The sequence below is a fragment of the Siphateles boraxobius genome, unplaced genomic scaffold (assembly GCF_051911475.1).
Source record: "Siphateles boraxobius isolate OS27281-9 unplaced genomic scaffold, OSU_SipBor_1 63, whole genome shotgun sequence".
Lineage (NCBI taxonomy): Eukaryota > Metazoa > Chordata > Actinopteri > Cypriniformes > Leuciscidae > Siphateles > Siphateles boraxobius.
In genome coordinates, this window is record NW_027509190.1 from 413,146 (window position 1) to 542,500 (window position 129,355).

At 40.5% G+C, this 129,355-nt stretch overlaps 2 long non-coding RNA genes and 69 other non-coding genes across 71 annotated transcripts; 3 read left to right on the top strand and 68 right to left on the bottom strand.

Annotated features, from left to right (window-relative positions):
* Nucleotides 1–23,096: 23,096 nt before the first annotated feature.
* Nucleotides 23,097–23,170, bottom strand: trnat-agu (transfer RNA threonine (anticodon AGU)). The gene has a single exon. It is a non-coding gene; the product is annotated as a tRNA-Thr (tRNA).
* Nucleotides 23,171–23,906: 736 nt separating this feature from the next.
* Nucleotides 23,907–23,980, bottom strand: trnat-cgu (transfer RNA threonine (anticodon CGU)). The gene has a single exon. It is a non-coding gene; the product is annotated as a tRNA-Thr (tRNA).
* A 136-nt stretch (nucleotides 23,981–24,116) lies between these two features.
* Nucleotides 24,117–24,205, bottom strand: trnar-ucu (transfer RNA arginine (anticodon UCU)). Its single transcript is given in 2 exon segments — nucleotides 24,117–24,152; nucleotides 24,169–24,205. It is a non-coding gene; the product is annotated as a tRNA-Arg (tRNA).
* A 139-nt stretch (nucleotides 24,206–24,344) lies between these two features.
* trnat-ugu (transfer RNA threonine (anticodon UGU)) lies at nucleotides 24,345–24,418 on the bottom strand. Its single transcript has one exon. It is a non-coding gene; the product is annotated as a tRNA-Thr (tRNA).
* A 1,632-nt stretch (nucleotides 24,419–26,050) lies between these two features.
* trnat-agu (transfer RNA threonine (anticodon AGU)) lies at nucleotides 26,051–26,124 on the bottom strand. The gene has a single exon. It is a non-coding gene; the product is annotated as a tRNA-Thr (tRNA).
* A 747-nt stretch (nucleotides 26,125–26,871) lies between these two features.
* Nucleotides 26,872–26,945, bottom strand: trnat-cgu (transfer RNA threonine (anticodon CGU)). The gene has a single exon. It is a non-coding gene; the product is annotated as a tRNA-Thr (tRNA).
* A 136-nt stretch (nucleotides 26,946–27,081) lies between these two features.
* Nucleotides 27,082–27,170, bottom strand: trnar-ucu (transfer RNA arginine (anticodon UCU)). The gene is given in 2 exon segments: nucleotides 27,082–27,117; nucleotides 27,134–27,170. It is a non-coding gene; the product is annotated as a tRNA-Arg (tRNA).
* A 139-nt stretch (nucleotides 27,171–27,309) lies between these two features.
* Nucleotides 27,310–27,383, bottom strand: trnat-ugu (transfer RNA threonine (anticodon UGU)). Its single transcript has one exon. It is a non-coding gene; the product is annotated as a tRNA-Thr (tRNA).
* A 619-nt stretch (nucleotides 27,384–28,002) lies between these two features.
* trnat-cgu (transfer RNA threonine (anticodon CGU)) lies at nucleotides 28,003–28,076 on the bottom strand. Its single transcript has one exon. It is a non-coding gene; the product is annotated as a tRNA-Thr (tRNA).
* A 714-nt stretch (nucleotides 28,077–28,790) lies between these two features.
* trnat-agu (transfer RNA threonine (anticodon AGU)) lies at nucleotides 28,791–28,864 on the bottom strand. Its single transcript has one exon. It is a non-coding gene; the product is annotated as a tRNA-Thr (tRNA).
* A 747-nt stretch (nucleotides 28,865–29,611) lies between these two features.
* trnat-cgu (transfer RNA threonine (anticodon CGU)) lies at nucleotides 29,612–29,685 on the bottom strand. Its single transcript has one exon. It is a non-coding gene; the product is annotated as a tRNA-Thr (tRNA).
* Nucleotides 29,686–29,821: 136 nt separating this feature from the next.
* Nucleotides 29,822–29,910, bottom strand: trnar-ucu (transfer RNA arginine (anticodon UCU)). Its single transcript is given in 2 exon segments — nucleotides 29,822–29,857; nucleotides 29,874–29,910. It is a non-coding gene; the product is annotated as a tRNA-Arg (tRNA).
* A 139-nt stretch (nucleotides 29,911–30,049) lies between these two features.
* trnat-ugu (transfer RNA threonine (anticodon UGU)) lies at nucleotides 30,050–30,123 on the bottom strand. Its single transcript has one exon. It is a non-coding gene; the product is annotated as a tRNA-Thr (tRNA).
* A 1,624-nt stretch (nucleotides 30,124–31,747) lies between these two features.
* Nucleotides 31,748–31,821, bottom strand: trnat-agu (transfer RNA threonine (anticodon AGU)). The gene has a single exon. It is a non-coding gene; the product is annotated as a tRNA-Thr (tRNA).
* A 747-nt stretch (nucleotides 31,822–32,568) lies between these two features.
* On the bottom strand, nucleotides 32,569–32,642 carry trnat-cgu (transfer RNA threonine (anticodon CGU)). Its single transcript has one exon. It is a non-coding gene; the product is annotated as a tRNA-Thr (tRNA).
* A 136-nt stretch (nucleotides 32,643–32,778) lies between these two features.
* trnar-ucu (transfer RNA arginine (anticodon UCU)) lies at nucleotides 32,779–32,867 on the bottom strand. The gene is given in 2 exon segments: nucleotides 32,779–32,814; nucleotides 32,831–32,867. It is a non-coding gene; the product is annotated as a tRNA-Arg (tRNA).
* Nucleotides 32,868–33,006: 139 nt separating this feature from the next.
* trnat-ugu (transfer RNA threonine (anticodon UGU)) lies at nucleotides 33,007–33,080 on the bottom strand. The gene has a single exon. It is a non-coding gene; the product is annotated as a tRNA-Thr (tRNA).
* Nucleotides 33,081–34,704: 1,624 nt separating this feature from the next.
* trnat-agu (transfer RNA threonine (anticodon AGU)) lies at nucleotides 34,705–34,778 on the bottom strand. The gene has a single exon. It is a non-coding gene; the product is annotated as a tRNA-Thr (tRNA).
* Nucleotides 34,779–35,525: 747 nt separating this feature from the next.
* Nucleotides 35,526–35,599, bottom strand: trnat-cgu (transfer RNA threonine (anticodon CGU)). Its single transcript has one exon. It is a non-coding gene; the product is annotated as a tRNA-Thr (tRNA).
* Nucleotides 35,600–35,735: 136 nt separating this feature from the next.
* On the bottom strand, nucleotides 35,736–35,824 carry trnar-ucu (transfer RNA arginine (anticodon UCU)). The gene is given in 2 exon segments: nucleotides 35,736–35,771; nucleotides 35,788–35,824. It is a non-coding gene; the product is annotated as a tRNA-Arg (tRNA).
* A 139-nt stretch (nucleotides 35,825–35,963) lies between these two features.
* On the bottom strand, nucleotides 35,964–36,037 carry trnat-ugu (transfer RNA threonine (anticodon UGU)). The gene has a single exon. It is a non-coding gene; the product is annotated as a tRNA-Thr (tRNA).
* Nucleotides 36,038–39,453: 3,416 nt separating this feature from the next.
* Nucleotides 39,454–39,527, bottom strand: trnat-agu (transfer RNA threonine (anticodon AGU)). Its single transcript has one exon. It is a non-coding gene; the product is annotated as a tRNA-Thr (tRNA).
* Nucleotides 39,528–40,274: 747 nt separating this feature from the next.
* On the bottom strand, nucleotides 40,275–40,348 carry trnat-cgu (transfer RNA threonine (anticodon CGU)). The gene has a single exon. It is a non-coding gene; the product is annotated as a tRNA-Thr (tRNA).
* A 136-nt stretch (nucleotides 40,349–40,484) lies between these two features.
* On the bottom strand, nucleotides 40,485–40,573 carry trnar-ucu (transfer RNA arginine (anticodon UCU)). Its single transcript is given in 2 exon segments — nucleotides 40,485–40,520; nucleotides 40,537–40,573. It is a non-coding gene; the product is annotated as a tRNA-Arg (tRNA).
* Nucleotides 40,574–40,712: 139 nt separating this feature from the next.
* Nucleotides 40,713–40,786, bottom strand: trnat-ugu (transfer RNA threonine (anticodon UGU)). Its single transcript has one exon. It is a non-coding gene; the product is annotated as a tRNA-Thr (tRNA).
* Nucleotides 40,787–42,410: 1,624 nt separating this feature from the next.
* On the bottom strand, nucleotides 42,411–42,484 carry trnat-agu (transfer RNA threonine (anticodon AGU)). Its single transcript has one exon. It is a non-coding gene; the product is annotated as a tRNA-Thr (tRNA).
* Nucleotides 42,485–43,247: 763 nt separating this feature from the next.
* On the bottom strand, nucleotides 43,248–43,321 carry trnat-cgu (transfer RNA threonine (anticodon CGU)). The gene has a single exon. It is a non-coding gene; the product is annotated as a tRNA-Thr (tRNA).
* A 364-nt stretch (nucleotides 43,322–43,685) lies between these two features.
* trnat-ugu (transfer RNA threonine (anticodon UGU)) lies at nucleotides 43,686–43,759 on the bottom strand. Its single transcript has one exon. It is a non-coding gene; the product is annotated as a tRNA-Thr (tRNA).
* Nucleotides 43,760–47,175: 3,416 nt separating this feature from the next.
* trnat-agu (transfer RNA threonine (anticodon AGU)) lies at nucleotides 47,176–47,249 on the bottom strand. The gene has a single exon. It is a non-coding gene; the product is annotated as a tRNA-Thr (tRNA).
* Nucleotides 47,250–47,996: 747 nt separating this feature from the next.
* trnat-cgu (transfer RNA threonine (anticodon CGU)) lies at nucleotides 47,997–48,070 on the bottom strand. The gene has a single exon. It is a non-coding gene; the product is annotated as a tRNA-Thr (tRNA).
* A 136-nt stretch (nucleotides 48,071–48,206) lies between these two features.
* Nucleotides 48,207–48,295, bottom strand: trnar-ucu (transfer RNA arginine (anticodon UCU)). Its single transcript is given in 2 exon segments — nucleotides 48,207–48,242; nucleotides 48,259–48,295. It is a non-coding gene; the product is annotated as a tRNA-Arg (tRNA).
* A 139-nt stretch (nucleotides 48,296–48,434) lies between these two features.
* trnat-ugu (transfer RNA threonine (anticodon UGU)) lies at nucleotides 48,435–48,508 on the bottom strand. The gene has a single exon. It is a non-coding gene; the product is annotated as a tRNA-Thr (tRNA).
* A 1,624-nt stretch (nucleotides 48,509–50,132) lies between these two features.
* On the bottom strand, nucleotides 50,133–50,206 carry trnat-agu (transfer RNA threonine (anticodon AGU)). Its single transcript has one exon. It is a non-coding gene; the product is annotated as a tRNA-Thr (tRNA).
* Nucleotides 50,207–50,969: 763 nt separating this feature from the next.
* trnat-cgu (transfer RNA threonine (anticodon CGU)) lies at nucleotides 50,970–51,043 on the bottom strand. Its single transcript has one exon. It is a non-coding gene; the product is annotated as a tRNA-Thr (tRNA).
* Nucleotides 51,044–51,407: 364 nt separating this feature from the next.
* On the bottom strand, nucleotides 51,408–51,481 carry trnat-ugu (transfer RNA threonine (anticodon UGU)). Its single transcript has one exon. It is a non-coding gene; the product is annotated as a tRNA-Thr (tRNA).
* Nucleotides 51,482–53,111: 1,630 nt separating this feature from the next.
* On the bottom strand, nucleotides 53,112–53,185 carry trnat-agu (transfer RNA threonine (anticodon AGU)). The gene has a single exon. It is a non-coding gene; the product is annotated as a tRNA-Thr (tRNA).
* Nucleotides 53,186–53,932: 747 nt separating this feature from the next.
* Nucleotides 53,933–54,006, bottom strand: trnat-cgu (transfer RNA threonine (anticodon CGU)). Its single transcript has one exon. It is a non-coding gene; the product is annotated as a tRNA-Thr (tRNA).
* A 136-nt stretch (nucleotides 54,007–54,142) lies between these two features.
* Nucleotides 54,143–54,231, bottom strand: trnar-ucu (transfer RNA arginine (anticodon UCU)). The gene is given in 2 exon segments: nucleotides 54,143–54,178; nucleotides 54,195–54,231. It is a non-coding gene; the product is annotated as a tRNA-Arg (tRNA).
* Nucleotides 54,232–54,370: 139 nt separating this feature from the next.
* Nucleotides 54,371–54,444, bottom strand: trnat-ugu (transfer RNA threonine (anticodon UGU)). The gene has a single exon. It is a non-coding gene; the product is annotated as a tRNA-Thr (tRNA).
* A 1,624-nt stretch (nucleotides 54,445–56,068) lies between these two features.
* Nucleotides 56,069–56,142, bottom strand: trnat-agu (transfer RNA threonine (anticodon AGU)). Its single transcript has one exon. It is a non-coding gene; the product is annotated as a tRNA-Thr (tRNA).
* A 763-nt stretch (nucleotides 56,143–56,905) lies between these two features.
* trnat-cgu (transfer RNA threonine (anticodon CGU)) lies at nucleotides 56,906–56,979 on the bottom strand. Its single transcript has one exon. It is a non-coding gene; the product is annotated as a tRNA-Thr (tRNA).
* A 136-nt stretch (nucleotides 56,980–57,115) lies between these two features.
* Nucleotides 57,116–57,204, bottom strand: trnar-ucu (transfer RNA arginine (anticodon UCU)). Its single transcript is given in 2 exon segments — nucleotides 57,116–57,151; nucleotides 57,168–57,204. It is a non-coding gene; the product is annotated as a tRNA-Arg (tRNA).
* Nucleotides 57,205–57,343: 139 nt separating this feature from the next.
* trnat-ugu (transfer RNA threonine (anticodon UGU)) lies at nucleotides 57,344–57,417 on the bottom strand. Its single transcript has one exon. It is a non-coding gene; the product is annotated as a tRNA-Thr (tRNA).
* A 1,624-nt stretch (nucleotides 57,418–59,041) lies between these two features.
* trnat-agu (transfer RNA threonine (anticodon AGU)) lies at nucleotides 59,042–59,115 on the bottom strand. The gene has a single exon. It is a non-coding gene; the product is annotated as a tRNA-Thr (tRNA).
* Nucleotides 59,116–59,862: 747 nt separating this feature from the next.
* On the bottom strand, nucleotides 59,863–59,936 carry trnat-cgu (transfer RNA threonine (anticodon CGU)). The gene has a single exon. It is a non-coding gene; the product is annotated as a tRNA-Thr (tRNA).
* A 136-nt stretch (nucleotides 59,937–60,072) lies between these two features.
* Nucleotides 60,073–60,161, bottom strand: trnar-ucu (transfer RNA arginine (anticodon UCU)). The gene is given in 2 exon segments: nucleotides 60,073–60,108; nucleotides 60,125–60,161. It is a non-coding gene; the product is annotated as a tRNA-Arg (tRNA).
* A 139-nt stretch (nucleotides 60,162–60,300) lies between these two features.
* Nucleotides 60,301–60,374, bottom strand: trnat-ugu (transfer RNA threonine (anticodon UGU)). Its single transcript has one exon. It is a non-coding gene; the product is annotated as a tRNA-Thr (tRNA).
* Nucleotides 60,375–61,998: 1,624 nt separating this feature from the next.
* trnat-agu (transfer RNA threonine (anticodon AGU)) lies at nucleotides 61,999–62,072 on the bottom strand. The gene has a single exon. It is a non-coding gene; the product is annotated as a tRNA-Thr (tRNA).
* Nucleotides 62,073–62,819: 747 nt separating this feature from the next.
* On the bottom strand, nucleotides 62,820–62,893 carry trnat-cgu (transfer RNA threonine (anticodon CGU)). Its single transcript has one exon. It is a non-coding gene; the product is annotated as a tRNA-Thr (tRNA).
* Nucleotides 62,894–63,029: 136 nt separating this feature from the next.
* On the bottom strand, nucleotides 63,030–63,118 carry trnar-ucu (transfer RNA arginine (anticodon UCU)). Its single transcript is given in 2 exon segments — nucleotides 63,030–63,065; nucleotides 63,082–63,118. It is a non-coding gene; the product is annotated as a tRNA-Arg (tRNA).
* A 139-nt stretch (nucleotides 63,119–63,257) lies between these two features.
* On the bottom strand, nucleotides 63,258–63,331 carry trnat-ugu (transfer RNA threonine (anticodon UGU)). Its single transcript has one exon. It is a non-coding gene; the product is annotated as a tRNA-Thr (tRNA).
* A 1,624-nt stretch (nucleotides 63,332–64,955) lies between these two features.
* Nucleotides 64,956–65,029, bottom strand: trnat-agu (transfer RNA threonine (anticodon AGU)). Its single transcript has one exon. It is a non-coding gene; the product is annotated as a tRNA-Thr (tRNA).
* A 763-nt stretch (nucleotides 65,030–65,792) lies between these two features.
* On the bottom strand, nucleotides 65,793–65,866 carry trnat-cgu (transfer RNA threonine (anticodon CGU)). Its single transcript has one exon. It is a non-coding gene; the product is annotated as a tRNA-Thr (tRNA).
* A 364-nt stretch (nucleotides 65,867–66,230) lies between these two features.
* On the bottom strand, nucleotides 66,231–66,304 carry trnat-ugu (transfer RNA threonine (anticodon UGU)). The gene has a single exon. It is a non-coding gene; the product is annotated as a tRNA-Thr (tRNA).
* Nucleotides 66,305–67,934: 1,630 nt separating this feature from the next.
* On the bottom strand, nucleotides 67,935–68,008 carry trnat-agu (transfer RNA threonine (anticodon AGU)). Its single transcript has one exon. It is a non-coding gene; the product is annotated as a tRNA-Thr (tRNA).
* Nucleotides 68,009–68,755: 747 nt separating this feature from the next.
* Nucleotides 68,756–68,829, bottom strand: trnat-cgu (transfer RNA threonine (anticodon CGU)). The gene has a single exon. It is a non-coding gene; the product is annotated as a tRNA-Thr (tRNA).
* Nucleotides 68,830–68,965: 136 nt separating this feature from the next.
* On the bottom strand, nucleotides 68,966–69,054 carry trnar-ucu (transfer RNA arginine (anticodon UCU)). Its single transcript is given in 2 exon segments — nucleotides 68,966–69,001; nucleotides 69,018–69,054. It is a non-coding gene; the product is annotated as a tRNA-Arg (tRNA).
* Nucleotides 69,055–69,193: 139 nt separating this feature from the next.
* On the bottom strand, nucleotides 69,194–69,267 carry trnat-ugu (transfer RNA threonine (anticodon UGU)). The gene has a single exon. It is a non-coding gene; the product is annotated as a tRNA-Thr (tRNA).
* A 1,626-nt stretch (nucleotides 69,268–70,893) lies between these two features.
* trnat-agu (transfer RNA threonine (anticodon AGU)) lies at nucleotides 70,894–70,967 on the bottom strand. The gene has a single exon. It is a non-coding gene; the product is annotated as a tRNA-Thr (tRNA).
* A 4,054-nt stretch (nucleotides 70,968–75,021) lies between these two features.
* On the bottom strand, nucleotides 75,022–75,095 carry trnat-cgu (transfer RNA threonine (anticodon CGU)). Its single transcript has one exon. It is a non-coding gene; the product is annotated as a tRNA-Thr (tRNA).
* Nucleotides 75,096–75,231: 136 nt separating this feature from the next.
* On the bottom strand, nucleotides 75,232–75,320 carry trnar-ucu (transfer RNA arginine (anticodon UCU)). Its single transcript is given in 2 exon segments — nucleotides 75,232–75,267; nucleotides 75,284–75,320. It is a non-coding gene; the product is annotated as a tRNA-Arg (tRNA).
* Nucleotides 75,321–75,459: 139 nt separating this feature from the next.
* trnat-ugu (transfer RNA threonine (anticodon UGU)) lies at nucleotides 75,460–75,533 on the bottom strand. The gene has a single exon. It is a non-coding gene; the product is annotated as a tRNA-Thr (tRNA).
* A 1,624-nt stretch (nucleotides 75,534–77,157) lies between these two features.
* Nucleotides 77,158–77,231, bottom strand: trnat-agu (transfer RNA threonine (anticodon AGU)). The gene has a single exon. It is a non-coding gene; the product is annotated as a tRNA-Thr (tRNA).
* Nucleotides 77,232–77,994: 763 nt separating this feature from the next.
* On the bottom strand, nucleotides 77,995–78,068 carry trnat-cgu (transfer RNA threonine (anticodon CGU)). The gene has a single exon. It is a non-coding gene; the product is annotated as a tRNA-Thr (tRNA).
* Nucleotides 78,069–78,432: 364 nt separating this feature from the next.
* On the bottom strand, nucleotides 78,433–78,506 carry trnat-ugu (transfer RNA threonine (anticodon UGU)). The gene has a single exon. It is a non-coding gene; the product is annotated as a tRNA-Thr (tRNA).
* Nucleotides 78,507–79,336: 830 nt separating this feature from the next.
* trnat-cgu (transfer RNA threonine (anticodon CGU)) lies at nucleotides 79,337–79,410 on the bottom strand. Its single transcript has one exon. It is a non-coding gene; the product is annotated as a tRNA-Thr (tRNA).
* Nucleotides 79,411–80,743: 1,333 nt separating this feature from the next.
* On the bottom strand, nucleotides 80,744–80,832 carry trnar-ucu (transfer RNA arginine (anticodon UCU)). The gene is given in 2 exon segments: nucleotides 80,744–80,779; nucleotides 80,796–80,832. It is a non-coding gene; the product is annotated as a tRNA-Arg (tRNA).
* Nucleotides 80,833–80,971: 139 nt separating this feature from the next.
* trnat-ugu (transfer RNA threonine (anticodon UGU)) lies at nucleotides 80,972–81,045 on the bottom strand. The gene has a single exon. It is a non-coding gene; the product is annotated as a tRNA-Thr (tRNA).
* A 942-nt stretch (nucleotides 81,046–81,987) lies between these two features.
* On the top strand, nucleotides 81,988–82,613 carry LOC143719408 (uncharacterized). Its single transcript, XR_013196499.1, has 3 exons — nucleotides 81,988–82,091; nucleotides 82,239–82,354; nucleotides 82,448–82,613. It is a non-coding gene; the product is annotated as an uncharacterized LOC143719408 (long non-coding RNA).
* A 7,257-nt stretch (nucleotides 82,614–89,870) lies between these two features.
* trnam-cau (transfer RNA methionine (anticodon CAU)) lies at nucleotides 89,871–89,944 on the top strand. Its single transcript has one exon. It is a non-coding gene; the product is annotated as a tRNA-Met (tRNA).
* Nucleotides 89,945–117,538: 27,594 nt separating this feature from the next.
* Nucleotides 117,539–119,910, top strand: LOC143719425 (uncharacterized). Its single transcript, XR_013196516.1, has 3 exons — nucleotides 117,539–117,622; nucleotides 117,910–118,012; nucleotides 119,880–119,910. It is a non-coding gene; the product is annotated as an uncharacterized LOC143719425 (long non-coding RNA).
* The last annotated feature ends 9,445 nt before the right edge of the window (nucleotides 119,911–129,355 follow it).

Sequence of the window (129,355 nt, forward strand, 5' to 3'; positions counted from 1 at the left end):
TGTCTTTTCATTGAAATTGTTTTGCCCTTTTTTAGTTTACCAAGCCAAGATTTGGTGGGTCCCACATTGCTGCTGCAAAGCCAAATCTGAGTGTGGCTAGGAGACCATCTCAGGCTGTTGACCAACCCAGCGCAGCAGTGTCCAGTGCCCCTACACCAAGCACCACTGTCTCTGTAAGTACTGGCATAATCCACATTGCATTCTAAGACAAATTCCACATCTGTGCACTTTTTAGAAACTTGCATTCTAAGACACATTCCACATCTGTGCACTTTTTAGAAATATATTTTGTATGCAGGAAATCTTATCATAATGAATTAAGAGCAATACTATACAGTTTTCACACAATATGCAGTCAGTGAACACATTTCCACAATGCTTACATTTTCGTAACAGACAAGCTATACCTCCCAACAAAATTATGGATTGTTTTTGTAGTATTTACAAATGTTAACACACACCACCCCACAATAGCAAAAACAATATTCCAAACCTTAGATACAGTATAAAAACCTCGGCTTCTTCAATGATATCAGTTCAAAAACAATATATCTCAGCTGATAATAAACAAACAATTGAATAATTGACAAACACCTGATTTATGTTGTGTAAATTGGGCCAACCATAGCTGATTCCAGTCTGGCTTAGACTCAGTGGCAGGGGTTATTTTTTTCTGTTACATTGACACTTATACAGTAAAAGGAGGACTTTGAGGAGGGATGTTTTTGGAAACAGAAAAAGACAAACACTGTAATGTCTGGACGAGGAAGAGTAAGAGCAAGGGGCCCAGGGAGAAGAGCAGGCCCAGTGAGAGATGCAGTGAGAGGTGCAGTCAGAGATGCAGTGAGATGTGCAGTGAGATGTGCAGTGAGATGTGCAGTGAGATGTGCAGTGAGATGTGCAGTGAGAGGTGCAGTGAGATGTGCAGTGAGATGTGCAGTGAGAGGTGCAGTGAGATGTGCAGTGAGAGGTGCAGTGAGAGGTGCAGTGAGAGATGCAGTGAGAGGTGCAGTGAGAGATGCAGTGAGAGGTGCAGTGAGATGCGAAGTGAGAGGTGCAGTGAGAGGTGCAGTGAGAGGTGCAGTCAGAGATGCAGTGAGATGTGCAGTGAGATGTGCAGTGAGATGTGCAGTGAGATGTGCAGTGAGAGGAGCAGGGCCAGGGAGAAGAGCAGGCCTAAGGAGAGGGCAAGGTAGAGGTGTAAGAATGTGTGGTGGTGGCACTCCAAGGGCTGCAAGAACAGTAGTCAGTGATGAAATTCGTGCCACTATCATTGACCATGTAATCAACCACGGTCTTTCACTAAGAGAGGCTGGTAAACAGTAAAGGGAAAAAAAACTGATTTGCTTTTTACTGGAATACTGTACATGTGGACATACAGTTCCCAACCAATAAATTTAGTGTAAAAATGGTGGATTGCATGTTTTGTATGCAAATACCTGTAAAACTGAAACACAAAAGTCTATGAAGTTTTTGTAATACAATAGCCAGTATTTTGAAACTTGTTGTACTTTGATTGACTGCATGTACCTTGTGAAGTGAAAACAAGTGTTATTCTTTGACAGAATAATTTCATTCTGAGTCAGATTTCCAGTGTTTTGGTAAAGTTAGTGTGTGCAGAGAAAGATGTGTTCTATTTTGAAATGAAGAGTGTAGGGTATGGACCAATCAGACACATACTAATTATTCATTATATACAAAGGTTTATGAAACTCCTCACACAGCCCAAATGAACAAACACAAGGGCAGAAACAGTGTCATGTTACAGGGCATGACAAGGAGATTTTACGACCTCCGAGGAATGTGGCCACATACTCAAGAGAGAGACTATGAAACAGAAACCCTCTTTAAAACAGACTTTGCTGCATTAATCATAGACTAACTGATCTATAAATGAACATGCATAAAACTGTGAAAGAAACAGTGTAAACTGTTTTCTGTCTCGTGTACTATTAGGTATATATTATGGTATGTATCCTGGTATACAACAAACTAACGATCAATGTAACCTCACCTGTATAGTGCCTCCTACCTAACTAATCCTCATTTAATGACTCACACTTTGATGTACATCGCCTTCTTCTAGAATGCAGTGTGGATGTGTTATAGCTATTTTAGCATTAATGAAGGTATAATCTTCCTAGGGACAAAGATCCATAAATCAACTAAGAGCCACTTTCCCTCTCAGACATGTCCCCTTTCTGATTGGTCGAGTTCAACCCTTAGGGGAGGATCTTCTCCAGGCCTTATTAGAGACAGTCCATATGTGACCTGCCTCTCTTAGTTTTTCATCCAGCCGCAACACTGTTCTGGTGAGACTGGGGAGCCCCCTCCCCCTCCACGGGGGCCCCAGGGCCCAGCAGGCCTCGATTCCAACCAGATCCGGCCTCATGGAAAAGAGAGAAGACTCTCTCACAAAGAACCAAGGACAATCTCAGGAGTTTTGGAACAAAGACTCCAACCAACAAAGACTCCAACCAACAACGACTCCAATCACCCATCCTTCCGACTTCCTCACTTCTCCTGGGTGCTCGGCGTGGCCTCAACAGAGTCCCAGGCCTTGCCCAAACCAGCCATGCGGTCCTGGAGAAAGAGAACTCTCAACCAACTTCCACTTGACACTGCCGGAACCATCAACGACTTCAATTTTCAACAACTTCAAGAATTGTTCCCATTACAAATGCAAGTATTCAATTCAATGAAATGTGTAAAATGAAATTCTGATGGTTCTTCTCATAGACCCTCTTCCGGTTTCCAACTTCATCCTATCACTAACCTATTTATGTATTCATGTGTGTATGTTGTTTAGTTTATTTATATTCATATAAATATCTATATTTAGTTAATAAAACTTGTACATAATATGTATTTGGTTCTGTTTTGCTTGCAATACAAGTCACTTTACGATCACGGTTTTTGCTACTGGCTCAAAGTACAAGTACAGGCGAAGAAATAATTATTCTTCGGTGGCCATGGAAGATACCCTTTTCTTAGAATAAATTAATAATCAAAAGAGTTCGTTGGAAGAACTGATTAATTGATTGTAATATTAATTCAGCCACATCAAGTTAATCCAATTAACTGACCCAAATATTTATAATTAATAATAACAAGATATTATTGATTATTAATATTTCCAAAAAGCTGAGTTCCTTACATATATGGTGGAGAATTTTAAGGCATCGTATTAAACATTGTATGCAAGCAGACAGTAATCAATCATATGTTGTCCCATAAGTTTTATTAACATCTCATACATGCACGTACAAGTTTCTGGGTAAATCAGCAAAACTATAGCTTGAATATGCCTTCCTACGAATGGCAGAAAGTTCACAAATGCTATAATGCATATTTAAATCGTACGATAAGAAACTCCTGATATTAGCGAAGAAAGCCTAATTTCAGATATAAATCGAGCATAAGCCTTCTCTGACGAAGAAATCTCAGATTAGCCGCACGCATAAATGGTACCAGAACAAATTAACCTGATATGGACGAAGAAATCTCCATTTTCAGCATTTTTGAATGTGATCTGAGCGATGTTCCTCAATCACCGATTAAGGCCTTATTATGCGTTACGTCATTGTATTCATATTAAACCGCTGAAGCGCTAATATGAAACAATCGCGTCGAATTAGTGGTATAAATTCTAGCTTAGCTAACTAGTAATTTGCCATTGTCTGTGAAAGAACGGTGCTGTTTTGATTTGTTAAAAAAAGTCACTCACACGCAACGTCGTGTCTAAGCGAGAGACTCAGTGCAAACTGTCAGCACAGCTCGATCGCTGCTCCGAACGATCTGTGTTGTTGGTTGGCATTGCGTCCGGAACGCGAGCAGGCGTTCCTATCTAGTTTCTCTGACAACAGCACCAATCTCACAGACCCTCGTGTAAACAAGCGACGGTTGTAGCCAATAGCTCCCTCAATCCTAACTTACACGCATGACTTACAAGTAAAACCCTCTACCTCGAGTGATAGTTTTAGCACCGCCTAAAAACTTAGACACGTTAGAGCGTAAAGTGTAACCTTAAACCAAAGACTATAGATTTTGCGTGATTTGAACTGAGTGATTTGAACACGAGTAATGAGAGTCAAAGCTCTTCGAGGCTTTGAATCAAAGGAGTCAACTGAGTCACAAATGACTCTTTGTTTGAAGCGCCCTCGCTGGCGACCCCTGCTGGTCAAAACAGTGGAAGTGTAGCGGAAACTCAAATCAACGGAACACCTTTTACAAACCAATCGCAAAGGTTTTATCAAAAGGTGTAATCAGGTAATGGCAATCCGCGAGCTACCTAATATCGTTTAATATGAGGTGTCTTTCAAGGCATAATATCTTAGTAAACCGTAGGGCTCGTTTTATGAAAGCTTGACTTGAAAGTCAATCAGACCCTTTATCAAATGCGTCATTAAATGTGTACGAATCTATAAAGTGATACGAGATAACATAGAGACCAGATACACAATGGTTCACGAACCGTTGAAATTTAAAACAATTTCGAAACAGCTATGACGCGTAACGAAGCCCAGTTTAATAAAATCACGTGACCTTAGCAGTGATACACTCCGAATGATTTGAGACGAATGATTCACCCTGGTGTCAGAGCTTCACGAAGCACGTCTCATAAGAGGGTTAAACCACCCTCTTCTCTCTCTCTTTCTCTCTCTCGACCCCTTCCTCTTGGTTTCACTTTCAGATTGAAACCCAGATACTTTGGGTTTTTATTTGTGTTTCTTTTATTTTTACTTAAATCTACCCCTATTTTATTTTGTGTATTTACACCTGTTGAGCCTGAATAGTCCTATTCAGTTAAATTGAATTTAATTAAATTGGGAATTTAATTAAATCAATTTGCTTAGTCAAGTTCCCCTCTAGTTACCAGAGCTATGAGAACACACAATGTTTACATACATTTTTTTTATTTTTTTTTATTTTATTTCAATTTAGTTATTTACGTTTGTTTCAGCCTGAATTCTTATATTCAGCTAAAGAAAAAAAGAAGGGCTTAACTAAATTTGAAATTTAATTAAATTACTTGATACGCTTCCCTTTCCTTTTAGTTTTCTTAGAGCTATAAGGACGTTCTAACTTTACCTTTACCTTATTTTAGATCACTAGTCACTATCCTCATCTTCTCTCTCTCTATAGGATTACAATATCTAGCGACTGTTGTTTCCATAGCGAGTTACACAGGTCATTAATATCCTATTTCCTGTCTGTGTTTTACCCATCCTCACTCCTTAGCACCAAGCTAAGTACATGAAGTACGGCTAAACACAAACGCACAGTAGGCCCCAGACAGAACTGGAAACACTTCCCATTGTTTCTTCTTCTTCTTTTGGACCTTGAGATGTCTGATGTGTCCCTGGTAGCTTAGTCTAACACCAGCATAACCCATAAGCTACTCCTGTTTACCTATGTCTCCTTGCTAAACCTAAATAGGTAAAACACTCCTTTCTTCCTCTTCTTTTCTGGTTTCATCCCATTGTTTTATTTTGGTTTTGCTCTATCTGTTACTCTCGTAGCACAACATGTGAGAAGAACCATCAGCATTTTTGAGTAATAGGTTATGACATGTAAGAGCCCAGTCATCAGTCGATGCTGCTTAAAGCACGTCAACTAAGATACTCAAAACTTTTTTTTTTTTGTTGTGTGTGCTCACCAACACTAAATTTTAGCTGCTCCACATAGCCATTCTCCCACACAGATAGCTCACCACCTCTGTAGAAACTTGCATTTGCCTTTGCCATTTCTCTCTCGTGTTCCCACAAGTGTTCCAGTAGGCCTCAGACACCCAGCCCTGCCACCAGGACCACCTGAAGACCCGGCAGAGCAGTGTCATGGACATCCTTCAGCCTGAAGCAGGCAACGACCTGCCACGGCAGAGGAAGGAACAGTTAGGCAACAATGAAAGCAGACGTCTGACACCCAGCCTGAGCCACCAAGAGCTGACCAGCATTATCTTCTCCTTGGCCATGCTCCCGCAGGCCTCAAACAGGAGGTAAATGAACTAACGCTGCCAGCCACAGGACTCCACAGAGAACGAACCCTGCTCAACGGGAGAAGGCACAGGACAGATGCAAGGACCCTGACAGAGCAGAGCAACTGAAAGAGATCATCAGTTTTCAGGCGGACGACAGCTCTGAGCACCTGCAAACCGACGGGTAAAGAACTGTTTCACTCAAAGAACTTAAAGAAATGGTTGAACTCAAAGAGAGCTAAAGCCATCAATGTGCAGCGGAAGTCCGAACACTGACTTAGCGATGCTGTAACATTATTGACGCACTCCATGTGGTCCAAAGAGAGCTGCAACAGTCCAACCCACTGCAAATGGACCACACAAGAAAGATGGACCCTGCTGACCTTCACATTAGCAGCGTAAGCTTCCCCAGCCCTGCACAAAGGGGGGGAGGAGCCAAAGCCCTCGGCTTAACACTTCACCAGACAGTGTCCTGAGAGCCCCTGCAGCTGCAGGAGGAAAAGGTAACTCAGACAATCCCTGAAATGGCACATGAAGTGACACTCAACAATCTCAAGTGAAAGGTCAGAGACATCCCTGCCAATCCACGAGACATTGATTTTCACCTGCAGTCTGCACCTGCAGCCGGTGTGGCACACCGAGACAGACTCCATCTGATCTAGACACATCTAGCCCAGCTGGGCCCTGCCCAAACACCAAGCAGGACAGACCTAGAAGGGCCTGTGCTACCACCACCGACTCCGAACGAGTTTTCTGTGGAACTTACAACGAACCTGTGACGGAGGAGGACACCAGCTTCAAGAAACTTTTCCTCCAAAACCAGTTAGTCACCATATTTTCACCTGCCCCCACGCAATGCCCACTCAACGATGCGTGACCTGATGCAGAAGGCCTCTAACACAGAAGGCCTCCCCAGAAAAGGTTCCTAAGACCCCATTGATTCTGAACTGCAAAGCCAGAAGGCACACAGCATGAAAACAATGCAAGACTCTGCTAAAAAGTCCCTGGTCAACATAGGACATAAAACTTTTAAAATAGATGAAAATGTGTGCTCAAAGAGCAGCAAGACTCTGCATTAGTAAAAGTAGAATTTTACTGATATAAAGGAAATCTTGAATGGACGTGTAAGCCTCACCTGCCAACAGACTATGCACGACTCTTTTGAAACAAACATTTGCTACATGCTGGTTGAATTGGCACTGCTACACATTAGTTTCCATGACAATGAAGGGTTACAGGAAAACTAGCATGACCTAGAGCCCCTTCGTAACTACTGTTATCCTAAAAAAGTGCTTATTTGATCATTCCGATCCAAACGGGACATGATATGCGATACACATTTTGATCACTAGCTGCTGGCTTGTCTAAATGCAGATAAAACGATAGCTGGAATTGACATCTCTACTTAAAATAATAATAATAAAAAATAAAAAAAAAGGGGTCTTAACTGGTATCGGTAATTTCAGCATTAAAGCGTAAGTCTGTTTGACAAAGGAATCTCATCTCAGCGGCATGCAAACTGTACCGGTATTTATTAGTCTGCTTTGGTTGAAGGAATCCAAATTGCAGTATTGCTTAATCTGTTTCTGACGAAGGAATCTCAGTACAGTGTTATATACACGTAGACTTGGGTGATGCTCCCCTTTCTACAAAGTAAAGACCTTACAAATTATTGTTAGGTTGATGTAAATTCACCTAAATTTTGGCTGCATCTACAAGCAGAGAGCTACCTAGCGATCAAAACTGTTTACTCGCTGAAAAGTCAGTATTTATGCACGAGATGGACGTAAATATATAGGCTTAGACAAGCTTTGACTTACAGCAAATCTATTTCCTTACTCTGTAAACAAATAGAATAAGTTGCGTACAGTAAAGAGAAGAGTTCCATGAGTAAAATTTGCAAATGCCAAACCACATTTGCATTTTACTGAATGTAACATCAAGTTCTTGAAAGATTTAAAGTATAGGCGCACCCTTTTAACCCGTTTAAACATGCATAACTCATTTAAAATGTGCGGACATTCTTCATGGACTGTTGAATTGTTCTGACATGCACTTGTTCCCATGACAACGACTTGTCACAGGAAGTGCTAACTCGTGACGTCATCTTGTAAACAAACCAGCCTAGGTGGCTAAGCTAACTTAACCTAGCGTCCATCCAGTTTAGGCTAAGCTAAGCTAACCTAGCATCCATCCAGCTTAGGCTAAGCTACATAATAACTTCTACAGTTAGCGGTTAGCATCATTTACTTGAAGCCTTAATTACAGCTTTTATGTATACAGCGCAAAGTATTCTAAAATACTTTCTTTAACCCCATTTAGGGTTTCTAATTTTTCTCTTTCCTTACTTTCAATTCTTCTCAGCTGAATTTCACCTTCACTAGTTTAGGCATAGTCCTTGCTGAGCGCTGTAGGCTAAATTTGCAGATGCCCTGTCAATTAAACCCAAGTTTAATTACATGTAAGCTGTGTAGCTAGAGAAGAATTCTTATAGTTATGAGAATTTTCATCAGCATGTTGACTAAACCTTTGGAGGGACACACACGGTGTGGTCTTAAACACGCAACAGCTGTGACTCACTATGGAGTTTTGGTCCAGGCAAATCTAAAGGTTAGTCACTAGTGCTATTGATTACTCTCAATTTCAGATCATTCCGGCTGTTTTGATCACTTACTTAAGGCGAGACACGGCAGGCAAAAACATCGATTTTTTATGCAGTGGTCAGTTTTGAGATTTTGGGCTAGTTTACTTCTTCAGTGTGTGTTCTTTCAAACTGCTATAAAGAAAACATTGAAAATATACATTAAGATGTTTATTTTATTACATTTTGTTTACTTGCGCCAGTAAGTTTCTCCCGAATTCACCAAGAAGTTAGCATTCTAACGCGACATGCAGCGCTCCGTCTGTTTACTGAAGTCTGTCAAGACCGGTATCGTTGGAAAGCTCTGGGTCTCATGCACAACGCTGTGTAACCCATATATGGGCATTTCCTTTCTATCAGTAACCAATCATGAATGTCCAAAGGGGGATTTAAAGCTAATGACGAAATCTCATTGGCTACTGCTGGTTTCTGCTAACGTGATTCGCTCAGACGCATCACGTGGTGTACTCTGACACTTCCGTGTTTAGCTTGCCGCGAGACTTTCGAAAATGCCGCTAACACCGCAAATCTCAAGGAAAAAAAAACGGCAATTGCGCTTTGCAAGATGTGGAAAGGGAAAGCAATCAGATGGGTTAGGTGAAAAAACACCAGGAAGCAGCACATCTGCCCGTAAGCTGACGTTGGGAAACCGGGGTGGGTTTAATGACAGTGCCGCTGACTGTGGGACACAGCAGTGGCTGATTATGCATGTCGCACGTCTGAACGAATTAATAAATGATCTCTTGTGCCCTAATTGTGCTGCATCAAGTCTATTTATTAACATTGATCCAGTGAACCATGGATTTTGTAGCAGTTTGCTTCTAGAGTGCAGTAATTGCAAAGGGGAGAATGTGTATAGGCGAAGCATCTACACATCCACACGGCTGCAAAGCGAAACGAGAGGTGATGTCGCTTTTGACGTGAACGTCCGCATGGTGCTTTTAGCCCATGAATTAGGGATGGGATATGCAGCACTGAGGAAGGTCAGCAAGGTGTTGGGGATCCCTTCCCTTCACCTGAAAACATACCAGAGGCATGACAAGAGAGTCACAGGTAGGCTTTCGAAATAGGGATAGGACAGGGATGTTGATTTTGGAGGTCTAATGACCTGTTACATTTATCATAGTGTTGTTGTAACAGTGAACATATTTTATTGGATGGAACACACACACACACACACACACGCACGCACGCATACATACACATACACATTAACAGTAGGCTGCATCACATACACGCACAATTATGAATCTGTTATAATAGTATAACATAGGATGGCCTTATTCTTTAGTCATTTACTGTTTGCTTGTCCAATTGGCTGCTATGACTGCATGGTCTACTCCCTGGTCCTTTCAAAAAAAAATTTGCCACTCAAATGTACTGTTTCAATAAACTCAACAAAAAAGGAACAGTTCTTGACACAACATGCATTTTAATCTTAGTGGCGGAAATTGAGAGAGGACTGGAGTCACTGCACAAGACTAGGGAGCAGATCAGACAGGCCTATGCAGACGTTGATCCAGAGTTGGCAGAGTTGCTGAGGGAGGATGCTGATGCTGTAATTAACATTGGTGTCTCTTTTGATGGCACCTGGCAAAAAAGAGGCTTCACTTCCCATTATGGCATTGGTGTTTGTATCGACATTCTTACAGGACTAGTCATTGACTTTGAGGTCTTATCCTCTTACTGTCATGCTTGTGTCCTAAAGCAAAGTGCCAAGAATGAAGGGAAGATCACTGTGGAGGAATTTGACAGCTGGAGGGAGACGCACACTGACTGTGCAAAGAATTTCACAGGGTCTAGTAAGGCAATGGAGCAAGAGGCAGCAAAGAGGATGTGGGCTAGATCAGTCAGTCGCCACCAGCTGCGGTACACTGAGATGCTCTCAGATGGGGATAGCTCTGCTTTTAAGGAAGTACTGTCACTAAACCCATACCCTGGGCATGAGATTGTAAAGCTGGAATGTATAAACCATGCTCACAAGCGAATGGGCACAGCGCTCAGAAAATTTAGTGGCGAACGCAAATTGGGAGGCAAGGGTTTGGGGAAACTGACTGCAAAGAAATGCAAAACACTGCAAAATTATTACAGGGGGGCAATTTTGAATAACCAGGGGTCACTGGAAACAATGAAAGCAGAGATATGGGCAGGCCTTCTCCACTGCATGTCAACAAATGAAACACCATTACATACTAGGTGCAATCCATCTTGGTGTTGGTATCGGAGGGCAGAAGACAAAAATGAGACCCCCGAAAGCCACACACGACATACTGCAAACTACCTATCCCACGAGGTGGGCCAGAAACTTCTCCCCATTTATCACCGCATGTCAAGTGATAGCTTGCTGCAAAGAATGCAGCATGGTGGCACACAAAATGCAAATGAGTGCCTCAATTCTGTGATATGGGCCCGCTGCCCAAAAACAGTTTTTGTAGGCAAGAACAGGGTCGAGGCAGCGGCAAGCATGGCCATCTCCACTTTTAATGAGGGTGCCTCAGCTATGCTTAATGTGATGGCAAACTTATGGCTGGAGAGCACACTTATTACAGTGAACACCATCAAGCAGGCAGACCTGCTCAGGGTGTCCAAAGCAACCGCCATTCAGTCCGCAAGTGCAAAACGCAAACGAAAACTTGTGAGCACAGACAAGAAAGTGAAAAGGCACCAGCAAGAGATGTCAGAGGGACCTACATATGGTGCTGGAATGGATCATTAGACTTTAGAAAGCTGTGACAGCTACTGTTGGTATTGTTCTGTGTCCATAACTGTCCAGCGTGGGTTTTGTCGGCAACTTTGTGCATGATACACCAATGTTAATTAATTGAGTTACTGCCGTTGTAGGCCTTATATGCATGCCATGTTATTAAATAATCAGTTTTCATGAGCTTGAAATATTATATATTATTATTACTAAGGGCCTGAGCATTTATTCTGTTTTTGAAAAATGTTTTCCAATAGAAATGTATTAAATTCCCCTATTTAAATCTTTAAATGCCGTTTTCTCAAAATGAGTTTTTTGTCATTCTCCAGTAGAAACTTCTCAGCCTGTGTAACACCTATGTACACCAAACTTTCCAGTTATACACTTAGCAGTATTCTGGAGATATTTTCAGAGGGATTTGTTAATAAATCATTCCTGGCCTGATTTATGTGACATTTTAATAAAAAAAATAAGGCGAAAATCGATTTTTTAAGGCTATGAACAGTATATTTTGATTTCCTATGTAATGAAAGTATATATCCTGAAATCCCTCTGAAATTTTGTTTTCATCTTGTGTGTAAACAAAATGAAAAAAGAATTTTGCACCTGGCTTTATCATATGTTCAGATCTATCTACCGAAAATATATGCAAAATCGCGCATATTTAATGAGATAATGCCTAATTTGCATAATCAAACATAAAAAATTTAAAAACTTGTAATACATTTTTTTTATATACTTATGCAAGTAATCAACTGAGGAGGTTTCATGGTGATATCTATTATTTAAAAATTTTACCCTATTCACCTGTAGTGTCTCGCCTTAAGTCCTTTTTATTTTTATTTTACTTCGATAATAATAGCAGTCAGCTATTCACTTGTCTATACTGTCATGTATATGATTTAATTCCATTTCTTCTCTTGTTCAAATGTGGTTCCATTTCCCATAGGGCCCAGAAAGGAACCAGAGACACCTTTATTTGTGATTTTGTTTATTTTCAACAAGTGCACTAATTTTTATGACCCTGCAACACAAGTAACTTCAACGATTACTAGGGCATAACTATAGTCCTGAGGATTGATAATAAGCATAATTTGAATAGGAAAGCTGTCCTTTTTCCTCCTATTCTTCACTTCGTCAAGCCGTAGTGAACCACCAGTTAAGTCCAGAGAAATATTTTAGTCATAAGAACCATCTTAAGTCATTTATTTCCAGGAAATACTCTCGGAACCACACAAGTCTTAGCCTCCTAACATTCACAGCTAAGATGATAAGGATACAATACACACTTCACTAGCTAGCTACACATGAAATACCTAGCTTTATGCTACATATCTAGCGAACCCATTAAACCGTGGCTCTGAACTTTCTAGGGTCATGCATTAGTCTCTCACCACAGGTGTGCCAAAATGTTGCAGATCCTCTGCTTAACCTGACCTTAACCGGTTAGGAGAACGAAAAGACTGACAAGCCATCGCGAGGAACACTGTTCCACCCATGGCTGCTGACATCCGACGGCACCGGAGCCAACGGAACTGCACCATGAGAGAAGAGGACAAACGACCCATGACCCAAGCCAGAGTTACAGCCACACCGGGGTGATCAAGATTCTCATCTCCTTACCCCACCTTATGGGTATAAAACAGAAGGTAAACAACCTCACATAATAGATCACAGCGTCCCACAAGGAGCGGACCTGTGCCCAAAGCCTTACAGACCAGCTAGACACTGAGGTTCGAACCAGATTCAATGCAGCTGGACTGAGCATGCCCAGGACCAGCACAGAACTGTCACCATGGCAACAACCCAGGTACCAGCCAAGCCCCTTGGAGAAGCCATGGAGGACAGCACCCTCAACCTGCAAACACCACAGGAAGACCACGGCTGTCAACGACAGCATCCTCTTCCATACCCTTCACACAGGTGTCAATCTGAGGCTCCGCAAGGACAGCTGGACACACCTGCCTCAGAGTTACTGGAGCCGCTGACACACGCAAAATAGCTCCCTGCACAGGACTCACCCGAGGAGTCCTGTAAGGTACAAGCTTCCGACTCCTTGCCCACCCCAGCTTAGGCAAGCTTGCGTCGGCACCACCATAAGGACAGAACAACACTTCAATCCTTCAGACCTCTCGTGACTGAGAGGCTAACAACCACCTTCTGACCTCCGGCCACCAGCACCATGTCAGCTTGAAAACCTCTCTATGCTACATAGAGGCCTAACCACTTCCTGCAACCACAAGGAAACACCTGCCCCAAAACTAATGAACTTCAGAATGTCCCAACACCTGCTGCCTCAACACCTGCTGCAGAGACCTGGACTTGGCTACTGTCCACATCACCAGCCGTGGAACGACCACCGCTCCAGAAGACACGAGCAACCAGAGGCCACCATGGCCTTCCAGCCTTCTATGACAAGTGTGTGTCCGATCTCTCTGCACTTCCAACTTCGCTCGTGGTTGTCCTTGAGGGGGGACAACAACGATCGAGAGGGGGGATCTGTAGGGTATGGACCAATTAGACACATACTAATTATTCATTATATACAAAGGTTTATGAAACTCCTCACACAGCCCAAATGAACAAACACAAGGGCAGAAACAGTGTCATGTTACAGGGCATGACAAGGAGATTTTACGACCTCCGAGGAATGTGGCCACATACTCAAGAGAGAGACTATGAAACAGAAACCCTCTTTAAAACAGACTTTGCTGCATTAATCATAGACTAACTGATCTATAAATGAACATGCATAAAACTGTGAAAGAAACAGTGTAAATGGTTTACTGTCTCGTGTACTATTAGGTATATATTATGGTATGTATCCTGGTATACAACAAACTAACGATCAATGTAACCTCACCTGTATAGTGCCTCCTACCTAACTAATCCTCATTTAATGACTCACACTTTGATGTACATCACCTTCTTCTAGAATGCAGTGTGGATGTGTTATAGCTATTTTAGCATTAATGAAGGTATAATCTTCCTAGGGACAAAGATCCATAAATCAATTAAGAGCCACTTTCCCTCTCAGACATGTCCCCTTTCTGATTGGTCGAGTTCAACCCTTAGGGGAGGATCTTCTCCAGGCCTTATTAGAGACAGTCCACATGTGACCTGCCTCTCTTAGTTTTTCATCCAGCCGCAACACTGTTCTGGTGAGACTGGGGAGCCCCCTCCCCCTCCACGGGGGCCCCAGGGCCCAGCAGGCCTCGATTCCAACCAGATCCGGCCTCATGGAAAAGAGAGAAGACTCTCTCACAAAGAACCAAGGACAATCTCAGGAGTTTTGGAACAAAGACTCCAACCAACAAAGACTCCAACCAACAACGACTCCAATCACCCATCCTTCCGACTTCCTCACTTCTCCTGGGTGCTCGGCGTGGCCTCAACAGAGTCCCAGGCCTTGCCCAAACCAGCCATGCGGTCCTGGAGAAAGAGAACTCTCAACCAACTTCCACTTGACACTGCCGGAACCATCAACGACTTCAATTTTCAACAACTTCAAGAATTGTTCCCATTACAAATGCAAGTATTCAATTCAATGAAATGTGTAAAATGAAATTCTGATGGTTCTTCTCATAGACCCTCTTCCGGTTTCCAACTTCATCCTATCACTAACCTATTTATGTATTCATGTGTGTATGTTGTTTAGTTTATTTATATTCATATAAATATCTATATTTAGTTAATAAAACTTGTACATAATATGTATTTGGTTCTGTTTTGCTTGCAATACAAGTCACTTTACGATCACGGTTTTTGCTACTGGCTCAAAGTACAAGTACAGGCGAAGAAATAATTATTCTTCGGTGGCCATGGAAGATACCCTTTTCTTAGAATAAATTAATAATCAAAAGAGTTCGTTGGAAGAACTGATTAATTGATTGTAATATTAATTCAGCCACATCAAGTTAATCCAATTAACTGACCCAAATATTTATAATTAATAATAACAAGATATTATTGATTATTAATATTTCCAAAAAGCTGAGTTCCTTACAAGAGTTAGTATATATTTACAGTTTTTTTCAATTGTTTACACGCAATTTTGAAAACCGGGTTCTTTTTTTCAAAATGTAATCACAATTATCCAAACACCACACTCAATTGGCATAATTCCTAGATTGTTTGGAAAATGACACACTTCTGTCAAAACATACACACTTCAGTCAAAAGATATACACATATTTGTGAAAATGCTATTAGTTTTCATTTAACCAACACAGTCCTCAATGATCAGACACTATTGTAACCAGTTTCACACTGTTGTGATAAATAAAAAACACATTTGTAAAAATACTATTTTTAGGAAATAGCATGTGCTAGATTTTTGGCCAGACATTATGTAAGGGATAATTTAGATGAAAAAAAAAATTGTGACAAACAAACAACATTCTTCATGATTAGTTTGAGATATAGGGAGAATGTACACAAATAGGCCTACTATAAACTTACCAAGCACTGCACAACACTGATTTCTGCAGACTCATATTTCAAGTATTTATTTACAGTATTTCTTACCATAATCAGTTACAGTAATCAACCAACAATGAAATCAATGAAAAAAATAAAATCTGTAGACAAATTAAAATTACTGCATGAAGTACATACAGTTTGACTCTGAAGAAAAACTGCTGTAAAAGCAACAAGAATACTGTAACTATTCAGTTACAGTATCAACCAGAGATTTGGTTGAACTCTTTGTCCAGCTTCCATCGGTGTCAGTCCATGGTCCCTCTACCTCCTTCACCTCTTCCTCTACCTCCTTCTCCTCTTCCTCTACCTCCTTCTCCTCTTCATCTACCTCCTTCACCTCTTCCTCTACCTCCTTCTCCTCTTCCTCTACCTCCTTCATCTCCTCTTTGAGCCCCCCCTCTTATTCTCACTCTTCTTCTTCTTCTTCTTCTTCTTCTAGCTCCTTCCATTTTTGTTGAAGACAGGTGAACTCACCTGCTGCCTTTTATAGCACTCCTGAGTGATGCGTTTTCAAATTAGCACATGTGTGCTTCCACGCCTGATGGATGTGCATATCCAATTCATTCATTAGTGTGGTCAATGGCAATCCGGGGCTTTGTAATGACAAGGAAGTAACCTCACAATCCTTATCTGTGTCTAAGGTGTGAAAATGTGTGTAGAGTTTTACAAATCACTGTGTGTAATGTTTTGCTATAAGGGTAAGGCAGACATTGTGTGTAATGTTGTGCAAATCTGCGGAGGGGTTTTGCTCATTGGAGTAGAATTTTGCAAATTGTGTGGAAATTTTTATTTTAGTGTGTAAACAATCATAAAAATCTGTAACAAAATGTGTTCTTGAGAAGAAAATTATCAATTTGGCCAATTGTGTTTTGTTGGTGTGAGTCTGTGTTAAGAGTTTAGGAAAAAGTATCTGAAGTATGGGTAAGCGCTTGTTAGCGATTGAAAAAAACTGTAAATACTTTTGAAAACAGATTCAAATAAGCGGCGATCCTAAATTGCAATATTATTTCCCACTATTACTGTTTTTGACTGTATTTTAATCATATTTCAAAAACAAAAAGAATCTTACTGAACATAGACCTTTAAACAGTATTGTATAATTCCATCTAGGATTAGTTAAAATTATTGGACAGTTATGACTGTTTCTTTCTCTTGTTATATATGCAACATATATTATATTTCATTGCATGTTGTCTCGGTAAGTAATTTCAAATTTTATTGGTCCAAAATAATTGAATTTGCATATTAACTGTCACAACTCAGTAGTCACACAAATTAGTGCTAGCAGCTGACACAATTCTGAAAACTATTGGAACAAATGTATACATTTTATTCTATAACCTTAAGTACGTTTTTGACATCCAATATTTTCTATTTTATATGAGGGTAGTCTTGGATAGATAAAGCGGTAATTAAATAAACGACCTGCTAGACTAAATGTTTTGTCTTTTTCATTCACAGACTACTCCTTCGGGGGCATTACTGCAAGATGCATCTCTAGTTCGACTGCATCGTTTGTGGTCGGACACTTTGCCACCAGAGGATCACAGATGGATTGCCAGCAGGCTTTTTAAAATGGGGCCCAAGGGAAAACCAGAGCTTCGAGACAACCTACAGCTCTGGTATTACCCACCACAGCCAGCACTTATTTACAACCAGGCTCCAGCTCCAGACAGATTTTTTTGTCTTGCTCTGTTGCTGTGGATGCCGTACAAGCTTTGGAAAATCAAGGCTCTCTGTCCCAATTCTGCCTGCGGGCAGCATCAGCTGACTGGAGGCGGTCTGCACAAAAGGGCACGGCAGGTTCTGGACATCGATAGGATGTACAACATGGTCACAGAAACCCTCATCTGTACCAAGTGTAAAGCCTCGCATGTGTCCTGGAGTCAGACTGTCCTGCAACAGCTGGATCTGGGCAATCGCTCTGAATTTCGGGTCATCCTCACGCGGAAGTAAGTACACTTTAATTACACATCCAGTTGATAGCCCATCATCACATATGTTTGCAAATACTTTACAAATCAATTGTGTAAAATATATGAATGTGTGGATTTAGCTTTTCCTAAGGTATGCCTGTGATATGAGAGTCATTCGGCTCCTGCGTGAGCGTGGCCTAGGCAACAGTCCCGTGTCATCAAACAGCTGCGTGAGAACCACAGTGAGGAGTGGCTGCAGCGTATGGCCCGGTACACCACCCAATGTGTGGACTTCCTCAAACGACCCGGGGTGTTGCAAATACAATTCCAGGAACCCCCAGAGCCTACAGTGGTCCCAAGCTGCAAGTGGCTGCTCACCGTGTACAGCCAAGACATCCTGACAAGGCTGGATGAATCCATGCAAGGATAACATCTACGTATGGTTCAGTCTTGAAGATAGATTCCACTAAAAAGGTTAGCAGGGGATTTTTGTTAATTTATGGTGTTTACTGTTATATCATTATAAGAGCATGAGTATCATATTCTACATGGTGTGATGTTTCATTGCATTGCATGCTTCCTGTCATCTACTGCAGATCACTAAGAAGCTGGCTGGGACGGCAAGGGGAACGGGACTCTGGTTTACCTCTGTTGGCAATGAGTTTGGTCAGGTGCTCATGAGTGTGCTGACAGCACAGGAAGGAGCAGGACTGGACATGATGGTCGATGGTCTGGTGAAAAGGTACCAGCAGGCTAGTGTGGATCCACCTGCTGTTTTGTACGTGGACTGTGGCTGCTGCACTGATGTGGGTGAGACCAAGCTGAAAACCAGATTCAGAGGGTGGCCTGATCTCATGATTCGCTTGGACATCTGGCATTTTTTGCGCAGGATTGCCATGGGGTGTACAACTGATGCCCATCAGCTGTATCCCATCTTCATGTCAGTGTTCCTCTCCTGGACCGAGAAAGGATGGAGCACATCTGGAATGTCCAGAAGAAGCATGTGAAATGCATTCAAGACCCCCCTGGTGTTGTGCTCTATACAGAGACAGGGAGCCTAAACAAGGGAGGTGTGCTTCTGAAGACCTACAGATGTGCCAGAGGCTCCACTTCTCTCGAGTCCTTTCATTTACACCTGAACCGTTTCATCCCAGGTATTGTCTTTGTCACACACACTGTGCAGGTGTAAAGAAAGAGCATTAAGTGTTTTTGTGTGTTCCTTTAACACCTCCTAAACACTGTTGTGTCTATTTACAGGGACCAGTGCAAACAGTCTGAACTTTCAGATTTATCTGCTGGAGGGTCTACACCGGTGGAACCAGGACCGGGAGGCTGCTTCCCTGTCATCGGAGCCATCAGCTTTCCACAGCTACACAGGAGAACTTGTTCACTGTGTAAACGGCAATTATGAAAAGCTGTTTGGCAGGAAAGTGGTCCCCACGTTTTGTCCCCCTGCATGTTACACCGGTGAGAATTGTTTTATATATTTTTTATTTTATCAACTTGCAATTTCTGTGTAACCTCCGTCTATATGTCAGATTTAACCCTATAGAGTCGATTGTATCATAATTGATATGCAAGTTTCTAAAGGACTCTAAATGATCAACATGATCAAAAATTTTTAGGAAACATGCCCTCTGTCGTCTGATTGATTATAGTCTTTTAGTATAATTGTAAAAGTGTCCACCTTCAGCTCGTGCTTCACGTTTCTTTTCATTGTAAAACCTTTACTGATTTTATAAAGTAATTGTAAGAATAACTTTTATATTGTTAGTAATATTTAATGACTAGTTACTAGACTGAAGCAGCTTGGGTTCACTTGATTAGAAAATCATGTTACATGTAAATATCAAAATGATCATCAGACTTTTCTCTCAATCATCATTGTATTGCATTTCATTTCATGTTTTGCCCCCATAATTAAACGTGTTTGGCCTCTTAATAAAACTATTTTGTTTTTTTTCTCCTTGACGATGAGCTCTATATTCTCACACTATATGAGCTACTACAAAAGCCTAATGTATCAAATATGATACACAACATTCTATTTAATTTCCGTTTGTTTATTGTTTTTATTTCAGGTGAGCTCATTGGAGTGCAGTATCTGTTCCAGCAGACTGGTCAGGCACTGCAGGACATGAATCCTGACTCTGAGCAGACAGCAGAGCTCATTGAGGACCTCAGTGTGGAGGAGCGAGATGAAGATGAGGGCTTCTGTGACATCAGCGAGGATCACACAATAGCAGATCCGGAGGCTGTTCTGTCACCACCCACTTCCACACTGACACTGGGTTCTTCCACCCTGGTCACCAGCAGTGCCACACCTGTACTGGGCTCCACATCCCCTTCACTGGTCCCTGACCCCAAACTTGTCCTCACACAGTCTCCTTCATCACCTGGACCCTCAGGGACTGCTGTCACACCTGTTCCCTCTGAAACATCTGTTTCAACTCTCCCCTCAGAGCCAGAGGATGCTGGTCAGGATGATGATGAAGAAGAGACGGTAAATACTACTCCTTTGTATGTCTTTCAAATTAACTAGAATAATTATGATGAATTAACATCCAATGCTTTAAATCCAGACTTTCCACATATTTTACATTTAAAAGTACAGCCTAAATTCATTTGTAAGCTGCAAATACACATCAAGTCAAGTCATCTTTATTTATTTGGTGCTTTGTAAAATGTCAAGAATGGCGCTCTCTCTGCTTTGTACTATACAGTGCTTTACGGTGATAAACAGGAAAATAACACAATCAGTTATGGAATTATGCATTAGACAGATGTGATGTAATAATTGTATTGCATGTTTGTGTTTTTTAATAGGCTGTTGACTACCAAAATATCCCGGGTTATCAACATGTGGACCAGCTGGCAGAATATCTGGTGGATCTCCGGGACCACACAGCCCTCAGCCTGACCAACCAGGAAGCCAACACCATAATTGCTCTTTGGCAGAACCTGGATGACCGGGACAAGGAACGGGTGGTGTAAGACAGTCGATGCCGAAAGAGACTGCTGAGTGGACGCTTCAAGGTCCCGAAGAAGCCCACTCACCCTGGTCAGGGAACTACACTGCGACCAAAATGGTCGCATATGCGACCTTTTGAAATGCCATTGCGACCCTAATTTTCAATGGGTCGCAAATGTATCACCGTTTGATTATTTTTCTACCTATATGTTTTAGGCAATATGCTATGATTTACTATGAGCATTTATTAAAACAGAAATGTGTATTTTAAGAATACGTTTTATAACGTGCTCGGAGCATTCAACAGATCAAGTTGGCTTCGCGCTTGTTTAACTGAGAGAATGAGCAGAGAGAGTGAAACCCCCGCGCGCGCACTCCCTCACCGTCTTAACACTGTCTTGCTCTCTCTCCCGCTCTCGCTCATATTAATGAATTGAGTTGACTGAACATCTTTGAGAATACACGATGGTAAAAGGTCGGACGACCAATTTTTTTTTTCTCCCTGAACTACCACTGGTTATGAATTGTGCTAAAATAACGTTGCCTCATCTTCTCTGAAAAGCTTTCCACACATTCAGATTACATAAACAACACTTTCAATAAACAAAACCAAAAAATCTATCTAGTGATGAAATGTTTTCTGTGTTGAGACAAATCTTGTGCGATGTCCTAAACTGCCTGGATAATCACACAACGTGTGCCGTGGTCCGTTAATGACACGTCCAATTCGCGAATTAATATGACTCCTTTGAACCGATTCACTTTAACGAATGGTTAAAACAACTGATCTGTCCAACACTAAACTCAAGAGACATAAATCAGAAAAACTTTACAATAAGGTTCCATTTATTAAAGTCTGGTTAACTACATTAGCTACATCATACACTGTTCGTTCGTTGGCCAGAGGAGAACTGGCCCCCGACTGAGCCTGGGTTCTCCCAAGGTTTTTTTCTCCGTTCTATCACCTGATGGAGTTTTGGTTCCTTGCCACTGTTGCCTTGGCTTTTGGCTTGCATAGTTGGGGACATTTAATTATTCAACAATATTTTTGATCTGCGTTACTTCATGTGGACGATTACGCAACTTTATTCTAGAAACAAACTTCTTGTAATTATTTTCATGTTATCACTGTGAAGCTGCTTTGATACAATCTGTATTGTGAAAAGCGCTATATAAATAAAGATGACTTGACTTGACATTAAAACATTCTATTAATATTAGTTTCTATGTGGATTTACTCCATGACAAAACCACCCCAGTCATTCTAGAATGATTTATTCTTTCCAAATAGAGCTATTCAAGTCATCTGGTGAAATTGTTTTTATATCGCAATATATATCGCAGAAAAATAAACTATCGCAATGTCATTTTTTACCAATATTGTGCAGCCCTAATGTAAATTCTGTGGGCCTTCAATTGCAGGACTGTCCAAATTTCTAACTGCGTCAAAACAATTCAAACACAAATCATTGAAGCTTCACAATGACAGTATGAAGCACGCGAAGTGGATTATATTTATTTTATTTTTCCTTAAGAGTTCAGAAGTCTGCCCATCTGTGCCAACCATAGCATGTTGAAATCCAAAAGAAATTCATTCTTTATTGTGTAGGCCTACTGTATTTTCTATTGCAGTAAATCTATCCCAACCAATTTTAAAGAAAACAAGAAGGCATTTGGTTTAAAAGATGGCAAGTAAAATAAAAAGCACATCTGTATGCAATAGTTTCATTATTGGTCATTATTATCCAGAGCGGCTTACTATAAATAATTTGTGCGACCAAATCATGTTTTGCGCTAGTAACTGAAAAAGTTAGTAGCGCAAGTGCCACCAGTGGCAAATGTTAGTGTAGTTCCCTGCTGGTGTAGAGAGCACCACCAGATGTGTGCTGGGTGCAAGCAGCGCACCTGCTCAGTGGCCTGACTGTTGCCGTCTGCTGGAGACCATCTTCATCAGACTTTGCACTGTCCACCCAAGCCCCAAAAGAAAAGGCAAGGGAGCCCTGTCAAGATTGTCTCTGATCCTGCAAGACTATCGCAGGATAAGGCAGCTTGTACTGGGCAACAGCTTGGTGATGGGAGGAACATCCATGCAGCTGGTGGAGGTTAACCAGAACACCCTGATTCTCCACACACAGGACAGCACAGCCTGACCTTCCAAAGGTGGTATGGCATCCACAAGACATCCACAAGACAAGCCGGTGTGTGAAAAAATGCTCTGGAGTGGGGGCCTTGTATCGATACGTTTTTATTTATTAATTACCCATATGACAAACCCACAACCTTTGAATATCTCCATTCACAATCTAGAAGTCCAATGCGCTATCCATTGCGCCACAGAGCCACAAAAGACAAGCTTTAAGCTTTCACATCAGAGAAGGTTAAATGACTACTCTTAGAAGCCACAGATTAGGCACTGCTGGGATTCGAACCCAGGATCTCCTGTTTACTAGACAGGCGCTTTGACCAACTAAGCCACAGCGCCAGTTACTGTCACTGGTTCGATGCTTTTGTATACAAAGTCTAAAAGAAGAGAATAGCTGATTACATCATGAATAGGTCCCTTTGAAGTTACAGGATTATTTCCAAAACCTGAAAGGTGTGCAGGCTTCTGTTGAGGGACAAGGGAATATCTCAAGCCATTTATTTCTGGATCGAAACTCTCAGTACTCGTGTCTCAAATGTTTAGGGAACCTCCAGTTACGATACATCTAAATGCTGTTTCAGCTTGGTGAAATGGAAAGCGTGTTTTTTTTTTCTTCTTTTTCTTCTAGGTAGGTGGCCAACAATAGGTTGTTGCAGATTTTGGCCTAGGCCAGTGGATTTCAACCTATTCTTATTTAAATAGGTGACTTAAGTTAATTAGTAGAGTACTCTGTGATCTGAGTTGGGTGTGTCCAATAAGGGAAATAAGCAGAACGTGAAGGGTATGCTTCTGAAGTAGTTTGTGGATTCAAGTTTTAAGCATATGTCTGACTCACAGAGACATCAGAGCAAAAGAGGCCACTGACTATTCTGGTGGGACTCACAACCAGGGAATTTCTCCATTCGCATCCTAGAAGTCCAAAGTTGTATCCATTGTACCATAAAATGACACACTTCAGGGAAGTGTTGCATGCGCAGCACTTCTTAGTTTTTCCAGTTTTGTGCAGGTAAACACAGTTCGTCATGCAAAGACTTTCATATGTGAAAAGGTTAAGCACTCCCATATCCTGTGCCAAAGGCACTGCTGGGATTTGAACCCAGGATCTCCTGTTTACGAGACAGGCGCTTTGACCAGCTAAGCCACAGCGCCAGATACTGTGAAATTTGTTGGTAAAACAAGTCTAAAAGAGGTACCACATCAGGAAAACAGCTGATCACGTCATGAACGAGGTCCCTTAGAGGTAAGAGGATTGTTTACAAAACATCTGAGCAATAGAGGGTATGCACGAGTCTGGTGGGACTCGAACCCACAACCTTTGAATATCTCCATTCACAATCTAGAAGTCCAATGCGCTATCCATTGCGCCACAGAGCCACAAAAGACAAACTTTAAGACGCTATTGCATGCACATCACTTCTTAGATTTCCACATTTTGTGCAGATGCACACTGTTCAGCATGCAAAGATTTACATATGTAAAAGATTAAGTGAGTGGTGCCCACATCCTGTGGCATAGGCACTGCTGAGATTCGAACCCAGGATCTCCTGTTTACAAGACAGGCGCTTTGACCAACTAAGCCACAGCGCCACTTGCTGAACCTTCTACAATGTGTTGCTATAAAAAGTCTAAAAGAGGTAGCAGGTCAGGAAAATAGCTGATTACATCATGAAAGAGGTTAGGGGATTATTTCCAAAACCCGAGGGGCATTCAGGGCTCTGTTGAAGAAAGAGGGAATATCTGAAACTCTCAATACGTGTTTCTGAAAGGTTTTTGGAACCTCCAGTTACAATACATCTAAACTCTGTCTCAGCTAGGAGAAATGGAAAGCAATCTCTGCTATGCTTTCAGCTGATCTGAAAGACAAAATCCAGAAAGCTTTTCATGAATTATATATTCATATTTGTAAAGACTGTTTTGAATACATCCAGAGGCTGGATCTCAACAATAGGAAGTAGCAGATTCTGGCCTAAGCCAGTGGTTTTCAAAACATTCTCGAAACCTCCCAGACGCTATACATTTTTGTTATTTACCTTATTTCAAAAGGGTTAATTGAGCTACTTAGTAGAGTACTCTATGATCTGACGTGGGTGTGTCCAATAAGGGAGATGAGCAGAATGTGAAGGGTAGGCTTCTGAAGTAGTTTGTGGACCCCAGTTTTAAACATATGTCTGACTCACAGAGACATCAGAGCAAAAGAGGCCACTGACTATTCTGGTGGGACTCAAAACCACAACCAGGGAATTTCTCCATTCGCATCCCAGAAGTCCAAAGTTCTATCCATTGTACCATAAAATGACACACTTCAGGGAAGTATTGCATGCGCAGCACTTCTTAGTTTTTCCAGTTTTGTGCAGGTAAACACAGTTCGTCATGCAAAGACTTTCATATGTGAAAAGGTTAAGCACTCCCATATCCTGTGCCAAAGGCACTGCTGGGATTTGAACCCAGGATCTCCTGTTTACGAGACAGGCCCTTTGACCAGCTAAGCCACAGATCAGTGAAATTTGTTGGTAAAACAAGTCTAAAAGAGGTAGCACATCAGGAAAACAGCTGATCACGTCATGAAAGAGGTCCCTTAGAGGTAAGAGGATTGTTTCCAAAACACGAGGGCCTTTCACGCCTCAAGGGAATGTCTGAACTCATTTAATTTTGGCTCTACACTCTCGATAGTCATGCCTAAAATGTTTCCTGAGCCTTCTTCTGATATGAAATGGCAAAATCCAGAAAGTTATCCATGTATTATTCTTCATATATGTAAAGACTTTGTTTGTACAAATATCCATAGGCTTGACCATATCAATGGGTAGTAGCAGATTTCAGGCCTAAGCCAGGAGCTTGCAAACCATTCTTGAAGCGCATCTGCACCACATATATATATATATTTTTTATTATCTCTCTCATTTAATACAGGTGAATCAAATAATTGATTGATAATTAACGTACTCGACGATCTGACTTGGGTGTGCTCAATAAGGAAAAGAAGAAAAATGTGTTGCGTAGGCTTCTGAAAAAGTTGGAAAACCCCAGCTTTAAGCAAATGTCAGTCTGGTAAAGACGTCTGTGCAAAGGGACACCATTCGTGACTCTGGTGGGACCCAAAAAACGACAACCTTTTTAAAACCTTCATTTGCAACCGAGAAGTCCAGATTGTCGTTCCTGCCAAGACTTTCACGTCAGAGAAGGAGAAGGTTAAATGACTACTCTTAGAAGCCACAGATTAGGCACTGCTGGGATTCAAACCCAGGATCTCCTGTTTACTAGACAGGCGCTTTGACCAACTAAGCCACAGCGCCAGTTACTGTCACTGGTTCGATGCTTTTGTATACAAAGTCTAAAAGAGGTAGCATGTCAGGAGAATAGCTGATTACATCATGAATAGGTCCCTTTGAAGTTACAGGATTATTTCCAAAACCTGAAAGGTGTGCAGGCTTCTGTTGAGGGACAAGGGAATATCTCAAGCCATTTATTTCTGGATCGAAACTCTCAGTACTCGTGTCTCAAATGTTTCGGGAACCTCCAGTTACGATACATCTAAATGCTGTTTCAGCTTGGTGAAATGGAAAGCGTGTTTTTTTTTCTTCTTTTTCTTCTAGGTAGGTGGCCAACAATAGGTTGTTGCAGATTTTGGCCTAGGCCAGTGGATTTCAACCTATTCTTATTTAAATAGGTGACTTAAGTTAATTAGTAGAGTACTCTGTGATCTGAGTTGGGTGTGTCCAAAGAGGGAAATAAGCAGAACGTGAAGGGTATGCTTCTGAAGTAGTTTGTGGATTCAAGTTTTAAGCATATGTCTGACTCACAGAGACATCAGAGCAAAAGAGGCCACTGACTATTCTGGTGGGACTCACAACCAGGGAATTTCTCCATTCGCATCCTAGTAGTCCAAAGTTGTATCCATTGTACCATAAAATGACACACTTCAGGGAAGTGTTGCATGCTCTGCACTTCTTAGTTTTTCCAGTTTTGTGCAGGTAAACACAGTTCGTCATGCAAAGACTTTCATATGTGAAAAGGTTAAGCACTCCCATATCCTGTGCCAAAGACACTGCTGGGATTTGAACCCAGGATCTCCTGTTTACGAGACAGGCGCTTTGACCAGCTAAGCCACAGCGCCAGATACTGTGAAATTTGTTGGTAAAACAAGTCTAAAAGTGGTACCACATCAGGAAAACAGCTGATCACGTCATGACCGAGGTCCCTTAGAGGTAAGAGGATTGTTTCCAAAACATCTGAGCAATAGAGGGTATGCACGACTCTGGTGGGACTCGAACCCACAACCTTTGAATATCTCCATTCACAATCTAGAAGTCCAATGCGCTATCCATTGCGCCACAGAGCCACAAAAGACAAACTTTAAGACGCTATTGCATGCACATCACTTCTTAGATTTCCACATTTTGTGCAGATGCACACTGTTCAGCATGCAAAGATTTACATATGTAAAAGATTAAGTGAGTGGTGCCCACATCCTGTGGCATAGGCACTGCTGAGATTCGAACCCAGGATCTCCTGTTTACAAGACAGGCGCTTTGACCAACTAAGCCACAGCGCCACTTGCCGAACCTTCTACAATGTGTTGCTATAAAAAGTCTAAAAGAGGTAGCAGGTCAGGAAAATAGCTGATTACATCATGAAAGAGGTTAGGGGATTATTTCCAAAACCCGAGGGGCATTCAGGGCTCTGTTGAAGAAAGAGGGAATATCTGAAACTCTCAATACGTGTTTCTGAAAGGTTTTTGGAACCTCCAGTTACAATACATCTAAACTCTGTCTCAGCTAGGAGAAATGGAAAACAATCTCTGCTATGCTTTCAGCTGATCTGAAAGACAAAATCCAGAAAGCTTTTCATGAATTATATATTCATATTTGTAAAGACTGTTTTGAATACATCCAGAGGCTGGATCTCAACAATAGGAAGTAGCAGATTCTGGCCTAAGCCAGTGGTTTTCAAACCATTCTCGAAACCTCCCAGACGCTATACATTTTCGTTATTTACCTTATTTCAAAAGGGTTAATTGAGCTACTTAGTAGAGTACTCTATGATCTGACGTGGGTGTGTCCAATAAGGGAGATGAGCAGAATGTGAAGGGTAGGCTTCTGAAGTAGTTTGTGGACCCCAGTTTTAAACATATGTCTGACTCACAGAGACATCAGAGCAAAAGAGGCCACTGACTATTCTGCTGGGATTTGAACCCAGGATCTCCTGTTTACGAGACAGGCGCTTTGACCAGCTAAGCCACAGACCAGTGAAATTTGTTGGTAAAACAAGTCTAAAAGAGGTAGCACATCAGGAAAACAGCTGATCACGTCATGAAAGAGGTCCCTTAGAGTTAAGAGGATTGTTTCCAAAACACGAGGGCCTTTCACGCCTCAAGGGAATGTCTGAACTCATTTAATTTTGGCTCTACACTCTCGATAGTCATGCCTAAAATGTTTCCTGAGCCTTCTTCTGATATGAAATGGCAAAATCCAGAAAGTTATCCATGTATTATTCTTCATATATGTAAAGACTTTGTTTATACAAATATCCATAGGCTTGACCATATCAATAGGTAGTAGCAGATTTCAGGCCTAAGCCAGGAGCTTGCAAACCATTCTTGAAGCGCATCTGCACCACATATATATATATTTTTTATTATCTCTCTCATTTAATACAGGTGAATCAAATAATTGATTGATAAGTAACGTACTCGACGATCTGACTTGGGTGTGCTCAATAAGGAAAAGAAGAAAAATGTGTTGCGTAGGCTTCTGAAAAAGTTGGAAAACCCCAGCTTTAAGCAAATGTCAGTCTGGTAAAGACGTCTGTGCAAAGGGACACCATTCGTGACTCTGGTGGGACCCAAAAAACGACAACCTTTTTAAAACCTTCATTTGCAACCGAGAAGTCCAGATTGTCGTTCCTGCCAAGACTTTCACGACAGAGAAGGTTAAATGACTACTCTTAGAAGCCACAGATTAGGCACTGCTGGGATTCGAACCCAGGATCTCCTGTTTACTAGACAGGCGCTTTGACCAACTAAGCCACAGCGCCAGTTACTGTCACTGGTTCGATGCTTTTGTATACAAAGTCTAAAAGAGGTAGCATGTCAGGAGAATAGCTGATTACATCATGAATAGGTCCCTTTGAAGTTACAGGATTATTTACAAAACCTGAAATGTGTGCAGGCTTCTGTTGAGGGACAAGGGAATATCTCAAGCCATTTATTTCTGGATCGAAACTCTCAGTACTCGTGTCTCAAATGTTTCGGGAACCTCCAGTTACGATACATCTAAATGCTGTTTCAGCTTGGAGAAATGGAAAGCGTGTTTTTTTTTCTTCTTTTTCTTCTAGGTAGGTGGCCAACAATAGGTTGTTGCAGATTTTGGCCTAGGCCAGTGGATTTCAACCTATTCTTATTTAAATAGGTGACTTAAGTTAATTAGTAGAGTACTCTGTGATCTGAGTTGGGTGTGTCCAATAAGGGAAATAAGCAGAACGTGAAGGGTATGCTTCTGAAGTAGTTTGTGGATTCAAGTTTTAAGCATATGTCTGACTCACAGAGACATCAGAGCAAAAGAGGCCACTGACTATTCTGGTGGGACTCACAACCAGGGAATTTCTCCATTCGCATCCTAGAAGTCCAAAGTTGTATCCATTGTACCATAAAATGACACACTTCAGGGAAGTGTTGCATGCTCTGCACTTCTTAGTTTTTCCAGTTTTGTGCAGGTAAACACAGTTCGTCATGCAAAGACTTTCATATGTGAAAAGGTTAAGCACTCCCATATCCTGTGCCAAAGACACTGCTGGGATTTGAACCCAGGATCTCCTGTTTACGAGACAGGCGCTTTGACCAGCTAAGCCACAGCGCCAGATACTGTGAAATTTGTTGGTAAAACAAGTCTAAAAGTGGTACCACATCAGGAAAACAGCTGATCACGTCATGACCGAGGTCCCTTAGAGGTAAGAGGATTGTTTCCAAAACATCTGAGCAATAGAGGGTATGCACGACTCTGGTGGGACTCGAACCCACAACCTTTGAATATCTCCATTCACAATCTAGAAGTCCAATGCGCTATCCATTGCGCCACAGAGCCACAAAAGACAAACTTTAAGACGCTATTGCATGCACATCACTTCTTAGATTTCCACATTTTGTGCAGATGCACACTGTTCAGCATGCAAAGATTTACATATGTAAAAGATTAAGTGAGTGGTGCCCACATCCTGTGGCATAGGCACTGCTGAGATTCGAACCCAGGATCTCCTGTTTACAAGACAGGCGCTTTGACCAACTAAGCCACAGCGCCACTTGCCGAACCTTCTACAATGTGTTGCTATAAAAAGTCTAAAAGAGGTAGCAGGTCAGGAAAATAGCTGATTACATCATGAAAGAGGTTAGGGGATTATTTCCAAAACCCGAGGGGCATTCAGGGCTCTGTTGAAGAAAGAGGGAATATCTGAAACTCTCAATACGTGTTTCTGAAAGGTTTTTGGAACCTCCAGTTACAATACATCTAAACTCTGTCTCAGCTAGGAGAAATGGAAAACAATCTCTGCTATGCTTTCAGCTGATCTGAAAGACAAAATCCAGAAAGCTTTTCATGAATTATATATTCATATTTGTAAAGACTGTTTTGAATACATCCAGAGGCTGGATCTCAACAATAGGAAGTAGCAGATTCTGGCCTAAGCCAGTGGTTTTCAAACCATTCTCGAAACCTCCCAGACGCTATACATTTTCGTTATTTACCTTATTTCAAAAGGGTTAATTGAGCTACTTAGTAGAGTACTCTATGATCTGACGTGGGTGTGTCCAATAAGGGAGATGAGCAGAATGTGAAGGGTAGGCTTCTGAAGTAGTTTGTGGAACCCAGTTTTAAACATATGTCTGACTCACAGAGACATCAGAGCAAAAGAGGCCACTGACTATTCTGGTGGGACTCAAAACCACAACCAGGGAATTTCTCCATTCGCATCCCAGAAGTCCAAAGTTCTATCCATTGTACCATAAAATGACACACTTCAGGGAAGTATTGCATGCGCAGCACTTCTTAGTTTTTCCAGTTTTGTGCAGGTAAACACAGTTCGTCATGCAAAGACTTTCATATGTGAAATGGTTAAGCACTCCCATATCCTGTGCCAAAGGCACTGCTGGGATTTGAACCCAGGATCTCCTGTTTACGAGACAGGCGCTTTGACCAGCTAAGCCACAGATCAGTGAAATTTGTTGGTAAAACAAGTCTAAAAGAGGTAGCACATCAGGAAAACAGCTGATCACGTCATGAAAGAGGTCCCTTAGAGTTAAGAGGATTGTTTCCAAAACACGAGGGCCTTTCACGCCTCAAGGGAATGTCTGAACTCATTTAATTTTGGCTCTACACTCTCGATAGTCATGCCTAAAATGTTTCCTGAGCCTTCTTCTGATATGAAATGGCAAAATCCAGAAAGTTATCCATGTATTATTCTTCATATATGTAAAGACTTTGTTTATACAAATATCCATAGGCTTGACCATATCAATAGGTAGTAGCAGATTTCAGGCCTAAGCCAGGAGCTTGCAAACCATTCTTGAAGCGCATCTGCACCACATATATATATATTTTTTATTATCTCTCTCATTTAATACAGGTGAATCAAATAATTGATTGATAAGTAACGTACTCGACGATCTGACTTGGGTGTGCTCAATAAGGAAAAGAAGAAAAATGTGTTGCGTAGGCTTCTGAAAAAGTTGGAAAACCCCAGCTTTAAGCAAATGTCAGTCTGGTAAAGACGTCTGTGCAAAGGGACACCATTCGTGACTCTGGTGGGACCCAAAAAACGACAACCTTTTTAAAACCTTCATTTGCAACCGAGAAGTCCAGATTGTCGTTCCTGCCAAGACTTTCACGACAGAGAAGGTTAAATGACTACTCTTAGAAGCCACAGATTAGGCACTGCTGGGATTCGAACGCAGGATCTCCTGTTTACTAGACAGGCGCTTTGACCAACTAAGCCACAGCGCCAGTTACTGTCACTGGTTCGATGCTTTTGTATACAAAGTCTAAAAGAGGTAGCATGTCAGGAGAATAGCTGATTACATCATGAATAGGTCCCTTTGAAGTTACAGGATTATTTACAAAACCTGAAATGTGTGCAGGCTTCTGTTGAGGGACAAGGGAATATCTCAAGCCATTTATTTCTGGATCGAAACTCTCAGTACTCGTGTCTCAAATGTTTCGGGAACCTCCAGTTACGATACATCTAAATGCTGTTTCAGCTTGGAGAAATGGAAAGCGTGTTTTTTTTTCTTCTTTTTCTTCTAGGTAGGTGGCCAACAATAGGTTGTTGCAGATTTTGGCCTAGGCCAGTGGATTTCAACCTATTCTTATTTAAATAGGTGACTTAAGTTAATTAGTAGAGTACTCTGTGATCTGAGTTGGGTGTGTCCAATAAGGGAAATAAGCAGAACGTGAAGGGTATGCTTCTGAAGTAGTTTGTGGATTCAAGTTTTAAGCATATGTCTGACTCACAGAGACATCAGAGCAAAAGAGGCCACTGACTATTCTGGTGGGACTCACAACCAGGGAATTTCTCCATTCGCATCCTAGAAGTCCAAAGTTGTATCCATTGTACCATAAAATGACACACTTCAGGGAAGTGTTGCATGCTCTGCACTTCTTAGTTTTTCCAGTTTTGTGCAGGTAAACACAGTTCGTCATGCAAAGACTTTCATATGTGAAAAGGTTAAGCACTCCCATATCCTGTGCCAAAGACACTGCTGGGATTTGAACCCAGGATCTCCTGTTTACGAGACAGGCGCTTTGACCAGCTAAGCCACAGCGCCAGATACTGTGAAATTTGTTGGTAAAACAAGTCTAAAAGTGGTACCACATCAGGAAAACAGCTGATCACGTCATGACCGAGGTCCCTTAGAGGTAAGAGGATTGTTTCCAAAACATCTGAGCAATAGAGGGTATGCACGACTCTGGTGGGACTCGAACCCACAACCTTTGAATATCTCCATTCACAATCTAGAAGTCCAATGCGCTATCCATTGCGCCACAGAGCCACAAAAGACAAACTTTAAGACGCTATTGCATGCACATCACTTCTTAGATTTCCACATTTTGTGCAGATGCACACTGTTCAGCATGCAAAGATTTACATATGTAAAAGATTAAGTGAGTGGTGCCCACATCCTGTGGCATAGGCACTGCTGAGATTCGAACCCAGGATCTCCTGTTTACAAGACAGGCGCTTTGACCAACTAAGCCACAGCGCCACTTGCCGAACCTTCTACAATGTGTTGCTATAAAAAGTCTAAAAGAGGTAGCAGGTCAGGAAAATAGCTGATTACATCATGAAAGAGGTTAGGGGATTATTTCCAAAACCCGAGGGGCATTCAGGGCTCTGTTGAAGAAAGAGGGAATATCTGAAACTCTCAATACGTGTTTCTGAAAGGTTTTTGGAACCTCCAGTTACAATACATCTAAACTCTGTCTCAGCTAGGAGAAATGGAAAACAATCTCTGCTATGCTTTCAGCTGATCTGAAAGACAAAATCCAGAAAGCTTTTCATGAATTATATATTCATATTTGTAAAGACTGTTTTGAATACATCCAGAGGCTGGATCTCAACAATAGGAAGTAGCAGATTCTGGCCTAAGCCAGTGGTTTTCAAACCATTCTCGAAACCTCCCAGACGCTATACATTTTCGTTATTTACCTTATTTCAAAAGGGTTAATTGAGCTACTTAGTAGAGTACTCTATGATCTGACGTGGGTGTGTCCAATAAGGGAGATGAGCAGAATGTGAAGGGTAGGCTTCTGAAGTAGTTTGTGGACCCCAGTTTTAAACATATGTCTGACTCACAGAGACATCAGAGCAAAAGAGGCCACTGACTATTCTGGTGGGACTCAAAACCACAACCAGGGAATTTCTCCATTCGCATCCCAGAAGTCCAAAGTTCTATCCATTGTACCATAAAATGACACACTTCAGGGAAGTATTGCATGCGCAGCACTTCTTAGTTTTTCCAGTTTTGTGCAGGTAAACACAGTTCGTCATGCAAAGACTTTCATATGTGAAAAGGTTAAGCACTCCCATATCCTGTGCCAAAGGCACTGCTGGGATTTGAACCCAGGATCTCCTGTTTACGAGACAGGCGCTTTGACCAGCTAAGCCACAGATCAGTGAAATTTGTTGGTAAAACAAGTCTAAAAGAGGTAGCACATCAGGAAAACAGCTGATCACGTCATGAAAGAGGTCCCTTAGAGTTAAGAGGATTGTTTCCAAAACACGAGGGCCTTTCACGCCTCAAGGGAATGTCTGAACTCATTTAATTTTGGCTCTACACTCTCGATAGTCATGCCTAAAATGTTTCCTGAGCCTTCTTCTGATATGAAATGGCAAAATCCAGAAAGTTATCCATGTATTATTCTTCATATATGTAAAGACTTTGTTTATACAAATATCCATAGGCTTGACCATATCAATAGGTAGTAGCAGATTTCAGGCCTAAGCCAGGAGCTTGCAAACCATTCTTGAAGCGCATCTGCACCACATATATATATATTTTTTATTATCTCTCTCATTTAATACAGGTGAATCAAATAATTGATTGATAAGTAACGTACTCGACGATCTGACTTGGGTGTGCTCAATAAGGAAAAGAAGAAAAATGTGTTGCGTAGGCTTCTGAAAAAGTTGGAAAACCCCAGCTTTAAGCAAATGTCAGTCTGGTAAAGACGTCTGTGCAAAGGGACACCATTCGTGACTCTGGTGGGACCCAAAAAACGACAACCTTTTTAAAACCTTCATTTGCAACCGAGAAGTCCAGATTGTCGTTCCTGCCAAGACTTTCACGACAGAGAAGGTTAAATGACTACTCTTAGAAGCCACAGATTAGGCACTGCTGGGATTCGAACCCAGGATCTCCTGTTTACTAGACAGGCGCTTTGACCAACTAAGCCACAGCGCCAGTTACTGTCACTGGTTCGATGCTTTTGTATACAAAGTCTAAAAGAGGTAGCATGTCAGGAGAATAGCTGATTACATCATGAATAGGTCCCTTTGAAGTTACAGGATTATTTACAAAACCTGAAATGTGTGCAGGCTTCTGTTGAGGGACAAGGGAATATCTCAAGCCATTTATTTCTGGATCGAAACTCTCAGTACTCGTGTCTCAAATGTTTCGGGAACCTCCAGTTACGATACATCTAAATGCTGTTTCAGCTTGGAGAAATGGAAAGCGTGTTTTTTTTTCTTCTTTTTCTTCTAGGTAGGTGGCCAACAATAGGTTGTTGCAGATTTTGGCCTAGGCCAGTGGATTTCAACCTATTCTTATTTAAATAGGTGACTTAAGTTAATTAGTAGAGTACTCTGTGATCTGAGTTGGGTGTGTCCAATAAGGGAAATAAGCAGAACGTGAAGGGTATGCTTCTGAAGTAGTTTGTGGATTCAAGTTTTAAGCATATGTCTGACTCACAGAGACATCAGAGCAAAAGAGGCCACTGACTATTCTGGTGGGACTCACAACCAGGGAATTTCTCCATTCGCATCCTAGAAGTCCAAAGTTGTATCCATTGTACCATAAAATGACACACTTCAGGGAAGTGTTGCATGCTCTGCACTTCTTAGTTTTTCCAGTTTTGTGCAGGTAAACACAGTTCGTCATGCAAAGACTTTCATATGTGAAAAGGTTAAGCACTCCCATATCCTGTGCCAAAGACACTGCTGGGATTTGAACCCAGGATCTCCTGTTTACGAGACAGGCGCTTTGACCAGCTAAGCCACAGCGCCAGATACTGTGAAATTTGTTGGTAAAACAAGTCTAAAAGTGGTACCACATCAGGAAAACAGCTGATCACGTCATGACCGAGGTCCCTTAGAGGTAAGAGGATTGTTTCCAAAACATCTGAGCAATAGAGGGTATGCACGACTCTGGTGGGACTCGAACCCACAACCTTTGAATATCTCCATTCACAATCTAGAAGTCCAATGCGCTATCCATTGCGCCACAGAGCCACAAAAGACAAACTTTAAGACGCTATTGCATGCACATCACTTCTTAGATTTCCACATTTTGTGCAGATGCACACTGTTCAGCATGCAAAGATTTACATATGTAAAAGATTAAGTGAGTGGTGCCCACATCCTGTGGCATAGGCACTGCTGAGATTCGAACCCAGGATCTCCTGTTTACAAGACAGGCGCTTTGACCAACTAAGCCACAGCGCCACTTGCCGAACCTTCTACAATGTGTTGCTATAAAAAGTCTAAAAGAGGTAGCAGGTCAGGAAAATAGCTGATTACATCATGAAAGAGGTTAGGGGATTATTTCCAAAACCCGAGGGGCATTCAGGGCTCTGTTGAAGAAAGAGGGAATATCTGAAACTCTCAATACGTGTTTCTGAAAGGTTTTTGGAACCTCCAGTTACAATACATCTAAACTCTGTCTCAGCTAGGAGAAATGGAAAACAATCTCTGCTATGCTTTCAGCTGATCTGAAAGACAAAATCCAGAAAGCTTTTCATGAATTATATATTCATATTTGTAAAGACTGTTTTGAATACATCCAGAGGCTGGATCTCAACAATAGGAAGTAGCAGATTCTGGCCTAAGCCAGTGGTTTTCAAACCATTCTCGAAACCTCCCAGACGCTATACATTTTCGTTATTTACCTTATTTCAAAAGGGTTAATTGAGCTACTTAGTAGAGTACTCTATGATCTGACGTGGGTGTGTCCAATAAGGGAGATGAGCAGAATGTGAAGGGTAGGCTTCTGAAGTAGTTTGTGGACCCCAGTTTTAAACATATTCAATTCAATTCAATTCAAATTTATTTGTATAGCGCTTTTCACAATACACATTGTCTCAAAGCAGCTTTACAGAAATTGCATTTCGGAAATGTACATAGAAAAATACAGTTAGTTAATCAAGTATTAATTTATGGCATAACATATCGCCGGCTTTGAGTCGTCTCTTCACAGGCGTCGAGTCGTCTCTTCACAGGCGTTGGGGCATCTGAAGTCTCCGTGAGAGGCTGGATACAAACTGGAGCTGACGAACGCTATTTACCTCGGGACTAGCGTCCCGAGATAACAGCAGAAAGGCAGATGGGAAATAATTAGCATAGCTGATGTTCATAATGTTAATGCATTCGAACCGATTCAGCAGTATCAAAGGTTAAGCATTAAGTGAATGCTTGGTTAAAGAGATGCGTCTTTAATCTAGTTTTAAACTGGGACAGCGAGTCTGAGGCTCGTACAATATCAGGAAGGCTATTCCAGAGTTTAGGAGCTAAATGCGAGAACGCCCTCCCTCCTTTAGTGGACTTAGATATCCTAGGAATGACCAGAAGCCTCGAATTTAGTGATCTTAAAGAGCGCGATGGATTGTATGGCGATAGAAGGTCTGTTAAATACACAGGAGCTAAACCATTTAGGGCTTTATAGGTCAGTAGGAATACTTTGTAATTGATACGTAACTTAATAGGTAACCAGTGTAGAGATGATAAAATAGGTGTTATATGATCATATTTTCTTGATCTAGTAAGAACTCTAGCAGCTGCATTTTGCACTAACTGTAGCTTGTTAATTGAGGATGTAGGACAGCCAGCTAATAAAGCATTACAGTAATCTAGTCTCGAGGTCATGAAAGCATGAACTAACTTTTCTGCATCAGAAACAGATAGCATGTTGCGTAGCTTAGCAATGTTTCTAAGGTGGAAAAAGGCTGTTCTTGTAATATATGAAATATGATTTTCGAAAGTCAAGTTGCGGTCTAGTATAACACCCAGGTCTTTTACTGTAGTGGATAAAGTAACAGGACATCCTTCTAAATTAAAGTTGTATTGTAAGGGATTTTGTGGGTAGTTTTTTGGACCAATAAGTAGTACCTCCGTTTTATCTGAATTTAATAGCAGGAAATTACACGTCATCCAGCATTTTATATCATTTAGACACTCTGTCAATTTAGATAAGTTAGTGTTTTCATCTGGTCGTGATGAGATATATAATTGAGTGTCATCAGCATAACAGTGGAAATTAATTCCATGTTTTCTTATAATATTACCAAGTGGCAGCATATATATTGAGAATAGCAGAGGGCCTAACACCGATCCTTGCGGCACTCCATAGTCTACTGACGTTATCTTTGATTTTTCCCCATTTAGACAGACAAAATGGTAACGGTCTGATAAGTAAGATCTAAACCAGCTTAATGCCTGTCCCTGAACACCAGTGTAGTTTTGTAGTCAATCCAGGAGTATTTTATGATCGATAGTGTCGAACGCAGCGCTTAGATCGAGTAGAACTAGTATTGAGATACAGCCTTGGTCAGAAGCTAAAAGTAAATCATTTGTAATTTTAACTAGCGCAGTTTCTGTGCTATGATGCGGTCTGAATCCCGACTGGAATTTTTCATAGATATCATTTTCTTGTAAGAAAGAGCACAATTGAGCGGACACAATTTTTTCTAGTATTTTAGACATAAATGGAAGATTTGAGATGGGTCTGTAATTTGCTAAGTTATTTGGATCTAATTGCGGTTTCTTAATGAGAGGTTTTATTACTGCCAGCTTGAATATTTTTGAATATATACAGACATATGTCTGACTCACAGAGACATCAGAGCAAAAGAGGCCACTGACTATTCTGGTGGGACTCAAAACCACAACCAGGGAATTTCTCCATTCGCATCCCAGAAGTCCAAAGTTCTATCCATTGTACCATAAAATGACACACTTCAGGGAAGTATTGCATGCGCAGCACTTCTTAGTTTTTCCAGTTTTGTGCAGGTAAACACAGTTCGTCATGCAAAGACTTTCATATGTGAAAAGGTTAAGCACTCCCATATCCTGTGCCAAAGGCACTGCTGGGATTTGAACCCAGGATCTCCTGTTTACGAGACAGGCGCTTTGACCAGCTAAGCCACAGATCAGTGAAATTTGTTGGTAAAACAAGTCTAAAAGAGGTAGCACATCAGGAAAACAGCTGATCACGTCATGAAAGAGGTCCCTTAGAGTTAAGAGGATTGTTTCCAAAACACGAGGGCCTTTCACGCCTCAAGGGAATGTCTGAACTCATTTAATTTTGGCTCTACACTCTCGATAGTCATGCCTAAAATGTTTCCTGAGCCTTCTTCTGATATGAAATGGCAAAATCCAGAAAGTTATCCATGTATTATTCTTCATATATGTAAAGACTTTGTTTATACAAATATCCATAGGCTTGACCATATCAATAGGTAGTAGCAGATTTCAGGCCTAAGCCAGGAGCTTGCAAACCATTCTTGAAGCGCATCTGCACCACATATATATATATTTTTTATTATCTCTCTCATTTAATACAGGTGAATCAAATAATTGATTGATAATTAACGTACTCGACGATCTGACTTGGGTGTGCTCAATAAGGAAAAGAAGAAAAATGTGTTGCGTAGGCTTCTGAAAAAGTTGGAAAACCCCAGCTTTAAGCAAATGTCAGTCTGGTAAAGACGTCTGTGCAAAGGGACACCATTCGTGACTCTGGTGGGACCCAAAAAACGACAACCTTTTTAAAACCTTCATTTGCAACCGAGAAGTCCAGATTGTCGTTCCTGCCAAGACTTTCACGACAGAGAAGGTTAAATGACTACTCTTAGAAGCCACAGATTAGGCACTGCTGGGATTCGAACCCAGGATCTCCTGTTTACTAGACAGGCGCTTTGACCAACTAAGCCACAGCGCCAGTTACTGTCACTGGTTCGATGCTTTTGTATACAAAGTCTAAAAGAGGTAGCATGTCAGGAGAATAGCTGATTACATCATGAATAGGTCCCTTTGAAGTTACAGGATTATTTACAAAACCTGAAATGTGTGCAGGCTTCTGTTGAGGGACAAGGGAATATCTCAAGCCATTTATTTCTGGATCGAAACTCTCAGTACTCGTGTCTCAAATGTTTCGGGAACCTCCAGTTACGATACATCTAAATGCTGTTTCAGCTTGGAGAAATGGAAAGCGTGTTTTTTTTTCTTCTTTTTCTTCTAGGTAGGTGGCCAACAATAGGTTGTTGCAGATTTTGGCCTAGGCCAGTGGATTTCAACCTATTCTTATTTAAATAGGTGACTTAAGTTAATTAGTAGAGTACTCTGTGATCTGAGTTGGGTGTGTCCAATAAGGGAAATAAGCAGAACGTGAAGGGTATGCTTCTGAAGTAGTTTGTGGATTCAAGTTTTAAGCATATGTCTGACTCACAGAGACATCAGAGCAAAAGAGGCCACTGACTATTCTGGTGGGACTCACAACCAGGGAATTTCTCCATTCGCATCCTAGAAGTCCAAAGTTGTATCCATTGTACCATAAAATGACACACTTCAGGGAAGTGTTGCATGCTCTGCACTTCTTAGTTTTTCCAGTTTTGTGCAGGTAAACACAGTTCGTCATGCAAAGACTTTCATATGTGAAAAGGTTAAGCACTCCCATATCCTGTGCCAAAGACACTGCTGGGATTTGAACCCAGGATCTCCTGTTTACGAGACAGGCGCTTTGACCAGCTAAGCCACAGCGCCAGATACTGTGAAATTTGTTGGTAAAACAAGTCTAAAAGTGGTACCACATCAGGAAAACAGCTGATCACGTCATGACCGAGGTCCCTTAGAGGTAAGAGGATTGTTTCCAAAACATCTGAGCAATAGAGGGTATGCACGACTCTGGTGGGACTCGAACCCACAACCTTTGAATATCTCCATTCACAATCTAGAAGTCCAATGCGCTATCCATTGCGCCACAGAGCCACAAAAGACAAACTTTAAGACGCTATTGCATGCACATCACTTCTTAGATTTCCACATTTTGTGCAGATGCACACTGTTCAGCATGCAAAGATTTACATATGTAAAAGATTAAGTGAGTGGTGCCCACATCCTGTGGCATAGGCACTGCTGAGATTCGAACCCAGGATCTCCTGTTTACAAGACAGGCGCTTTGACCAACTAAGCCACAGCGCCACTTGCCGAACCTTCTACAATGTGTTGCTATAAAAAGTCTAAAAGAGGTAGCAGGTCAGGAAAATAGCTGATTACATCATGAAAGAGGTTAGGGGATTATTTCCAAAACCCGAGGGGCATTCAGGGCTCTGTTGAAGAAAGAGGGAATATCTGAAACTCTCAATACGTGTTTCTGAAAGGTTTTTGGAACCTCCAGTTACAATACATCTAAACTCTGTCTCAGCTAGGAGAAATGGAAAACAATCTCTGCTATGCTTTCAGCTGATCTGAAAGACAAAATCCAGAAAGCTTTTCATGAATTATATATTCATATTTGTAAAGACTGTTTTGAATACATCCAGAGGCTGGATCTCAACAATAGGAAGTAGCAGATTCTGGCCTAAGCCAGTGGTTTTCAAACCATTCTCGAAACCTCCCAGACGCTATACATTTTCGTTATTTACCTTATTTCAAAAGGGTTAATTGAGCTACTTAGTAGAGTACTCTATGATCTGACGTGGGTGTGTCCAATAAGGGAGATGAGCAGAATGTGAAGGGTAGGCTTCTGAAGTAGTTTGTGGACCCCAGTTTTAAACATATGTCTGACTCACAGAGACATCAGAGCAAAAGAGGCCACTGACTATTCTGGTGGGACTCAAAACCACAACCAGGGAATTTCTCCATTCGCATCCCAGAAGTCCAAAGTTCTATCCATTGTACCATAAAATGACACACTTCAGGGAAGTATTGCATGCGCAGCACTTCTTAGTTTTTCCAGTTTTGTGCAGGTAAACACAGTTCGTCATGCAAAGACTTTCATATGTGAAAAGGTTAAGCACTCCCATATCCTGTGCCAAAGGCACTGCTGGGATTTGAACCCAGGATCTCCTGTTTACGAGACAGGCGCTTTGACCAGCTAAGCCACAGATCAGTGAAATTTGTTGGTAAAACAAGTCTAAAAGAGGTAGCACATCAGGAAAACAGCTGATCACGTCATGAAAGAGGTCCCTTAGAGTTAAGAGGATTGTTTCCAAAACACGAGGGCCTTTCACGCCTCAAGGGAATGTCTGAACTCATTTAATTTTGGCTCTACACTCTCGATAGTCATGCCTAAAATGTTTCCTGAGCCTTCTTCTGATATGAAATGGCAAAATCCAGAAAGTTATCCATGTATTATTCTTCATATATGTAAAGACTTTGTTTATACAAATATCCATAGGCTTGACCATATCAATAGGTAGTAGCAGATTTCAGGCCTAAGCCAGGAGCTTGCAAACCATTCTTGAAGCGCATCTGCACCACATATATATATATTTTTTATTATCTCTCTCATTTAATACAGGTGAATCAAATAATTGATTGATAAGTAACGTACTCGACGATCTGACTTGGGTGTGCTCAATAAGGAAAAGAAGAAAAATGTGTTGCGTAGGCTTCTGAAAAAGTTGGAAAACCCCAGCTTTAAGCAAATGTCAGTCTGGTAAAGACGTCTGTGCAAAGGGACACCATTCGTGACTCTGGTGGGACCCAAAAAACGACAACCTTTTTAAAACCTTCATTTGCAACCGAGAAGTCCAGATTGTCGTTCCTGCCAAGACTTTCACGACAGAGAAGGTTAAATGACTACTCTTAGAAGCCACAGATTAGGCACTGCTGGGATTCGAACCCAGGATCTCCTGTTTACTAGACAGGCGCTTTGACCAACTAAGCCACAGCGCCAGTTACTGTCACTGGTTCGATGCTTTTGTATACAAAGTCTAAAAGAGGTAGCATGTCAGGAGAATAGCTGATTACATCATGAATAGGTCCCTTTGAAGTTACAGGATTATTTACAAAACCTGAAATGTGTGCAGGCTTCTGTTGAGGGACAAGGGAATATCTCAAGCCATTTATTTCTGGATCGAAACTCTCAGTACTCGTGTCTCAAATGTTTCGGGAACCTCCAGTTACGATACATCTAAATGCTGTTTCAGCTTGGAGAAATGGAAAGCGTGTTTTTTTTTCTTCTTTTTCTTCTAGGTAGGTGGCCAACAATAGGTTGTTGCAGATTTTGGCCTAGGCCAGTGGATTTCAACCTATTCTTATTTAAATAGGTGACTTAAGTTAATTAGTAGAGTACTCTGTGATCTGAGTTGGGTGTGTCCAATAAGGGAAATAAGCAGAACGTGAAGGGTATGCTTCTGAAGTAGTTTGTGGATTCAAGTTTTAAGCATATGTCTGACTCACAGAGACATCAGAGCAAAAGAGGCCACTGACTATTCTGGTGGGACTCACAACCAGGGAATTTCTCCATTCGCATCCTAGAAGTCCAAAGTTGTATCCATTGTACCATGAAATGACACACTTCAGGGAAGTGTTGCATGCGCAGCACTTCTTAGTTTTTCCAGTTTTGTGCAGGTAAACACAGTTCGTCATGCAAAGACTTTCATATGCAAAGACTTTCATATGTGAAAAGGTTAAGCACTCCCATATCCTGTGCCAAAGACACTGCTGGGATTTGAACCCAGGATCTCCTGTTTACGAGACAGGCGCTTTGACCAGCTAAGCCACAGCGCCAGATACCGTGAAATTTGTTGGTAAAACAAGTCTAAAAGAGGTACCACATCAGGAAAACTGCTGATCAAGTCATGAACGAGGTCCCTTAGAGGTAAGAGGATTGTTTCCAAAACATCTGAGCAATAGAGGGTATGCACTAGTCTGGTGGGACTCGAACCCACAACCTTTGAATATCTCCATTCACAATCTAGAAGTCCAATGCGCTATGCATTGCGCCACAGAGCCACAAAAGACAAACTTTAAGACGCTATTGCATGGACATCACTTCTAAGATTTCCACATTTTGTGCAGATGCACACTGTTCAGCATGCAAAGATTTACATATGTAAAAGATTAAGTGAGTGGTGCCCACATCCTGTGGCATAGGCACTGCTGAGATTCGAACCCAGGATCTCCTGTTTACAAGACAGGCGCTTTGACCAACTAAGCCACAGCGCCACTTGCCGAACCTTCTACAATGTGTTGCTATAAAAAGTCTAAAAGAGGTAGCAGGTCAGGAAAATAGCTGATTACATCATGAAAGAGGTTAGGGGATTATTTCCAAAACCCGAGGGGCATTCAGGGCTCTGTTGAAGAAAGAGGGAATATCTGAAACTCTCAATACGTGTTTCTGAAAGGTTTTTGGAACCTCCAGTTACAATACATCTAAACTCTGTCTCAGCTAGGAGAAATGGAAAACAATCTCTGCTATGCTTTCAGCTGATCTGAAAGACAAAATCCAGAAAGCTTTTCATGAATTATATATTCATATTTGTAAAGACTGTTTTGAATACATCCAGAGGCTGGATCTCAACAATAGGAAGTAGCAGATTCTGGCCTAAGCCAGTGGTTTTCAAACCATTCTCGAAACCTCCCAGACGCTATACATTTTCGTTATTTACCTTATTTCAAAAGGGTTAATTGAGCTACTTAGTAGAGTACTCTATGATCTGACGTGGGTGTGTCCAATAAGGGAGATGAGCAGAATGTGAAGGGTAGGCTTCTGAAGTAGTTTGTGGACCCCAGTTTTAAACATATTCAATTCAATTCAATTCAAATTTATTTGTATAGCGCTTTTCACAATACACATTGTCTCAAAGCAGCTTTACAGAAATTGCATTTCGGAAATGTACATAGAAAAATACAGTTAGTTAATCAAGTATTAATTTATGGCATAACATATCGCCGGCTTTGAGTCGTCTCTTCACAGGCGTCGAGTCGTCTCTTCACAGGCGTTGGGGCATCTGAAGTCTCCGTGAGAGGCTGGATACAAACTGGAGCTGACGAACGCTATTTACCTCGGGACTAGCGTCCCGAGATAACAGCAGAAAGGCAGATGGGAAATAATTAGCATAGCTGATGTTCATAATGTTAATGCATTCGAACCGATTCAGCAGTATCAAAGGTTAAGCATTAAGTGAATGCTTGGTTAAAGAGATGCGTCTTTAATCTAGTTTTAAACTGGGACAGCGAGTCTGAGGCTCGTACAATATCAGGAAGGCTATTCCAGAGTTTAGGAGCTAAATGCGAGAACGCCCTCCCTCCTTTAGTGGACTTAGATATCCTAGGAATGACCAGAAGCCTCGAATTTAGTGATCTTAAAGAGCGCGATGGATTGTATGGCGATAGAAGGTCTGTTAAATACACAGGAGCTAAACCATTTAGGGCTTTATAGGTCAGTAGGAATACTTTGTAATTGATACGTAACTTAATAGGTAACCAGTGTAGAGATGATAAAATAGGTGTTATATGATCATATTTTCTTGATCTAGTAAGAACTCTAGCAGCTGCATTTTGCACTAACTGTAGCTTGTTAATTGAGGATGTAGGACAGCCAGCTAATAAAGCATTACAGTAATCTAGTCTCGAGGTCATGAAAGCATGAACTAACTTTTCTGCATCAGAAACAGATAGCATGTTGCGTAGCTTAGCAATGTTTCTAAGGTGGAAAAAGGCTGTTCTTGTAATATATGAAATATGATTTTCGAAAGTCAAGTTGCGGTCTAGTATAACACCCAGGTCTTTTACTGTAGTGGATAAAGTAACAGGACATCCTTCTAAATTAAAGTTGTATTGTAAGGGATTTTGTGGGTAGTTTTTTGGACCAATAAGTAGTACCTCCGTTTTATCTGAATTTAATAGCAGGAAATTACACGTCATCCAGCATTTTATATCATTTAGACACTCTGTCAATTTAGATAAGTTAGTGTTTTCATCTGGTCGTGATGAGATATATAATTGAGTGTCATCAGCATAACAGTGGAAATTAATTCCATGTTTTCTTATAATATTACCAAGTGGCAGCATATATATTGAGAATAGCAGAGGGCCTAACACCGATCCTTGCGGCACTCCATAGTCTACTGACGTTATCTTTGATTTTTCCCCATTTAGACAGACAAAATGGTAACGGTCTGATAAGTAAGATCTAAACCAGCTTAATGCCTGTCCCTGAACACCAGTGTAGTTTTGTAGTCGATCCAGGAGTATTTTATGATCGATAGTGTCGAACGCAGCGCTTAGATCGAGTAGAACTAGTATTGAGATACAGCCTTGGTCAGAAGCTAAAAGTAAATCATTTGTAATTTTAACTAGCGCAGTTTCTGTGCTATGATGCGGTCTGAATCCCGACTGGAATTTTTCATAGATATCATTTTCTTGTAAGAAAGAGCACAATTGAGCGGACACAATTTTTTCTAGTATTTTAGACATAAATGGAAGATTTGAGATGGGTCTGTAATTTGCTAAGTTATTTGGATCTAATTGCGGTTTCTTAATGAGAGGTTTTATTACTGCCAGCTTGAATATTTTTGAATATATACAGACATATGTCTGACTCACAGAGACATCAGAGCAAAAGAGGCCACTGACTATTCTGGTGGGACTCAAAACCACAACCAGGGAATTTCTCCATTCGCATCCCAGAAGTCCAAAGTTCTATCCATTGTACCATAAAATGACACACTTCAGGGAAGTATTGCATGCGCAGCACTTCTTAGTTTTTCCAGTTTTGTGCAGGTAAACACAGTTCGTCATGCAAAGACTTTCATATGTGAAAAGGTTAAGCACTCCCATATCCTGTGCCAAAGGCACTGCTGGGATTTGAACCCAGGATCTCCTGTTTACGAGACAGGCGCTTTGACCAGCTAAGCCACAGATCAGTGAAATTTGTTGGTAAAACAAGTCTAAAAGAGGTAGCACATCAGGAAAACAGCTGATCACGTCATGAAAGAGGTCCCTTAGAGTTAAGAGGATTGTTTCCAAAACACGAGGGCCTTTCACGCCTCAAGGGAATGTCTGAACTCATTTAATTTTGGCTCTACACTCTCGATAGTCATGCCTAAAATGTTTCCTGAGCCTTCTTCTGATATGAAATGGCAAAATCCAGAAAGTTATCCATGTATTATTCTTCATATATGTAAAGACTTTGTTTATACAAATATCCATAGGCTTGACCATATCAATAGGTAGTAGCAGATTTCAGGCCTAAGCCAGGAGCTTGCAAACCATTCTTGAAGCGCATCTGCACCACATATATATATATTTTTTATTATCTCTCTCATTTAATACAGGTGAATCAAATAATTGATTGATAATTAACGTACTCGACGATCTGACTTGGGTGTGCTCAATAAGGAAAAGAAGAAAAATGTGTTGCGTAGGCTTCTGAAAAAGTTGGAAAACCCCAGCTTTAAGCAAATGTCAGTCTGGTAAAGACGTCTGTGCAAAGGGACACCATTCGTGACTCTGGTGGGACCCAAAAAACGACAACCTTTTTAAAACCTTCATTTGCAACCGAGAAGTCCAGATTGTCGTTCCTGCCAAGACTTTCACGACAGAGAAGGTTAAATGACTACTCTTAGAAGCCACAGATTAGGCACTGCTGGGATTCGAACCCAGGATCTCCTGTTTACTAGACAGGCGCTTTGACCAACTAAGCCACAGCGCCAGTTACTGTCACTGGTTCGATGCTTTTGTATACAAAGTCTAAAAGAGGTAGCATGTCAGGAGAATAGCTGATTACATCATGAATAGGTCCCTTTGAAGTTACAGGATTATTTACAAAACCTGAAATGTGTGCAGGCTTCTGTTGAGGGACAAGGGAATATCTCAAGCCATTTATTTCTGGATCGAAACTCTCAGTACTCGTGTCTCAAATGTTTCGGGAACCTCCAGTTACGATACATCTAAATGCTGTTTCAGCTTGGAGAAATGGAAAGCGTGTTTTTTTTTCTTCTTTTTCTTCTAGGTAGGTGGCCAACAATAGGTTGTTGCAGATTTTGGCCTAGGCCAGTGGATTTCAACCTATTCTTATTTAAATAGGTGACTTAAGTTAATTAGTAGAGTACTCTGTGATCTGAGTTGGGTGTGTCCAATAAGGGAAATAAGCAGAACGTGAAGGGTATGCTTCTGAAGTAGTTTGTGGATTCAAGTTTTAAGCATATGTCTGACTCACAGAGACATCAGAGCAAAAGAGGCCACTGACTATTCTGGTGGGACTCACAACCAGGGAATTTCTCCATTCGCATCCTAGAAGTCCAAAGTTGTATCCATTGTACCATAAAATGACACACTTCAGGGAAGTGTTGCATGCTCTGCACTTCTTAGTTTTTCCAGTTTTGTGCAGGTAAACACAGTTCGTCATGCAAAGACTTTCATATGTGAAAAGGTTAAGCACTCCCATATCCTGTGCCAAAGACACTGCTGGGATTTGAACCCAGGATCTCCTGTTTACGAGACAGGCGCTTTGACCAGCTAAGCCACAGCGCCAGATACTGTGAAATTTGTTGGTAAAACAAGTCTAAAAGTGGTACCACATCAGGAAAACAGCTGATCACGTCATGACCGAGGTCCCTTAGAGGTAAGAGGATTGTTTCCAAAACATCTGAGCAATAGAGGGTATGCACGACTCTGGTGGGACTCGAACCCACAACCTTTGAATATCTCCATTCACAATCTAGAAGTCCAATGCGCTATCCATTGCGCCACAGAGCCACAAAAGACAAACTTTAAGACGCTATTGCATGCACATCACTTCTTAGATTTCCACATTTTGTGCAGATGCACACTGTTCAGCATGCAAAGATTTACATATGTAAAAGATTAAGTGAGTGGTGCCCACATCCTGTGGCATAGGCACTGCTGAGATTCGAACCCAGGATCTCCTGTTTACAAGACAGGCGCTTTGACCAACTAAGCCACAGCGCCACTTGCCGAACCTTCTACAATGTGTTGCTATAAAAAGTCTAAAAGAGGTAGCAGGTCAGGAAAATAGCTGATTACATCATGAAAGAGGTTAGGGGATTATTTCCAAAACCCGAGGGGCATTCAGGGCTCTGTTGAAGAAAGAGGGAATATCTGAAACTCTCAATACGTGTTTCTGAAAGGTTTTTGGAACCTCCAGTTACAATACATCTAAACTCTGTCTCAGCTAGGAGAAATGGAAAACAATCTCTGCTATGCTTTCAGCTGATCTGAAAGACAAAATCCAGAAAGCTTTTCATGAATTATATATTCATATTTGTAAAGACTGTTTTGAATACATCCAGAGGCTGGATCTCAACAATAGGAAGTAGCAGATTCTGGCCTAAGCCAGTGGTTTTCAAACCATTCTCGAAACCTCCCAGACGCTATACATTTTCGTTATTTACCTTATTTCAAAAGGGTTAATTGAGCTACTTAGTAGAGTACTCTATGATCTGACGTGGGTGTGTCCAATAAGGGAGATGAGCAGAATGTGAAGGGTAGGCTTCTGAAGTAGTTTGTGGACCCCAGTTTTAAACATATGTCTGACTCACAGAGACATCAGAGCAAAAGAGGCCACTGACTATTCTGGTGGGACTCAAAACCACAACCAGGGAATTTCTCCATTCGCATCCCAGAAGTCCAAAGTTCTATCCATTGTACCATAAAATGACACACTTCAGGGAAGTATTGCATGCGCAGCACTTCTTAGTTTTTCCAGTTTTGTGCAGGTAAACACAGTTCGTCATGCAAAGACTTTCATATGTGAAAAGGTTAAGCACTCCCATATCCTGTGCCAAAGGCACTGCTGGGATTTGAACCCAGGATCTCCTGTTTACGAGACAGGCGCTTTGACCAGCTAAGCCACAGATCAGTGAAATTTGTTGGTAAAACAAGTCTAAAAGAGGTAGCACATCAGGAAAACAGCTGATCACGTCATGAAAGAGGTCCCTTAGAGTTAAGAGGATTGTTTCCAAAACACGAGGGCCTTTCACGCCTCAAGGGAATGTCTGAACTCATTTAATTTTGGCTCTACACTCTCGATAGTCATGCCTAAAATGTTTCCTGAGCCTTCTTCTGATATGAAATGGCAAAATCCAGAAAGTTATCCATGTATTATTCTTCATATATGTAAAGACTTTGTTTATACAAATATCCATAGGCTTGACCATATCAATAGGTAGTAGCAGATTTCAGGCCTAAGCCAGGAGCTTGCAAACCATTCTTGAAGCGCATCTGCACCACATATATATATATTTTTTATTATCTCTCTCATTTAATACAGGTGAATCAAATAATTGATTGATAAGTAACGTACTCGACGATCTGACTTGGGTGTGCTCAATAAGGAAAAGAAGAAAAATGTGTTGCGTAGGCTTCTGAAAAAGTTGGAAAACCCCAGCTTTAAGCAAATGTCAGTCTGGTAAAGACGTCTGTGCAAAGGGACACCATTCGTGACTCTGGTGGGACCCAAAAAACGACAACCTTTTTAAAACCTTCATTTGCAACCGAGAAGTCCAGATTGTCGTTCCTGCCAAGACTTTCACGACAGAGAAGGTTAAATGACTACTCTTAGAAGCCACAGATTAGGCACTGCTGGGATTCGAACCCAGGATCTCCTGTTTACTAGACAGGCGCTTTGACCAACTAAGCCACAGCGCCAGTTACTGTCACTGGTTCGATGCTTTTGTATACAAAGTCTAAAAGAGGTAGCATGTCAGGAGAATAGCTGATTACATCATGAATAGGTCCCTTTGAAGTTACAGGATTATTTACAAAACCTGAAATGTGTGCAGGCTTCTGTTGAGGGACAAGGGAATATCTCAAGCCATTTATTTCTGGATCGAAACTCTCAGTACTCGTGTCTCAAATGTTTCGGGAACCTCCAGTTACGATACATCTAAATGCTGTTTCAGCTTGGAGAAATGGAAAGCGTGTTTTTTTTTCTTCTTTTTCTTCTAGGTAGGTGGCCAACAATAGGTTGTTGCAGATTTTGGCCTAGGCCAGTGGATTTCAACCTATTCTTATTTAAATAGGTGACTTAAGTTAATTAGTAGAGTACTCTGTGATCTGAGTTGGGTGTGTCCAATAAGGGAAATAAGCAGAACGTGAAGGGTATGCTTCTGAAGTAGTTTGTGGATTCAAGTTTTAAGCATATGTCTGACTCACAGAGACATCAGAGCAAAAGAGGCCACTGACTATTCTGGTGGGACTCACAACCAGGGAATTTCTCCATTCGCATCCTAGAAGTCCAAAGTTGTATCCATTGTACCATAAAATGACACACTTCAGGGAAGTGTTGCATGCGCAGCACTTCTTAGTTTTTCCAGTTTTGTGCAGGTAAACACAGTTCGTCATGCAAAGACTTTCATATGCAAAGACTTTCATATGTGAAAAGGTTAAGCACTCCCATATCCTGTGCCAAAGACACTGCTGGGATTTGAACCCAGGATCTCCTGTTTACGAGACAGGCGCTTTGACCAGCTAAGCCACAGCGCCAGATACCGTGAAATTTGTTGGTAAAACAAGTCTAAAAGAGGTACCACATCAGGAAAACTGCTGATCAAGTCATGAACGAGGTCCCTTAGAGGTAAGAGGATTGTTTCCAAAACATCTGAGCAATAGAGGGTATGCACTAGTCTGGTGGGACTCGAACCCACAACCTTTGAATATCTCCATTCACAATCTAGAAGTCCAATGCGCTATGCATTGCGCCACAGAGCCACAAAAGACAAACTTTAAGACGCTATTGCATGGACATCACTTCTTAGATTTCCACATTTTGTGCAGATGCACACTGTTCAGCATGCAAAGATTTACATATGTAAAAGATTAAGTGAGTGGTGCCCACATCCTGTGGCATAGGCACTGCTGAGATTCGAACCCAGGATCTCCTGTTTACAAGACAGGCACTTTGACCAACTAAGCCACAGCGCCACTTGCTGAACCTTCTACAATGTGTTGCTATAAAAAGTCTAAAAGAGGTAGCAGGTCAGGAAAATAGCTGATTACATCATGAAAGAGGTTAGGGGATTATTTCCAAAACCCGAGGGGCATTCAGGGCTCTGTTGAAGAAAGAGGGAATATCTGAAACTCTCAATACGTGTTTCTGAAAGGTTTTTGGAACCTCCAGTTACAATACATCTAAACTCTGTCTCAGCTAGGAGAAATGGAAAGCAATCTCTGCTATGCTTTCAGCTGATCTGAAAGACAAAATCCAGAAAGGTTTTCATGAATTATATATTCATATTTGTAAAGACTGTTTTGAATACATCCAGAGGCTGGATCTCAACAATAGGAAGTAGCAGATTCTGGCCTAAGCCAGTGGTTTTCAAAACATTCTCGAAACCTCCCAGACGCTATACATTTTTGTTATTTACCTTATTTCAAAAGGGTTAATTGAGCTACTTAGTAGAGTACTCTATGATCTGACGTGGGTGTGTCCAATAAGGGAGATGAGCAGAATGTGAAGGGTAGGCTTCTGAAGTAGTTTGTGGACCCCAGTTTTAAACATATGTCTGACTCACAGAGACATCAGAGCAAAAGAGGCCACTGACTATTCTGGTGGGACTCAAAACCACAACCAGGGAATTTCTCCATTCGCATCCCAGAAGTCCAAAGTTCTATCCATTGTACCATAAAATGACACACTTCAGGGAAGTATTGCATGCGCAGCACTTCTTAGTTTTTCCAGTTTTGTGAAGGTAAACACAGTTCGTCATGCAAAGACTTTCATATGTGAAAAGGTTAAGCACTCCCATATCCTGTGCCAAAGGCACTGCTGGGATTTGAACCCAGGATCTCCTGTTTACGAGACAGGCGCTTTGACCAGCTAAGCCACAGATCAGTGAAATTTGTTGGTAAAACAAGTCTAAAAGAGGTAGCACATCAGGAAAACAGCTGATCACGTCATGAAAGAGGTCCCTTAGAGGTAAGAGGATTGTTTCCAAAACACGAGGGCCTTTCACGCCTCAAGGGAATGTCTGAACTCATTTAATTTTGGCTCTACACTCTCGATAGTCATGCCTAAAATGTTTCCTGAGCCTTCTTCTGATATGAAATGGCAAAATCCAGAAAGTTATCCATGTATTATTCTTCATATATGTAAAGACTTTGTTTGTACAAATATCCATAGGCTTGACCATATCAATGGGTAGTAGCAGATTTCAGGCCTAAGCCAGGAGCTTGCAAACCATTCTTGAAGCGCATCTGCACCACATATATATATATTTTTTATTATCTCTCTCATTTAATACAGGTGAATCAAATAATTGATTGATAATTAACGTACTCGACGATCTGACTTGGGTGTGCTCAATAAGGAAAAGAAGAAAAATGTGTTGCGTAGGCTTCTGAAAAAGTTGGAAAACCCCAGCTTTAAGCAAATGTCAGTCTGGTAAAGACGTCTGTGCAAAGGGACACCATTCGTGACTCTGGTGGGACCCAAAAAACGACAACCTTTTTAAAACCTTCATTTGCAACCGAGAAGTCCAGATTGTCTTTCCTGCCAAGACTTTCACGTCAGAGAAGGAGAAGGTTAAATGACTACTCTTAGAAGCCACAGATTAGGCACTGCTGGGATTCAAACCCAGGATCTCCTGTTTACTAGACAGGCACTTTGACCAACTAAGCCACAGCACCAGTTACTGTCACTGGTTCGATGCTTTTGTATACAAAGTCTAAAAGAGGTAGCATGTCAGGAGAATAGCTGATTACATCATGAATAGGTCCCTTTGAAGTTACAGGATTATTTCCAAAACCTGAAAGGTGTGCAGGCTTCTGTTGAGGGACAAGGGAATATCTCAAGCCATTTATTTCTGGATCGAAACTCTCAGTACTCGTGTCTCAAATGTTTCGGGAACCTCCAGTTACGATACATCTAAATGCTGTTTCAGCTTGGTGAAATGGAAAGCGTGTTTTTTTTTCTTCTTTTTCTTCTAGGTAGGTGGCCAACAATAGGTTGTTGCAGATTTTGGCCTAGGCCAGTGGATTTCAACCTATTCTTATTTAAATAGGTGGCTTAAGTTAATTAGTAGAGTACTCTGTGATCTGAGTTGGGTGTGTCCAAAGAGGGAAATAAGCAGAACGTGAAGGGTATGCTTCTGAAGTAGTTTGTGGATTCAAGTTTTAAGCATATGTCTGACTCACAGAGACATCAGAGCAAAAGAGGCCACTGACTATTCTGGTGGGACTCACAACCAGGGAATTTCTCCATTCGCATCCTAGTAGTCCAAAGTTGTATCCATTGTACCATAAAATGACACACTTCAGGGAAGTGTTGCATGCTCTGCACTTCTTAGTTTTTCCAGTTTTGTGCAGGTAAACACAGTTCGTCATGCAAAGACTTTCATATGTGAAAAGGTTAAGCACTCCCATATCCTGTGCCAAAGACACTGCTGGGATTTGAACCCAGGATCTCCTGTTTACGAGACAGGCGCTTTGACCAGCTAAGCCACAGCGCCAGATACTGTGAAATTTGTTGGTAAAACAAGTCTAAAAGTGGTACCACATCAGGAAAACAGCTGATCACGTCATGACCGAGGTCCCTTAGAGGTAAGAGGATTGTTTCCAAAACATCTGAGCAATAGAGGGTATGCACGACTCTGGTGGGACTCGAACCCACAACCTTTGAATACCTCCATTCACAATCTAGAAGTCCAATGCGCTATCCATTGCGCCACAGAGCCACAAAAGACAAACTTTAAGACGCTATTGCATGCACATCACTTCTTAGATTTCCACATTTTGTGCAGATGCACACTGTTCAGCATGCAAAGATTTACATATGTAAAAGATTAAGTGACTGGTGCCCACATCCTGTGGCATAGGCACTGCTGAGATTCGAACCCAGGATCTCCTGTTTACAAGACAGGCGCTTTGACCAACTAAGCCACAGCGCCACTTGCCGAACCTTCTACAATGTGTTGCTATAAAAAGTCTAAAAGAGGTAGCAGGTCAGGAAAATAGCTGATTACATCATGAAAGAGGTTAGGGGATTATTTCCAAAACCCGAGGGGCATTCAGGGCTCTGTTGAAGAAAGAGGGAATATCTGAAACTCTCAATACGTGTTTCTGAAAGGTTTTTGGAACCTCCAGTTACAATACATCTAAACTCTGTCTCAGCTAGGAGAAATGGAAAACAATCTCTGCTATGCTTTCAGCTGATCTGAAAGACAAAATCCAGAAAGCTTTTCATGAATTATATATTCATATTTGTAAAGACTGTTTTGAATACATCCAGAGGCTGGATCTCAACAATAGGAAGTAGCAGATTCTGGCCTAAGCCAGTGGTTTTCAAACCATTCTCGAAACCTCCCAGACGCTATACATTTTCGTTATTTACCTTATTTCAAAAGGGTTAATTGAGCTACTTAGTAGAGTACTCTATGATCTGACGTGGGTGTGTCCAATAAGGGAGATGAGCAGAATGTGAAGGGTAGGCTTCTGAAGTAGTTTGTGGACCCCAGTTTTAAACATATGTCTGACTCACAGAGACATCAGAGCAAAAGAGGCCACTGACTATTCTGGTGGGACTCAAAACCACAACCAGGGAATTTCTCCATTCGCATCCCAGAAGTCCAAAGTTCTATCCATTGTACCATAAAATGACACACTTCAGGGAAGTATTGCATGCGCAGCACTTCTTAGTTTTTCCAGTTTTGTGCAGGTAAACACAGTTCGTCATGCAAAGACTTTCATATGTGAAAAGGTTAAGCACTCCCATATCCTGTGCCAAAGGCACTGCTGGGATTTGAACCCAGGATCTCCTGTTTACGAGACAGGCGCTTTGACCAGCTAAGCCACAGATCAGTGAAATTTGTTGGTAAAACAAGTCTAAAAGAGGTAGCACATCAGGAAAACAGCTGATCACGTCATGAAAGAGGTCCCTTAGAGTTAAGAGGATTGTTTCCAAAACACGAGGGCCTTTCACGCCTCAAGGGAATGTCTGAACTCATTTAATTTTGGCTCTACACTCTCGATAGTCATGCCTAAAATGTTTCCTGAGCCTTCTTCTGATATGAAATGGCAAAATCCAGAAAGTTATCCATGTATTATTCTTCATATATGTAAAGACTTTGTTTATACAAATATCCATAGGCTTGACCATATCAATAGGTAGTAGCAGATTTCAGGCCTAAGCCAGGAGCTTGCAAACCATTCTTGAAGCGCATCTGCACCACATATATATATATTTTTTATTATCTCTCTCATTTAATACAGGTGAATCAAATAATTGATTGATAAGTAACGTACTCGACGATCTGACTTGGGTGTGCTCAATAAGGAAAAGAAGAAAAATGTGTTGCGTAGGCTTCTGAAAAAGTTGGAAAACCCCAGCTTTAAGCAAATGTCAGTCTGGTAAAGACGTCTGTGCAAAGGGACACCATTCGTGACTCTGGTGGGACCCAAAAAACGACAACCTTTTTAAAACCTTCATTTGCAACCGAGAAGTCCAGATTGTCGTTCCTGCCAAGACTTTCACGACAGAGAAGGTTAAATGACTACTCTTAGAAGCCACAGATTAGGCACTGCTGGGATTCGAACCCAGGATCTCCTGTTTACTAGACAGGCGCTTTGACCAACTAAGCCACAGCGCCAGTTACTGTCACTGGTTCGATGCTTTTGTATACAAAGTCTAAAAGAGGTAGCATGTCAGGAGAATAGCTGATTACATCATGAATAGGTCCCTTTGAAGTTACAGGATTATTTACAAAACCTGAAATGTGTGCAGGCTTCTGTTGAGGGACAAGGGAATATCTCAAGCCATTTATTTCTGGATCGAAACTCTCAGTACTCGTGTCTCAAATGTTTCGGGAACCTCCAGTTACGATACATCTAAATGCTGTTTCAGCTTGGAGAAATGGAAAGCGTGTTTTTTTTTCTTCTTTTTCTTCTAGGTAGGTGGCCAACAATAGGTTGTTGCAGATTTTGGCCTAGGCCAGTGGATTTCAACCTATTCTTATTTAAATAGGTGACTTAAGTTAATTAGTAGAGTACTCTGTGATCTGAGTTGGGTGTGTCCAATAAGGGAAATAAGCAGAACGTGAAGGGTATGCTTCTGAAGTAGTTTGTGGATTCAAGTTTTAAGCATATGTCTGACTCACAGAGACATCAGAGCAAAAGAGGCCACTGACTATTCTGGTGGGACTCACAACCAGGGAATTTCTCCATTCGCATCCTAGAAGTCCAAAGTTGTATCCATTGTACCATAAAATGACACACTTCAGGGAAGTGTTGCATGCGCAGCACTTCTTAGTTTTTCCAGTTTTGTGCAGGTAAACACAGTTCGTCATGCAAAGACTTTCATATGCAAAGACTTTCATATGTGAAAAGGTTAAGCACTCCCATATCCTGTGCCAAAGACACTGCTGGGATTTGAACCCAGGATCTCCTGTTTACGAGACAGGCGCTTTGACCAGCTAAGCCACAGCGCCAGATACTGTGAAATTTGTTGGTAAAACAAGTCTAAAAGTGGTACCACATCAGGAAAACAGCTGATCACGTCATGAACGAGGTCCCTTAGAGGTAAGAGGATTGTTTCCAAAACATCTGAGCAATAGAGGGTATGCACGACTCTGGTGGGACTCGAACCCACAACCTTTGAATATCTCCATTCACAATCTAGAAGTCCAATGCGCTATCCATTGCACCACAGAGCCACAAAAGACAAACTTTAAGACGCTATTGCATGCACATCACTTCTTAGATTTCCACATTTTGTGCAGATGCACACTGTTCAGCATGCAAAGATTTACATATGTAAAAGATTAAGTGAGTGGTGCCCACATCCTGTGGCATAGGCACTGCTGAGATTCGAACCCAGGATCTCCTGTTTACAAGACAGGCGCTTTGACCAACTAAGCCACAGCGCCACTTGCCGAACCTTCTACAATGTGTTGCTATAAAAAGTCTAAAAGAGGTAGCAGGTCAGGAAAATAGCTGATTACATCATGAAAGAGGTTAGGGGATTATTTCCAAAACCCGAGGGGCATTCAGGGCTCTGTTGAAGAAAGAGGGAATATCTGAAACTCTCAATACGTGTTTCTGAAAGGTTTTTGGAACCTCCAGTTACAATACATCTAAACTCTGTCTCAGCTAGGAGAAATGGAAAACAATCTCTGCTATGCTTTCAGCTGATCTGAAAGACAAAATCCAGAAAGCTTTTCATGAATTATATATTCATATTTGTAAAGACTGTTTTGAATACATCCAGAGGCTGGATCTCAACAATAGGAAGTAGCAGATTCTGGCCTAAGCCAGTGGTTTTCAAACCATTCTCGAAACCTCCCAGACGCTATACATTTTCGTTATTTACCTTATTTCAAAAGGGTTAATTGAGCTACTTAGTAGAGTACTCTATGATCTGACGTGGGTGTGTCCAATAAGGGAGATGAGCAGAATGTGAAGGGTAGGCTTCTGAAGTAGTTTGTGGACCCCAGTTTTAAACATATGTCTGACTCACAGAGACATCAGAGCAAAAGAGGCCACTGACTATTCTGGTGGGACTCAAAACCACAACCAGGGAATTTCTCCATTCGCATCCCAGAAGTCCAAAGTTCTATCCATTGTACCATAAAATGACACACTTCAGGGAAGTATTGCATGCGCAGCACTTCTTAGTTTTTCCAGTTTTGTGCAGGTAAACACAGTTCGTCATGCAAAGACTTTCATATGTGAAAAGGTTAAGCACTCCCATATCCTGTGCCAAAGGCACTGCTGGGATTTGAACCCAGGATCTCCTGTTTACGAGACAGGCGCTTTGACCAGCTAAGCCACAGATCAGTGAAATTTGTTGGTAAAACAAGTCTAAAAGAGGTAGCACATCAGGAAAACAGCTGATCACGTCATGAAAGAGGTCCCTTAGAGTTAAGAGGATTGTTTCCAAAACACGAGGGCCTTTCACGCCTCAAGGGAATGTCTGAACTCATTTAATTTTGGCTCTACACTCTCGATAGTCATGCCTAAAATGTTTCCTGAGCCTTCTTCTGATATGAAATGGCAAAATCCAGAAAGTTATCCATGTATTATTCTTCATATATGTAAAGACTTTGTTTATACAAATATCCATAGGCTTGACCATATCAATAGGTAGTAGCAGATTTCAGGCCTAAGCCAGGAGCTTGCAAACCATTCTTGAAGCGCATCTGCACCACATATATATATATATTTTATTATCTCTCTCATTTAATACAGGTGAATCAAATAATTGATTGATAAGTAACGTACTCGACGATCTGACTTGGGTGTGCTCAATAAGGAAAAGAAGAAAAATGTGTTGCGTAGGCTTCTGAAAAAGTTGGAAAACCCCAGCTTTAAGCAAATGTCAGTCTGGTAAAGACGTCTGTGCAAAGGGACACCATTCGTGACTCTGGTGGGACCCAAAAAACGACAACCTTTTTAAAACCTTCATTTGCAACCGAGAAGTCCAGATTGTCGTTCCTGCCAAGACTTTCACGACAGAGAAGGTTAAATGACTACTCTTAGAAGCCACAGATTAGGCACTGCTGGGATTCGAACCCAGGATCTCCTGTTTACTAGACAGGCGCTTTGACCAACTAAGCCACAGCGCCAGTTACTGTCACTGGTTCGATGCTTTTGTATACAAAGTCTAAAAGAGGTAGCATGTCAGGAGAATAGCTGATTACATCATGAATAGGTCCCTTTGAAGTTACAGGATTATTTACAAAACCTGAAATGTGTGCAGGCTTCTGTTGAGGGACAAGGGAATATCTCAAGCCATTTATTTCTGGATCGAAACTCTCAGTACTCGTGTCTCAAATGTTTCGGGAACCTCCAGTTACGATACATCTAAATGCTGTTTCAGCTTGGAGAAATGGAAAGCGTGTTTTTTTTTCTTCTTTTTCTTCTAGGTAGGTGGCCAACAATAGGTTGTTGCAGATTTTGGCCTAGGCCAGTGGATTTCAACCTATTCTTATTTAAATAGGTGACTTAAGTTAATTAGTAGAGTACTCTGTGATCTGAGTTGGGTGTGTCCAATAAGGGAAATAAGCAGAACGTGAAGGGTATGCTTCTGAAGTAGTTTGTGGATTCAAGTTTTAAGCATATGTCTGACTCACAGAGACATCAGAGCAAAAGAGGCCACTGACTATTCTGGTGGGACTCACAACCAGGGAATTTCTCCATTCGCATCCTAGAAGTCCAAAGTTGTATCCATTGTACCATAAAATGACACACTTCAGGGAAGTGTTGCATGCTCTGCACTTCTTAGTTTTTCCAGTTTTGTGCAGGTAAACACAGTTCGTCATGCAAAGACTTTCATATGTGAAAAGGTTAAGCACTCCCATATCCTGTGCCAAAGACACTGCTGGGATTTGAACCCAGGATCTCCTGTTTACGAGACAGGCGCTTTGACCAGCTAAGCCACAGCGCCAGATACTGTGAAATTTGTTGGTAAAACAAGTCTAAAAGTGGTACCACATCAGGAAAACAGCTGATCACGTCATGACCGAGGTCCCTTAGAGGTAAGAGGATTGTTTCCAAAACATCTGAGCAATAGAGGGTATGCACGACTCTGGTGGGACTCGAACCCACAACCTTTGAATATCTCCATTCACAATCTAGAAGTCCAATGCGCTATCCATTGCGCCACAGAGCCACAAAAGACAAACTTTAAGACGCTATTGCATGCACATCACTTCTTAGATTTCCACATTTTGTGCAGATGCACACTGTTCAGCATGCAAAGATTTACATATGTAAAAGATTAAGTGAGTGGTGCCCACATCCTGTGGCATAGGCACTGCTGAGATTCGAACCCAGGATCTCCTGTTTACAAGACAGGCGCTTTGACCAACTAAGCCACAGCGCCACTTGCCGAACCTTCTACAATGTGTTGCTATAAAAAGTCTAAAAGAGGTAGCAGGTCAGGAAAATAGCTGATTACATCATGAAAGAGGTTAGGGGATTATTTCCAAAACCCGAGGGGCATTCAGGGCTCTGTTGAAGAAAGAGGGAATATCTGAAACTCTCAATACGTGTTTCTGAAAGGTTTTTGGAACCTCCAGTTACAATACATCTAAACTCTGTCTCAGCTAGGAGAAATGGAAAACAATCTCTGCTATGCTTTCAGCTGATCTGAAAGACAAAATCCAGAAAGCTTTTCATGAATTATATATTCATATTTGTAAAGACTGTTTTGAATACATCCAGAGGCTGGATCTCAACAATAGGAAGTAGCAGATTCTGGCCTAAGCCAGTGGTTTTCAAACCATTCTCGAAACCTCCCAGACGCTATACATTTTCGTTATTTACCTTATTTCAAAAGGGTTAATTGAGCTACTTAGTAGAGTACTCTATGATCTGACGTGGGTGTGTCCAATAAGGGAGATGAGCAGAATGTGAAGGGTAGGCTTCTGAAGTAGTTTGTGGACCCCAGTTTTAAACATATGTCTGACTCACAGAGACATCAGAGCAAAAGAGGCCACTGACTATTCTGGTGGGACTCAAAACCACAACCAGGGAATTTCTCCATTCGCATCCCAGAAGTCCAAAGTTCTATCCATTGTACCATAAAATGACACACTTCAGGGAAGTATTGCATGCGCAGCACTTCTTAGTTTTTCCAGTTTTGTGCAGGTAAACACAGTTCGTCATGCAAAGACTTTCATATGTGAAAAGGTTAAGCACTCCCATATCCTGTGCCAAAGGCACTGCTGGGATTTGAACCCAGGATCTCCTGTTTACGAGACAGGCGCTTTGACCAGCTAAGCCACAGATCAGTGAAATTTGTTGGTAAAACAAGTCTAAAAGAGGTAGCACATCAGGAAAACAGCTGATCACGTCATGAAAGAGGTCCCTTAGAGTTAAGAGGATTGTTTCCAAAACACGAGGGCCTTTCACGCCTCAAGGGAATGTCTGAACTCATTTAATTTTGGCTCTACACTCTCGATAGTCATGCCTAAAATGTTTCCTGAGCCTTCTTCTGATATGAAATGGCAAAATCCAGAAAGTTATCCATGTATTATTCTTCATATATGTAAAGACTTTGTTTATACAAATATCCATAGGCTTGACCATATCAATAGGTAGTAGCAGATTTCAGGCCTAAGCCAGGAGCTTGCAAACCATTCTTGAAGCGCATCTGCACCACATATATATATATTTTTTATTATCTCTCTCATTTAATACAGGTGAATCAAATAATTGATTGATAAGTAACGTACTCGACGATCTGACTTGGGTGTGCTCAATAAGGAAAAGAAGAAAAATGTGTTGCGTAGGCTTCTGAAAAAGTTGGAAAACCCCAGCTTTAAGCAAATGTCAGTCTGGTAAAGACGTCTGTGCAAAGGGACACCATTCGTGACTCTGGTGGGACCCAAAAAACGACAACCTTTTTAAAACCTTCATTTGCAACCGAGAAGTCCAGATTGTCGTTCCTGCCAAGACTTTCACGACAGAGAAGGTTAAATGACTACTCTTAGAAGCCACAGATTAGGCACTGCTGGGATTCGAACCCAGGATCTCCTGTTTACTAGACAGGCGCTTTGACCAACTAAGCCACAGCGCCAGTTACTGTCACTGGTTCGATGCTTTTGTATACAAAGTCTAAAAGAGGTAGCATGTCAGGAGAATAGCTGATTACATCATGAATAGGTCCCTTTGAAGTTACAGGATTATTTACAAAACCTGAAATGTGTGCAGGCTTCTGTTGAGGGACAAGGGAATATCTCAAGCCATTTATTTCTGGATCGAAACTCTCAGTACTCGTGTCTCAAATGTTTCGGGAACCTCCAGTTACGATACATCTAAATGCTGTTTCAGCTTGGAGAAATGGAAAGCGTGTTTTTTTTTCTTCTTTTTCTTCTAGGTAGGTGGCCAACAATAGGTTGTTGCAGATTTTGGCCTAGGCCAGTGGATTTCAACCTATTCTTATTTAAATAGGTGACTTAAGTTAATTAGTAGAGTACTCTGTGATCTGAGTTGGGTGTGTCCAATAAGGGAAATAAGCAGAACGTGAAGGGTATGCTTCTGAAGTAGTTTGTGGATTCAAGTTTTAAGCATATGTCTGACTCACAGAGACATCAGAGCAAAAGAGGCCACTGACTATTCTGGTGGGACTCACAACCAGGGAATTTCTCCATTCGCATCCTAGAAGTCCAAAGTTGTATCCATTGTACCATAAAATGACACACTTCAGGGAAGTGTTGCATGCTCTGCACTTCTTAGTTTTTCCAGTTTTGTGCAGGTAAACACAGTTCGTCATGCAAAGACTTTCATATGTGAAAAGGTTAAGCACTCCCATATCCTGTGCCAAAGACACTGCTGGGATTTGAACCCAGGATCTCCTGTTTACGAGACAGGCGCTTTGACCAGCTAAGCCACAGCGCCAGATACTGTGAAATTTGTTGGTAAAACAAGTCTAAAAGTGGTACCACATCAGGAAAACAGCTGATCACGTCATGACCGAGGTCCCTTAGAGGTAAGAGGATTGTTTCCAAAACATCTGAGCAATAGAGGGTATGCACGACTCTGGTGGGACTCGAACCCACAACCTTTGAATATCTCCATTCACAATCTAGAAGTCCAATGCGCTATCCATTGCGCCACAGAGCCACAAAAGACAAACTTTAAGACGCTATTGCATGCACATCACTTCTTAGATTTCCACATTTTGTGCAGATGCACACTGTTCAGCATGCAAAGATTTACATATGTAAAAGATTAAGTGAGTGGTGCCCACATCCTGTGGCATAGGCACTGCTGAGATTCGAACCCAGGATCTCCTGTTTACAAGACAGGCGCTTTGACCAACTAAGCCACAGCGCCACTTGCCGAACCTTCTACAATGTGTTGCTATAAAAAGTCTAAAAGAGGTAGCAGGTCAGGAAAATAGCTGATTACATCATGAAAGAGGTTAGGGGATTATTTCCAAAACCCGAGGGGCATTCAGGGCTCTGTTGAAGAAAGAGGGAATATCTGAAACTCTCAATACGTGTTTCTGAAAGGTTTTTGGAACCTCCAGTTACAATACATCTAAACTCTGTCTCAGCTAGGAGAAATGGAAAACAATCTCTGCTATGCTTTCAGCTGATCTGAAAGACAAAATCCAGAAAGCTTTTCATGAATTATATATTCATATTTGTAAAGACTGTTTTGAATACATCCAGAGGCTGGATCTCAACAATAGGAAGTAGCAGATTCTGGCCTAAGCCAGTGGTTTTCAAACCATTCTCGAAACCTCCCAGACGCTATACATTTTCGTTATTTACCTTATTTCAAAAGGGTTAATTGAGCTACTTAGTAGAGTACTCTATGATCTGACGTGGGTGTGTCCAATAAGGGAGATGAGCAGAATGTGAAGGGTAGGCTTCTGAAGTAGTTTGTGGACCCCAGTTTTAAACATATGTCTGACTCACAGAGACATCAGAGCAAAAGAGGCCACTGACTATTCTGGTGGGACTCAAAACCACAACCAGGGAATTTCTCCATTCGCATCCCAGAAGTCCAAAGTTCTATCCATTGTACCATAAAATGACACACTTCAGGGAAGTATTGCATGCGCAGCACTTCTTAGTTTTTCCAGTTTTGTGCAGGTAAACACAGTTCGTCATGCAAAGACTTTCATATGTGAAAAGGTTAAGCACTCCCATATCCTGTGCCAAAGGCACTGCTGGGATTTGAACCCAGGATCTCCTGTTTACGAGACAGGCGCTTTGACCAGCTAAGCCACAGATCAGTGAAATTTGTTGGTAAAACAAGTCTAAAAGAGGTAGCACATCAGGAAAACAGCTGATCACGTCATGAAAGAGGTCCCTTAGAGTTAAGAGGATTGTTTCCAAAACACGAGGGCCTTTCACGCCTCAAGGGAATGTCTGAACTCATTTAATTTTGGCTCTACACTCTCGATAGTCATGCCTAAAATGTTTCCTGAGCCTTCTTCTGATATGAAATGGCAAAATCCAGAAAGTTATCCATGTATTATTCTTCATATATGTAAAGACTTTGTTTATACAAATATCCATAGGCTTGACCATATCAATAGGTAGTAGCAGATTTCAGGCCTAAGCCAGGAGCTTGCAAACCATTCTTGAAGCGCATCTGCACCACATATATATATATTTTTTATTATCTCTCTCATTTAATACAGGTGAATCAAATAATTGATTGATAAGTAACGTACTCGACGATCTGACTTGGGTGTGCTCAATAAGGAAAAGAAGAAAAATGTGTTGCGTAGGCTTCTGAAAAAGTTGGAAAACCCCAGCTTTAAGCAAATGTCAGTCTGGTAAAGACGTCTGTGCAAAGGGACACCATTCGTGACTCTGGTGGGACCCAAAAAACGACAACCTTTTTAAAACCTTCATTTGCAACCGAGAAGTCCAGATTGTCGTTCCTGCCAAGACTTTCACGACAGAGAAGGTTAAATGACTACTCTTAGAAGCCACAGATTAGGCACTGCTGGGATTCGAACCCAGGATCTCCTGTTTACTAGACAGGCGCTTTGACCAACTAAGCCACAGCGCCAGTTACTGTCACTGGTTCGATGCTTTTGTATACAAAGTCTAAAAGAGGTAGCATGTCAGGAGAATAGCTGATTACATCATGAATAGGTCCCTTTGAAGTTACAGGATTATTTACAAAACCTGAAATGTGTGCAGGCTTCTGTTGAGGGACAAGGGAATATCTCAAGCCATTTATTTCTGGATCGAAACTCTCAGTACTCGTGTCTCAAATGTTTCGGGAACCTCCAGTTACGATACATCTAAATGCTGTTTCAGCTTGGAGAAATGGAAAGCGTGTTTTTTTTTCTTCTTTTTCTTCTAGGTAGGTGGCCAACAATAGGTTGTTGCAGATTTTGGCCTAGGCCAGTGGATTTCAACCTATTCTTATTTAAATAGGTGACTTAAGTTAATTAGTAGAGTACTCTGTGATCTGAGTTGGGTGTGTCCAATAAGGGAAATAAGCAGAACGTGAAGGGTATGCTTCTGAAGTAGTTTGTGGATTCAAGTTTTAAGCATATGTCTGACTCACAGAGACATCAGAGCAAAAGAGGCCACTGACTATTCTGGTGGGACTCACAACCAGGGAATTTCTCCATTCGCATCCTAGAAGTCCAAAGTTGTATCCATTGTACCATAAAATGACACACTTCAGGGAAGTGTTGCATGCGCAGCACTTCTTAGTTTTTCCAGTTTTGTGCAGGTAAACACAGTTCGTCATGCAAAGACTTTCATATGCAAAGACTTTCATATGTGAAAAGGTTAAGCACTCCCATATCCTGTGCCAAAGACACTGCTGGGATTTGAACCCATGATCTCCTGTTTACGAGACAGGCGCTTTGACCAGCTAAGCCACAGCGCCAGATACCGTGAAATTTGTTGGTAAAACAAGTCTAAAAGAGGTACCACATCAGGAAAACTGCTGATCAAGTCATGAACGAGGTCCCTTAGAGGTAAGAGGATTGTTTCCAAAACATCTGAGCAATAGAGGGTATGCACTAGTCTGGTGGGACTCGAACCCACAACCTTTGAATATCTCCATTCACAATCTAGAAGTCCAATGCGCTATGCATTGCGCCACAGAGCCACAAAAGACAAACTTTAAGACGCTATTGCATGGACATCACTTCTTAGATTTCCACATTTTGTGCAGATGCACACTGTTCAGCATGCAAAGATTTACATATGTAAAAGATTAAGTGAGTGGTGCCCACATCCTGTGGCATAGGCACTGCTGAGATTCGAACCCAGGATCTCCTGTTTACAAGACAGGCACTTTGACCAACTAAGCCACAGCGCCACTTGCTGAACCTTCTACAATGTGTTGCTATAAAAAGTCTAAAAGAGGTAGCAGGTCAGGAAAATAGCTGATTACATCATGAAAGAGGTTAGGGGATTATTTCCAAAACCCGAGGGGCATTCAGGGCTCTGTTGAAGAAAGAGGGAATATCTGAAACTCTCAATACGTGTTTCTGAAAGGTTTTTGGAACCTCCAGTTACAATACATCTAAACTCTGTCTCAGCTAGGAGAAATGGAAAGCAATCTCTGCTATGCTTTCAGCTGATCTGAAAGACAAAATCCAGAAAGCTTTTCATGAATTATATATTCATATTTGTAAAGACTGTTTTGAATACATCCAGAGGCTGGATCTCAACAATAGGAAGTAGCAGATTCTGGCCTAAGCCAGTGGTTTTCAAAACATTCTCGAAACCTCCCAGACGCTATACATTTTTGTTATTTACCTTATTTCAAAAGGGTTAATTGAGCTACTTAGTAGAGTACTCTATGATCTGACGTGGGTGTGTCCAATAAGGGAGATGAGCAGAATGTGAAGGGTAGGCTTCTGAAGTAGTTTGTGGACCCCAGTTTTAAACATATGTCTGACTCACAGAGACATCAGAGCAAAAGAGGCCACTGACTATTCTGGTGGGACTCAAAACCACAACCAGGGAATTTCTCCATTCGCATCCCAGAAGTCCAAAGTTCTATCCATTGTACCATAAAATGACACACTTCAGGGAAGTATTGCATGCGCAGCACTTCTTAGTTTTTCCAGTTTTGTGAAGGTAAACACAGTTCGTCATGCAAAGACTTTCATATGTGAAAAGGTTAAGCACTCCCATATCCTGTGCCAAAGGCACTGCTGGGATTTGAACCCAGGATCTCCTGTTTACGAGACAGGCGCTTTGACCAGCTAAGCCACAGATCAGTGAAATTTGTTGGTAAAACAAGTCTAAAAGAGGTAGCACATCAGGAAAACAGCTGATCACGTCATGAAAGAGGTCCCTTAGAGGTAAGAGGATTGTTTCCAAAACACGAGGGCCTTTCACGCCTCAAGGGAATGTCTGAACTCATTTAATTTTGGCTCTACACTCTCGATAGTCATGCCTAAAATGTTTCCTGAGCCTTCTTCTGATATGAAATGGCAAAATCCAGAAAGTTATCCATGTATTATTCTTCATATATGTAAAGACTTTGTTTGTACAAATATCCATAGGCTTGACCATATCAATGGGTAGTAGCAGATTTCAGGCCTAAGCCAGGAGCTTGCAAACCATTCTTGAAGCGCATCTGCACCACATATATATATATTTTTTATTATCTCTCTCATTTAATACAGGTGAATCAAATAATTGATTGATAATTAACGTACTCGACGATCTGACTTGGGTGTGCTCAATAAGGAAAAGAAGAAAAATGTGTTGCGTAGGCTTCTGAAAAAGTTGGAAAACCCCAGCTTTAAGCAAATGTCAGTCTGGTAAAGACGTCTGTGCAAAGGGACACCATTCGTGACTCTGGTGGGACCCAAAAAACGACAACCTTTTTAAAACCTTCATTTGCAACCGAGAAGTCCAGATTGTCTTTCCTGCCAAGACTTTCACGTCAGAGAAGGAGAAGGTTAAATGACTACTCTTAGAAGCCACAGATTAGGCACTGCTGGGATTCAAACCCAGGATCTCCTGTTTACTAGACAGGCACTTTGACCAACTAAGCCACAGCGCCAGTTACTGTCACTGGTTCGATGCTTTTGTATACAAAGTCTAAAAGAGGTAGCATGTCAGGAGAATAGCTGATTACATCATGAATAGGTCCCTTTGAAGTTACAGGATTATTTCCAAAACCTGAAAGGTGTGCAGGCTTCTGTTGAGGGACAAGGGAATATCTCAAGCCATTTATTTCTGGATCGAAACTCTCAGTACTCGTGTCTCAAATGTTTCGGGAACCTCCAGTTACGATACATCTAAATGCTGTTTCAGCTTGGTGAAATGGAAAGCGTGTTTTTTTTTCTTCTTTTTCTTCTAGGTAGGTGGCCAACAATAGGTTGTTGCAGATTTTGGCCTAGGCCAGTGGATTTCAACCTATTCTTATTTAAATAGGTGACTTAAGTTAATTAGTAGAGTACTCTGTGATCTGAGTTGGGTGTGTCCAAAGAGGGAAATAAGCAGAACGTGAAGGGTATGCTTCTGAAGTAGTTTGTGGATTCAAGTTTTAAGCATATGTCTGACTCACAGAGACATCAGAGCAAAAGAGGCCACTGACTATTCTGGTGGGACTCACAACCAGGGAATTTCTCCATTCGCATCCTAGTAGTCCAAAGTTGTATCCATTGTACCATAAAATGACACACTTCAGGGAAGTGTTGCATGCGCAGCACTTCTTAGTTTTTCCAGTTTTGTGCAGGTAAACACAGTTCGTCATGCAAAGACTTTCATATGTGAAAAGGTTAAGCACTCCCATATCCTGTGCCAAAGACACTGCTGGGATTTGAACCCAGGATCTCCTGTTTACGAGACAGGCGCTTTGACCAGCTAAGCCACAGCGCCAGATACTGTGAAATTTGTTGGTAAAACAAGTCTAAAAGTGGTACCACATCAGGAAAACAGCTGATCACGTCATGAACGAGGTCCCTTAGAGGTAAGAGGATTGTTTCCAAAACATCTGAGCAATAGAGGGTATGCACGACTCTGGTGGGACTCGAACCCACAACCTTTGAATATCTCCATTCACAATCTAGAAGTCCAATGCGCTATCCATTGCGCCACAGAGCCACAAAAGACAAACTTTAAGACGCTATTGCATGCACATCACTTCTTAGATTTCCACATTTTGTGCAGATGCACACTGTTCAGCATGCAAAGATTTACATATGTAAAAGATTAAGTGAGTGGTGCCCACATCCTGTGGCATAGGCACTGCTGAGATTCGAACCCAGGATCTCCTGTTTACAAGACAGGCGCTTTGACCAACTAAGCCACAGCGCCACTTGCCGAACCTTCTACAATGTGTTGCTATAAAAAGTCTAAAAGAGGTAGCAGGTCAGGAAAATAGCTGATTACATCATGAAAGAGGTTAGGGGATTATTTCCAAAACCCGAGGGGCATTCAGGGCTCTGTTGAAGAAAGAGGGAATATCTGAAACTCTCAATACGTGTCTCTGAAAGGTTTTTGGAACCTCCAGTTACAATACATCTAAACTCTGTCTCAGCTAGGAGAAATGGAAAACAATCTCTGCTATGCTTTCAGCTGATCTGAAAGACAAAATCCAGAAAGCTTTTCATGAATTATATATTCATATTTGTAAAGACTGTTTTGAATACATCCAGAGGCTGGATCTCAACAATAGGAAGTAGCAGATTCTGGCCTAAGCCAGTGGTTTTCAAACCATTCTCGAAACCTCCCAGACGCTATACATTTTCGTTATTTACCTTATTTCAAAAGGGTTAATTGAGCTACTTAGTAGAGTACTCTATGATCTGACGTGGGTGTGTCCAATAAGGGAGATGAGCAGAATGTGAAGGGTAGGCTTCTGAAGTAGTTTGTGGAACCCAGTTTTAAACATATGTCTGACTCACAGAGACATCAGAGCAAAAGAGGCCACTGACTATTCTGGTGGGACTCAAAACCACAACCAGGGAATTTCTCCATTCGCATCCCAGAAGTCCAAAGTTCTATCCATTGTACCATAAAATGACACACTTCAGGGAAGTATTGCATGCGCAGCACTTCTTAGTTTTTCCAGTTTTGTGCAGGTAAACACAGTTCGTCATGCAAAGACTTTCATATGTGAAATGGTTAAGCACTCCCATATCCTGTGCCAAAGGCACTGCTGGGATTTGAACCCAGGATCTCCTGTTTACGAGACAGGCGCTTTGACCAGCTAAGCCACAGATCAGTGAAATTTGTTGGTAAAACAAGTCTAAAAGAGGTAGCACATCAGGAAAACAGCTGATCACGTCATGAAAGAGGTCCCTTAGAGTTAAGAGGATTGTTTCCAAAACACGAGGGCCTTTCACGCCTCAAGGGAATGTCTGAACTCATTTAATTTTGGCTCTACACTCTCGATAGTCATGCCTAAAATGTTTCCTGAGCCTTCTTCTGATATGAAATGGCAAAATCCAGAAAGTTATCCATGTATTATTCTTCATATATGTAAAGACTTTGTTTATACAAATATCCATAGGCTTGACCATATCAATAGGTAGTAGCAGATTTCAGGCCTAAGCCAGGAGCTTGCAAACCATTCTTGAAGCGCATCTGCACCACATATATATATATATTTTTTATTATCTCTCTCATTTAATACAGGTGAATCAAATAATTGATTGATAAGTAACATACTCGACGATCTGACTTGGGTGTGCTCAATAAGGAAAAGAAGAAAAATGTGTTGCGTAGGCTTCTGAAAAAGTTGGAAAACCCCAGCTTTAAGCAAATGTCAGTCTGGTAAAGACGTCTGTGCAAAGGGACACCATTCGTGACTCTGGTGGGACCCAAAAAACGACAACCTTTTTAAAACCTTCATTTGCAACCGAGAAGTCCAGATTGTCTTTCCTGCCAAGACTTTCACGTCAGAGAAGGTTAAATGACTACTCTTAGAAGCCACAGATTAGGCACTGCTGGGATTCGAACCCAGGATCTCCTGTTTACTAGACAGGCGCTTTGACCAACTAAGCCACAGCGCCAGTTACTGTCACTGGTTCGATGCTTTTGTATACAAAGTCTAAAAGAGGTAGCATGTCAGGAGAATAGCTGATTAATTCAATTCAATTCAATTCAAATTTATTTGTATAGCGCTTTTCACAATACACATTGTCTCAAAGCAGCTTTACAGAAATTGCATTTCGGAAATGTACATAGAAAAATACAGTTAGTTAATCAAGTATTAATTTATGGCATAACATATCGCCGGCTTTGAGTCGTCTCTTCACAGGCGTCGAGTCGTCTCTTCACAGGCGTTGGGGCATCTGAAGTCTCCGTGAGAGGCTGGATACAAACTGGAGCTGACGAACGCTATTTACCTCGGGACTAGCGTCCCGAGATAACAGCAGAAAGGCAGATGGGAAATAATTAGCATAGCTGATGTTCATAATGTTAATGCATTCGAACCGATTCAGCAGTATCAAAGGTTAAGCATTAAGTGAATGCTTGGTTAAAGAGATGCGTCTTTAATCTAGTTTTAAACTGGGACAGCGAGTCTGAGGCTCGTACAATATCAGGAAGGCTATTCCAGAGTTTAGGAGCTAAATGCGAGAACGCCCTCCCTCCTTTAGTGGACTTAGATATCCTAGGAATGACCAGAAGCCTCGAATTTAGTGATCTTAAAGAGCGCGATGGATTGTATGGCGATAGAAGGTCTGTTAAATACACAGGAGCTAAACCATTTAGGGCTTTATAGGTCAGTAGGAATACTTTGTAATTGATACGTAACTTAATAGGTAACCAGTGTAGAGATGATAAAATAGGTGTTATATGATCATATTTTCTTGATCTAGTAAGAACTCTAGCAGCTGCATTTTGCACTAACTGTAGCTTGTTAATTGAGGATGTAGGACAGCCAGCTAATAAAGCATTACAGTAATCTAGTCTCGAGGTCATGAAAGCATGAACTAACTTTTCTGCATCAGAAACAGATAGCATGTTGCGTAGCTTAGCAATGTTTCTAAGGTGGAAAAAGGCTGTTCTTGTAATATATGAAATATGATTTTCGAAAGTCAAGTTGCGGTCTAGTATAACACCCAGGTCTTTTACTGTAGTGGATAAAGTAACAGGACATCCTTCTAAATTAAAGTTGTATTGTAAGGGATTTTGTGGGTAGTTTTTTGGACCAATAAGTAGTACCTCCGTTTTATCTGAATTTAATAGCAGGAAATTACACGTCATCCAGCATTTTATATCATTTAGACACTCTGTCAATTTAGATAAGTTAGTGTTTTCATCTGGTCGTGATGAGATATATAATTGAGTGTCATCAGCATAACAGTGGAAATTAATTCCATGTTTTCTTATAATATTACCAAGTGGCAGCATATATATTGAGAATAGCAGAGGGCCTAACACCGATCCTTGCGGCACTCCATAGTCTACTGACGTTATCTTTGATTTTTCCCCATTTAGACAGACAAAATGGTAACGGTCTGATAAGTAAGATCTAAACCAGCTTAATGCCTGTCCCTGAACACCAGTGTAGTTTTGTAGTCGATCCAGGAGTATTTTATGATCGATAGTGTCGAACGCAGCGCTTAGATCGAGTAGAACTAGTATTGAGATACAGCCTTGGTCAGAAGCTAAAAGTAAATCATTTGTAATTTTAACTAGCGCAGTTTCTGTGCTATGATGCGGTCTGAATCCCGACTGGAATTTTTCATAGATATCATTTTCTTGTAAGAAAGAGCACAATTGAGCGGACACAATTTTTTCTAGTATTTTAGACATAAATGGAAGATTTGAGATGGGTCTGTAATTTGCTAAGTTATTTGGATCTAATTGCGGTTTCTTAATGAGAGGTTTTATTACTGCCAGCTTGAATATTTTTGGAACATGACCTAAAAATAAAGACGAGTTAATAATATTAAGAAGAGGCTCTTCGACTACAGGTAACACTTCTTTCAGTAGTTTAGTGGGTATTGGATCTAATAAACATGTTGTTGGTTTCGATGCAATGATAAGTTTATTTAGCTCTTCCTGTCCTATAGTTGTAAATCGGTGTAGTTGTTCTAGAGGGGCCATAATTGAGGCTGAATCATAAGACATCATAGGGGATTGTATATTTACAATTGTGTTTCGGATGCTTTCTATTTTCTCATTGAAGTAATTCATAAAATCATTACTACTATATTGTAATGGAATATTTTGCTCTGGTGATGTTTGTTTATTTGTTAGTCTAGCCACGGTGTTGAATAAAAACCTTGGATTATTTTGGTTATTTTCTATTAGTTTGCGGAGATGCTCAGCCCTTGCTGCTTTTAGAGCCTTTTTATAACGTGACATACTGTCTTTCCACGCGATTCTAAAGACCTCTAAATTAGTTTGTTTCCATTTACGCTCTAAGTTACGAGTTTCTCTCTTGATTGCATGCGTAGCACTGTTGTACCATGGTGCTTTAGTTTTCTCTCTTACCTTTTTTAATCTAATTGGTGCAACAATATCTAGTGTACTAGAGAACATGGTGCTCAAACTGCTAGTCATTTCCTCTAGTTCATCTGTTTGTTTGGGTGCACTGCGCAGCTGAGATAGATCAGGTAAGCTATTTGAGAATCTATCTATAGTGGTTGGAAGGATTGTTCTGCCTGGTCGATAACGTTGCGCAACGTGACAAATTTCAGCAGTACGTATTATACAAGTTACCATGTAATGATCAGTGAGATCATCACTTTGCGGTATAATATTTATATCAGTTGGATTGGTTCCATATGATATAATTAAATCTAGTGTATGATTTAGACGATGAGTGGGACCGCTGACGTTTTGCGTGACCCCAAAGGAGTTTAATAAATCTGTAAACGCAGTCCCTAACGCATCATTTGTATTATCTACGTGTATGTTAAAGTCTCCAACAATTATTGCTTTATCGACATTGACCAATAGATCTGAGAGAAAGTATGCAAACTCTTTTAGGAAATCAGCATAGGGCCCTGGAGGTCTATATAGGGTAGCCAAGGCTAGAGATAATATGGATTTGTTTCTTGCATCTAAGAGCGTAACATTTAGCACAAGTACTTCAAACGAATTAAACCTGTGACCTGTTTTCTGAGTAACATTAAGAATATCTCTATAGATTGTTGCAACCCCGCCGCCACGACCGATCAGACGGGGCTCATGCTTATAACAGTATCCTGGTGGAGTGGACTCATTTAGACCGAAATAATCATTTGGTTTAAGCCAGGTTTCAGTAAGGCAAAGTACATCGAAACTATTATCTGTGACCATTTCATTTACAATAACCGCCTTAGGTGTGAGCGATCTAATGTTTAGAAGACCTAGCTTTAGAAATTGTTTTTGTTCACTGATATTTAGATTTTCTGGTTTAATTACAATAAGATTTTTGCTACATCATGAATAGGTCCCTTTGAAGTTACAGGATTATTTACAAAACCTGAAATGTGTGCAGGCTTCTGTTGAGGGACAAGGGAATATCTCAAGCCATTTATTTCTGGATCGAAACTCTCAGTACTCGTGTCTCAAATGTTTCGGGAACCTCCAGTTACGATACATCTAAATGCTGTTTCAGCTTGGAGAAATGGAAAGCGTGTTTTTTTTTCTTCTTTTTCTTCTAGGTAGGTGGCCAACAATAGGTTGTTGCAGATTTTGGCCTAGGCCAGTGGATTTCAACCTATTCTTATTTAAATAGGTGACTTAAGTTAATTAGTAGAGTACTCTGTGATCTGAGTTGGGTGTGTCCAATAAGGGAAATAAGCAGAACGTGAAGGGTATGCTTCTGAAGTAGTTTGTGGATTCAAGTTTTAAGCATATGTCTGACTCACAGAGACATCAGAGCAAAAGAGGCCACTGACTATTCTGGTGGGACTCACAACCAGGGAATTTCTCCATTCGCATCCTAGAAGTCCAAAGTTGTATCCATTGTACCATAAAATGACACACTTCAGGGAAGTGTTGCATGCGCAGCACTTCTTAGTTTTTCCAGTTTTGTGCAGGTAAACACAGTTCGTCATGCAAAGACTTTCATATGCAAAGACTTTCATATGTGAAAAGGTTAAGCACTCCCATATCCTGTGCCAAAGACACTGCTGGGATTTGAACCCAGGATCTCCTGTTTACGAGACAGGCGCTTTGACCAGCTAAGCCACAGCGCCAGATACTGTGAAATTTGTTGGTAAAACAAGTCTAAAAGAGGTACCACATCAGGAAAACAGCTGATCAAGTCATGAACGAGGTCCCTTAGAGGTAAGAGGATTGTTTCCAAAACATCTGAGCAATAGAGGGTATGCACGACTCTGGTGGGACTCGAACCCACAACCTTTGAATATCTCCATTCACAATCTAGAAGTCCAATGCGCTATCCATTGCGCCACAGAGCCACAAAAGACAAACTTTAAGACGCTATTGCATGCACATCACTTCTTAGATTTCCACATTTTGTGCAGATGCACACTGTTCAGCATGCAAAGATTTACATATGTAAAAGATTAAGTGAGTGGTGCCCACATCCTGTGGCATAGGCACTGCTGAGATTCGAACCCAGGATCTCCTGTTTACAAGACAGGCGCTTTGACCAACTAAGCCACAGCGCCACTTGCCGAACCTTCTACAATGTGTTGCTATAAAAAGTCTAAAAGAGGTAGCAGGTCAGGAAAATAGCTGATTACATCATGAAAGAGGTTAGGGGATTATTTCCAAAACCCGAGGGGCATTCAGGGCTCTGTTGAAGAAAGAGGGAATATCTGAAACTCTCAATACGTGTTTCTGAAAGGTTTTTGGAACCTCCAGTTACAATACATCTAAACTCTGTCTCAGCTAGGAGAAATGGAAAACAATCTCTGCTATGCTTTCAGCTGATCTGAAAGACAAAATCCAGAAAGCTTTTCATGAATTATATATTCATATTTGTAAAGACTGTTTTGAATACATCCAGAGGCTGGATCTCAACAATAGGAAGTAGCAGATTCTGGCCTAAGCCAGTGGTTTTCAAACCATTCTCGAAACCTCCCAGACGCTATACATTTTCGTTATTTACCTTATTTCAAAAGGGTTAATTGAGCTACTTAGTAGAGTACTCTATGATCTGACGTGGGTGTGTCCAATAAGGGAGATGAGCAGAATGTGAAGGGTAGGCTTCTGAAGTAGTTTGTGGACCCCAGTTTTAAACATATGTCTGACTCACAGAGACATCAGAGCAAAAGAGGCCACTGACTATTCTGGTGGGACTCAAAACCACAACCAGGGAATTTCTCCATTCGCATCCCAGAAGTCCAAAGTTCTATCCATTGTACCATAAAATGACACACTTCAGGGAAGTATTGCATGCGCAGCACTTCTTAGTTTTTCCAGTTTTGTGCAGGTAAACACAGTTCGTCATGCAAAGACTTTCATATGTGAAAAGGTTAAGCACTCCCATATCCTGTGCCAAAGGCACTGCTGGGATTTGAACCCAGGATCTCCTGTTTACGAGACAGGCGCTTTGACCAGCTAAGCCACAGATCAGTGAAATTTGTTGGTAAAACAAGTCTAAAAGAGGTAGCACATCAGGAAAACAGCTGATCACGTCATGAAAGAGGTCCCTTAGAGTTAAGAGGATTGTTTCCAAAACACGAGGGCCTTTCACGCCTCAAGGGAATGTCTGAACTCATTTAATTTTGGCTCTACACTCTCGATAGTCATGCCTAAAATGTTTCCTGAGCCTTCTTCTGATATGAAATGGCAAAATCCAGAAAGTTATCCATGTATTATTCTTCATATATGTAAAGACTTTGTTTATACAAATATCCATAGGCTTGACCATATCAATAGGTAGTAGCAGATTTCAGGCCTAAGCCAGGAGCTTGCAAACCATTCTTGAAGCGCATCTGCACCACATATATATATATTTTTTATTATCTCTCTCATTTAATACAGGTGAATCAAATAATTGATTGATAAGTAACGTACTCGACGATCTGACTTGGGTGTGCTCAATAAGGAAAAGAAGAAAAATGTGTTGCGTAGGCTTCTGAAAAAGTTGGAAAACCCCAGCTTTAAGCAAATGTCAGTCTGGTAAAGACGTCTGTGCAAAGGGACACCATTCGTGACTCTGGTGGGACCCAAAAAACGACAACCTTTTTAAAACCTTCATTTGCAACCGAGAAGTCCAGATTGTCGTTCCTGCCAAGACTTTCACGACAGAGAAGGTTAAATGACTACTCTTAGAAGCCACAGATTAGGCACTGCTGGGATTCGAACCCAGGATCTCCTGTTTACTAGACAGGCGCTTTGACCAACTAAGCCACAGCGCCAGTTACTGTCACTGGTTCGATGCTTTTGTATACAAAGTCTAAAAGAGGTAGCATGTCAGGAGAATAGCTGATTACATCATGAATAGGTCCCTTTGAAGTTACAGGATTATTTACAAAACCTGAAATGTGTGCAGGCTTCTGTTGAGGGACAAGGGAATATCTCAAGCCATTTATTTCTGGATCGAAACTCTCAGTACTCGTGTCTCAAATGTTTCGGGAACCTCCAGTTACGATACATCTAAATGCTGTTTCAGCTTGGAGAAATGGAAAGCGTGTTTTTTTTTCTTCTTTTTCTTCTAGGTAGGTGGCCAACAATAGGTTGTTGCAGATTTTGGCCTAGGCCAGTGGATTTCAACCTATTCTTATTTAAATAGGTGACTTAAGTTAATTAGTAGAGTACTCTGTGATCTGAGTTGGGTGTGTCCAATAAGGGAAATAAGCAGAACGTGAAGGGTATGCTTCTGAAGTAGTTTGTGGATTCAAGTTTTAAGCATATGTCTGACTCACAGAGACATCAGAGCAAAAGAGGCCACTGACTATTCTGGTGGGACTCACAACCAGGGAATTTCTCCATTCGCATCCTAGAAGTCCAAAGTTGTATCCATTGTACCATAAAATGACACACTTCAGGGAAGTGTTGCATGCGCAGCACTTCTTAGTTTTTCCAGTTTTGTGCAGGTAAACACAGTTCGTCATGCAAAGACTTTCATATGCAAAGACTTTCATATGTGAAAAGGTTAAGCACTCCCATATCCTGTGCCAAAGACACTGCTGGGATTTGAACCCAGGATCTCCTGTTTACGAGACAGGCGCTTTGACCAGCTAAGCCACAGCGCCAGATACCGTGAAATTTGTTGGTAAAACAAGTCTAAAAGAGGTACCACATCAGGAAAACTGCTGATCAAGTCATGAACGAGGTCCCTTAGAGGTAAGAGGATTGTTTCCAAAACATCTGAGCAATAGAGGGTATGCACTAGTCTGGTGGGACTCGAACCCACAACCTTTGAATATCTCCATTCACAATCTAGAAGTCCAATGCGCTATGCATTGCGCCACAGAGCCACAAAAGACAAACTTTAAGACGCTATTGCATGGACATCACTTCTTAGATTTCCACATTTTGTGCAGATGCACACTGTTCAGCATGCAAAGATTTACATATGTAAAAGATTAAGTGAGTGGTGCCCACATCCTGTGGCATAGGCACTGCTGAGATTCGAACCCAGGATCTCCTGTTTACAAGACAGGCACTTTGACCAACTAAGCCACAGCGCCACTTGCTGAACCTTCTACAATGTGTTGCTATAAAAAGTCTAAAAGAGGTAGCAGGTCAGGAAAATAGCTGATTACATCATGAAAGAGGTTAGGGGATTATTTCCAAAACCCGAGGGGCATTCAGGGCTCTGTTGAAGAAAGAGGGAATATCTGAAACTCTCAATACGTGTTTCTGAAAGGTTTTTGGAACCTCCAGTTACAATACATCTAAACTCTGTCTCAGCTAGGAGAAATGGAAAGCAATCTCTGCTATGCTTTCAGCTGATCTGAAAGACAAAATCCAGAAAGCTTTTCATGAATTATATATTCATATTTGTAAAGACTGTTTTGAATACATCCAAAGGCTGGATCTCAACATTAGGAAGTAGCAGATTCTGGCCTAAGCCAGTGGTTTTCAAAACATTCTCGAAACCTCCCAGACGCTATACATTTTTGTTATTTACCTTATTTCAAAAGGGTTAATTGAGCTACTTAGTAGAGTACTCTATGATCTGACGTGGGTGTGTCCAATAAGGGAGATGAGCAGAATGTGAAGGGTAGGCTTCTGAAGTAGTTTGTGGACCCCAGTTTTAAACATATGTCTGACTCACAGAGACATCAGAGCAAAAGAGGCCACTGACTATTCTGGTGGGACTCACAACCAGGGAATTTCTCCATTCGCATCCTAGAAGTCCAAAGTTCTATCCATTGTACCATAAAATTACTCACTTCAGGGAAGTGTTGCATGCGCAGCACTTCTTAGTTTTTCCAGTTTTGTGCAGGTAAACACAGTTCGTCATGCAAAGACTTTCATATGTGAAAAGGTTAAGCTCTCCCATATCCTGTGCCAAAGGCACTGCTGGGATTTGGACCCAGGATCTCCTGTTTACGAGACAGGCGCTTTGACCAGCTAAGCCACAGCGCCAGATACTGTGAAATTTGTTGGTAAAACAAGTCTAAAAGAGGTACCACATCAGGAAAACAGCTGATCACGTCATGAACGAGGTCCCTTAGAGGTAAGAGGATTGTTTCCAAAACACGAGGGCCTTTCACGCCTCAAGGGAATGTCTGAACTCATTTAATTTTGGCTCTACACTCTCGATAGTCATGCCTAAAATGTTTCCTAAGCCTTCTTCTGATATGAAAGGGCAAAATCCAGAAAGATATCCATGTATTATTCTTCATATATGTAAAGACTTTGTTTGTACAAATATCCATAGGCTTGACCATATCAATCGGTAGTAGCAGATTTCAGGCCTAAGCCAGGAACTTGCAAACCATTCTTGAAGCGCATCTGCACCACATATATATTTTTTTTTTATTATCTCTCTCATTTAATACAGGTGAATCAAATAATTGATTGATAAGTAACGTACTGGACGATCTGACTTGGGTGTGCTCAATAAGGAAAAGAAGAAAAATGTGCTGCGTAGGCTTCTGAAAAAGTTGGAAAACCCCAGCTTTAAGCAAATGTCAGTCTGGTAAAGACGTCTGTCCAAAGGGACACCATTCGTGACTCTGGTGGGACCCAAAAAACGGGACACTTTTTAAAACCTTCATTTGCAACCGAAAAGACCAGATTGTCTTTCCTGCCAAGACTTTCACATCAGAGATGATTGAATGACTACTCTTAGAAGCCACAGATAAGACACTGCTGGGATTCGAACCCAGGATCTCCTGTTTACTAGACAGGCGCTTTAACCAACTAAGCCACACAAAAGTTACTGTCACTGGTTCGATGCTTTTGTATACAAAGTCTAAAAGAGGTAGCATGTCAGGAGAATAGCTGATTACATCATGAATAGGTCCCTTTGAAGTTACAGGATTATTTCCAAAACCTGAAAGGTGTGCAGGCTTCTGTTGAGGGACAAGGGAATATCTCAAGCCATTTATTTCTGGATCGAAACTCTCAGTACTCGTGTCTCAAATGTTTCGGGAACCTCCAGTTACGATCGTCTAAATGCTGTTTCAGCTTGGAGAAATGGAAAGCGTGTTTTTTTTTTTCTTCTTTTTTTTCTAGGTAGGTGGCCAACAATAGGTTGTTGCAGATTTTGGCCTAGACCAGTGGATTTCAACCTATTCTTATTTAAATAGGTGACTTAAGTTAATTAGTAGAGTACTCTGTGATCTGAGTTGGGTGTGTCCAAAGAGGGAAATAAGCAGAACGTGAAGGGTATGCTTCTGAAGTAGTTTATGGATTCAAGTTTTAAGCATATGCTTGTCCAACACAAAGACATCTGAGCAAAAGAGGGTATGCACGACTCTGGTGGGACTCAAACCCACAACCTTTGAATATCTCCATTCACAATCTAGAAGTCCAATGCGCTATCCATTGTGCCACAGAGCCACAAAAGACAAACTTTAAGACGCTATTGCATGCACATCACTTCTTAGATTTCCACATTTTGTGCAGATGCACACTGTTCAGCATGCAAAGATTTACCTATGTAAAAGATTAAGTGAGCGGTGCCCACATCCTGTGGCATAGGCACTGCTGGGATTCGAACCCAGGATCTCCTGTTTACAAGACAGGCACTTTGACAAACTAAGCCACAGCGCCACTTGCTGAACCTTCTACAATGTGTTGGCATAAAAAGTCTAAAAGAGGTAGCAGGTCAGGAAAATAGCTGATTATATCATGAAAGAGGTTAGGGGATTATTTCCAAAACCCGGGGGGCATTCAGGGCTCTGTTGAAGAAAGAGGGGATATCTGAAACTCTCAATACTTGTGTCTGAAATGTTTTTGGAACCTCCAGTTACAATACATCTAAATTCTGTCTCAGCTGGGAGAAATGGAAAGCAATCTCTGCTATGCTTTCAGCTGATCTGAAAGACAAAATCCAGAAAGATTTTCATGAATTATATATTCATATTTGTAAAGTACGGTGGCCGAGAAGGGTCACAACACATACAAACCCCACAACAACTACATATTCAGAAAACACATACAAATTCAGAAAACACATGCAAACAACGCCACAACAACTACACATTCAGAAAACACATACAAATTCAGAAAACACATACAAATTCAGAAAACACATGCAAATTCAGAAAACAACTTTGTCGATTTCACATTCGCTGCAAATATTTGCAGCACGAGCAAATAGGGAAACAAACTGCAAACTGCAAAAACACAACGGAAATGTTTCCGGGGGGGCCATAATCAGTGACGGACCCGCATCCATCCGGTTGTCTTAGCGCTATTTTTTGAATGTGTGCTGTGCTTTTCTTGTCTCAAGAGGTAAGTGTTTCTCTTTCATTATGACAGACTTGTCGATGTGCTCTGATACCGAAGTGGTTTTGTGTGTTTTTAACATATTAAGTTATTGTCCCCATAACGTATTAGTCTGCCAACGTTGTTAGCTGGAAACTAAGTTAGCTGGCTAGCTCGTGTCTGGCCATTAAATAGATGCATTACTGGCGTTTGTACAATGTTGTCCTGATATCTGAACTATTTATTTAATTTTTAGTTTGAAATGTTCTGTCCGTATTGTGCCGAGCAACTGGGGGACGCTCCCAAGTTTTGCCCGTCGTGTGGTCTGAACGTGGGGTTCCTTACGGTGTGTCCATCCACGTCATCAAGCCTAGGCCGTGGGCCTACAGGTAATATCCCCTTACTGTGCTCCCATTTTAACGTTACTGTGCTGCATTGAATTGTCCCATGGTTTTAGCTGTCAGAAAGGTGGCAATTTATCAACCAATCACAAAGCATAGCTATAATGAATCAGTGTGTGTGTGTGTGTGTGTTAGTGAATGAGACAAGTATCCAAGGAAGAGCAGGTCAATTCATGAGGTTCAGGGAAGTTAAAGAGGCTGAGAGGAGGACCTTTTCAAAGGCTAAAAAGAAACCAAACATTATGGTCAAGGTAAACTAATATGGAGGTTTAGGTCACAATGTGACTATTACACAGTACACAGTCTTAAACATGTTTGTTTTTCTTCTTTTCTTATTTCTGTAGATTTCAATTGGCATAATGACCAGAACAAAATATGGGTTAAAACCTATAAGAGGGAAAACTTTGCCATTAAATGTTGAACCCCTGTGGTCATCAAAACAAATTTTGCCAGCTGCTATAAAAAAACAGCGAGATTTTAATCAAGACATGATGTACGATGGAGAATATGTCCTGGTATATCCTGATGGCTCTCAGGTACAAAATATACCAGGCACAGACAAATCCTTTGTCCTTGAACATTATAAAGAGGCCATTGGAAAGTCTTACCAGAGGATCGTACTGTACATCTGCCCCCTTCAGGATTCGAGTAAGTATTGAAGTACATGTATGTAAAATAATAATAATAATAATTGATAATGGTTGGTAATTAAGTGAGTTCTTAATTTAATTTGAGCTGGTTGTAAAATTGCCATATATTTTGCATATACCTAGCCTAATAATGATGCATCATTTTCTCTTTCCAAAGTCATGGAGATGACTCCTCTTCAGAATCCGATGATGAGGCATTTGCTAGCCTTCCACTGAAAGGAATAGATCGAGCATGTTGTGCTCTTTAAATCATATAAACAAATATCTATAATATGATTTAAATTAAATTATTCAAATTATTTGTTTGTTTTAGTTTACCAAAACAATGTCCACCAACAGTGTCCAGGCCATCTGATGGGCAAGTATGTATTATTCTGTAATGTTATTAAGTTTATGTTAATGATGTAATTATTGTTAATTTGTTTGGTGTTATCTCTACTTTCATAAACAGGCCAATGGAGCAGGACCAGGACCCAAAAACACCACATCATGTGACTTCTACAAGTAAGTCACAATGGATTCAAATTGTTCGTTCATTGCACTAATACTTTTGGCTCTGGGTTTAGCATGAAATATTGACTGCTGAATGTAATGCATTACAGTACCAAGTATAACACTTTTTACTGTAATTTCACAACCATCTTGTTTTAGTATTTCATTGTTCCTTTAATCCACAGCACATATACCAAGATCTATGCACCAGTTGTCATTGACAGCAGTTGCTCTGATGTTGAGGACGTAGACAATTTTCAGGAGGAAGACAGGTACTTTGATAGAAATAATGCTGTCAACCTTTGTTGTTGTTTTTTTTGTTTGTTTCCTCAGATATATTACATAGTTCAAGCTACATTTGGCATTTTACCTGGTTTCTGTTGCCATACAATTATTAAAGCAAATATTCAAATTGTATATATTTTTTTACTTACCCCTAAACCGAAACAAAATCTGGCAGAAATTATTGAAAGCTTGCAATGTGTGCTTCATGCTTATGCCCATCACATTTCATCACACACATATGGTGTTCTCACTGTAATGGGACCATAAAAGATTTATATTTTAATTATCCAAATAAAAGGCAGTGTTAATGTTTCTCTTTCTTGTGTTGCAGAGACGCAGATATTGGACTGACGGCTGCAGACGTTCTGTCAAATCTGTCATACAACATTAACACAAAAAGCTGTAGCAGGTTAAATATAAACCGTGCTAATGTCTGGGATGGTGCTCTGAGGGGATTCAAACGTTCCTCATTTGACCCCACCTGTAGCCTTTTGGTCAAATTCACTGATGACATCGGGCAAACAGAGGAGGCTGTGGACACAGGAGGGCCTACACGGGAATTTCTGACACTCTTGATGGACGCCATTAAAACCAGTCGATTTTTTGAAGGCAAAGAAGATGGCAAATACCTGTCATTTGATAGCAAAGGTAATTCACTTTTTGTCACATTTTGACAGTATTATAAATCAATTTGAACTAACCGTGGAACATTGCCATTGTTAGCTGCAGAAGGTGATGAGTATTTCCATGTTGGAAGAATGGTTGCCGTCTCCATTGTACATGGTGGTCCAGGGCCTCGATGCTTTTCCCCAAGCTTCTACCAGTACCTGGTTGGTAAAGTTAAGACCATTGAGGCACCAATTGAGGATATACCTGATACTGAAGTCAGGAATGTTCTCCTTGAGGTAATTGTAATTATGTGTTTCTAAGAATATTCAAGAATTTTTTTTATATATATTTTGATGAACAATCAACAATTTGGACACCCCAGTAGCTTGAAAAACCAGTGTGATATTGGAATAAAACCAGTGACTTCCATGCTTTGTCACTAATATGTAGTCTAAATTCCAACCAATACTCACTTAAAAAAGTTGGGTTAAAATCAACCCAACAGCTAATCCAATGGTGGGTTGATATAGCACCGACCTATTGTTGGGTTATTTTAACCCAATAAATTAGGTAACTAGTTTTACCCAATAAATTGGGTTTCAAAAAACGAATCTGTTGGGTTATTTGGCCAAAATGCTTTAATCAAACTATTATTAATATTAATTATAATTACTATTATTTCCATGAAAATAACTCACTCACTCACAACTTAAGTATATTAACAATGCTTTATTTACATCCAATTAGACATTGCATTCAAAAGTTATTGTTGCAAGTGTTTCAATAAATAAAATAAAAAAAAGTAATGCAATTATAAACTGCCTCATAAGGCAACGTGTTGAAGGGAACACCTCCAGGCACAGAATATTAATGTTAAAATTAATTAATTTAGAGTTATGTTTTAAGTTCTAAGAAACATGGATCACAAAAACACAAATAAACAGTTGTAAACATTACAAGTTGTAAACATTTTCATTAAGTTATTGTTTGCAATTGCTTTCATTTACTTCCTTAAAATAAGAAATTATTTCAATAAATAAATAAATAAATAAATAGAAATAATGCAATTATAAATTGCCTCATAAGGCGACAGTGTGTTGAGGGAACAGCTCCTGCCACAGAATGCTAAAATTAATTTAATTACAATTATGTTTTAAGTTCTAAGAAACATGGAATACAAATACACAAACAAAACAAACCAAAGCTTGTCCAGCTTATCCAATTATAAACTGCCTAAGTAGGCGACAATGAGTTGATGGAACTCCTCCTGGCACAGAATATGATGTTTTATTAACAAAGTTCGGGAGAAGCACGTTCAGATAATTAACACGGGTGGAGAGCACTCAGCAATCATGATTAAAACGTGTATATATAGACTCAGCACTCTCACCTCATTTCTCTGACAGTTTAGCAGCGTCCCTCCACCACCCCTTCTCCACTCTTCTAGTCCTAAACCACTTTACATACAGGGGGGAGTACTCTGGGTTCGGGCCGAATTCCGAGCTCGGAGCCCTCCCCCCGTACAGCACGCCAAATACGCATTATACTTTATTCCCTTTAATTGTATGTAAGTGTGAACTCGTGAAATATTGTGTGTTGTAGCAACTGCCAAACAGCTGCCGCAGGCGTTGGATACTCAATGTCTAAAACATAAAATAATTTAAAGCATGTATCCACAGCTTGTAAAAGGCTGTCTTGCTCTAGTGCCGCTCCTCCCACAATGACGAAGGCTTGTGAGCAGTTGAATTTGTCCCCAAGCTGCAGGACATGAGGGAATTGCCTCCGTTGCTCCTCCTCCTCCAAATACTTGATGATGTTTGTTCCAACCTTTAAATAGAAATTTTAAATGGTAAATATGCACAAATGGATCAAATATTACCCCAAATGTGTTGTCATAAATGATGTACCTACAGGCTGTAAATCAACAAATGCTTGTTTTGCCTCATGGTAAGAGGGCCGAGCCATCTTGCAGCCTGTTTTGTGTGGCAATGGAGGAAGGATAGCTGGCAGGGTTTTTAAAGCAACATCTCCAAGAGTGTCTTTACATAAAACAGAAAGAACAATGGATTAATCTTTAAACAAGTGCATTATATCATAGACAAAATATTATAACTTGATATGAAAGTACAGAGCTGTTGTGCAGGATTTTCTCACCAGAAGAAATGTTATTGGGTACACAAAATAACCCAACATTTTTTAGAGTGTACAGACAGTGTTTTTATTTTACTCTAGATTAAGAATGCTAGGACACTGGAAGAACTCGTGGAACTCGCAGATAAGCACTCCAGCATGCTTCAGACAGCAGGATGCTATAATGCCTGAGGACACTGGAGGATAAGGAAAAAGTTGTGGATGGTTACATCCAGTGGTACTTCACCTACCGCAACCATGTTTCCTTCCAGAGGTAGGTCACTCTGACTACTTTGTAAGAATTCAAACGAGAATTTGAATGAAACTCAAATGAGTGTCTAACAAATGTGAGTCCTACTGGCAATAGCATTAAGAACTTACCATGATCTGCCTCTTCCCCTCACCCACAACCCAACCCGGTAATAGGTTCAAGGATGGCCTGGCTACCCTCAACTTTTTCAACGCTCTGGAACAGCATCCCTCCATTTTCCTGCCCTACATGTGTTACAGTGCGGAAGACCTGACAGCCGAGAGTGTAGAGTCACTGTTCCGTCCAGAAATGAGCCCAACTGGTAGCTCAAATCGCCATGAGGAGGAGAGAGTGCTTGGCTACTGGCTGGACTACTTAATCGCTGTAAAAGGTATAATTTTCTGTATGTTGTTTGAAGTGAAGTTCACAAATGGATGATAAATCTCAATGTGTTTCTTTACTCCCAACCCCCACAGAGGAAGGGTCAGGGATGTCCTTGCAGGACATTCTGATGTTCGCCACAGGCCTGAAAGAAATCCCAGCAGCAAAATTAATACCACAGCCTCAACTCACATTCCAGAAACCCTCAAGGTTTCCTGAGGCTAATGTCTGCGCGAACACATTAAAACTCCCGATCTTACCCTCATATGAAATCTTTGAGGAAGCCATGAATTATGGAATCAATAACGCTCCAGGATTTGGGCTCCATTGAGGTGTCAATCAGAAATTAATTATCAGTGGCAAATTTGCATTATTGTTGTTACTGTTTGCATTGCACTTTGCACTGTTACATTGTTTACAGAAATCCATTTTTTTTTATAAGAAAAGGTGCAAGTTTCTCTATTTGGAAACTTTTCATGGCAGATTTACATTGCTGTTACTGTTCGCACTTTACTATTTGTATGGTTACATGGTTTACAGAAGTCCAATGATTTTTTGTATAAGAAAAGGTGCAAGTTTCTCTATTTGGAAACTTTCCGTGACAGATTTACATTGCTGTTACTGTTCGCACTTTACTGTTTGTCAGTATTTTAACAGTTAAAAGAAATAAAATAATTTTTATAAGAAAATGTAAGTTTGTCTATTCTGAAACATTTTGCAAGAGCCATCAGAATGAAGTTTATTTGTTGTTGCATAAATTGGTCATGAAATGTTACCGATCTAGCATGAAAGTCACCATTAGCTTCAGCATACCGTATTTATCAACACTGTTAACACCAAAAGCATACATTGTGATGGTGGAAAAAGTAAGGGAAGTCATTGCAATCGATTAATATCTTTGCTTTTAATTTAACCTTTAATTTAAGGTGTCCATATCAGTACACCACACTGGAGGCAATGCTGTCTGAAAGAAAATAAATTGCCTACACGTCTGTTAGTTCTCTCTCTCAAAGACCAGCCATTTCCTAAAGTCTAATGTAGTTGTCAACAGCAGCTGGCCAGTTGATGGGTGGAGCGAGCTGGCTCTGTCTCTCCAAGTTGGCAAAATATGCTTGGAGGTTAGCATCTCCACACAAACTGTTTGTGGGTGGCAGAAGGTCTTTGAACTCCTGTAACACTTGGGGATCCACTGGGAATCCACAATCCCTTCCACCAAACCTAAGGCCGCACAGAAAGCACAACAGTGAACTCATTTTGAATAGTGTTTAAATCTCAAAGGGAAACCAACCAAACATTTATTGAAAATGACAATACAGGTGTTACATACAAACCTGTGAGGCAGGTTGTAAATGGTATCAGGTTTCCCAGATGGACAGAGAGACTGCCGGACGGGTCTGATGGTATGGTTATTCCAAAGCTCTCGGTGTTCATCAAGCTCTTTCTGAAAGATGCCCAGGAACACATACCGTACAAGGCACTTGTGTTCATGGGTGCCATTGAAGTAGTGTCTCTCTCTCAGGTCACTGAATAAATCCATCCAGAACTGTGTCCTAATAATTGAGTACAGTGATTTTAGTTTTGTATAAATGTTTCTAATACAAATACTTAAATTATGTGACAGTCTTGGAAAACAACATTCTGCACTGCATTCACCAGTGCAGAATGGACTGTAAACACTTATTACAATTTGAAACAGTCAACCATGCACACTAATCCTTTTACTTATCATAACTATTGCACAATCGGCAGTACACAGCCTGATCCATGTATGACGCTCATATAAATAAGCCTACATTTTCAAAGTCAGCATTGTATGGTTCCAACCCAGCATAATATTACGAAAAGATTACAGAAATATGAAACAGTATTGAAAAATATGTGAGTAACAGTATTGTTAAACATACCTCTGTTTCCTGAAAAAGGACCACCAACTTTCAATCCTTTGATTGGCAGTTGAAGTGCCATACATGTGGCTGAGAGAACCTGCAAAGTCATCGGTGTGGTCCTCTCTTAAAGAACAGTGGATGGCAGCCATGTCTCCATTTTCTGTCCCACAGTCTGTCCTAAGACGAGCCGGAAGGCCACAGCTCGAAACACACTGCAGGTAATGGTGAGCTATGTAAGGAACTCAGCTTTTTGGAAATATTAATAATCAATAATATCTTGTTATTATTAATTATAAATATTTGGGTCAGTTAATTGGATTAACTTGATGTGGCTGAATTAATATTACAATCAATTAATCAGTTCTTCCAACGAACTATTTTGATTATTAATTTATTCTAATAAAGGGTATCTTCCATGGCCACCGAAGAATAATTATTTCTTCGCCTGTACAGTACTTTGAGCCAGTAGCAAAAACCGTGATCGTAAAGTGACTTGTATTGCAAACAAAACAGAACCAAATACATATTATGTACAAGTTTTATTAACTAAATATAGATATTTATATGAATATAAATAAACTAAACAACATACACACATGAATACATAAATAGGTTAGTGATAGGATGAAATTGGAAACCGGAAGAGGGTCTATGAGAAGAACCATCAGAATTTCATTTTCACATTTCATTGAATTGAATACTTGCATTTGTAATGGGAACAATTCTTGAAGTTGTTGAAAATTGGAGTCGTTGATGGTTCCGGCAGTGTCAAGTGGAAGTTGGTTGAGCGTTCTCTTTCTCCAGGAACGCATGACTGGTTTGGTGAAGGCCTGGGACTCTGTTGAGGCCACGCCGAGCACCCAGGAGAAGTGAGGAAGTCGGAAGGATGGGTGATTGGAGTCGTTGTTGGTTGGAGTCTTTGTTGGTTGGAGTCTTTGTTCCAAAACTCCTGAGATTGTCCTTGGTTGACATGACATGTCCATCCTGACATGACGGCCGGTGTTGAGCAGCATTTTTGGACCTACACCGAATGGCAGATGATCTAGAAGGTAGGGCTTCACCGCTCACCCGAGTCAGAGCACATGCCTCGTTGGCGCAGTTAGGCAGCGCGTCAGTCTCATAATCTGAAGGTCGTGAGTTCGAGCCTCACATGGGGCAGAATGGTGCTTTTTGATACACGGGACCGTGTAAATTAATGAGCTGCTTTCTGTATTCCCTTTTATGCCTTTGTCCATTTCTTCATATGCACTGTAATTGAAATCCAGTGTTTTTTTAAGACTAATGTTGAACAAATGCAGTAATAGTATTACTCTCATATTCATGTCATATGTGTCAGTGTTGTTACAATGTTTTGTTAAGGCTTATATCATTCTTTCATTCTAATGGCATGTCTTGTTAATGCTAATGTAATGTTTTACATGACATTCCTTGAAACTTGTGTCATGACACTCCACCCCATGCCCCCAAACCCATGACATTTCATTCCAAGAAATTTCCAAGAATCCTTGCCATGAAATTCTACTGCATCTTCTTCCGGTAAACATCACAACATGTTATTGCGTGAAATTCAGTTGAATCCGATTCAATCAACATGTCCATTTTTTCTGAAATGTCATGACTTGAAATTCCAAGTGCCATAGAATCCCATACATTGCACTAAAGTGTTACTTTAAAGGTCATGTACTGCAGGTCAGTGTTACTTTAATGTTTGGTTAATTCTAGCATGAACTGAATTGCAGTGCTTTGCCAACATTGCTGCATTTCTGGATAAACTTGCCAGAGGGTTAAAGACTCTAGCTTGACTCTAAAGACTTAAGGACTGGTGTGATGTGTTCATATGTTCTGGTTCTGCTCAGCATTCTGTATGAGCTGCAACTGTCTTATGGTGTTTTTGGGAAGGCCAGTGAGAAGTCCATTACAATAATCCACCCTGCTGGTGATGAAAGCATGCACAAGTTTCTCTAAGTCTTGACTGGAAATGTGACACCCCAAAGTATGTGCACATTTTCGGTAAAGTGTTAATTCATTAAGCAAAATTGGATTGTTATTTATGTGAACTAAAAAGAATTGTGGAACTTGAAAGTGAATCAGTACAGGATCGGTGTAGAAATATAGTTTGTTGTTGTAGTGAGAAGACGGGACTCGTATTATGAAAAGTGAAAGGAGGACTCTCATATAGGAGCTGTGTGCGCCTGCGCCCTCACATCTGCTGAGGATTTAGTGCGACGTGACACTGTGGCTCCTGTCTCATAAATTTTTCCTGTTATTTTGCAGAACTGTCTTATCTGTATATTGAGCCTTCCGCGTGGGGCCTGTAACAGAAACAAAGCATCTAATTCTTGCATTATTTTTCAGGTGATAGTATGCTGATTTAGTTATTGCTTTGACATGACTACTGAAACTAAGGTCTGACTCCAGAGACACACCCAGATTCCTGACTTGATTTTTCGTTGTTTGACCCCTAGACTGAAGGTATGCGTTCACCTTGAGAACTTCATCTTTGTTTCCAAATGCAATGACTTCAGTTTTGTCTTTGTTTAACTGAAGAAAGTTTTGGCACATCCAATTGTTTACTTCATCAATGCATTGGCAGAGGGAGTTAATGGGGCTGTAATCGTTAGGCGATAGGGATAAGTAGAGCTGTGTGTCGTCTGCATAGCTGTGGTAAGCGATTTGGTTCTTTCTCATTATTTGGCTCATTGGGAGCATGTACAGGTTGAATAGGAGTGGCGCAAGAATTGAGCCTTGAGGGACTCCGCATGTCCTGGATGTCCACTCAGACTTATGGTCTCCTATACTCACATAATAACCTCTCCCTACCAAGTATGACCTGAACCATTTTTGGACTATCCCAGAAAGCCCGACCCAGTTTTCCAGCCTATCAAGAAGTATGTTGTGATCGACAGTGTCAAATGCAGCACTGAGGTCGAGTAGTACCAGCACTGATAATTTGCCTGTATCAGTATTTAAGCGAATATCATTTCGATAGGGTGCAGGTTGATGTTTTAAGGTGCTGTGCGGTTTCTTCCAAAATTTTGCCATCAATTTCTTCGAAATCAGACATAGTGACTACTTTCTCAGGTTGCGGTCTGATCTGTCTGACCCCAGCGCAACTCAAGGATGATCTGATCACCTTTCTGATATTATTGATTTTCTCAGAGAAGAAAGAAGTAAACTCACTGCACTTGCTCTCTGAGAGCATTTCACTGGGAATCTGGCTTGGGGGGTTTGTCAGTCTCTCTACAGTAGCAAAAAGAGTGCGCGTGTTGTTTATATTGCTGTTTATAATATTCCAGAAGAAAGTCTGTCTAGCTTTGCCTAGTTTCTTATTGAAAGCATGGATGCTGTCTTTGTAGATGTTATAATGGACTACAAGTTTTGTCTTCCGCCACATGCACTCTGCATATTTTTCACTGCTGCTGAGTTTCTCCAAGGTGCTTTTTGTGTGCCATTCTTCTTCCTGACTTTCACAGGAGCAATATCATTAATTACACTCTTAATTTTTGAGTTAAAAGAATCAAGGAGAAAATCAACAGTCAGCAGATATGCTTGGTGTTAAAGATATAGCCTTCATGAATAGTACACTAGTGTTCTCATTTAAGTATCTCTTCTTGACAGACAAAGATCTAGCTTCAATGGCAGGAGAGATCAATATATCAAAGCGAATACAAAAATAATCAGACAGTGCTACGTCCTTAATAACAATCGATGAAATGTTTAGACCCTTACTGATAAGTAAATCTAGAGTGTGTCCACGATTATGTGTGGGTCCATGTACATGCTGAGTCAGATCAAGTTTTTAAAACAGTTTTGATTTCTTTTGCCATATTGGTTTCTGCGTTATTTATGTGAATGTTAAAATCTCCAGCAATGGCAAAACAGTCAAACTCTGAGGCAATTGTTGATAACAGTTCTGTAAAGTCCTCAGCAAAGGCTGGAGAGTATTTTGGAGGCCTGTAAACAATGATAAGTAAAATGCGTGGAGCACCTTTTAACACAATATCCAGATATTCGAAAGACGGGTAATTCCCAAATGATATTTGTTTGCATTGATAGATATGTGGCGCGATACGGCACAGCAAATGGAGATGATTGTCCATTGTTCAATGGAGATGAAAGGGTTGTTCTCTTATAACACCTCTTCCTACGAAAAGGAGCAATACTATTGGTATTGAACCCAGTTAAAAAGTAGCCGACTACGCCACCTAGGTTATTTACTGAAACCCAGGACCCAAATTCACCCAATTAAATAATTCTCACTGAGGGCTGGACACTATTGACACTCAAACAGTAGTAGATTGAATTACAAAATCATTTATTACCATAAAATCAAGATGATCTAATTATTAAAACACATTGTCAAAAAAAGCTGCAGTCCTTAGCACAGTCTGGTATGATGTCCTTATGGTCAATGAATAAATGTCCTGGGTTGGTCCCACCGCACGTCGATCTCCACAGATCCAGACAGTAGTTTACCGGAAGGAAAAGAAGAAACAACTACCAGTATCTCTAGTCCAATGCAAATAAAAGCTAACGTTAGCCTATTACCACTCAATTGCGCACACAAATACCCACACCAATCATTACGCACTACATCCTGAATAAATCACATCACTATAAAGGAAAACCAAGAGCTATGGCTAGTACACTGGCAATTAGTTCTTAGTTTCTATTTGTTATGAATTCGGTGCAAAATGGTCACAGCAATCTTCATCAGACGAGCTTCAAACATCAATTATTGGGGTTTTACTCACAATATGACTGGGTACCCAGCCAACATTGATATGTGGGCCCCATGTGGGTTATATCCAGGCAGCATGGGTTCCTTGTGGGCATGGGCTGAACATGGGCAATTGATGTGGGTCCCATGTGGGTTTCACAATGTGGGTCACATATAGGTATGCCCATGTTGGATGATAATATGGGACCTTCATAGGACCTATGTGGGCAAAATAATTTCATGCTTAAAATATATATATATATATATATATATATATATATATATATATATATATATATATATATATATATATATATATATATATATTTATACGTTTAAAATTTTGAAATGATAACATTTGGTTGGTAGTCACTTTTATACAAATAACTAATATCATAGATAGCATCGGATCAGTATAACAACTGTTTTAAATATAAATGCATTATTTTCTATTGTGACATTTCGTTTTGTTTGAATTATCATTATTACAACGTTCACCTGCTTATGAATTTATCAAACATGTATTTTATTTCCAATTTGCAAAGCTGGGAATGAGAGAAATTAAGAAATGTCAGAAATGAAGTGGGTCCCATATGAGACCTACGGGTTCAACATGACCTAGTCACTGACTGACGACACATTACGCTTGACAAAGTAGTCCTGCTTCGAATGTTTTTAATTACGATTTTTTTTTCACATATCATTATATCATATGTCATATAATATTTCCCGAAAATAATCGGAAATTTAAAATACAGCTATAAAGATTTGAAATATTCAAACTACAAGAATTCCCCCCCAGGCGCAAGGATACAGTTTCTTTCAAACCAAACGTAGAGCGGTGGCGCCGGCGAACGGGCGAAGCGAGCGACGACTTCATAATCGTTTCTGGATATACGACGAGGTCGTGGATAAAGTAAGGAGGTAAAATGAATATTTTCTAAACATGTCTGTATTATCTGTGTTTTAAACCATAGGGAACTTTGTTTTGGCAACTGAAATGACCTTTAAACAAATTTAGCCGTTAAGTTGTCTTTTTGTTTTTAGGCGCGTAACAGTAAATTATGCCTATTATGTTTGTGGGGCTTAAAATTGAGGTCATTTCTTTTGACAGTAAGGTGTACTTTTGTTTTTGCATGTCATTAATCAAGTGACATTCCCATTTTTATAGATTTTATGCTTTAATGATGCTTTTTGTGGCTGTATAGCCGCATTCACCTGAGGTAATGTAACAAAAAAAAAAAAAGTAGTAGTAGTAAAAACTTTATTGTCCCACGGAGGGAAATTTGTGTTGGGCCATCACCCATGCTGCCGTCAGTATACAGTTAACATACAACAAATTTACAAACCAGACAATATTAATAATAAAAATGGCATAAATTACAACTCCGTACCGCCCTCATTTAACAACTTTACAGACACTGGGATAAATGAGTTTTTGTATCTGTTCAATCTGCAGCGAGGAACTCTAAACCTCCTCCCAGAAGGCAGCAACTCGTACTCTGTGTACAGGATATGCGACGGATCACACACAATCTTTTTAGCTTGCGTTAAAGTAGCCTGTTCATAGAGGGTCTGCAATGATGTCTGTTCTTTTACTCCAATGATTTTCCAAGCAGTGTGGATCATCCGTACCAGTTTAGTTCTACGTGCTACGGACAGATTACCAAACCAGACTACAATACTATATCTAATTAAACTCTCGAAGACTGCCTGATAAAAAATTATCATAAACCTCTGATCCACACCATAAAGTCTAAGACGCCGTAAAAAGTGCAACCGTTGTTGTAATCTACTGCAAAGACTATCTACATGGATATTCCATGTCAATAAATTATCAAACAAGACCCCAAGATATTTATGTGAAGGGACCTGTATGATGGTTTCATTGTGGATAATCACAGGCCTGTGATCACCAACTCCAATGTCTTATTGACATTCAGAGCTAGGTGGTTATCCTTGCACCAATTCACAAACTGTTCAATCTCTGACAGATATTCAGACAAGTCCTCTGTCTTTTTCAATAACCCTAAAATTGCAGTATCATCTGAGAACTTAATGATGTGGTTATTAGCATAACGCCTTCTGCAATCATCTGTATACAAAGTGAACAAAACCGGTGAGCTAACACAGCCCTGAGGGGCTCCTGTGCTTAACGTTCTGAATTCAGATAGTGTCCCATTAACACTAACCTGCTGCCTACGATTGGTCAAAAAAGAATAATACCATTTTATAATAAGTGGATTGACTTTAAAATCATTCAGCCTTGCAATTAAAAGATGTGGTTGCAAGATATTAAAAGCTGAACTAAAATCTACAAATAAAAGACGTGCATACGAGCCTGGATCATCTAAATGCCTATTTATAAAATGTGTTATAGCTATAACAGCATCGTCTGTACTTCTATTGCTCCTATAAGCAAACTGAAGTTGGTCTGATAGACCACTCACGTCTGTTTTAACAAAATTAATCATAATTTTCTCCAAACACTTCATTATTATTGAAGTAAGTGCTACAGGACGATAATCATTATTCTCCTTACAGCTAGCCTTTTTTGGGACAGGGATAATAGTGGAGCTCTTCCACATAGAGGGAACTGTATTCGTGTCCATAGATTTCTGATAAATAGGGCACCAGGCTTCGGCCAACTCTCTACTACAAGATTTTAGTAACCGCCCAGAGATGCCGTCCGGCCCAGAAGCCTTATTAGGACAGACCTGTGAAAACAGTCTCTCCACCATGTTCTGGTCAATAATTATTTTAGGATTATCCAATATAGACAAGGCATCCAGTGCATTTGCCTGCTCCTGTGAGAAGTCTCTTACATCAAATCTACAATAAAAGTCATTCAACTCATTTGCCTTTGCCCCCTCATCTATCACATTGATAGATCTTTTGGCTGGAGCCATGTTTGTCATATGTTTCATAGAATCCCATAATTTTTTGGTATTCATAGTCGAACAATGGGCCTCAAATTTCTCCCTCTCCTTTCTCCTAGCATTCCTTAGTTTATAATTCAGTTCCTTCTGTACATCTTTCATAGCTGCAAGGTCTCCTCTCCTAAAAGCCATTTTTTTCTGTACTATGCACTCCTTAATTTCCTTAGAGATATAGGATTTATTATTCGGATATATAGTTATTATTTTTTGGTCTAACACATTATCTTTGCAGAAAAGTATATAATCTGTCATAGTCTCTACGGCCTCCTCTAGATCCAAACTTTGAAAGACGTTCCAGTCAGTGCAAGAGAAGCATCCTTTTAACGTTTCAATTCCATCATCATTCCACACATATACAGTTTTAGTTTGTGGTTTACTGCTCTTAAGCATGGACTTATATGTCGGAATTAAATGGACAGCATTATGATCAGAGGAGCCTAATGGCGATTTAACCTTAGCTATATAGGCATTCTTAACATTCCCATAACATTTGTCCAAGATGTTTTTGCCTCTCGTATTACAGTCCACATATTGATGGAATCCAGGCAACACAGCATCAAGTTTACAATGATTAAAATCCCCTAAAATGAAACAAGGTGCTTCAGGGGTACGACTTAATTGTCTATGAATACAGTCTGCTGTAAGTTTAGCTGCATTTGCAGCATTCCCACTAGGTGGAATATAAACGATACATATTAAAATGTTTCCGAATTCGCGTGGAAGATAAAAAGGCCTAAGGCTTACACATACCAGTTCCATGTCGGAGTTACAGAGCCGCTCCCTCACGGAGAATTGCGAGCACCACTTTTGGTTAACGTAAACACAAATACCGCCCCCTTTGCTCTTGCCTGAGTTGTCATTCCTATCAGAGCGTACCAGAGAAAAGCCTTCCAGGGCAATGAACGAGTCCGGCACGTCTTCTCGTAACCACGTCTCCGTGAACACAAGCAGGCATGAATCCCGGTACTCATGTCGAACTCTGGTATTGACTCTTAACTCCTCAACTTTGTTTCTCAGGGAGCGGGTGTTGCAGAGAAGCATTGAGGGTAGTGGTGGTCTTACTGCCCTTCTCCGTAATCTCTGCCTTACACCGCCACGTTTTCCCCTCTTCCGCGTCCGTCTCCGACGGCTTTCCCCCACTGTTCTCGCCTGTAATTCCCTCGGTAGCTGGGGGGCGAGTGTGTGACTAGGCTGGAGCAGTAAAAGTTGGTCACGGGTATAGCACAGAACCGCCTCCGACATCAACAAGTCCTGATTCACCAACATGGAATCGCATGTAATCAGCCATACGGTTAAAATCAGCATCAGTCCTCTTAATAAAAACAGCATCGTGTACATCTTGTGCCCAGATTGAGGAATAATAAATAAATAAAAAACAAACACAGACAGCAGCACAAGGTAGCCCGGGTCGCAACAGAGCAGCGCCACCGGAAGAGTGTAAATAAACAAGTCCTTCACTCCTGGGGTCCTGAAACATGAAACTTTCCACAGCAGCCGATGATAACACAATTTATAATAAGAACTTTTAATGGCATAATTCTGAATTTTTAGGGTATCCGACATAAGATGAGTGTCACGTAAGAATTTAAACACGAAGTTAAACACGTAAGAATTCTGCTTTTGAAGGCAAGGGCTAACGTTAAAAAAGGTTGCCTTTAATTTAAGTTACTTCTGCAGCTAACGTTAGGCAACAGTCCCGCTCAAGTATTAAAAGTCTGCAGTGAGAATGTCCTGGCTTTAAGGCCATCAAAAGGTTTATTTAGATCTGCTCACGTTGTAGTTAGATGTATTTTTATGCATTTTTGTTGGGATTAGTTTTATAACTAATCACACTTCTTGTTGATAAATAAAACTAATTCATAAAGCTTTTAGCTTGTTTTGTCTGTGTAGCTAGAATATGACGTTTCAAAGTTATTTTTAATTAACTATGTGACATTGTGATATTAATGCTGTTGACTGAGCTAAACTTGTTTTAAACCTATTTGTGTAAACACACAGCTGTCAAAAGTTTGTAGTATTTAAGATAATTTAATGAATTTGAAAGTAGGCTATCTAATGCTCACCAAGTCAGCATTTATTTGATAAAAAAAAGAGTAAATGTTGTGAAATACTTTTATACTTTAACTGTTTCCTGTTTGAATTATGTTTTAAAATGTAATCAATCCCTGTAATGCAAAGTAGTTTTTTCAGCAACCACAAAAATATGAAGCAGCAGAACTATTTTTATCATTGATAATAATCAGAATTTCTGAGCAGCAAATCATCATATAGAGTGCCGAAGTTATGACGTCACTTTGTAGGACAACTCGGAAGTTAGCGGCGCATGGGTTCCCTCGATCGAAAAGCTATGCATCTTCCCCATAGACTTTTGGAAAATCTCAAAAAATAAGATCTGTGTTCAACAAAGAGTTGTGACCCTTACACGTTTTGTCTATCAAGATAATCTTTACAAGTTAATCCAAAATTAATACATTTTGAAGCCTATATAAAGTTTAAAAAACCACAAGCAGACACAAAGTTTAAAAAACCACGAGCAGGTTATAACTGGTGTGTTTTATGTCATAGATCAAAACGTGAAAATATTTAGAGGCTTTGTTAAAGTGTAAATTGCAGGTTAACCACCACAATCAATTAATGTGTTAATTTAAGTGCTCAATATATATATATATATATATATATTTTAATAATTTCTGTCTTAAAATACGTTAAAATAACATTTATTGGGGTTTCTTCGAAGGTAGCATGTTTTTTACCGTAACTGGGTGATGACGTCATAACAGGGAGTAGCAACCCGTACTCGGCTAGATTCCTTCTGTTTGCGGTTTGACTATGGAGAACGACTGGGAGACTGAAGAGGAGGGAAACCATCAAATTCTTGATGGACCACAGCCCTACAATTTTGAACCAGTCAGGCGTGAGAGAGGGGAGGAAATTGTCAGAAATCATGGCCCTCAAAGAGTTATTAATGCTTGGTGTGAGGAAAATTAGTGGAGGCTTGGCCAGGTTTCCTGGTGAGTAGCTAGAGCTAGCCTAGGTTAGCCTGATGCTAGCCCGGATAACATTAGGAAACAAGCTAAAGTCTTTTCAAAATCTTGCCATCATGTAGAATAGCAAGAAGGGACAACAACTGAAGACATTATTTACTTACATGGTGTTAGTGGTCCTAATCAGAGCTGTAGAGATGCACACACTGCACAGGCACAATGGCACTTTTGCTGGCATCCAGGCACTTGCAGGGAGGGGGGGGGGGGGCTTTTGTTGCTTGAGCTCCTGCCCTTTTGCCCCTTGGTGCCCAAAGTGCCCTTTTGTCAAGGCAAAATTTCCTCTCCTTTTTTTGTAATTAAAGGCCCTTTTGTGGATGCCTTCCCAATCTAACTATTAGTAAAATTAATGAATAATAATTTAGCCGTAAATAAAATGACCCACATGATGACCTTTCACCTGACGAACTCATCCGGGACGCGATATTTTTTTTCACAGGATGGTAGGGGAAGACTCATGAATATTCATTAGGGAACTCATGCCTGATTGGTCTTAACCCCAGTGACGGGTAGGTTTAGGGGCGGGGTTAGGGGCTAGGTCATCAGACCAATCAGACATGAGTTCCCTAATGAATATTCATGAGTCTTCCCCTACCATCCTGTGAAAAAAAATATCGCATCCGGGACGATTCCTCACGCTGCACGCGCATTTTTTAATTTCGCGCGACTACGCGCACTACCAGAGGATATCTTCAACTCTGCGGCTGGTGGTAAGTGGTGTTTTATTCTCAGCGAAGTGATTTTGATGTTTGTTTACTTATTATTATTATTTTACAAGAACGACGTGAAGAGAGCATGCAGAGATGTTGTTTGTATTGCTGTGTGTAGGCTGTAGAAGTAACGTTAGCTTGCTGTTTGAGGGAGAAAAGTTTCACGGGCGTCGAGGGGTCTGGTCTTTTTATGTTATTTCACTAAAAACTATTATTTTTACTTTAAACTATTATTATTATTACAGTATTTATTTAAAAAAATAGTGCCATAAAAATGATCACAAATCTGGTAAGAGTTTAGGCTTATTATCACATACCGTTAGGCTTACCAATATCTTATGTTTTGTGTGCAGAAGCCTCTGTGAACATCTTCCCTAATACTATTAGGCTACTATTATTATTATATTATTATATTATAGCAGCCTGGGCAGGATCTGCAGCTTTACAGCAGGTCAGTGAGCTAGTGAAGGTGCCAAACACTGTCAGCTGTCTTTACATCTTGTCATAGTCACATAAAAATGATTTAATCAGCTAATATATCTCTATATGTTTGTTTTAATGTCTACAGTCTCAGATCAGCTCCAGCAGTAACAACAACATCAACAACAACAGCAAAGGCAGCAAACTCACTTTGACTTTAGTAAGAATGTACCAGAACAGGTATCACATTAATGTAAAACATCTTGTAGAGTATTATTTGCTGTTTCTGTTTGCTTTGTTTTTATTTTCATTGTATAAATGTAACTCTTGTATTTGTGTAAATCAGTTTATGCCATGAAAATAGCCACAGATGCTGATATGGCATTAAATAAAACTATACTGTACGAAACATGGGCCACGTTGATTTTGTCCTACACAGTTTACTATAACAGCTGTTCTTTATTATTCTGTATAACAGAGAAGAAAAAGCCATCAGGTTGGGTCAAATTAAGATACTTCAGTTTCTAATCCCAGAGTTATTAATAGGTGCACACTGCACATTAATTATTTTTTTTAACTTTTAAACGTTTTAAAATTTGTCTTTTCTGTTCGGTTTCTTTTTCAAAACTGCATCAATGCATTTGCTACTGTATCGATACAGAATCATCCGTATTGATATATTAAAACGCCACTCATTGTCAGAAAGAAAAAAATAGATCAATGTCCCTATCGCTGTGTTTGACAGGTGTTTGTGTGAACACTAAGCATCTTTTGCAGCGATTTTTGCGTGAGCATATCAGTGCACACTCCAGACCACTCGGTGAGTTTCACGTCTCTGTAAACTAAAGTTTAATGCGTTTATATGAATGATTGTTCCAGTGCCCCTATGAACTAACACAGAAACCTAAAATTCTCGGGACAGCAGCATGTGTCCAAATTTTAATCTCAACCGTTCGATTTCATCAGAAACGATCTTAAAACAGGGCTTTACTTGTAAAACACCGATCTCTGATCTTTTTCTGATCTCAAACAATTTCTAAATTAGAGGAGTAGTTCAATTTTTAAAAAACTTTTGCTGATAATTTACTCACCCCCATGTCATCCAAGATGTCCATGTCTTTCTTTCTTCAGTCGAAAAGAAATTAAGGTTTTTGATGAAAACATTCCAGGATTTTTCTCCATATAATAGACTTCACTGGGTACCAAACGGTTCAAGGACCAAATGACAGTTTCAGTGCAGCTTCGAATGGCTTTAAACGACACCAGACGATGCATAAGGGTCTTATCTTGCGAAACGATCGGTCACTTCAAAAATAAATAAAAAACGTTTAAGTTTTATAAGCTCAAATGCTCGCCTTGCTCTGTTCTGTGATGCACGTTCGTGACTCTCCTGTTCGAACTCGATCATCAAAATGAACAAATCTTTTTTCGAGTCATTCTGTTCATTCAACGAACGAAATGACTCTAAAAAAGATTTGTTTATTTTGAACGAGTAACAATAGTCTACCACTGAGTCACATACAATAGTGATGAGTCGTCATAAACCAAATTATGTCCTCATAAACCATGAGTAAACACACACAGGTGTTGTAAAACAATAATCTACCGCTGAGTCACATTATTGCTCCTTTCTCTTTGTTTCTGTCTTCTAGCTTGTCCATGAGCCTGTCGCTCCAGCCTTAACAGGAAGTGAAGTCACGTCTCCTGAAGAGGTTCGTTAATACTTTTATCAATTAAGTTTCAAACGTCATAAAATTATCTTATTGCTACTAAATGTGATTTAGCAGTACACTATTGTTAAAAACACTCGTGTGTGTTAACAGTACCATGAGTAAAACACACAAGTGTTGTAAAACAATAGTCTACCGCTGAGTCACATACAATAGTCATCAGTCGTCATAACTCAGTGGCATGGTTCCAGCTTGGACCTGCAAGGAGCCAATCCCTCCTGAGTGGTCTGAGCCCGTGGCTCCGCCTCCAGCCTTGGAGTGCTCAGACTCACCTCGACCCGTCGCCCTGGCTCCTGCACTCCTTCATCCCTCGACTGTAGCGTTGACCTTCGGCCGCTCAACCTCGCCTGGGTCAGACCTCGCCACGCCTCTGCTGCGGACTTGCGGGTGGTCCACTGCCCTCCGACCCTCCATCTCTTCGGCTCCGGCTAGCTCCGCCTCCCCCCAGTTGTCACCTCCGCCCTCAGTCACATCGGCCCGTCTTCAGCCCTCAGGATCCTCGCTTCCTTCTCGGGGGTCGTCGCTGCGGCTCCGTCGGTGGGTCGCCAGGGTCATCGGCACTTCATCGCTTCCTCGGCTCTACGTTTGTGAAGGAGTCTCTTCCAGCGGCTGCCTGTTCGTCGATCGTCACCAGGATGATGCCCCTTAAACCACCCTCATGGCTCCTCCCTCCATTCAATCCGCCGTGGGCTATTGTCCTGGTTGTGCTCTGGGTCAGCAACATCTGACAACATCCATCTGCCTGCATCTGCTATCCTTTACTGTCACCATTAATCACATCCAAAATATGTTTTTGTTTACGTACTTTATGTACATATAAATACAGATACAGTATTAATATATATTTAAAAACTGCATGTGTATACATTTACATATTTTTATTATTACATTTTATATTATATTTAATGTATAAACAGCATATTCTTCTTAAATGTATACATGCATGTGTTTGTATTTATGTATACATAAATATACGCAGTACACACTCATATATTATGTAAACAAAAACTTTTATTTTGGATGCGATTAATCGTTTGACAGCACTAGAATGTAATATTATTGTTGTTTTTACAATATTTTAAAAAAACAAAAAACTCACTGAGTTCACTGAGTGAACACCAAGAAAAAAAACCAATCAGCAATTTAAAAAAGAAAAACAAATACAGAAATACAAACACCTGAACTGCCTCAGTTGATCATGAATAATGTATTGACAGTAACAGCCACACCAGTTGAGGTGAGAGAATCTTATGGAGAAATCAGAACAAATTAGTACTGACAAAGAAACATATAGAACAAACACTGCTGTAAACATTTAGCTTTTACATTTATAGTTTATGATGTAGCCTAGTTAAGCAACATGAGACCGCCAGTAGTGTTGTTTCTCGAATATCAGCACGATTGCAGATTTGACATGGATTTTATTCACTCAATAAACAAAGTTGCAATAAGTGACCCTCCATTGAAATGTGTGAACGGTATACTGTCCTTGTCCAGAAAGGAAATAAAGACATCATCAAAGTAGTCCATGTGACATCAGTGGGTTAGTTAGAATGTTTTGAAGCATCGAAAATACATTTTGGTCCAAAAATTACAAAAACTAGGACTTTATTCAGCATTGTATTGTCTTCCGGTTCTGTTGTGGATCCGCGTTCAGTGACGCTGCTGACGTGTGTCTGGTGCGCCCGAGCTTCGTTTACAGTCTGAGGGAGACGCACGCTGGAAACAAAACAATCTTCACAAACATGTCTAAGGATTTCCACACAGACGAAGACTTGCATTTTTTTGCCCAGCCATATTTATTTGAACCCGAATACACGGATACACGAGCGTCACATGACGTGACGTGTATACACCAGATAAACGTCATCAGCGTCACTGCGGACTCGTGAACGCGCATACCCACTTTTTGCGCCACTGTGTAGAGACACCTCATAAACCACTATTTGGCCCGGACCCCATAAGCCTGTGAAATGTCACATAATTATTATGTGTTTGTTGTAAAAGTGAAATTGCTATTTTGAAGCATGGTTTGTTTTTTGTAGATCAAATGAAATTTTTTTACATGACTTTCATGGCGATTGGATGTTGGGAAAGGTGTGTCCCCGTAAACCACTAAAAAGTCACGTTGACCTCATAAACCACGTGTGTGTGTGTGTGTGTGTGTGTGTGTGTGTGTGTGTGTGTGTGTGTGTGTGTGTGTGTGTGTGTGTGTGTGTGTAAAATGTGTGTGTAAAATGTGTGTGTAACACTGAATAAATGCTGATTAATAAACAAATGCAGTGCGTTTTGGCCATAAAAACAATACAATTCACTTTAACCATTTGAATTTAGAATGTTTATTTGTTTTGTAGCATAGAATAAAAAAAATAAAGAATAAAAGCCCAAATTCAATCTGTTCATTATATAAAGTGATCGAGTCTCTTCTGAGAATCTGGGTGAATGAGTTTCAATGGACGGACAGACATCTCTCAGATTTCGTTTAGAATATCTTCATTTGTGTTCCAAAGATGATTAAAAGTCTTACAGGTTTGGAACGACATGAGGGTGAGTAAATTGTGACATTATTTTTTTCTCTACATTTTTGTGTGAACTATCCCTTTAATTATGCGTGCTCGAGCGCTAGCAGAGCATCAGCCGTGACGCCACAGGCAGCGCGAGTTCCATGTGACGTCACAGACTGAGTTCAACAGCGATGATCAGAGTCGAGATTCACTAACGGACAAAGTGTGTGTGTGTGTGTGTGTGTGTGTGCGTGCGTGCGTGTGTGTGTGCCTCATGAAGCGCATGTAAGACAGCATTGCCTAAAGCCCCCAACCGAGCAGCACCACATGGCTTAAGCCAGTCCCCCTTTTTATAACTCTCTTCTTACTTAAAATAATACAAACTAAATTATACTTGCAAGGATATGTACACAGAGGACATATTTAGCAGAGTGTGTTATTGTGCTGTAGCTTGCATGTTTAGGACTGCTGTGTACAGCTGACTCCTGAAGTGTGTGATATTCTTCATACTCTGTGTGTTGGTCAGTTCACAGCAGTGACAGAAATCATTTTTACCAATACGTTTCAGTTGATTTTTACCTTTTATGGGCAGTTTTACCTTTATACATTTATTTTAATCATGCATCACCTTTTGTATGAATTTCATACATTTATTAAATTATAATAATAAGACACAATAGGGCTTTTAGCAATAAAATTGTATCAACAAAATCTTTGCAATGGAGAGGAAACAGAATCTGCAGCTGAAGTGGCATTTAAATGCATTTACACAGACTGTTTAATGACAAATGAAGAACCTGCAGTTATCCATAAATAATGTTTTGATGTTTTAAACATAAAACGTTGAATATTGATATTTGAAATGATTTAAAACATGAAAAGATACTTTAAATGTAAGATTAAACCCGCCAGTAGGAGGCGGTTAATGAGTGAGTCATTGAGATTCAACTGATTCGTTGAAAAAGCTGATTCATTCAGTGAGGAGTGTTTCTTAGAGACGCTAATACAGTGCTGTGGCTTCGTTTTCCACTGTTTTAGTTGGCGAAATAGAGCTAAAACAGGCAATATGGTGTCTTAAATGTACTAAACTTAATATTAACTTCTTGTTTATTAAACGTGTATAAAATCAAAATCACATTTTGTTATCATGCTTATATCTGGAGAAAAACTGCACTGTGTGTGATATTATATAGATGAACTGTGTGTGTGAGGGATATACTTCGGTATTAAACAAGCTGGGTAAATTTTGCTTCACTTTGCTCAGAAACTGCCGGCAGGACTTACAGAAAACCGCATCACTGGATGCACTGTGTCCCAACATGCCGAATCTCTCATACCAGCGATATTAGCGATACAACCATATTACTGTGAATGGAAATCGTTGCACATTATATGACCTTGAAAGGTTTAACAAAAAAAGAAATACTAGTCTCAGAGATGGAGAAAGTGTTGGTTTGAGTCTGGAACCAACAAAGGGATATAACTGTAATATAATGAGCTCAACGTGATCATATTCTCTGATGATTTCTCCTGTGTTTTCAGGCTCTTCTCTGATCATCCCTCTGGTTCTGGTTCCTCTGGGTCTGATCTTCGCTGGACTCTTATTACGGTTTCTCTTTAAGAAGTGTCAGTCTCGAGGTAAAACTCCTTAAATACTTTACATGGAGAAACTCTCCATTTATACCGAGTGTAAAACCGATAGATTTCTTTCACCCGTTTTCCCACTTTCTGGCACCACCTTTAGCCTGCAATGTGACATGATACAGATACTTGATGTGTATTTATTATTTCGACAGCTTTGTCATTCCATAGTGGAAAACGTGTTGATTTAAGTGAAGAATATGTCGTTTTGCATACTTGCTGTTATATACGGTTGAAAAAGGACAAACTAGTTGTACATTCAGTTCTACACAAACGCAACTGATGCGCACACGCAAGACTAGATCGTTATTTAAACGGTTAGCATAAATGTACAATGTGAAACCTAGAAACCGGTTTGATTTTGTAGAGGCAAACATTTTTAAATCACTGAATAAGAGACAGACATGTGCCAGTTGTCTTTAAAGATTATTCACTCCTTCGCAAGGAAAGGTCAGGGGTCATCCAGTCACACAGAGAAGGAGGGCATCCTTTCTTCTTTATAGTGGACTCCCTCTATGCCATCATGGACAACATGTCCCATAACTAACACATTGTTGATCTACTAGCCTTGAGTAAAGGCCCTTTGTCTCAGTCATACATTAGTCACACATTTCTTATTGTCCAGTCACGATTTCTAAGATTCTATAAATATAAGAAAAAGCAAACATTTTCTTGACACTTTATACACATTTTATACTTCTAAAATATTATTACTGACATTATAACAAAATAAATGAGTATGAGAACATGTATAAAACTAAATTAAACATCAATCTCTTAAATATTTTCTAATTTCATGAACATTTTTATTAAACATGGACCTTTGTGTTCATGAAATGTCATTATCTGTTGGAACCGGAGTCGGGCAATAATGCCTTCAGAGCCAGAGAATAAACGCTGCATGGAGACAGAACAGGTTTAGTTTAGTTTAATTACGGTTACAGCTTATTGTAACCTAGCCCACTTAAAGAGCTCACAGGTACATCATGTATTGATGTATAACATGAACCACCGCGTGTGGTTGCGCGTGTCGACGTGCCTCGTGATTTAACAAATATAGGCTGTGTTTTTTTAACCATGCCGCAAACAAACCAAAAAGCTAAAAAAAAAAATATATATATATCGGTAATTTGTTTTTTACTTTCGGTAAAGTATCTGATAGTTTTACAAAACCTTCAAATGTACTGTTATGAGCACTAGTTCCATGCTCACATCTTCCATGTCTTACTATTTGTTGCTCTGATTTGACTTCTATGTACTCTTATTTATTCAACATAATACCTTATCTCAATTAAATGTTGGAATGAATGTATATGTGACACAAAAAGGTAAAAAATATGCTTGGCTGGTGGATTTTTTCATCTACCAGTCCCCGTGGCAGGTGAGCCAAAACTTTAATTTTGTTAAATATATGTGACACCCTGACACCAAACCACTGCATCCACTAAAGTAAACGGCATATGTGCGCCCACTGCCTCTCGAGTGCAGCCGCTGGGAAAAACCTGAACAGAACACACACAAACATCTCATTCTCACCAACACCATGCTATGGCATTACTTCCCAACCAATGTCTCGTCAAAAAGAGGGACTCTTTCAACATGTGCTGAGCACACTTAAAACATTATTTCCAGCGAGTTATTGCACCATGCTGTCACTAAACTTGAAAAAATGATGTTTAGTTAGGCTACCAAATGTTTTGACAATCACAATAGCTTACACTTATAGTTTGTGAGTCTCTAGTTATTACCACTCTGATTCATGTCCGTTTCAGCCTGATGTTTCTGATGTTAGTTTGAACTTTTCCTTAGGCAACATGCAGAAAGTAAACATCATGCATGCAACGTTACCCGAGGGAATGGATATCAGCAGCAGAGACGTGTTCGTGGACGCATACGAGTATTTACCCGAGGAAATGGATATCAGCAGCAGCGACGTGTTCGTGGACGTATACGAGTATTTACCCGAGGAAATGGATATCAGCAACAGTGATGTGTTCGTGGACGCATACGAGTATTTACCCGAGGGAATGGATATCAGCAACAGTGACGTGTTCGTGGACGCATACGAGTATTTACCCGAGGGAATGGATATCAGCAGCAGCGACGTGTTCGTGGACGCATACGAGTATTTGCCTGAGGGAATGGATATCAGCAGTGCTCCTCAACCATCGACCAGCGCTGCTGTGTTATATCAGGAGCGTCCTCAAACTCCCGGACAGGAGCCGACTCCAACCACAGATGCGCTCGAGACCGAGCCAATGGTGGACTACGCTCAACCATCGACCAGCGCTGCTGTGTTATCTGAGAGAAACCCCAGCAGAAGCCCAACAGATAGACCTGTGAAGATTAACCCAACAGGTAACTGTCTTGAGGACATTAATACAAATCAAAACTCACATGTAGTGGTCGACCGATATATATATCGCCAACGCCGATATTTGGCATTTTTAAAACATCGGCCGATTCGTTTTTCTGATTGGCCAATGATTTAGAAGCGGGACTTTTATTTTGACGGGCGGCACTGAGAACACAAGCGCGTGAGAAGAAAACGGCAGCGCCTGATCACACACTCACATTCTCCGTCTTCATTAGTTAACGATCTCTGTCAGTCATATCTTAACACTTTTAAACAGAACTGGTAAACAAAGAAAGTAAATGCTGTGCGAAAAAGTAAAGAGTTTGCTTTTCGTATTATTTGTAACAGAAAAGGCAAACAATCAGGCTAAAATACTTTCTCAACTGCCGTCAACATTCAGCAAATCCACATCTACATCATTTAAACAAATCTCTGAATATCAAATAAACATTTAATTTCACAAGTCAGTGATATATGCAATTTGGAATCCAGCTGTGATATCTTGTGAAGTGTGCATTTGTAGCCGATATAAACGTGTTCCTGCGAGTGACGGTCGGGCCGTGTGAAGCGAGTGAGTGCGAACTGAAGATCAGCTTCACGGGAGACATGATCGAAAAACTTTGAATCCTTCATTGTAAAATATGCTGTGCTATATCCAGTTGCCCACTGTGTCATATTCATATAGTTTTCACTGTGTGCTGTATGTAAAATTAGCATTACCTTTATTTGAAGAAATATGATTATCAGTGCGCACGAAATTACCAGATTACTGAGTGTCCTGTTACAGTGTTTACTTCCTTTTTATTCACATATTCACATATTTGTAAACAATTACTTTATTTGAGAAAAATACTGTAATAGGCTTGCAGATTCAAGAAGTTGCCATCTCGAGTATAAGGAACATGAACTTAAATGCAAAACCTTAATGCTAATTATTCACATGTGTCAATTTCAGCCTGTTTACTGATTTTATTAGTGATCTTCACACCGGTTGGTTCCTCGCCTGTTCTGCACAGGTGTGTTTAGTCACATGCAGTTCAGTCTCATGCTGTTGTGTGTTTTTCAGGATCCTTTGACTCTTTTTATGAACTGGGAAAGAAACTGGCATCAAGATCTCATGGCATCGTCCATGAAGGAATTCGCAAATCAGATGACAAACAAGTAGTGATCGACCGATGTATCGGTTTACCGATATTTTTCCCGATATTTAAGCATTTTCCCATTATCGGGAATCGGTTTTGTAATATCGGATTTTCCGATAAACGGCGCCATCTTGTGGCCGTTTTGAGAATTCCGCCATTGCAGCCCGCGTCTGAGGAGATCGGTCAATAACAACTCTGTGCACAGGTAAAGTATATGTTCTACTTGCTTTGCTTTAATTATTCAACTTTATTTAACATAACAGACATGCATGCAGAAATGAGATTTGAGACATAAATGCCTGATATAGTTTATTTATGCAGCTTGGTTCTAAAAAATTGAGACGAACTCATTGAGCCACGTAGCGTAATCCGTCATGTCCTTCCCCAATAAAGACGTAACTTTACATGAATTAAATAAAACAGACATGAATGAGTGCATGTTGAAAATAAAAGCGCTGAATTTAATTCTCTATCTGTTGTATTTGCTCACCATTAGTCTCGAAAAAAAAGTTCGTTCATATTGCTGAGCACTCACTGGGTTGATGATCAGGAATGCTCAAGCACGGCCACTGAATGAAACTTTTGACAAGATTATCTTGTTTAAACACCCTAGATTATATTATCATTTACTACATAGCAATTATTTCGCTAATACACATCTAAATATACCGCTTTGTGGAAATTATTTATTTATTATCTGCACGCGCGATCGCGGTTGAGTAACGTATAGCCTAATGTTATAGTTATGTGTAAATGCATAGATAAACAGCACTTTGTCATAAAGCATTTCATGATCTAGACCGACAAAAATATTAATAATAATTAATAACATACTAGTTGGAAAATGCAATGATGTATATGCTGTTTTGTTTGTTACTTTCCTGATGTTATAGGCTAATATTACCCAGTGAATTATTCCTCACTCTTAGTTTAAACCTATTAAACGGCACATAAACCTTCTAAAACTGTTTAAAATGAATTACATTTCTGCAAAGGTGATATGACTCCCCTGTCAATTATTTTTTCCATATGAAAACATTAGACTTTTAACATTTATTTTGCCTATTGTTAACATTGTTGCTGCTGATGCTTATAAATGATATGTATAATTTAGATATAAATTATATAATGTAATAATATAAATGTTTTTATTGTAATTTGATTAGTTTACCATTTATGAAAACAAATAAACATATCCAAATATGTTAGAATAGTTTTTGTGCTTTATTTTTTACCTCATCAAAGCTTTTATTTTTAAACAAAGACACTTAGGGGGCTTTTACACTGGGCTCGTTTGCTGCGGTCCGAGCCCAGGCACGATTGTTCCCGGCGCCCGCCGCAGCGTTGGTCTGGTTTCACACTCAACTTGATTCTGTCGAACTCTGGTGCGTTTGCGTGCATCTTACGTCATTGCAAACGTGCACGTGATAGAAAACACGACGCAGGTCAATATATTGTGTTTTTTTATTAATTTGGTGCTATTATGCATAGCTGTACAACGCAGGTTAACTGTGTGTGTGTGTGTGTGTGTGTGTGTCTGTGTGTGTGTGTCGCATAAACTTTCTTTCCGCTGCTTGCAAATGGACTCTTTTGAGGAGACAGTGGATTTCCATTAATTTGTTGCCCTGATTGCACGCACTATGCGCGAAAACACTGCAGACTCACTCTTGCTCGTATTCAAGGTAAATCTTCATCCCTTACGTGTGTTTTATTTAACTAAATACATCATAATCGGCTAAAACGCATGCGCAGGACACTTTACTTCCTGAAGAAGTGCGCACCTGAGTCCGTGTTGCTTTCACATACACGCGAACCGCAGCACGGTTCGGGAGCAACCGAACTCAGACCACCTCCTCCAGGTAGTCTCGGGTTCGGGACCCAGTGCGCACCCGGGTCCACATGACATCGTTCACATTAGCGATTTTTCATGCTAACCGATCCCCGTTCCGAACTAAACTGCCAGTGTGAAAGCCCCCTTAGTAACAGTGCACTTTATTTTTTGGACTCAGACCCCTCTATTTATTTGTGTATAAATACAAAGGGTTTTTCTTTTGTATGCAAGGAGGGAGTGATTGTTATAAATAAAATGGTTTGTTCAGTTCATTTGTGTTGTAATAATTGTGCCAAAAACAGAAGTATAACAGTAAATAAATATCGGTTCTGCATATCAGTTATCGGGCACATACACATGCAAATAATCTGTATCGGTATCGGTTATAAAAAATCAATATCGGTCGATCACTACAAACAAGTATGTTGCTCTTTCTCGATACACCAAACTTTCTGCCTCTTGTTTCCTTCTGTCTTTTGAGTCCTGACATAAACATCAGTGTTTACAGTTTTGATCAAAACATGTTTTAAAAAAGATTGTAGATTGTCATCTAAACAACTAAAATGTATCAGTTCACTTACGCTTGCAAATATTTTCTTTATTTCTTAGGTGATCATCAAATTTGTTAAGAAGCGCCGGTTTGATTTCCACGTAAGTTGACACGATTTTATTCTTCATGAAAACTACTATTAAGAATTATTTATTAAATTATTATTCGGTAATTGATAATTCTGCATGTAGACAGCATAGGATAAAACTGAAATAGACAATCAAAGACTTGAAGCATCAGTTGTATTGTACATGTACAGTTGGTTGTTTTCTTCTTGAATGTCCCTCACTCTTTAGTGAGGATGTTTGAGGTTCGGAGTCAACTAACCTTTCGTCAATCTCTTCTTTTAGATTGGCCATTCCGAACCTTTGTGTCGAGAGGCAGCTATAATGCGGATAATGAGACACAGCAACCATGTCGTGAAGTTATACGACTGGTTTGACATGGAAGATCACAACATCTTAGTTATGGAGCATCCAGGTACCAGCATGACCTTGTGTGATTTCATCAAAGAAAACGAAGGTCGTCTGACTGAAGCGGTAGCGAAAGACATCATGCAGAAACTCATCGCTGCGTTTCGGCTCTGCAGTGAACGGGGTGTTTATTATAAAGACATGAGCCTGAGTAAAGTACTCATCGACCCTGTCACCATGCAGATCAAGTTAACCGGCTTTTACAGAGCACTGACCATCATCGAAACACGTGAGTTTGCTTTTCCAGCACAAAGCACTGATTTATTATGCACAGGATATGGAAATAAGGGCGTTTTAAAGTTTTTTTTTAACACTGAAAACGTATTGCTTACAGAAACAGCCAAATCGAAATCAGCATTAGTGAGGAGATTTCACGCTTTATTTGCAACCAATGAAGGCTTATACAGAGTGCTGAAGGGGATGGTCGAAGCAAACTCTTTGAAACTCTGGTTTGGTTGGAAAAATACACGCTTGTCCAAAGGTGAGACCAAAAACAAGAACGAAATGGAAATAGCATTGCTTGAAGACATGTCAAGCTCTTACACAAGTGACAGTAAAGTTACCTTGATGACAAATAAGCAAGGTGTAAAACACAGCGGACTGACAGTGAAGTTTAGCAATGAATAAATGTTCATGGGCATCCAGAGAATGCCATAGTAACAGCAACAAATGCAGTGTATTTGATATTAACATTACCGTACTTACACAAACGACATATCTCAAAATCAAACAGGACTAATCAGCTCTCTTCTGAAAACGTTTACAGAATGCCAGGATCTACTTCGGAAACTTCGTGACAGAGAGTCAGAGATCACCTTACAGAACATTTTAGATCATGACTGGTTTAAAAAAACACCAGGCACTGATGCACTCGAGTCAGACGGTGAGTCTCGAGTTATTACCACTCTGATTCGTGTCCGCTTCGGCCTGATGTTTCTGATGCTGGTTTTAATTTTTCCTTAGGCAACATGCAGTTTGAGGGAATGGATAGCAGCAGTGCTCAACCATCGAGCAGAAGCCCAACAGATGTGCCTGCGCAGAACGACCCGACAGGTAACTGAGGACATTAATACAAATCAAAACTCACATGTACAGTAGGTAATCAACCAGAATGCCTATTAGCGCTGCGGTAGCTCCCCGCGGCAAAGTCACCGCAGCAAAACTAAACCAGTCGCATTTCAAAGTCATTCCCGAAATGACCGCCAGGTGGCCCAGAGGGACATTTTGCTAAACAGTAAGGATGAAATACTACAACTATGGTCATTTCCAAATAAGCCTAAAAACATAAACATGAAAAATAAAAAAAAAGAGCTATTGAAATCCCCTTTACAATAATGTTACAAAAGTGTAAAGTGTGTCACAACAGAAGCCTATTCAGCGCGAATAGCAGCGCAATAGCAAACAAGACTACACTACGTAGGCCATGTTTTGGTCTTACAGATACGAGTAAATCATTCAAAAACTGTAAACTTTTATTCATGTACACTCACAATGGGCTAACGACAAAACGTTTTCTGTGGTGGAAATACCCACTGTGGTTCGAGATTTATTTGAAAAAATAAAAACAACCCCCCTCTGCTTAATTCACAAATCGCTCCCTGGTTTTCAGGATCCAAAGATCCAGCCCGACTGATCTCTGTGGAATTTAATATTGAGTTGAACATTTTTTTTTCATGGCAACAAATGAACATGAGTCTGAAGTTTGTTTTTCCTTTTGCTTGGAAAAAACTGGCCCAAACCGAAGTAGTGTTTTAATTCTTCAATTAGCCTATTGAAATAATGAAATATTTAGTTAAACTCTTTTATGACAGAAATATTACTACATGTAGCCTAAATAATTAAATTCCGTCATTATCAACACTTTAATAATGTTAATGTCTGCGACTTCTCTTTGTCTCAGACTCGTCTCAGAGCCGTGGGGGGTTTGGGGGGGCAGTTATCGGGGGGGCAGGACAGTAGTGTTGAGCCTATGGGTGTTAATGTCCTGTCTTTCAGATGGAGAGTGTCGGATAGCAGAACAGGCAAAGGAAAGATTCCTTTCAGATAAATCTCTCGATGTGTCCAAATAGGTTTTTCATTGAAAAAAATGGAAGGGTTCAATCCAGTTGTTTCAACTGGTTTTGTAGGGTTTTAGAGTGTGTGAGCAGTGTGTATGATTGTCAGCATTCTGGCCTTATCTAAACATGAACTGTTGACTAAACGCGTTCATGCCAACTAAGCGAGTGCGAGTATTATCAGCTGAAGCCTGTGTTACTACCCTGAAACATTTAATATCGAGAGAGTGAGAGTGACAAAATAAGCTAAAAAGAGATCCAGGAGCGCGTCTGCGAGAGAGAGAGAGAGGCACAGAAAAACGCCCGTTCTTAATTTATGTTGCTTTGTAGGCTACTGTTTTCATTTTGTACCGTTTTAATTGTAGCTTGCATAACAAAGCTGCAATTTCTTTGTCAATACAAATTTAAAATGTCACAAATCTTTTGTTATGGCCGGAAAGCACTGGCAATCGTCTCAATTTCGTGAATGATTCACAAAACAATAATTCAGCCTGGTCTTGATTTTCTGGTGCGATGGGCTGATAATCTTCAACAGACCTTCGGGTTTAGTCGTCTGTGCAGCACAACAGAGGCACTGCTGGAATCTAGCACACTGATGTTGTAATGTGCCATGATTACTGTTACATTCACGTCACATGTTAAGGCAGAGGTAGAGTTACACTCACGGGACACTGCCATTCACTAAAGTTCATTATTTGCATGTGATTGAAAGCCTTGCCGGCTAAACATCTCATTCACATACACCCGACGCTCACAGGCACTCAAAGCCTGTCAAACAGCGCCTGGATACTGGACTAAGTTATCTATCTAACATGACCCTCAGTGCTAAACCTGCTAATTATTCACATGAACATCTGGACAGTTTTACATTAATCATTCAGCTGTAATCTGTGCTAATAAATGTTTCTAATCAATATTCTTTGCTTTCCGAAAAACACACTGAAGGGAGGGAAGGCCGTCCTCGTTTGGCTGCTGTAAAGCGCGGCTTCCAGTCCTTTATAGGGAAAGTGTGTCCTTGTGTGCCTGAGCCTTCGCAGGAGCGTCCGCAAACTCCCGGACAGGAGCCGAGGCCAGCCGAGCCCACTGACCGTGAGTCTCCAGTCATCATGCAGTGCTGTAGTCTAGAGTAAACTGAGATTCCTACACACCTAGTTCTAGAGACAATCCAATATAGCAACAAGCCGCTGCTGCTACGGTCACATTCATGAGAACATATATGCTACTTTTACTTACAGTAGAGGTATCACGTACCACTGGATTCATGTCCATTTCAATCTGTTGTTCTGGTTTTGTTTGTAATCTCCACTCATACTGGCTCCTGATCTGCACTGGTGTGTTCAGTCTCATGCTGTATGTTAACACGTTGTTGCTGTGTGTTTTTCAGTGACCTTAAGATTTCCTCGTCAACCGACACTGCAACATAAATACTTTCGGTGTCTTTATAAAGTGGGAGAGAAAGTGGGATATGATGATCGTGTCCATGAAGGAATTAGAAGATCGGACGGCCAGAAAGTATGTTGCTCTTTCTCCAAAAACAAATGTTTTGTCTCTTGTTTCCTTCTGTGAACTTTGAGTCTTGCCATAAACATCAGTGTTGACAGTTTTGTTCAAAAAGTGTTTAAAAAATGTAGACTGTAGATGATCATGTGCAAAAAATTGTCTTTATTTTTTAGGTTGCCATCAAATTTGTTGAGAGGTGCAGACTTTGGGAAACATCGGTAAGTTGACAAGACTTTATTCTTCATGAAATTCTCCAGTAAGAATTGGTTTGTTAAATTCGATAAGATAGATAGTATGATATATAACCAGTGTTGGGCAAGTTACTTTTAAAAAGTAATTAGTTACAGTTACTAGTTACTTCTTCCAAAAAGTAACTAAATTAGTTACTCAGTTACACATTATAAAAGTAACTAGTTACTTCAGAAAGTGACTATTGCGTTTCTTCTCCATCTCTCAGACTATAGATACACAGTACACTTGACACTGCACGCTCACTCAAAGCACAAAGGGGGAGGTGTTTCAAGATGTGATTGGGCCAGCCCAGTGTCAATCAAGAAAACAACCAATGGGCCGCTGATCAAAAACCACCTCAAGTGAGTGTGTGAACTTTTTAGCGACTTAAGGGATTTTTTTCTCATTTGCCGTTTCCATCATGTTTCTGATGCGAGACTTTAAAATGTGCATAAAAACAGGGTGATGGAAACATGGCTAATGCTTTCATCTTTCATTTCCCTCACTCTTTAATTAGGAGATTTGAATTTAGCCAATGTTTTATCAATCTCTTTTCTTTAGCCTAAGTTTTTCGAAGAGGGCACTTCATTGCTGAAAATGCAAAAGCGTCCAACTTGCGACCATTCCGTACGTCTATATGAGCGTTTCATCTTGGAAGACCAAACCGTCCTGGTAATGGAACATCTTCCTGCCTATGTGACCTTGAGGGAGTTCATCAGAGGAAACGGAGGGTGCCTGACTGACGAGACAGCGAACCGCATCATGAGCCAAATCCATGTTGCAATCCGTCACTGGACGGATAATGATCTTTCTTACCCATTACTCAAGAGATTGATACTGATCAACCCAAAAACCCTGCATATGATGACTGGTGATGTTTTACTAAACACTGGAAATCTATTGCTTGCAGGAATTGAAGAAACGGATGAGGATTTGCGCTGTGAATACATCGCTCTATTCTTCATGGAAAAACACAACAAAGACCCATTATTAGGTAAGATCGATAACAAGAACAAAGTGGAACTAACATTGCTTGGAAAACATATAAAGTTCTGAAACATAAAGTGACAGTAAAATGATAAGTGTCAAACCTTGATGACAAATGAGCAAAGTGTAAAACACAGGGGACTGATAATGATTGTTAGCAGTGATTAAATGTTCATGTCATAGTAACAGCAACACATGCTTTGTATGTCATGGTAACATTCACCTTACGTGTACACGCCTACTACAGAAAGGCCAAATGTGATTAATCCGCCCTCTTCACTTACTCTTCCACAGAACATGTGCCTGATGCAAAATACTACTTGACTGCAGAGAACTTGGTAGATCATCCCTTGTTTGCAGATTTGGACATAGAATGAAGAAGAGAGAAGCCAAATAAGTAAGAAAAAGATTATTTTTTGTTTGTTTAATCAATTCTGGCCTTTAAATCAAAAAGATATTATTTGAGACAGACTCAGACCTGCCAACCTGTTCGCTCTTTGACCTCAAAGTACGCTGGTACGATTTGTCACTCTAAACTACGCAAAAGCCTGTTGCACGCGCTGTCCTCAAATCAAGCAACAGCAGAAGAAGAAGAAGAGTTTGGCCGATCACAGCGCTGGCTCATTCCCCAAATAGCAAGCCAGGATGATTGACAAATGCGTAAGGCTTATGATAGAAAAGAGACAGCGACAGAGAATCCCGCTCGATCCCCCTTTCACTCCCGGCGTGTGACGGGTTTCTTCAGCGAGGACTGTACAGTCGTCTCGGTGCGTCCGGCTCCTCACGCTAAACAGGCTGGGGGAGATGTGTTGAAATATTGAGTTGAGTTAACTTAATCCTCTGCGTGATCGCATGGATTGACTCTGAAAATACGCTTTGTCATTCATAGTCACTCGGAACAATATAATCTAAATAAACTTGAAATCGCTATGGCTTTATGAAAGTGTTCTGACTTGTGGATGACTGACAACTGCGAGTCTGGAGAAACAAGCATTTATTTATTCATTCTCAGTGTTGAGAAATGTAGCATGAAGAATGTGTAATGTTCTTGTGTTAAAAATATCTAAAGTACCAAATTATGTTAAATATTCTTTCAGTATGAAAACTAGCGTGTTAATTACTTATGGATTTAAAAGTACCGTTGTCTCAGTGCTGCGCAAGCTCTCTCACTTTTGGTAACAGTATGAATGAGGACGTAAGAATGCAGATTTGTCATTTTAACTGAAATTAGGACTGGTGTTGCTTAAGACATTGTCGGTCAGTGTTTCTGTAAAAATAAAACGAACAATAACACTGATAAGATAATAATACTACTACGAATTCTGCTACTAATAAGAATATAAGGATTGATGAACTGCCGGGTTCGTGAATATTAATCACTGCATTTGCTCAAACTAATTTGCTGAAATCAAAACGATGAGATTGCCGTTTGCGCATTAGTTTCTTGCTCATAAAGGCTGAATAATTGAAATGAACTACATTATTTTTACAGGACAGTACAAATAATATCGTTCACATGTAGCACGTCAATGGACTACTTGCACAACTTCTTCCGCGTTCTAGTTAGTGCATATCGGGAGTTTCCGGTTACAGCTTTCAGCACACCTCCACACATTCAGATTATTATCACTGTTTAATGCCAATTGATTAAAACAGTGAATACTCTGTGTTCTCTGTGAATACTCTGATCTCTGTGTTAATTATCTTGAGCCTGCTGTGCATCCTGAATAATAAATAGCTAAAATATATTTATCCACTAAGCTGTGGCAGTCCTATATGTTCGTCTTCTCATGAAGTTTTTTTCTCTTTCTGACATGTCATACCTGTTGGGTTTACATTTTTAAATGAAATTGAGTATTAAAAGAATTGCTTGTGTGCGCTGGTGTTTAATCCAGTCTTTTAAAATGGGCAGACCGAGGTGCCTGTAACCATGTTAAATAGGCTAGGCTATTTAATCAATAACACACACAGCGTAGAGGAGAATGACAGTCAACTACTTGGAATGTTATAGCATTTTGGGCATAAACATGTAAATAGTGAAAAGATTGATATTGAAAAATGACACAGAATGGTTAAAATATTTAATCCCAATAAGCAAATGTTGGTGATTCGCACTAATGTTATTCCTCTGTTCTCACACACTTCAGCGTCGCGGTCGCTAGTTTAGACGACCACAGTACATTGAAAGTAAACATAACCAGAAATGAGTGAGGCGTACTATATCATTCAAATATTATAAAGTTATTGTTGTAATTCGTGTCCAGGTGCAGGTCCAGCATCTGATCTGAATAAGGCCGGGATCAGAACATTATATTATGCAGTGCATCTGGTTGGAAGTCGGAGTCATCACGCCGGTATGTAGACGAGATTGTTGAGGATCAGTGCCGATGACTGTCGTGTCGATGAGGCCTTCACAGGGCTGATGAAGGATGCGTCATGGATGGGTCCAGGTGCTGGTCCACCATCTGATCTGGATACGGCCGGGATCCGGCTGACTTCAGTAACAGGGAAGGAACTGGTTGACACTTCAGGACTGCGTTGTCGTAGTGTCCAGGCGAAGGTCCTTCATCAGATCTGGATCCGGCAGACTGCGGCAAACCTCGGATAAACAGAGAGACTAGTATTAGCGTAGACGCCATCCTTATGATGTAACGAGTAGATCAGGATTTATGGGGAGTGTCCCCGGTTCCGGCTGATCTAAACTATGCAGCCTAACATTGAATTATAGACACACACACACTCACTCAATCTCACACACACACACACACACACACACACACACACACACACACACACACACACACACACACACACACACACACACACACACACACACAATCACACACACACACACACACACACTCAATCACAAACACACTCAATCACACACACTCACACACACACTCAATCACACACACACTCAATCACACACACACTCTCTCACACACGCACACTCACTCAATCACACACACCCACACACACACACTCAATCACACACACACTCAATCACACACACTCACTCACTCAATCTCACACACACACTCACTCAATATCTCTCTCTCACACACACACACACACTCTCTCTGACACTCGCTACCTCGCTGCTATGCTGAGTTGGTTGGCGTCTGTGGCTTCGTATATCTTCCCGTTTTGAATCATTATTTACTACCATTCCCTTTTGTTTATACTGCTAAAATATCTTACTCAACATCACATATTAACTTGACATCGCTAGCTTTAATCTAAATCGTTACTAGTACAACACGCTAGTAATTCGCTAGCCTGTTGGCGTGCCATCCGTGCGCTCTTTATTTGTTTATTTATTTATTTATTTAGCTTGCGCCTTTCACAAATCCATCAAAGCTGTGGTAAGTAGTGATCAGTCAACAAACACGGTAAGTCATGTCTTCTTCTCCTCTTATTGTGACTTGCACTTTATGTAACATGTATAGCATGGCCTTCTCTGTCAGCACAGGGTTTACATGTGATAAATGCAGGGAGATAGTCAGGCCGACGGAGGAGATTTCAGAACTAGAGACACGCATCCAAACTTTAATTGAGGTTAATTGTAAGAGTGCAAGGGCTTTAGATACTGCTTTGGATGTGACTAGCTTATAGAACACTGTACATTGTTCGGTTCTGGCTGAAGTAGAGCCCGTGCAGCAGGGCAATTGGGTGACTGTGAGGCGCTGTAGTCGCGGGACAAAACACCGCTCTTCGTTCCGGTTACAACATCAAACAGGTTCTCCCCACTCAGTGAAACACCCACTGAGAATCCTGTTGAATGTGCCTCAGTTATTGGAGATTCTATCACACGGAACGTGAAAATAGAGACACCAGCCACCATAGACACATGTTTGCCGGGAGCCAGAGCGCCTGACATCAAAGCAAATTTAAAAGTGCTGGCTAATGCTAAATGTAAATTCTCTAAGATTATTATTCACGTCGGCACTAATGATGTTCGACTTTGCCAGTCGGAGATCACCAAAATTAATGTTTAAGAGGTGTGTGAACTCGCAAGTACGGTGTCAGGCACTGTAATTTGCTCTGGCCCCCTTCCTGTTCGCCGGAGTGATGAGATAGTTAGTAGACTGTCATCACTCAATGGCTGGCTGTCTAAGTGGTGTCCACAAAATAATATAGAATTCATAGACAATTGGAAAAGTTTTTGGGGCAAACCTGACCTGTTGAAAAGAGATGGTATTCATCCCTCCTGGGATGGTGCTGCTCTTCTGTCTAGTAATATGGCACATACTCTTAGAGCTCAAACTTGACAATCTGGGGCTCAGGTCAGGAAGCAGACAAACTGGCTAAACCGACCGCCTGCCAGCTGTCTCACGTCACCAAGGTCAGATAAACCCCATCACATAGAGCTTCTGTCACCTAGATATCATCACATAGAGACTGTGTCTGTTCCCCGAATTAGGAAATACAAAAAACTTCCAAACCCATCTAAGGGTATTTAATTGATGTTCAACAAATAAAAAACAGATATAATTCAAATGAAAAAATGATAAAGCTCAGGTTGCTGAATATTCGATCTCTCACATCAAAAGCACTTCAAAAGTGTTGGTGCTTAATGTAACAATATCTAGTGTAAATGATAAATCCCGTTTGAGATTTGAGATTTCAGGCAGTGCAGTGTATTCTCCATGAAGAAAAATGATTCATTGCTATAGGAGAGGAAGAATTTTCTAAACTCGTTAAATCATCTAAATCGACTAAATGAATGTTAGACCCTATACCGACTAAGCCACTGAAAGAGATGCTTCTAGAGGTCATAGATCCTCTTCATTAATCATTAATTCTTCTTTGGCATTAGGATACGTACCGGAAACTTTTAAGCTGGCTATGATTAAACCACTTGTTAAAAATAGTCAATTACAGGCCGATCTCGAATCTACTTTTTCTGTCAAAGATACAAGAAAAGGCATTTTTTTCAAATAAACTGTTCCATTTTAGTGCTTAGTGCTGCATTTGACACTATCGACCACAACATTCTTTTAAATAGACTCAAACATTATGTTGGAATTAATGGAATTGCACTAGCATGGTTTAAATCATACTTATCTGACCGTTATCAGTTTGTAGCAGTAAATGAAGAGATATCTTATCGATCAAAAGTTCAGTATGGGGTACCACAAAGCTCAGTACTAGGACCGTTGCTGTTCACTCTGTACATGCTAACCTTAGGAGATATTATTCGTCAGCATGGCATTAGTTTTCAATGTTATGCTGATGATACTATATATATATATATATATATATATATATATATATATATATATATATATATATATATTTATCATATATATGATATATTCTGAAAAAACAGATTCTAATTATTGGACAAAAAACTTCCTCATGTAATAACCTAGAATACTGTCTAACAGTTGATGGCTGCTCTGTCAAGTCTTCGTTGTCGGTTAGGAACCTGGGTGTGCTCTTTGATACCAATCTTTCATTTGAAAGTCACGTGTCTAGTTTCTGTAAAACCGCATTTTTTCATCTTAAAAATATATCTAATTTGCGTCATATGCTCTCAATGAAAAATGCAGAACAATTAGTTCATGCGTTCATGACATCAAGGCTAGATTATTGTATTGCTCTACTGGGTGGTTGCCCTGCATACTTAATAAACAAACTACAGCTGGTCCAAAACGCAGCCGCTAGAGTTCTTACCAGAACCAGGAAGTACAACCATATTAGCCCGGTTCTGTCAACACTGCATTGGCTCCCTATTAAACATCGTATAAATTAAAAAAAAATGCTGATTACTTACAAAGCACTAAATGGTTTAGCTCTGCAGTACTTGAGCGAGCTCTTAACGCATTATAGTCCATCACGTCTATTGCGATCTAAAAATTCCGGCCAGTTGATAATACCTAGAATATCTAAATCGACTGCTGGCGGTAGATCCTTTTCCTATTTAGCACCAAAACTTTGGAACAATCTTCCTAACATCGTCCGGGAAGCAGACACAGTCTGTCAGTTCAAATCTAGACTAAAAACACATCTCTTTGGCTTACCATACACATACTACATTATAGACTTCTATAATTCAATGTTAGGCTGCATAGTTTAGATCAGCCGGAACCGGGGACACTCCCCATAAATCCTGATCTACTCGTTACATCATTAGGATGGCATCTACGCTAATACTAGTCTCTCTGTTTATCCGAGGTTTGCCGCAGTCTGCCGGATCCAGATCTGATGAAGGACCTTCGCCTGGACACGACAACAACGCAGTCCTGAAGTGTCAACCAGTTCCTTCCCTGTTACTGATGTCAGCCGGATCCCGGCCGTATCCAGATCAGATGGTGGACCTGCACCTGGAACCATCCATGACGCATCCTTCATCAGCCCTGTGAAGGCCTCATCGACACGACAGCCATCGGCAGTGATCCTCAACAAACTCGTCTCCATACCGGCGTGATGACTCCGACTTCCAACCAGATGCACTGCATAATATAATGTTCTGATCCAATTTGACTTCTGACCTGTAATGCTGCCTGGATCATAAACAGACACTGTTTGCTCGTTGGCCAGAGGAGGACTGGTCCCCCGACTGAGTCTGGGTTCTCCCAAGGTTTTTTCTCCATTCTGTCACTGATGGAGTTTTGGTTCCTTGCCACTGTTGCCTTGGCTTTTGGCTTGCTTAGTTGGGGACATTTAATATTCAACAATATTATTGATCTGTCTCGCTTAAGGTGGACGACGATGCAATTTTCTTCTAGAAACAAACTTTGTTGTATTTTTTCAAGTTATCACTGTGTAAATAAAGGTGACTTGACTTGACACAATCAAAATCTTGGATATTATTAATAAATTAATTCATAGATAGATAGATTAGAAATATTAGATAGATAGATAAAAATAGTTAGATGATAGATAGATAAGTTAGAAAGAAAGAAAGAGAGAGAGAGAGAGAGAGAGAGAGAGAGAGAGAGAGAGAGAGAAAAAAAGAAAGATAGAAAGATAGTTTGTTAGTATCAAAGTTTTAAGAAGTTTTAAAAGCTTGAAGTTTGAAGGATTTCAGTTTGGTTGCAGTTGCAATTGTGTTGTTCATTTTTTGTTTGATTTTTATTTCCCTCCAGTATTTTGCAGACGAGGAGGAGGAGGAGGATAACAAAGTAAAAATAATAAATAAAATTTTTTAATTATAGACCGATTTCTAAATGACCAATTTTAGCTAAAGTTTTAGAAATTCTGGTTGGTGATCAGTTGAAGGACTATTTGGTTTCCAACAATATTTTGTCTGACTTAAAGTCTGGGTTTCAAAGGCAGCACAGCACTACTACTACAACAATGAGGGTCATTTATGACTTTATTGAAGCAATGGACTGTAAGAACACTTGTGTAGCTCTTTTTATAGATTTATCTAAAGCATTTGATACAGTGGATCATTGCATTTTACTGGAAAAGCTACATAATATTGTTTTTTTCTGACAAGACTGTAGATTGGTAGACTAATTATTTGGCAGACAGAACTCAGTGTGTTTATTCTGACAATCTCACATCAGCAACATTGACTGTATCTAGAGGTACCGCAAGGATCAGTCTTGGGTCCAAATTTATATTATTAACTCCAAATTTATATTAATAACTTGGGTGAAGACATCCCACAAGCTCATTTTCATTTTTATGCAGATGACACCGTTATTTATTGTAAGGCTGAAACTTTACACCAAGCTTTTTCTAATTTACAATCTGCTTTCAACCTTGTTCAGGTGCAACTGTATCAGCTTAGACTAGTTTTAAATGTTGAGAAAACTAAGATTATGCTTTTTTTCCAAAATCTAAGAAGTCTCTTGACAGTCTTCCAAGTATTTCTACTATACATGGCGAACTGATTGAACAAGTCAAATTGTATAAATATTTGGGTATATTAATTGATGATCAGCTCTCTTTTTAAGTTGCACATTGATAAATTGGTACATAAGCTCAAATTAAAAATAGGATTTAATTTTAGAAACAAAGCCTGTTTTTCTTGGAAAACCAGGAGGTGATTGGTTGCTGCAACCTTTCTTACTGCACTCGATTATGGTGACCTGCTCTATAGAAATGCGCCTGATAAATGTTTATCTTTGTTGGATACTGTTTTCCACAGTGCACTAAGATTTGTGTCTGGATATAAAGCATCAACACATCATTGTACTTTGTACAAAATGACAAATTGGCCTTCATTATCAGTGAGGAGGCACTTTCACTGGCTTACGTTTATTTACAAGTCTATGCTGGATATGCTTCCCTCTTACCTTTGCACTTCTATGTCTCGCAACAGCTGTTCCTACAATTTGCGCTCTGGTAATCTGTGTTTGTTATCTGTACCTACGGTCCGTATAGAGCTCGGTAAGAAGGCCTTTAGTTATGCAGCCCCTTCCACATGGAACACATCGCAGACTGATTTGCAGTTGCGAAATCTGATTTCTTTTGGTCAATTTAAACACTACATGACATTTTTGGAAATAGATGCTATAAATTGCTGTCACTGCTTTTAATATATAACTATTAGTAACTACATCTTTTAAATCTACAGAATGTATAAATTGTACTTTTAAGTAGTCTAATGTTGATTGTTTATTATCAGAACGGTTTTGTTAAATATTCTTCTTGTTGTACGTGTGTTTGTTGTTCATATTTGTTACTGTGCACTGTTAAAGCTGCATTAGGGAGTTTTGAGAAAACGTTGACTGAGCCTGAACATTTGAACAAGGATGCATATTTTCATATTCAGGATTCCGATTCGAGCGGCTGGTATCAAATGATCAGATAAATGAATAGAAAACGCTTTGCTGATATGTCTAGTGCAGAAATCTGAGTTTGGCCCACAAGTGATGGAGAAAAAGACAAAAGGCTTAGTTAAATATATGCGCTGTTTTTTTTCCCCACAGAAAAGCACAAACCTTTAATTAATTACATGCGTGCAGATTGTGTTAAAAGTACCTTTCACAGTAAAACCTCTATCACACTACGTTAACTGACTAGAGGCCCACAGAGAAGGAAATGAATAGTTGAAATAAAGTCGTTATTTTTGTTTGTTTTTGCGCACAAAAAGTATTCTCCCCAACAGGAGACATGTCACCTTTTTCACCACTGTTAAGTTTGCAGGTCTGCATTTGTAAATCTAGGATTTGATCATGCCTTAGTGTAACCAAGCCGTTGGTGCTCTCTGCGGACATTTGTTTTTACGTGATGTACATAAGTTATGTTTATATTAGTTTATATCATTTATTTTACATGGTCTATTTTAAAAGCCTTGTTCTATAAAACCCATATGATTACTTTGATACTTTATTTGAACAAATAATTATAGCTTGTTATTATATATTTAGGTAACACTTTACATAAGGTTCATTAGTTAAGGTGCTGTACAGTTTCTTCCAAAATTTTGCCATCAATTTCTTCGAAATCAGACATAGTAACTACTTTCTCGTGCTGTTGTCTGATCTGCCTGACCCCAGCGCAACTCAAGGATGATCTGATCACCTTTCTGATATTATTGATTTTCTCAGAGAAGAAAGAAGCAAACTCACTGCACTTTCTCACTGAGAGCATTTCACTGGGAATCTGGCTTGGGGGGTTTGTCAGTCTCTCTACAGTAGCAAAAAGAGTGTGTGTGTTGTTTATATTGCTGTTTATAATATTCCAGAAGAAAGTCTGTCTAGCTTTGCCTAGTTTCTTATTGAAAGCATGGATGCTGTCTTTGTAGATGTTATAATGGACTACAAGTTTTGTCTTTTCTGCATTGTCTTTTCATATTTTGCACTGCTGTTGAGTTTCTCCAAGGTGCGTTTTCACTAAAAGAAAGAGAAATAAGAACACAAACTACAACTTTCTTCAGCCACAGCCTTAGATGAAATAATCGGAAGATTAAATTTTTTTTTTAAAATCTCTGAAGATCTCAGCAGAGAAGGATTAAACAACTCCACAGACATCATTTCCAGCTTCATTTATTACTAACCAGATTTACTTTCTGTCAGATGTCTACAGCAGTTCTTATTGAGAATTAACAAGAGGTTTAGATGTTGATATTTGGTTGAAAATATTTAGTTTGCTTTAGTTGCGCAGTGTTTGCTTTAGTTGGGCTCTTGACTTTTGTTAAGTAGTTTCTTTTTCAGCTATTGCAGGTGTTTTCAGAAAACATTTCTGCATAAAGCAGATTAACATGTCTGTTTTAATGGTCAAATGACTACATTAAGTTCTGCATGACTCCAAGTTGTAAAATCTGGCGAAGTTGGACGGCAAAGACCAACCGCCCACTGCACAGATGCCACCAATAGACACGCCACTGGACCACACCTCACAAAGCTTATTTCAGACACACTTCTGGCAGTGTAAAGATGTAATGATCGATAACAAAACAGAGAGAGCTTTGCTGACAAAACAAATGTAATATTTAATTACTACAATACTAACTTCTCGGTAGAAATGTCATCAAGAGTGGGAAAAGTTGTTAAAAATGTACACTTTACACACAAACCCTACCACCAACTTCAAATTTCAGACGCCATTTTTATTTCTTAGCTCAACAGTCAGGAAATGGAACACACAGGATTGTGGGATATCAAAGGCAGCGAAGGATCCATCTATGCTGCCTTCAAAAATCACTCAGATGAAGGTATATCAGTAGATGGGATGTGGCATGATCATTGGATTGGGACGTGCCTTGTTACCTTCCTACCTCCATCTCCTGCCTGCAGAGGTAGCCTTTTTCAGTTTTCGGACGCAGCCGCCTGGCAAAACAGTGTGATGCCGGAGGGAAGGAGGAGCCTGGTGGAGCAGAAGGGGTGGAGTGTTGAGGTGCAGTCCACAGTGAAAGACCATGGTGGAGCCTGAGGGATGGCAGACCACGGTGGAGCAGAGGAAGCGCAGAGCCAAAGGATTGACAGGCCGAGGTGGAGACATGGGCCTGGGGGCCAAGGTGAAGCAAGGGGATCTGCTTCACAGAGCTATGCGAAGGCCGAGCCGGAGCTGCGAGACACCAGAGGAGCAGGCGAATCCAGGGCCGTGGACTGACCTGACGGTGCTGACTCTGTGATGGACCTGGCGATCAGATCCAGCTTCGGTTCAGATGCCGTGGCTCAGGCTCTGATTCCGGGATGAACTCTATGGCTGGCTCTGGCTCTGTGGAGGGTTTTTTGCTCGTGATACGAGTCAGGTGCTGGCTCGGGATTTTGGTCAGTGGAGGATCTCCGTCGAGGTGAATGATGGAGCTGGAGGATCTCTCTAGCTGTCCGGGACACTCCGGGCAGGGGCGATGTGTCCTATCTGGATCTGGCAGAGAGATGGCTGCTGGAGGTGTTAAAAGACCCGGGGACTTGGAGTTGATGGTGGCGTTGTCCTCGACGACTCCCACGGTGAGGGAAGATCCGCAAACCCACAAGGTAGTGATGTGACGTTCGGCACCGAGGCTTCGAAGCTTGTATCAAAAAAACGAAACATCTCACATGAACCACTGTACCGGAGCTTGATTCGTTTTGACATAACCATGTGAGCAGTGACGTCCGAAGCTTCGTTTTGACAAACAGCCACGTGACTGCTTCATATTCTGATTCATAAATAGCGCGAACCTTGCGCAGGTTTCGTGTCATGCGCTTCGGTAGTGAACTGAGACCGACTGAGACTGAACCACAGAGTGAGCTCTTTTGAATTTTCAGCATGGAACCAGCCAAGCGTTTTCAGGTCGTATCCACAAATACAGTGAGCTAATTATTATTATTATTATTTTGTCATAGCA